Raw genomic sequence first — 121,896 nt, 5'->3', positions numbered from 1 at the left:
ACCTCTATGTGCGGCGCTGGTCACCCTAAGTAAGTATGTATAAATTTACGGAACTGCCCAAAAAATAAATGACTCGTTACATTTGAAAGTGGTATACGTAAAAACCATTAAGTTAATGTTGAAATCATTAAATAATTTTGTATTTAATTGTTTGTAATTATCCAATGGTTCAAGTTAACCGCAATTAAACGGTATCTATGTATATATTAAAGAAAATATTGAAATCAATTTTTTGTATTTGATAAACAAAAATCCGTTAAATTGTTGCTTTTGATTGAAAAAAAAAAAAAATGTGACTTATACATTATACTACACTATTTTCAAATATAACGACTCATTTATCAAATAATATACTATTTTAAAAATACTTCCCAAAATAACCGTTGAATGTCTTTAATAAAATTAAAACAATTTTACTTCTGTACTATGAACTAAAAATAATGTATTCCAAATTTTTACAAAACAAAAAAAAAGCATACATTAATACTTTTGAACTTGAGATTGAGAAAATTGATGTTTATAGCATATATTTTAAAAATCTTTGACCCAATTACATTATGCATACTATATATGGTATTATGCATACATAACAAATATATACGTACAAACATAAATACACATATATTTAATATGCACATTACAATAGCACACATGAGTTTCTGTGTGTGAACATTCTTGATTTTCTTTAAATTTTGCTTATGATTAGTGTTAGTATTACAGTTAAATTTTATATCTTATTGTCAATCTTATTTGTTACTATCTGCAGTCCCTATATAATAAATATGTTTTCATCGATTGTGGCAGATGTAGCTCTTGTATGCGCTCTTCTAAATGCGTTCGTCCTAAATTTTGCCGTATCACACGTCTACATAAATACATTAAGGGTAATGGTTCAGCTAAAAAAATGATAATAAATTAAAAATTCCACACTTGAAAAAAAAAAAAAATACTTACGATCCAAACCACCGATGTATCTCATTGTAATCTCACAATGTCCCCAAACAGCCGAAACTATTGGATAAAGTTTCTTTCCTTTCAATCCTCGAAAGGCTACTCCCAAATATTCGTGGTCTACTATAAAACTAAGTGTTCCTTCGTCCATATCAAGTGCTAATAAAAATTTATCCGGCACTAAGAAAGCTTCATCGTTTTTAAGTATCGCCGGGTAAGTAATTCCAGCACAGTTTTTGGAGTCATGGTAAAGTTTGTTTCTGCCCAAGTCCCATCCCCAGCTGTGATCTGATGCACCAACTAGACTTTGATAACCTACTGAATGTAATTGTGCTTCTGAAGTTGCCACGCCGACAACAGCGTGTGTACCTCGCTGCCTTGTAGGCCAATATATTTCCCAAATGTGAAGACCTTTTGTGAAGCCTACTTTTCCACGTATGCAGTCTGTACTCTGTGCAACAGGATGTCGGTGAAATGTCAGTTTATCGTCGTCTTTTACAAAAATGTTAAGCGATCTGTCTTCAGCGTTCCATGAGTACTTGAGTTGAGTTTCTCGATTAGCTGGAGGCATATCAAGTAGTATTTCAATACGAGCTGGCTTTATATATTCGGCAGCAAGTTCACGTGGTATAACCGGTTTAAAGGATACTTGTGCATCTCCGCGACTAACACTTTTAACAACTGCACTGTTTTTTTGTCCCATGTTCATGCCAGAACGATTGTTCCGTGTTCGTCTTTGGTCTAGTATAGTTACTTTGTATGACAAGCGTAAACGCTCGAAATCTCTTGGTTCTAATCTAGAGAGAACCACACGTGGAGTTAAGGTTGTTGCAGATGAAATGATTTGTGGTCTTCTTCGGTCACTGGATCTGAAAATAGGTGCCCGACCACCCTTATACCTGAAAAAAAAAGTCTTTTTTGAAGCATTACTATGAAAACCGTTTTATTACAACAAAAATGGATCAACACATAAAATCAGAAGCAAATCGAATTTTTATAAATTTAATTTAGTTGTATGCATTTAAATGAAAGACTTTCTATATATAAAAATTAATTACTATTAATTACTATTCAGATATATATTATGGGACGTTATTTTTAAACTATTTTACAACATTCAGTGAGTGAGAAGTAGAGAAAGGTGATGTAGTTAATCACAGTGTTGGTAAGTGAAGCACAAACAAAGTCCAAAAATTGTTGATAAAAGTCAGATTTTTTTTACTGAGTTTAACTGTTATTTTCCCGAGTTACTTTTTCAAAGGGCTTATTTTTTATGGGCTTATTTTTTATGGTGACGACAAGTCAATGCGCTCAAACACATGAACTATCCGAGCACAGAAATATTTTGCTGCAAAAACATTTTTGCTTATATTGCTTCTGTAAATCTAAAGAATATTTCTTCGAAATACCTTCATTTATCAGAATAAATTCTGATGATGGACAAAAACCTACAAATTCGATTTTCATTCATGTATGTTCGTAGATCCTTCATTTATACATATAAATAAAAAAAAAAAACGAACTTCCCTTCAAATGTGAGTTCAGACGAGTTTTACACTCACAAAATCAAAGGAGGAGCGTGGTCAAAAGTGCGACAAGGAGAACTGACAAAAGAAGTTCCTCGCGTGTCGTGCTCGTGACTCGTCATAAATATTAATAATAATATTATTAACAGTAATTGGAATAAAAAAAGGTAAGCATTGCTGAAATGTAGCTTAGCAATTTTCTAATCAATAATTAATTAATCTTTTTTTGTTTTTCGTGGGAAATCTTTTTCTCCGACAAACCAACGCGTGAAACCACCACCAACATTCAACAGCTACAATTCAATATATATCAATAGAAAATTGTTAAAATATTTAGTTTGTGTAAATAAAATGAAACATTTTTTAGTGAAAAATAAAAAAAACGTGTTCTTTTTTTAGTTGCAAATGGCTTCAAATACCAAACGTCATTCCTTTTTTTTAATTCCTTTTCTGGTTCTTTTTGAGCTTCGACTTGGATACGAGCTCGGCTCCATTTTTTCGGAATATAGATTTTCATCACACCAATACATTTTTCTAATACATTGTTTAAAAACAAGTAAAATTAATTTCACACATTTATTTTGTACAACACGAAGCAATTTTACTTACAGGCCGCTTCCACAGGAGATATTTTTCTATAACTCAATGTTTTACATCTACAACATAACAATTTTCATTTTCTTGGCTGGGCTAATTATGTTCGGACATTTCATTTCATATGGCTTGTTCACCAGAGGATGATGTATGATTTTTTGTGGACAAAATTGATTTTATATGCCGTCAATTTTGTATGAATACTTCTTTTTGTTAAATTGTTTCAATTTAAACATGCACCTATGGCTTGGTTTTTTTTCTTCTAAGAAATAAACAAGCTTTTTTTAACAAAATCAATTATAATACCAGTTAAATAAATTAACAATAGAACAAATTAACAATAAATTAAATTAAATCTAATTGAATTCAACATTAAACATGCAAAAATTCGCAAAACAAACAAATATATTTTGTCGTCCGCTACTACGGAGACAACCTTGCTCATGAGAGGACAAAAAATAATGAAAAAACAACACTTCCAAAAGAGAAAAAACACATCACTCAAATTCGATGTTAGACAAAATCGAAGACACGATTGTCTAACATTGAATCATAACAAAAAAGGGTACAAAACTAAAATAATATGGAAAAAATACCTAATAAAAAAGTTGGATTTCTTAAGAAAATAAATTTTATCTCGGTTATTTATGGAATATTCTCAACAATGTTGTACCATTTTGAAAAGAGAATTGAACACAACAACTTTTAAGGTAACTTGCCGAAACATCGTAGTGCATTTTTTTTACACTACGGTTCATTAAATTAGAGTCATGTAAAATTGTTTAGTACTTAGTTGGGCAAAAAAGTAATATTTGCTTTAAAACTGATGCAGCTGAGTTAAAATTTTTGAATGCATTTAGAAGCAGGGTTATTCAAGATTCTGCAACAGAAGAAAAAAATGAGAAAAATTAAGATTTGTAGTCACGGCACATGAAAAACCGTCACAGGTTGACCATTTTTTCGACTTTTTTTCAAATGCCCATAACTCACAAAATATATGGCTGAGATTTTTTTTTATTATTTTTCTGATAACTGCCACCACCTACCCTAATCTACCGTTTTCGTTTCGACGTTAACTTTTGGGACACCCTGTATACGGATATCTTTTAAACGGTTAAAGCAATCAATTTGATGCCAAATTCTTTTTTGTACAATGTTTCAACAACTACAAGAATACATCTTGCTAATTTGGTAATAATGCCTTTTCAGTGAATAAGAAAATTTTGAAAAGTAAAAAATGTTTTTATTATTTTTTTAACTTTGACCTCGAATATCTTTCAAATGGTTAAATTAATAAAAAAGTTAATAAGACCTTTTTTGTGGAGCAATCTGTTCCTACAAGAGTATGTCTTGCCCGTTTAATTATTATAGCTTTTTAATTTGTTCCTAAATTAAGAACAAAAAAAGAATTTTTAAGGATTTTCTCAATTTTTGGAACATTCTTAAAATGCTCCCACGGAAAGGTTTAATAAACCTCCTGTATATAATGAATGCCAATCTTAGGTTAGAATATATTCCCAGCCAACGGAAAGTCGCAGAAGAAATAATGGTATTGAAACCTGGAAAACCATCTCACGAAAAGAAATCGTACAGGCCCATTTCACTTCTTCCTGTAGTGTCGAAGGTCTTTGAGAAAACATTTCTTCAGCGTCTTCAACCAATAATAGAAGAAAGAGGTCTTATACCTTAACACCAGCCAACGGTGTTTAGGTATAAGACCTCGACGATTGGTCAAGTGCATAGAATCACCGATGTCATTGAGAAAGCTCTTGAAGAAAAGAAAATTTGTTCAGCGGTCTTTTTAGATGTGTCTCAAGCTCTGACAAAGTATGGCTCGAGAAGTTAATACAAGTCCTACCTGAAGGACTTTTACGATTCTTAAAGAATATCTAGAGAACAGAATTTTCCGCACTAGGCACGGAAACGACTACTCAGACTTTAGGAAAATAGTGGTTGGGTTACCACAAGGTAGTGTTTTGGGTCCCATTCTGTACCTTCTATTCACACGCGATATACCTCAAACACAAAACACAATTGTAGCTACTTTTGCTGACTATACCGCAATACTTGCAGTAGGCAAAACAATTAACGAATGGACAAATAAATTGCAAAATGCTCTTAATAATGTCAATGAATGGACACAAGCATGACGAATAGCGCTTAACGAATTTAAGTAAGTCCACGTGGATTTTACGTATAAGGTCCCATTTGCAAATGAGGCAAAATATCTCGGGATGACTCTCGACGCGAAATTAAAATGTTAAAAATAAATGTGATCAGTTAAATATGAAATTAAGAGAAATGTACTGGTTGCTCGGTCAACATTCTAGACTTAGAGCGGAATTCAGAGTCGTCTCCCAAGTAAAAATTTTACTCGAGTGAACATTTGCTCTTGCGTTTGGCCAAATTCAGCTACTCGTTACGTTAAGAAAATCTAAGGGTTTTCTTGAATTTTAGCTTATGAGTAGGTACCAACTGAAGAAATTTCGAAGTAAATGCTAAACCAATCACTCGGAAATATCATCTCAAACTTGTGCTTGAGAAAAAGTTTTACTTGAGTGACGACTCTGAATTCCGCCCTTAGTATCGAAAACAAATTATTAGTTTACAAGCAGGTACTTAATGTCGAATTCCTTTCAATTTTTAGAATCGCCTCAAAAAATTGGAATTTTTGGTGTTAAAAAGGAACATCAAAACAAACCGAATTCTTTTTGCGATTGTGTGTGTGTCATTTGACAACAATTTTTACACGAACGTCAAGCTGAAATCAAAACAATTTCTGTAAAATAAAACCAAAGGTTCCTTTGATCAATAATTTTGTTTATTTGCTTCGGTAATATAAATTTAATTTAATCCAAATCAATAGGAAATTGCAGATATTATTAAGATCTGAATGAAGATGAAGTAAAAGGTTAATTATTTGGCCGTATGCTGTGGTTTTACAGAGAAAAAAAATTCCTGAAGATAATCACGAGAAGAAAAGTCACAGTAATTTGACTTTTTCACAAGAACTATGCCAAGAAAAATTATATTTTGATCGCACATTGTTTTTTTTTTATTTATTTCATAATTTTCCGCAATAAAAACACGATATTCCATTATAATTTACTCCTTATTTGAAGTTGGTATTCCCAAATAAACAAACAACACGAAGGAATCTTTCAGCTTGACGTTTGAGAAATGTCAAATGTTCCAAGTGTGTGTGCAAATCCGTGTAAATCTCTCAAAAAAGAGGGATTAAAAAAAGTTCGAATTCTGCTTCGTTTGAGGCGAATTTTTTTTCTATGGAACATGATTTTCAGAAAAAATTCGCCTCGAGATCGCCGAAAATTCGATTTTTGCATTGAAAGGAATTCGACATAAGTCTGTCTGGACATTATGGTATTCAGATCTAGGGTTGTTCCCGCGATACAAATTAAAATAGATTACAAACTTTTGAAAATAAGTTAATTTGTAATGTAAATAAGATCATTTGTAATGCGCCGTGGTATGTATATGTATATATACAAAGATTTTGGAATCCCCACGGTTAGTCGAACATATACTAATAGAACAATACTAGACATTCTCGACGAGACAAGCTTAGTACGACGCACAATGGGGCAAAATGGCAAAAAGGTGGCATTAAATCAACCAAAAGAGCTAGGCACTTGAAATTTGGAACAAATCTTACTGATACAAATGTTAGTTCATAGCCAAAATTTCGAATGGCCAAGTCCATTTTTAGGGTTACCACCCAAACACTTTTTTAAGGCTTTCGAAATTTCTCGCAAAATCCTAAATAAGTTTCAATTAAACTTTGAATGCCTTTTATAAAAAATAAAATAAAAAAAAAATTAGGGCTGCCACTTTTGAAGTTTTGTATGTTTTTTTTTCATTATTTTTTTTTTTAAATAAATTTATTCAACTAATTTTTTTTTTTTTGATTAAGTACACATTATGTACACATAAGTACACATTTAATAAATGAACGAATTTAATAATTAAGGTGTCTTTATCACTCTCAATTTTTAATACAAAACAGGCATTTATAGAAAATGACGCCACCAACTAAGAATCAACAATTCTCACAGGGTAGCAAAAATTAGGAAGAAAACTTTTCATATTCTAAAACTAGACAAAACGCAGAACAAAGTGACAGATAAAACTAAATGGCGTTTTACGGCGAAATGATTTAATTTAAAAAAATGTTATTTAGCTATTTTTAAATATCATCAGTAGGAACTTTCACCGGAAATTTACCTACAACACGTAACCTAACTTCGAGAAAGATAAATTGCTAGATAAGTTCCATCTGAACTTAGTTGCAATAGGGAGATGAAGGTGGTTTTAGTGCGGTAAGAGTCCCACATATCTATAAGCACTCGTTTTCCAGTCCTCATAGAATCTTTTGAAGATTTCAACACCCACCCACAGACAAAAAAAAAAAAAATTTTGGAACTCAAATATGTATGTATGTATCTTTTAAACTATAACACTGTTACAAAAAGGTTTGAAAATATACGCGGGCGGAGACCTATCACGTTTTGTAGAGCTAGTCGCACTGATTACGAAACGGTATTTTAAAAGTCCCTAACACCCTCAAAATCTGGAGTTAGGGGTTTTTAGGACCTTCACCCATTGAAAAAATTCTAGCTTCGTCAAATTTTTATCCATTTTTATCAAATGGGAGCTTGAGGCATCATTTTATACCTTCTATTTTCAATATTTATGGTAAAAGTAATTCACTCTGATGGTATTTTTACTATACAAAAATAACTGCTTACACAAATAACTTCATCCAAACTGTAGCCAAACTAGTTCATATTGAAATTCTTTATTTATTGAAAAGTTAAATTAATTTGTTTGCATAGTTTTTTTTTTTTTTTTTATTATTTTGTTGCATATACAGGGTACTCCTCTTCAACCAGAAAGGAACAATATAGGAACACCTATCGCTACATGCAAACTTATGCTAAAGCAGGACGCTTTAAAGAAAACCAACCTCAGATGGACTCAGAGTAATACTTGCCTAGCTACTAAACAAATATGGCCTTGTATAGACTTGAAACGTTCAAAGGGTTTGTTAAATTTAAACAGAATGCACATTAGCTCCACCATAGACACTGTCTAATAGGTAGACACGCAAAAAGAATGGGCGTGTTCTCTAACGATTTCTGCAGAAGTTGCATGGATGAAGAAGAAGAGGAAACTGTTCAACATCTTCTGTGCACCTGCCCTGCTCTCTCTAATAGAAGAAAACTCCATCTAGGAGAATTCTTCTACGAATACACTAGCGATCTAGTGAAAACGGACGTTAAAAGTCTATCTTCATTCATAAGAAGCACCGAGTGGTTCGGCTAGTGAGTCCCAACTTGCTAGTCTTTTGTGGTATCACAATGGATCCATAAGGGTCTAAGTGTGTCGGGTAATTTGCCTGACAGCCACTACTACCTAACCTTACCTATATAAAGGGTGTCTAAAAAGTAATGGATTAAACGAAATGGGCTGATAGGCTAACTTAAGATCTCTTAGAATTTGGTAACCCAAATACTTACAGTTCTTGTGAAATTTCGAAAAATCCCTACTTTGCAATAGTATTTTGCTTCCTCTGCCCATAATTGATTTTTGTTTTTTTACAAAGAAAGAATCACTAAAACATTGCCTAACAATAAAAAACAATTAACACGGTGTAACACTCAAAATATACGCGGGCGGAGACCTATCAGGTTTTGTAGAGCTAGTCGCACTGAATACGAAACGGTATTTGAAAATCCCCTAACACCCCCAAAATCTGGAGTTACGGGCAAAAAACGGTTTTTTGGACCTTCACCCATTGAAAAAATTCTAGCTTCGACAATTTTTTACCCATTTTCGATTTTTTTACAGTTTCTGATAGAAGATAAATATACCTTTTTAACAATGTATAAAACATGTAACTCGGTTAAGCCACTTAGAATTTATAAGATGTCAAAGTTCAAAAATTCAATTTTTTTTGTCATTTGCCCAACAATTTAAAGTATATGTTTCCAAAACAACATGCTATTTAAAAAATATATTCTAAAACAATATCTATTTCCCAATTGATCGATGTATTTTTTATGAAAATCACTTCAAAATTGGCTTAGAAAAAAAAATTTTTCGATTTCAACCCAGATACAGAAATTCGAACTTTTAGGTATAGAACAAAAATGTTGTTTCGGCACGTATTAGGATAAGTTGGACGCCAGGATTTGATGAAGGGTTTTTGTAGAGGAGCTCAATACAAACATTTTTTTTCTTTGGGAGGGGGGTCTATCTCCCCCCGTTTAGGTGGGAGGGGCATTTTTCTAAAAAAAAATTATCAAAATAAAAAAAAAATATTAAAAAACAACGGCAACACTTACAGTAATAAATGATACCATTTCCAAAAGGCAAAATTGTGCATTTGATTCTAATTTTTAAATCAATATAATATTACCAATAGTTTTTGAAATAATCGATTTCAAAGTTAAAAATAGGGGAAAAAAAATTTTTGAAAACTCATTTTATACTATTTTTGTCCAGACTGTGAATTTTAGTAAATAAATTACTTAGACAGAAAACTGCCCCAATTGATTCCTTATCGAACCGTGAAAACTATATGTTTCTATGTCTTCTAGTTTTTGAGAAAATTGAAAAATAAAAACAAATAAAAACAAAAAATATTTTGAAAAAAGAAAAATCTGATAAAATAATTTTTCAATTTTCCCAAAAACTAGAAGACATAGAAACATATAGTTTTCACGGTTCGATAAGGAATCAATTGGGGCAGTTTTCTGTCTAAGTAATTTATTTACTAAAATTCACAGTCTGGACAAAAATAGTATAAAATGAGTTTTCAAAAATTTTTTTTCCCCTATTTTTAACTTTGAAATCGATTATTTCAAAAACTATTGGTAATATTATATTGATTTAAAAATTAGAATCAAATGCACAATTTTGCCTTTTGGAAATGGTATCATTTATTACTGTAAGTGTTGCCGTTGTTTTTTAATATTTTTTTTTTATTTTGATAATTTTTTTTTAGAAAAATGCCCCTCCCACCTAAACGGGGGGAGATAGACCCCCCTCCCAAAGAAAAAAAATGTTTGTATTGAGCTCCTCTACAAAAACCCTTCATCAAATCCTGGCGTCCAACTTATCCTAATACGTGCCGAAACAACATTTTTGTTCTATACCTAAAAGTTCGAATTTCTGTATCTGGGTTGAAATCGAAAAATTTTTTTTCTAAGCCAATTTTGAAGTGATTTTCATAAAAAATACATCGATCAATTGGGAAATAGATATTGTTTTAGAATATATTTTTTAAATAGCATGTTGTTTTGGAAACATATACTTTAAATTGATGCCGAAGTTGGGCAAATGACAAAAAAAATTGAATTTTTGAACTTTGACATCTTATAAATTCTAAGTGGCTTAACCGAGTTACATGTTTTATACATTGTTAAAAAGGTATATTTATCTTCTATCAGAAACTGTAAAAAAATCGAAAATGGGTAAAAAATTGTCGAAGCTAGAATTTTTTCAATGGGTGAAGGTCCAAAAAACCGTTTTTTGCCCGTAACTCCAGATTTTGGGGGTGTTAGGGGATTTTCAAATACCGTTTCGTATTCAGTGCGACTAGCTCTACAAAACCTGATAGGTCTCCGCCCGCGTATATTTTAAAACCTCATTTTTGTAACACCGTGTAATTAATAAAAATATTTTTTATTTCATACGCCATTTTTCTGCAAATTAATTAACAGTTCCAAGTTTCATAAAAACTCAATTTCTTACTTTTATTTCAGAACTCAACAAAACAGGGTTTTTCGGAGCAAAAATCCCTTGTATTCATCATAACTTTTTTCTTATAATTTAAGAAAATATATTTAAGAAGGAATAAAGTGCGTTGGCAAAAATGTATAGCTTTAAATTATCTACATCTTATCTTATATATATAATTCTCCTGTGCGTTTGTTTGTGACCCTACTCCTTCTAAACGACTGGACAGATTTTTCTGAAATTTGGTGGGTGTGATAACGTCCATCAGAGACAGGTTTTGTTTCATAATTGGACCCGGTAGGTGGCGCTGTTGTCGAGTTGTAGGAAAATTGCATATTCTGAACGAACGACTGGACAGATTCTTGTGAAATTTTGTGTATGTGATAAAGTCCATCCGAGACAGGATTGTTTTATAATTGGACCCAGTAGTTGGCGCTGTTGTCGAGTTTTAGGAAAATTGTATATTTTGAACGAACGACTGGACAGATTTTTGTGAAATTTTGTTTATGTGATAAGGTACGTCCGAGACAAGTTTTTTTTTTATAATTGGACCCGGTAGGTGGTGCTGTTGTCGAGTTTTAGGATAATTTCATATTTTGAACGAACGACTGAACAGATTTTTGTGAAATTTCGTTTATGTGATAAGGTCCGTCCGAGACAGGTTTTTTTATAATTGGACCCGGTAGGTGGCGCTGTTGTCGAATTTTAGGAAAATTGCATATTTTGAACGAAAGACTGGGCAGATTTTTATGAAATGTTGTGTATGTGATAAAGTCTATCCGAGACGGGTTTTGTTTCAAAATTGGACCTGGTAGGTGGCGCTGTTGTCGAGTTTTAGGATAATTTCATATTTTGAACGAACGACTGAACAGATTTTTGTGAAATTTCGTTTATGTGATAAGGTCCGTCCGAGACAGGTTTTTTTATAATTGGACCCGGTAGGTGGCGCTGTTGTCGAATTTTAGGAAAATTGCATATTTTGAACGAAAGACTGGGCAGATTTTTATGAAATGTTGTGTATGTGATAAAGTCTATCCGAGACGGGTTTTGTTTCAAAATTGGATCCGGTAGGTGGCGCTGTTGTCGAGTTTTAGGAAAATTTTATATTTTGAACGAACGATTGAACAGATTTTTGTGAATGTGATAAGGTCCGTCCGAGACAGGTTTTTTATAATTGGACCCGGTAGGTGGCGCTGTTGTCGAGTTAGGAAAATTTCATATTTTGACCAGACTGGGGGCCAATTCTGGTTCTGTGAAAACGTGAATCGAAAAAAAAAAAACTTTTTCACTTTTTCGATTCATTTGAAACGAAAAACGATTCTCATCCTATGATATCACAAATAATTTAGTGAAAAAAATATACATATATTTATATGAATGTTTTTGATGTTTGTTTTCATTTTTTCACAGAACGAGAATAAAATGAGTGAACAAGTGAAAAGCTTTTCGTTTCACTTATTCACAGAACCAGAATTGGCCCCCTGGAGAGATTTGTCTGAAATTTGGTGGATGTGATAAGGTCCATCCGAAACAGGTTTTGTTTCATAATTGGACCCGGTAGGTGGCGCTGATGTCGAGTTATAGAAAAATTTCATATTTTGAACGAACGACTGAACAGATTTTTGTGAAATTTTGTTTATGTGATAAGGTCCGTCCGAGACAGGTTTTTTTTTATAATTGGACCCGGTAGGTGGCGCTGTTGTCGAGTTTTAGAAAAATTGCATATTTTGACCAGACTGGAGAGATTTTTGTGAAATTTTGTGTGTGTGATATGGACCCAGTAGGTGTCGCTGTTGTCAAGTTATAGTTAAATTCCATATTTGAAGTCCGAATGACAGTAGATATAGATTTTTATGAAATTTTGTGTGTGTGTGTGTGTGTGTGTGTGTGTGTGTGTGTGTGTGTGTGTGTGATAAGGTTCGTTCGTTTTGTTTTATAGTTGGACCTGGTATGTTGTCAAGTTATAAGCAAATTCAATATTTAGGGTTCAAAATCGCTCATATTCAAGGGTAATAAAAACAAACATGAATTAACTCTTTAAAATGTTAGTCCCGCAAAGAAAATTGTTTACCATCAGTATATCTCAATTAAATTTATGACTGCATCTTAAAATTTGTTTAAGTTGTTTCAACTACCATTAATACAATTTCCGCATAAAAATCAAATGATTTATTTTTTTTTAAAGAAATATTTCGACGTATGTACGAAATCTTTTCATTTTTAATCGTTTTTTTAAGATTTTATCCTATTGCTATTGTTTCGGTTACTGGCTCCAACATTACTCACACGGTAACGGTTAAGAAACGAACAAATACAAACTTCAATGAAACCAAAATATGTAAGAGAGAGAATACTATTTTTAAAGTGGATTAAAAATGAGCGTTGAAAGTGGATGCTACATTCCGCAAATAAATATTTGGGAAGTTAAAACGAAAGTCAACAAAACAAAAACAATGGTTGTTTGTATAGTCGGTTTACGGACGATAATTTTACGTGATAACGTCATAAGAAAACAGGTTGTTTAAACAAAAAAAAAATAAAAAGATCGTTCTTGGTGTTGGAATTCCAGGCCTCTGGTGCAAAACACAAATCATTAACAGTTTCACAAAAGAAAGGGAGAATGAGTCATATTTTTCTATAATGGCAGGCGGGATTCATCGATTTAGGCACTTTTTGCAAAAAAAAAATAAGAAGTGAAACCAGAGCCTGTTTTTTTATATTTGTGAATTATATAACCTTTATTGGTTGAATAAATTCCGATAAAAATTTGTAATAGCTGTCAAACAAATGATTTGCTTTGTTTAATATTTTAAACAGTTTTACATATGTACAGCTGCGGTCAAAAAAATAGCAGTGCATCGAAAAATATTTTAAGTAAAACATAAAACATTAAAAGAGTTTCGATGTTGGATTTGTTTTTTAGTAAAACTATTTTAGATACATTCTAGATTAATTTTTAGTATGAATGAAATTTAATTTATTGCTAATAGCTAATCAATAATCCAAAAACAAAATAAACTTAAAAATTAAGCGGTCAAAATAATAGCAGTGATTTTCTTTTTCTAGTAAATTTAAATAAAACAAAGGCACAAAAAGTTCAATTAAACGGTATTTTACTTGGCAAAAGCTAGCATTTACTCCCTTGGCCTTTATTATTAATAACAGCTTCGCAACAATCTGTTATGGGGTCGAAAAGTTCCTGAGATCTTTGAGATGTTATAGCTCACCAAACCTGCTCAAAAACGGTCAATAACTGCCGTTATGTTTCGGTTTTGCTTTATAAACTTTTTCTTTTATATCCTCACCATGATTCTAGAAAGGATCGAGGTCGGAAGACTAAGCAGTCCACTCCATAACCTCAATCTTAATGTTTTGAAACCATTGCTTGGCTGCTCTCCTACAGTATTTTGGGTTATTAACTTGTTGGAAGACCCATTTAAGCGGTATTTTGAAGTCGACGTATGGCAGCATACTGTATTACAAGATATCCAGGTACCACTGCTGGTTTATTACAGTTTTAATCTAATACAATAGACCAAGTAATTGGTAGGACAGGTTTCTCCAAATCCTTATACTGGACCCTGGAATATTCTCTGTACTGATGAGAGCAAATTGATTCTGTATGGTGGCAAAGAGTCTCAGTAGCACTACCGAACACGAAATATAACCCCGGTACAGCAGAAAAAACCATTAAAAACGGAGGATCCAGTACAATGGTTTTGAGAAACTTGTCTTACTACGGACTTGGTCTATTATATTAGATTAAAACTAAAATAAACCAGCAGTAGTACCTGGACATCTTGTAAAACAGTATGCTGCTATACGTCGACTTCAAAATACCGCTTAAATGGGTCTTCCAACAAGATAATAACCCAAAATACTTCAGGAGAGCAGCCAAACAATGGTTTCAAAACATTAAGATTTAGCTTTTGGGGTGGACTGCTTAGTCTTTGAACCTCGATCTTTTCTAGAATCATTGCGAGGATATAAAAGAAAAAGTTTATAAAGCAAAACCGAAACATAACGGCAGTTATTGACCGTTTTTGAGCAGGTTTGGTGAGCTATAACATCTCAAAGATCTCAGGAACTTTTCGACCCCATAACAGATTGTTGCGAAGCTGTTATTAATAATAAAGGCCAAGGGAGTAAATGCTAGCTTTTGCCAAGTAAAATACCGTTTAATTGAACTTTTTGTGCCTTTGTTTTATTTAAATTTACTAGAAAAAGAAAATCACTGCTATTATTTTGACCGCTTAATTTTTAGGTTTATTTTGTTTTTGGATTATTGCTTAGCTATTAGCAATAAATTAAATTTCATTCATACTAAAAATTAATCTAGAATGTATCTAAAATAGTTTTACTAAAAAATAAATCCAACATCGAAACTCTTTTTATGTTTTATATTTTATTTGAAATATTTTTCGATGCACTGCTATTTTTTTGACCGCCACTGTATGTACCTATGTGTAATGGGAAAAGGTTAACACATTACAAAATCAAAAATTGGAAATAAAACTTGGAAAAGGGGGAACGAAGTCCGCCGGGTCAGCTAGTATATATATTTACTATCTTATCTTATCTTATCTTATCTTATCTTATCTTATCTTATCTTATCTTATCTTATCTTATCTTATCTTATCTTATCTTATCTTATCTTATCTTATCTTATCTTATCTTATCTTATCTTATCTTATCTTATCTTATCTTATCTTATCTTATCTTATCTTATCTTATCTTATCTTATCTTATCTTATCTTATCTTATCTTATCTTATCTTATCTTATCTTATCTTATCTTATCTTATCTTATCTTATCTTATCTTATCTTATCTTATCTTATCTTATCTTATCTTATCTTATCTTATCTTATCTTATCTTATCTTATCTTATCTTATCTTATCTTATCTTATCTTATCTTATCTTATCTTATCTTATCTTATCTTATCTTATCTTATCTTATCTTATCTTATCTTATCTTATCTTATCTTATCTTATCTTATCTTATCTTATCTTATCTTATCTTATCTTATCTTATCTTATCTTATCTTATCTTATCTTATCTTATCTTATCTTATCTTATCTTATCTTATCTTATCTTATCTTATCTTATCTTATCTTATCTTATCTTATCTTATCTTATCTTATCTTATCTTATCTTATCTTATCTTATCTTATCTTATCTTATCTTATCTTATCTTATCTTATCTTATCTTATCTTATCTTATCTTATCTTATCTTATCTTATAACTTTAAACGAGCTAAAATTGTTTATATATACATATATATATAAATATATATAAAATTGGGATCTCGGAAACGGCTCTAACGATTTCGATGAAATTTTCAGGGTTTGTTCATCTAAGCGAGTAAAAAGTTTTGGAAGTATTTTTGGAAAAATCCGCCCACTGCCACGCCCACTTTTTTAACATATAAGTTTTTTCGGGAACGGCTCTAACGATTTCGATGAAATTTTCAGGGTTTGTTTATATAAGCGAGTAAAAAGTTTTAGAAGTTTTTTTTTGAAAAATCCGCCCACTGCCACGCCCACTTTTTTATTATATAAGTTTTTTCGGAAACGGCTCTAATGATTTCGATGAAATTTTCAGGGTTTGATCATCCAAGAAAGTAAAAAGTTTTGGAAGTTTTTTTTTGGAAAAATCTGCCCACTGCCAAGCCCACTTTTTTAACATTTAAGTTTTTTTTCGGAAACGTCTCTAACGATTTCGATGACATTTTAAGGGCTTGTTTATCTAAGGGAGTTAAAAGTTTTGTAAGTATTTTTGGAAAAATCCGCCCACTTTTTTACCATAGAATTTTTTTTTAAACTTTAAAGATTTCGATGAAATTTTGAGGTCCTCTAGACATTTTCTCTTATATTAGTTTTGTTTTCGCAGAGAGAGATTCAACGACTTCAATAAAATTTTGAGGGATGGTTCCATGTTTTACGCATTGTTCTTTTTCTTTTTGTTACAATAACTAAACAAAATTTTTTAGATCATGACTTTTTTGATCATGTATTGATCATTTATTCAGTTGGTTGTTTTTTGTTCTGAAAAACCCTGTTTTGTTGAATTCAAATTGTAATATTTTGTGATGTAACTGCAACTTAGGAAACTTTTATACTTTTTTGAAAACTACAATAACAGGGCAACTTTTTAAAATAATAAACCATTTTCACAGCGTAAAATTTTTTTTGCGGTGTTGGTCGCAAATAAAAGTTAGAAATAGATTTTTTATAAAACTTGAAACTGTTAGTTAATTTGCAGCGAAATATGGCGTATGGAATAAAAAATATTTTGATTAATTAATTGTTCCTAATTATTGGCAATGTTTTCGTAAAAGAATTAAAAAAAAAAAAACAAATATCAATAATGGGCGCAGGAAGCAAAATACTGTTGTCAAGTAGGGATTTTTCGAGATTTCACAAGAATTGCATTAAATTGAAACCCGTAAGGATTTGGGAGGAACAAGGTTCCAAATTCTGAGAGCCCTTTAGTTCCCCAATCAGCATATTTCGTTTGATCCATTACTTTTGGGACACCCTATATAAGTAAAAAAGAGAAATGAGTAAAGCATCCACTGATACTAGTTCATACTAGCTAGTTCACCCAAAAACATACTAAGTTTTCTAAACTCAGGATTTCTACGTGAACTCTAAAAAGAGGACATCACAATAGGCCCATCAGAGGCCGCAGTGATAAGGCGAATTATTCCCACCTCTCACCCTAATCTTAATCTTAATCTTAATCCACTGATACAGAATAGAACAGAGACAGGGATAAAAATAGTATTTCTTGATACTAAGCTTTGCCGACAAGGCTATACAAAAAAAAAATTAACTTTATATTCACCATCCAAAACTTTCTGACCCGTAAATTAAAATTTGAACAAAAAGGGATCTCATTGCTGTAAGCATTTTCGATAATGCAGATTCCTGTAACCCTTCTATTCATTGCTGATCGTATATTCAAACTTAAATAAACTGGATTATAAAGTGGGAATGTGGTGTTTTGTAACCCGCGAAAAAACTGGTCATTGCAAACTCAAACCCACTCCAAAAAATTGCTGTTTACATTTGATTTTTTTTTTTTCACTCAAAGTTATAACATTTAAGGATACCGAGCAAAGCTCGGTCACCCAGGTACTATCTAGTAGATAGCCCTGGCAGCTAATTCTAGTTTAAGCAATTATTGAATTTGTAATTTACTTACTATTTAATAAAATTAATAATAATAATAATAAATTCTGTTTTATTGATTTTCTTTCAATACTATTGATTTTGTTATAAATAAATATAATTTTCTTCACAAAATAAATTAAAACAACCATCCAAGAATTTGACAAGTAGTCCATGAAGAAAAATGTAGAAGTATTGGTAATCACTCCGTCGCTCCTTCAAAATTTTGGGAGTGAAGAATTCACTCTAAAAATTCACTCCTTTTTCAATTTTGGAATTGGAAAAGAAATTGGGTGGCGAGCACCCCAGACATAGTAAGAAAAATTCTCAGGTAAGTTTTCAGGTGTTATCAATTAAAAAAGCTGATCAATTCAAGGTTAATCCTATACTGTATCACTTTATTGTATCCTTATTTAATTCTGAATGTTTAAAAAATAATTGGCGAATGGTTAATGTTTCATAAATTAATTTATAAATAAGTCCAGCCACGTAAAAACAGAAAATAAAGAGGTTTTTTAGAAAAAAGTAGTTTTGGTTTTTTGTTAGTTCCTCGAAAATGACACCCGAACTTTACACGAGAAATTGCCATCAGCAAATGAAATTTTGTCTGCATATTATTGCAGAATTTGAAACGGAAAGTGTAAAGTTTTTTTGTTTGGTGCAATGAAATCATAGAATTCTTTGCAAATTGGAAAAACTTTGCGCTTTTTAGAAAAGTACTTTATGCTTTGCAAATTTGTGGTTGGTGCAACAAAATTTGCAAAGAAGGAATTTTTGTTTTACTTTTCAAAATTGGAGTTTTGCAAATTGGAGTTTGGTGCAACAGAATTTGCAAAGTTAGAGTGCAAAGTTGCAAAATGCAAAGTGGTTGGTGCAAGAGGGCCCTGGGAATAGGGAAATGAAGTTGAGTTGTTGTGAGTGGTGTACACAGTTTTTTGGTGCGCGGTTTTAAAAGGCGAATAAACAATAAATAACCTTGAAAAAGGGTACGGACTTGTGTGAATTTCGTAGAGGAAAGACACGACCGAAGAAAAAAAACCCGAAACATACACTAATTTTAAGGTATTTTTAGAAGAAATTAAAACTTAAATTATCAAATTTCGTATATAAAAAAAAATAAAACGTTATTTTAAAACACTCAAGATAGTGAAAAAGGGGTATTTCTTATATTTATTTACCAAACAAATTATAATTTAATGCTTAAATGAAATAAATTCATCCCGGCAAACAAACCACTATTATAAACCTCAAAATAATCAGCTGTGAGCTTGCACCAGAGATCCAAATGAGTATGTTCGAACCTGTTTGAACAATTTCAATTTTTTTAAAATGATCGTTCGTGCTCGATCGTTTTCTCTCTATACTCGTAAATCATCTTACTCATAAACAAAAATACTCACAAACAAAACCACACAAATTGTTTGAACTCATGAGTATACTCGATCCTCAATACCCACGATCAAAATTACTCGTAAACAGATTGACTGTTCATAAACACTAGGCTTTACTCGAAATGATCGAAAGTGATCGAAGTGTTCGAACGTGATCGAAAAATCATGAACAGTTTGAACAGTGAAAACAACCACTTCCAATTTCTACGTCCTATAGGTACCTCTTGCATATTTTTTTTTATTTAGGTTTTGAGGGTTGGTTGTTTGCGGTACAACTGCAATTAAAGCAGGTTATTTTAATTTTACAATTGTGATTTTAGAAAAGGATTTTCAATGACTGAGTAAATAAAAAAGTAATTAGTCGTTAGGCAACAATACAAATGGGGTAGTGGGGAATGCCCAGTTAATTTATGCAGGTAGGTGCGTATTAGAAACATATCCCTAAAAAATATGCAATAATGCGATTTGGGATGATTGTTTTTAAAACAAATTACTATTTTTTCGGGTAGGTATATTGGGGAAGTAACAAATCAGCATGAAAGGGTTAAAGGGAAAGTTATGAATGAAATATTTTTGTTCAAAAGCTGATTTCTAGCGAGAACAATATTTAAATAGTAATCTTCTGAGTTCATTTAAAAAAGTAATAGTTTTGTAAAAAACAATGGAAGAACAAAGCATTAGCTTAAATCTTAATAATAATATATTTTCTATTTGCGACAAAAGAAACTGCCGAAGTAAGGTATGGGGGACTTTTGGCGAAATAAAAAATCAAAATGGTGATACTATACCAAACTTTGTGGCATGCAGATCGTGCAAAAAAGTGATGAAAAATTTAAAAAAATCGACGAACCTTTTGAGGCACAGATGTTTTAAAGAAACCTTGCCAAATATAAACAAAGAAGTGATTGTGTCGATGGCCGATAAGAAAGCAGTTTTTGATGTGTCCGTGAAGCTGTGTATTGAAGATATTAGACCGTTTTCTACTGTAGAAGGCTCTGGAATGCAGGCATTTGTTAAAGAGTGTATAAAAATCGGTGCTAAATATGGAGAACATGTTAACGTGAAAGACATGCTTCCCACATGCCAAGATGAACAAGGGTGCAGCCATCTTCAAAATTGCCGCTCAAAGGAGAAGGAATGCTCAGGAAATACGTTCACCAAAGTTCATTAACGATGCTCAAGGCCTACTACTTGTGAATGACGACAAAATTCTCCACAGGTGGCGACAGTATTGTGATGAACTCCTAAATGAGCAATTTCCCAGGATATACTTTCCAACAGCCGAACCTAATTTAGACGAAGTACCCGACCTTACAGTTGAAGAAGTTAGCGTGGCGGTGAAAAACTCCAAGAAAGGAAAAGCTATTGGTCCAGACGAAATACCCTCTGAGTTCTGGAAGAAGATGGGAGACATTGGGTGTAAATGGCTCACGATTCTCATCTCCAAACTCATTAGCGGTGACCAAATGCCAAATCAGTGGAGAGAAAGTTTCCTTCTCCCAATCTACAAAGGAAAGGGGGACACACGAAACTGTGATAACTACCGATCGATCAAGCTGATGTCACACACCATGAAGATCGTTGAGCGGATTTTGGACGGCCGACTGCGAAAAATAATACGGCTGTCTGATGACCAGTGCGGGTTTGTCTCGGGTAAATCAACCACAGATGCCATACAGAGTTTAAGAATCCGAATGGAAAAACACCGTGATTCCTCGAGGGATTTGCATATTGTGCTGGTTGATTTCGAAAAGGCATTCGATAGACAACCACGAGATCTGATTTGGGTGTCCCTGAGACAGCGAGGGGTTCCGGAAATCTACGTACGGATGATCAAGGACATGTACGATGAAGTAAAAACGAAGGTAAAATGCCCCGCAGGAGTCACCGAAGAGTTCCCAATCAAAGTCGGTGTGCACCAGGGAAGCGTCCTGAGTCCTTTGCTCTTTATTACAGTCCTTGACTTTCTGCTTGAAGGAAAAGTGACGGATCCGAAAGTGAATCAGTTATTCTTTGCTGATGATGGAGCCATCATAAGTGAAGATCCAACATCCTTGCAACGAGCACTCTATGTGTGGGTGGATGTTCTGGAGGGAAGTGGGTACCGGATAAGCGCGAAAAAGACAGAATATCTCTGCTGTCCATTTTCTGACCCAGACGGCCCTATTCCGGACATTTACCTGAATGGAACAACACTTCCCAAGTGCGAAAAGTTCAAATATCTTGGATCTATGATCAACAACCAAGCTTCTTGTGATGACGACATCAACCACCGAATAAGTGTAGGGTGGATGAAGTGGCGCGAAAACTCTGCCATCTTCTGTGACCGAAAAATGCCCCCTAAACTGAAAGGAAAGCTCTATACTGCAGTTGTTCGCCCGGCACTTACATACGGTTCACAATGTTGGACAATGTACAGAACGTATGAGAGTAAACTGACAGCAGCTGAGATGAAGATGCTTCGTATGACAGCAGGAGTAACAAAGCTTGATCGAATCAGAAGCAAGAAAATCCGAGGAAGTCTTCACATCAAAAACACCATCTTGGATAAAATACAGCATGACCGTTTAAGCTGGTACTGTCATGTACAAAGACGAAACCCTGAGAACCCAGTTCAAAAGGCGATCGCTTACGACGTTCCAACGCAATCGCGAAGAAGAGGCAGGCCTAAGAACTCATGGAGAAGACAAATGCAACGACAACTGCATTCAGTTGGCCTTAGACATGGAACAATTCAAAATCGAGAAGCCTGCCGACGTTTCCTGAGGTCAACCCGGCGAACCCCACATGCGGAGCCGTAGTGTGAAGCAGTAAAGTGGGAGAGTTGTGACCCCATCCGAGATCATGACTATCGTCGATAATGGAGAAGAAGAAGAAGACATGCTTCCCACTGGAACAACCATAAGCAACAATGTAAAAAATATTAAAGACAAATTAGTGGAAATAATCAAAACAGAACTCGGTTTTATTAAAAACTTTTCGGCAACAAACGATTTGTGGACTGACATTTTGGAAAATTCAGAAAATTTAAGTGATTTAAAATACAAAGTAAAACATTATTTAGTGAATTTGCTTTATCTCGAAATTAAAATGTCATTCAAAAGTGTGACATTTTTATATCCCCCGTGCAATAAAATGCAATTATTGTCCTCAACTGAAAAGACTGAAATATTTGATTACATAAAGTCGATAGTTCCTGCTACTGCTGCGACATCTGAAGATAATTCGGACGAACAACCAACAACTAGTTCCAGGGCCAGTTATATTTTCTCGGATTTTATGAATGAAAATACAACAGCGAGCGTGAACTCTATTGATATTGAAATAGAAAGATACATTCAGTTTAATTCGAAAGGCCCTGTGGATATTCTTCAATGGTGGTGTGAAAATGCATTTTCACAGGCTGGAAATATAATTACAGAAAAACGATAGAGGTTGAACCCAGAAACTGTAAATAATTTGATGATTGCGAATTCAAACTTAAAGATAAATCCAATTTAAATATTTTCTTTTTTCATAATAAATAAATATAAATTTTTGTATCTAGCATTACGTTTTATTTAATTTTTTTTTTCTGTATTTAATTTAATTTTATTCTAATCTGGTTTTCTTCATTTCATTATCTTGTCTTTTATTAATGCTACAAGAAAAACCACCCTCGAACACTATGAACATTTCCTTTCCAGTTCGAGTAATTTCGATCACATTGATCATAAACGTTTTGTTCACGATCATTTTACTCGATTTTACTCGAACAGAAAAATGATCGTTTCAACTCGTTTGAAATGTAGGATTACTTACGAGTCATCATACTCCTAAACAGGAAAGCTCGAACATATTTGAGTTGTGTTGATTCTGTTTGTTCGAGATCGTTTTTTTCGAGTAAGTACTCGATGTTCGTAAACAATACTCGACTCGTTTGGTTCTCTGCCTTGCACTTCCAACCGATTGCTGGCCCCCTAGCGGCAAGCACGTGCATCTCAAACTAGAGTAAAATGGCTATTACTTTAGAGGACTTGAAAGCACTATTAAGGTAGCAAAAAGAGGAAATCTTTCAGAATATGAACGAAGCTACCAATAGAGTCATCAAAAACACCGATGAAAAAGTAGGGATTATTTCTGAAAAGGTTGAGAAGTTAGAAAAAATGGTGGAAATGCAGGAAACGGTTATCCAAAAACAAGAAGCTTTGTGCTTGAACCAAGAAAAAAGAATTACTCAGCTAGAAATAGGCTTGAGGAAAAATAATGTGATTGTGTTTAAGGTACAGTGCGGTTCACATGGTTAGACGCACCAATTTTCGTTTACATAAACTTCATTTTTTTTGTATGTGTGCAAGAATAACCAAAAAAATAGTATTTATTAGAATGGTTATTTAGTTCTTAATAGAAAAACAAAAAGAAATAGTGGGTGAGTGGAAGTTAACGGTACTTTTTAGTCCTTCTTGTCTGTGATGTAAGAAAAAGTGCAGCTTTTTTCGGTTCACATGATTAGACGCACACCTTAAATAAGTTAGTTTGGCGAGATCTATTGCGCTGATTTGATTAAATTTGGAAGATTAAGCATCAAGAAGTTATTTTTTAGTGATTTTCATTCAAAATCTGTTAAAAAAAGTTCTGAGCGCGAAAGAATAAGGGAAAAATGACGCGTTGGATTCCAAAGGTCTTTCCATAAGCCCCATTGCCAAAAAAAATAGGATGAAGTGACTATTTTGAAAGAAATTATTTAAAAAACAGTGCCTCCTACGAAAAAAACTTCAAAGGAGGAACAATAGAAGCTTTAACATCTCAGGAAAAATGAAAATGTACGAAAAAAGCGTCGAAAACAGCTCTATCCCCGAGCAAAATTAAGGAAAAAGCTCGGCTAACGGGAAGAACATCAACTTTTCGGTGATTTTTTTTTAATGCTTAACATCCTAGATTAAAATAAAACTTAAAAATAGTATTTAAAAAACGCCGTTTGAAAAAAAGAGCGGTTTGAAACGAAAACTAAATCGAATTATTACATTAAATGGCTCCCAAAACCATTACTCCTTCTTTTCTTGAATATTGAAGTGTCAAAAAATTTTCCTCCTTGTGAAAATCGTGAAAGTTGTGGTAATACCCATGAGAACAATTCAAATTAAATTCTTTTTCATTAGAAAAAACACATTTCGCCAATTTAAAAAAACTTCAAAAACTTGTTTTCCACGTTATGTGAAGACGTGCGATCTCCATCCGCTGTTTCTTTCAAATTGTGCTTTTTAAAAACTATTTTTAAGTTTAATTTTAATCTAGGATGTTAAGCATTAAAAAAAAATCACCGAAAAGTTGATGTTCTTCCCGTTAGCCGAGCTTTTTCCTTAATTTTGCTCGGGGATAGAGCTGTTTTCGACGCTTTTTTCATACATTTTCATTTTTCCTGAGATGTTAAAGCTTCTATTGTTCCTCCTTTGAAGTTTTTTTCGTAGGAGGCACTGTTTTTTAAATAATTTCTTTCAAAATAGTCACTTCATCCTATTTTTTTGGCAATGGGGCTTATGGAAAGACCTTTGGAATCCAACGCGTCATTTTTCCCTTATTCTTTCGCGCTCAGAACTTTTTTTAACAGATTTTGAATGAAAATCACTAAAAAATAACTTCTTGATGCTTAATCTTCCAAATTTAATCAAATCAGCGCAATAGATCTCGCCAAACTAACTTATTTAAGGTGTGCGTCTAATCATGTGAACCGAAAAAAGCTGCACTTTTTCTTACATCACAGACAAGAAGGACTAAAAAGTACCGTTAACTTCCACTCACCCACTATTTCTTTTTGTTTTTCTATTAAGAACTAAATAACCATTCTAATAAATACTATTTTTTTGGTTATTCTTGCACACATACAAAAAAAAATGAAGTTTATGTAAACGAAAATTGGTGCGTCTAACCATGTGAACCGCACTGTATGTAGAAGAAACAGAAAAAAAACGAGGAAGAACTCAAAAATTTAGTTATTAAAATCTTAAAAAATGGCAATGAAGATTTAAAATTAGTTTCAAACGATATTGAAAGCTGCTTTCGTTAAGGGAAATCCTTCGAAGTCAAGAATAGAAAAATACGTATTACGTTTAAAAGCTTTGACAAAAAAACACAAAAAAATACAGCATTGTTGAGGATCTACCTACATAAATCTCTCCTTGAGGCAAGAAAACCACTCGTGCCTAAGCTTTTAGAATTAAAATAACAGAGCAAAAGGGCATATTTTAAGCTAGGAACAACAATGAAAGCAAAACAAAAACAACTATAATTGGATCTACGGAACTAAATCCAACAAAACAACCCAGAAACCCAATAAGAAAATTTCTTACACAACAAAACACTAATGAATACCTAAATAAAACACTTTCACCAACAACTAGTCAAAGTAATGACCCTAGCTATAGCAAACATAGCAACTTGGAATAGCAAACAATAGTCAACGATAACACCTCTAAGCAAGTTTCAAAACAGCGAACACTAAAAACAATACAAAAAAATAAAAACAAACAACTTCAGAATCAAGAAGAAGAACAACATCAACAACAATAACAAAAAGAACAACATCAACAACAACAACAACAATAACAAAAACAACAAAAACAACAACAACAAAAACAACAGCAAAAACAATATCAACAACAGCAGCAGCGAAGGCATCATCAACAACACCAACAACAACATTCACAACAACAAAACCAACAAACACTCTGTAGTATAACAACGCTGAGTTATTGTAAAACACAAAAATACTGCACACTGACGTTTTAATCCATCTCGCCTAGCAACAGGCAGTCATCACTCCACAGCCTCGATCTCAACATCTCATTAAATTTACTTTGAATTATATATACACTTAATTATAACGTTAAATCCAATATATGAATTATAGTATAAGTAGATTATACGCGTTATCGTCTTTTTTTTGGTTATAACATTTGGTGACGAGATTACAGTTTTTCTTTCGAAAAAAAAGAACCAACATCTGTGTACGTGTGTCTTATGACGATTTTATAGAATCGGTCGTTTACTAAAATTTTAATCGAGAATTGTCACATCACGTGTCGAGGTAAAGTATATGTAAAGAGTAGGACAAGGATAAATAGCAGCTTAAGGAATTGCTTAATCAGCAGTCAAATTTCTTTACTACTTTAATGAACACTCAAAGGGATTGGATGGAGAAGTTAACCAAACCAAGTTCTTCAGCGGTGGTAGGACAAACTCCTTCACGCCACCATCAGTGCCAAAAAGATAAGCACCATTGGGAATCGTACTTGCTACAACTTAAACAGCATTTCTCCGCATACTCCGTAGATGATGACACGCAACAAAGAGCTTTCTTCCTTTCCTGGGTTGATATTTTTGAATTGGCTTAGAAATTATTGGGCGACAAACTTGAACAGAAATCGTTTAAGGAGATAACTGTCGCATTGTCGGATCATTTTAGGCAAAATGTTCACATTCTTGCTGCCAGGTACGAGTTTTTTCAAGCTAAGATGGGGTAAAGCCAGAGCTATGCAGATTGGGTAGCCGAATTACGAGGAATCGCTCGCAATTGTAAGTATGTGTGCTCTAAACAAGACTGCCATCAAGAGTTTGTGGATGAATTACTTCGCGATACGATTGTAATTAATACCCCGCACGATGCCGTTCGCGCCGCCGCGCTACAAAAGCCTTACGGATGTACTGTTGATAGCAGAGGCATATGAAGCTACTAGTCGGAGAGGCGACCGTCGAGTTACTTAGCTCATAAGGTTAGATGTTAAAATTAGTGTCAAATGTTGATACTGAAAATAAAAAAACAGGGTTGTCACTTCTAAAATGGGAACTACCATGTGGCAACCCTATTTTAAAGGAAAAATTGTCACATAATGCATATCTTTGTTGTTTGGCCGGATACAAAAAATTTTGAAATGCCAAATGAAATAATAAAATAAAGTAAAGAACGTAACCCTACAAATGTGGCAACCCTATTCAAATGAAAACAACACTGACAAAAATCTTCTTGGAACAAAACATATATTATATTTTAGCTAAGACTTTCTTCTATCTAAAAAAATGTCGGGTGCCACCTCGCAAATGCAGACAAGTACTCGGAAACCCTATCCAAATGCTAAAAAAACACTAAAATCACTTGTTTTTAAGCCAATGTGTATAATATTTGATAGAGTTACATGTTTAGCTAAGACTCTTCTATCTAAAAAAAAAAGTCAGGTGACACTCCGCAAATGCAGACAAGTACTCGGCAACCCTATCTAAATGCTAAAAAACACTAAAATCACTTGTTTTTAAGCCAATGTGTATAATATTTATAAAGAATAATAAAAACACTTGTTATTTTAAAGTTTCACAATGATGTTGATAAATTTTATTTTATTACAAATTAGTCGACGCGTTTCGTCTTATGAAGACATCATCAGGAACTGACATTACTTATACGTTTACATATAAAAGAGTTACAAAGCTTAAATACATAATAAGAGTTAACAAATAAACAGTGATGACTAGAGAAGTTTTTAAAGCTTACAATTTTATATTTAATAGTGGACTATTACACTGTGATAGTTTTTAGAACTTTTTTTTTGCAACAGAGCGGAGACACATCGATTCTAGTTAATTCGAGTATGCTGAATTCAGTAGTGGCAACCGTTTTGAAAGTTTGGCTCAAGTTTTCGAGAAATTTCGAAAATAAAATCTTAGGTCGGGACTATTAAAATACTGATAATTTCGAATAATTAAGTTTTTTTAAACAGTTTTTAGTTTAGAGAAAAGCTATTCCTGTATATAGCTATATGTTTAACACTATTCCAACCTAGATTGTGATGTTTCGGTCGCTTACAAACATTTTATAAACAAAAACTTCACTTTTTAATTTTTTTTTAATTTTGTTGACTTTCAAAGCCTTTAATATGGAGGCAATTTGAGTTTAACATTGATTCGGGATATTTTATATTATTTAAATAGCATATCATTCCAAAAATGAATAAAATACTGCAAATCTGAAAAAGTTCACTAGTGAAAATCAGCCTACTAAGCTACGGAAATGTATCAAAACCTGAACTTAAGATTAAATTAAAATAGTTTTTGGATTTTCAGCTTAAGCTTAAGATATATCAGAAAATAAATTAATGAATTAAACAGTTTTTGGAAAAACAAAAAACGTTCTTTTATACTTACATCATGTCGGGATAAAAGCAGTCAAAATAACGTTTTTTCCCTTTTATAACTGTAATATTTAAAAAAAAAAGGAAGCCAAATATATATGTATGGCTCCGGATTCGAGTTCAGCACCCCTTTCACCTTCAGAAAAGTATATTTTGGTTCTTGTGGCAAAAAAAAAGTTTAATTTTGCTTACCAGTGTTATTTAATACATTTCCGTAGCTTAATAGACTAATTTTCACTAGTGAACTTTTTCAGGTTTGCAGTATTTTATTCATTTTTGGAATGATATGCTATTTAAATAATATAAAATATCCCGAATCAATGTTAAATTCAAATTGCATCCATATTAAAGGCTTTGAAAGTCAACAAAATAAAAAAAAAACATGAAAAAGTGAAGTTTTTGTTTATAAAATGTTTGTAAGCGACCGAAACATCACAATCTAGGTTGGAATAGTGTAAAACATATAGCTATATACAGGAATAGCTTTTCTCTAAACTAAAAACTGTTTAAAAAAAACTTAATTATTCGAAATTATCAGTATTTTAATAGTCCCGACCTAAGATTTTATTTTCGAAATATCTCGAAAACTTGAGCCAAACTTTCAAAACGGTTGCCACCACTGAATTCAGCATACTCGAATTAACTAGAATCGATGTGTCTCGCTTCTGTTGCAAAATCGAACTATCACAGTGTATTAGTTAAATCAATTTCATTACTAAGGTGTTTTTTCCCTGTAATTTAAGTTTATTTATTTCAAAAATTTCAAATTTATCTAAAACTCGTCCGGCATTTAGGTTGTGAAGAAGTTCATTTTTTTTCAATTGAACATGAATGACCCGAACAACGGAGATGCTGCGACAGGCCAGAAGAAGGATCCGAATAAGAAACTGCTCTTACATGTTCATTGAATCTTTTTTCCGAATTTCTCGCGGTTTTTCCAATATATACTCCGTCACAATTACTGCACGTTATTTTGTATATACCGCTCTTCTTCAGTTGATTGGCTTTAGGAAATATTTTGTTGTTGCAAATGACATTTTTTAAAGTAGAATCATTAAACAAAGCTGGTCTTATGTTAGCTTTCTTGAGAGGTTCAATGAGAAACTCAGAAATGCCCTTTATGTAAGGGATTTTTCGCCATTCAACTGGATCTTTCTCGTCGGTCGTCGGAAAAATTGATTGTAAAGGAAATTTTTTTGATTGTATAATATTTGATAGAGTTAAAGGCTTTCATCGCACCACCGCTGCCATTTGTGAATTCATAACCCCGAACAGGTTTTCCAATTATCAAGTTTACTTGAACCGACTAGCAATTTTATTAACTCACACAAGTCTGTTATTGTTCATTCGGTTTCTTTCACTTTTTCTCCAACTCTATTCTTATGACAACAATTCGTTGTTCGTACACAAGGAGGGAGATGAGCGGAAAGAGGTTGAATCATTATTAGAAGAGGTTTGTGTATAGCTTTCATACTTGCAGAGCAGCTGCTTGTGTAATCAATTTATATTGAAGGTTTTGAATTAACAACAACTTGTGTGTGTTACCACCAAGTTCATAGGCTGGAGTTATAGCTATTTCACGGGGACCAACCCGATCATCAGACTCCTTTTAGTGGGGCTAAGTCGCTTATGTTCAATTAATTTTGAAAATTGCCCGAGCGAGGCTTGAACTCATGACCTAGCGGTTGGGAGGCTGATGCACTACACACCGCACCACAGCTGCCACTTGTGAATTCATAACCCCGAACAGGTTTTCCAATTATCAAGTTTAACTTGCGTTGTGGGGTAGAACATAATAGAGACAGTTACAAATTTCGGCATGCTGAATGTCACATCGCGTCAGTTTGTTAACGGGTAATAAGAGTAAGAAAAATGATAAGAACTCATATCGTAGGCACCGCTATCGAAATAAACAGTGAGCTAACGGGTCGCGAAAAACGGAAAATATTGAAACGATTGACAGTCACATATTTGATTTTATTAACGTTGTTGAACCGGTTAATCAAGAAAACAATTCAATCAATGAAGAAAAGTGTTTTTTACAAAACCAGCCTGTTCGAATTGGCAATAAAATGATTTTAAAGATTAAGATAAATAACCAATTTCTAGACTTTTTAGTGGATACGGGCGCGTCGTGCTCAATGGTTAGTCGAGACCAATTTTACCGGTTACAATGTGACTCTCCATCCAGCAAATATAGTTTTGAAGGCATATGGGAATATCCAAGTTCCAGTTCTTGGAAAAGCATTTGTTAATGTGGAATATGGCTCATTCAAAAAGGTGCTTTCGCTTGTTGTTACTGATGTGGAAGCTGCAAATAATATTCTCGGACTAGATTGGTTAGATGCCTCTGGACTAAACCTGAAACAATAGGGAGTAAGTAATTTAACAGAGGAGCGTGACTCAAAAAGGAGGGTAACCGATTATGTAATGAGTTTCGTAGTATTTTTAAGAAGTCGTTGGGGTGCTGCAAACCTTTTAAAGCTCACCTTCAATTAAAATCTAACGCATCCTCAAAGTTTTTTAGAAGCCACCCGATTCCGTTTTCTCAGATGGATGCCTTTTAGAAGGAAGTAGAACGCCTTTAACAGAGGGAATTCGGAAACCAATTAAATTTAGTAATTAGGCAGCGCCAGTAGTTGTGGTTCAAAAGTCGGGCGGACGAGTTCGAATTAGTGGCGACTTCAAAGCATTAAACTCGCAGTTGGAGGTGGAACATGCGGTTATACCCCGAGTAGAAGAAATGCTTTTTAAGGTGCGGGGAGGCAAATTTTTCGCACGGATCGATCTTTCGGACGCATGCCTCCAGGTGGAACTTGATGATGAGTCAAAGGAGTTTATAGTCGTGAACACCGTCATGGGACTGTTCCAGTGTCATATGTGGTTAATCTGCTTCGATGCCTTTTCAAAGTTCCCGATTTCGAAATAGCTTGGAAGGATGACATACCTTGTTAAAACACCCTACGGAATGTTAAAGCGTCATCAAAACCAACTGAAATCTTAGCAGTCACCTGAAGCTCACATTGGGGAGTATTTCGCAAACAAAAATCTTAGTTGTGTTTCATCGAGTCAGGCAAGTATAAATTCTGGTAATTCTAACGTTCCTTCAGTTTCTTCTGCAGCGAATCAAGGGGCGCCTAAATCAAGTAATTACAGCAATGAAACCCAGTCTGATAGTTCACCTAAAATGCAAACACCCAGACGTTCGGGCAGAGATCGCAGACCTGTTGTCCGGTTTTAAATCAGTCATGGATGCCAGCTTAAAGGGGGAGGAAATGTAGTATAACAACGCTGAGTTATTGTAAAACACAAAGATACTGCACACTGACGTTTTAATCCATCTCGCCTAGCATTAGGCAGTCGTCATTCCACAGCCTCGATCTCAACATCTTATTAAATTAACTTTGAATTATATATGCACTTAATTATAACGTTATATCCAATAAATGAATTATAGTATAAGTAGATTATACGCGTTATCGTCTTTCTTTTGGTTATAACACACTCCAACAACAACATTGGCACGAACATCAACAACAATAACTCCTACAACAACAACAACAACAACAACAACAAATACAGTAACAACATCACCAACAACAACATCACCAACAACAACATCACCAACAACAAAATCACCAACAACAACATTACCAACAACAACATCACCAACAACATCACCAAAAACAACATCACCAACAACATCACCAACAACAACATCACCAACAACAACATCAACAACAACAACATCAACAACAACAACATCAACAACAACAACATCAACAACAACAACAACAACATCAACAACAACAACAACAACAACATCAACAACAACAACATCAACAACAACAACATCACCAACAACAATACCAACAACAAAAACAACAACAACATCACCAACAACAATACCAACAACAAAAACGACCACACCAACAAGAACAACAACACTATCTAAAACAACAGCAGCAGTCCAAACAACACCAACAACAACAGCCACAACAACAACACCAGCTACAACAACAACACCAGCTACAACAACAACGCCAGCTACAACAGCAACAAGAACAGCTCCAACAACAAAAGTAAATGCACCAACAACAATATCAACAACATCAGCAGCGCAAACAACACCAACAACATACACAACAACAACTCCAACAACAACAGCAGCAACAACAACAACAGCAACAACAACAACAGCAACAACAACAACAACAGCACCAACAACAAAATCATCAGCAACAACCAGTACTATATCAACAACAAAAGCAACAGCTCCAACAATACCAACAACAGCCGCAACAGGAAACAGATACTGATTCTTTTTGAAGTTTAAAGACTGTGGCGTATTATGTTGGTGGTTTTAACAATAAATTAATATTCCCGGGGTTTTTTGAGTATCTATATAGTTTTGATAATGAGCAAAATTGAAGAAATAAGGTAGAGATGCCGCGAACATTGATTTGGCCGAATACCGAATATTCGGCCACGCTCCTCGTCCGAATACCGAATATTCGGCCAAGGACACTCAGAAAAAAACGTTGGTAATTTCAAAAATGTTATACTTTGTCTCAAGAATAGATGTGACTTAAAATATTCCCAACAACATCGTATTGTAACTAGAATAACTGAACTACTTTTAAGATAAATGTCTGAACACACTACCTACTACTGCAAAGGTAGACATCTGAAATCGAATTATATATGAAAACTGTTCGCCAAGAACGAACGGCGGACCCATACAAGTGGTGGTCAACACATACTACAAAATTTCCAATTTTGACATTTGCTAAAGTCTACCTTTCGTCTCCTGGGACAAGTGTTTACAGTGAAAGACTATTTTCAGAAGGAGGAATAGTCTACGAAGATAAACGTAATCGTTTACTACCAATAAATGCGGAACAAATAGTTTTCATTCACCACAACTTGCCTCAGTTGATTATAAGTACTAAAATTACATTTTTTTAATAAAACACACATTTTGGTATAATATAATTTATGTCTTTTTTCTTCTCCATTGGGGTATTCGGCCGAATAGTTAAACTATTCGGCCGAATACCGAATACCAGGAAAATAGGCCGAATAGGCCGAATACCGAATAGTGGCCGAATGTTTGCGGCATCTCTAAAATTAGGTACATAGAAGTCAAAAGTCATGGTAATATTTTGTCTTCCTTATGTCGTTTTCTATTGACTTTTGAGATTTTTGTGTAAAATTCTCAGATTTTCCACTGCAAATAGAATATGAAATCTAGTTTTGTAATTGTGTGCGAAATCTGTGCGTTAAAAAAAAAATAAAACAACAACAAATGTTCAGACAAATGTCAAACAGAGGAGTGTGTGTGAAAGTGCGTGTGTTTGTATGCGTGAATCTTGATAAAAATCCAGAATCAGATTCTTGAATCTCAGATTCATTTTTTTGTCATTTTTTTGAATCTCAAGACGCAAATAGATCATGAAATCTGAGATTTGTCCACTATTTCCCCTCTTCACCCCCCCTTTCAGCTGTCAAATTCACAAATCTCATTCTGAGATTCGTCAATAGAAAACGACATTAGACAATCTGTCTCAATTGCAACTATTGGGAACGAGATTTTGAATTGCTGTATGACTGTCTTTGCTGTTTGAAATCACAAACCTTGTTGATCATTGGAGATTTAAATGCAAGGACATCGGCTGAAGAATCGGAAATAGCGATGACAGATCATAAACGTCAATCGAAAGATAAAAATACACTTTATTAGTTTTAAATAAAATAAAAAAACAGTTACACAATTTTTTATATATAAATATTTATTTATTTTAATTTTTTATTTTAAAATTTACAACTTTTATATTTTTTTTGTGACGACGACGCGTTTCGGAGCTGTTACTCCATCATCAGGTCGAATACTTTTGTTGTTTAGTGTTGTTGTATTTTATCATTTGACCTGAGCTTTTTTAAATCTTCTGTTGTTGTTGTTGGTGAAAGTTTAGTTGTTCTTTGTTTAGAGTTTTTATAGTAATGTAGTTTTCTTTTTCTTTAGTTCTATTTTGTTGTTGTTTATTGTTTTGGTTGATTTTATTTTATTTTAAGCTTTTGTATAATTATAATGTTGTTTTCTTTTTTCTTTTTATTGTTTATGTTTAAATTTTATTGCTGTTTCATATAGTGCATTATGTTTAATTGTTAGTTTGTCGTTTAGTATATTGTCCTGTTCTTGTCTGTAAGCTTTGTAGATTTCAAATTCTTCTGTCGCGTCAAGAATTCTGCCTTTTCTGCATATATGTAATGTTTGTAAGTTAGTTTCAATGTCTGTGTAGTTATGGTTGTTTTCTATTAAATGTAATGCGTATGTAGATCTGGTGTTTGGTTTGGGTTTATGTTCTTTGAATCTTTCTTCAAAGGTTCTACCCGTTTGTCCGATGTAAAATTTGTTGCAATCATTGCATTTTAATTTGTAGACGCCGGAGTAGAATTTTGTTTCTGTTTTTGGTTTTGGTTTTAGTATATTTTGTATATTGTTGTTTGTTTTAAAACTTATGTTTATGTTTAGTTTTTTAAATTGGTTTGTTAATATTTGTGGTACTATGTTGGTATATGTTATTGATGTGTATTTTGGATTTTCTATTGTTGTTGTGTTCGCAATTTTGTTGTTGTTTATTTTCTTTTTCTTTTTATTTATTAATTTGTCTATTGTTGTTGTTTTGTATCCATTATTGTAAGCTATACATTTGATTAGGTTTATTTCATTATAAAAATCATTTTTGTCCATTGGAATGGTAAATGCTCTGTGTATGAAAGCATTAAATGCTGCCATTTTTTGTGAATGTGGGTGATGTGAATCATTATGGATTATTGTGTCAGTTGTGGTTTCTTTTCTATAAATTTTATATTTTAATGTATTATTGTATTTAGTAATATTTATGTCGAGAAAATTAATTGATTTGTTGTTTTCTATTTCTGTTGTGACTTTTATTTTAGTGTTGATGTTGTTGATGTATTTTGTTAGGATGTCTATTTGCCTTTGTGTACCATCAAAGATCACAAAAGTGTCATCTACATATCTAGAATATGTTATAATTTTGCTGTTTTGGGGGTTGGTTGTTGATAATATATATTTATTTTCGAAATGGTTAAGATATATTTCGGCTAATAATCCGCTTAGAGGGGAGCCCATCGCTAGTCCTTCTGTTTGAGTATAAAATTGATCGTTGAAAGTAAAATAATTTTGTTTTAATGTAATTTCTAATAGGTTTATTAATTCTTTATTTTGTTGTGTTGTGAGTTTAGCTGTATGTGTGATGTTGTCTTTGAGTATTTTGATTGTTTCGTTGATCGGTATGTTAGTATACATATTAGTTATGTCGAATGAAATTAATTTGAGGTTTGGAGTTATGTTTATGTTTTTTATTTTTTCTATTAATTGTGTAGTGTTTTTAATGCTTTTGTTGTTTTTTAGGTTTATACTGTTTTTTATTATTTGTTGTAGTTTTTTAGCTATTTTGTAGGATGGGGCTGTAGTGTAATTTATGAGTGGTCGTATAGGTGTGTCTTTTTTATGTATTTTTGGGAGCCCTGTAAATTGGGGTGCACTAGCTTTTGGTTGTTTGAGTGTGTGTTTATTTATGTTTGTTAGTAGATGTTCACATTTGTTGATGGCATTGTTAATTTCTTTGTTGTAAATTTTGGTGGGATCGTTTTGTAGTTGTTGTATTTTATTGTCTTGGAAAAATTTTTCTGTTTTTGTTATGTATTCTTGTTCTTTGAGTAAAACTATTGTGTTTCCTTTGTCGGCTTTTGTGATTATTGCATTATTTTCTTGTAATTTTTGTTTAATATTTTTAAGGTTTTGTATATCTTGTTTATATTTGTTATGTAGTCAACACTAAAATAAAAGTCACAACAGAAATAGAAAACAACAAATCAATTAATTTTCTCGACATAAATATTACTAAATACAATAATACATTAAAATATAAAATTTATAGAAAAGAAACCACAACTGACACAATAATCCATAATGATTCACATCACCCACATTCACAAAAAATGGCAGCATTTAATGCTTTCATACACAGAGCATTTACCATTCCAATGGACAAAAATGATTTTTATAATGAAATAAACCTAATCAAATGTATAGCTTACAATAATGGATACAAAACAACAACAATAGACAAATTAATAAATAAAAAGAAAAAGAAAATAAACAACAACAAAATTGCGAACACAACAACAATAGAAAATCCAAAATACACATCAATAACATATACCAACATAGTACCACAAATATTAACAAACCAATTTACAAAACTAAACATAAACATAAGTTTTAAAACAAACAACAATAAACAAAATATACTAAAACCAAAACCAAAAACAGAAACAAAATTCTACTCCGGCGTCTACAAATTAAAATGCAATGATTGCAACAAATTTTACATCGGACAAACGGGTAGAACCTTTGAAGAAAGATTCAAAGAACATAAACCCAAACCAAACACCAGATCTACATACGCATTACATTTAATAGAAAACAACCATAACTACACAGACATTGAAACTAACTTACAAACATTACATATATGCAGAAAAGGCAGAATTCTTGACGCGACAGAAGAATTTGAAATCTACAAAGCTTACAGACAAGAACAGGACAATATACTAAACGACAAACTAACAATTAAACATAATGCACTATATGAAACAGCAATAAAATTTAAACATAAACAATAAAAAGAAAAAAGAAAACAACATTATAATTATACAAAAGCTTAAAATAAAATAAAATCAACCAAAACAATAAACAACAACAAAATAGAACTAAAGAAAAAGAAAACTACATTACTATAAAAACTCTAAACAAAGAACAACTAAACTTTCACCAACAACAACAACAGAAGATTTAAAAAAGCTCAGGTCAAATGATAAAATACAACAACACTAAACAACAAAAGTATTCGACCTGATGATGGAGTAACAGCTCCGAAACGCGTCGTCGTCACAAAAAAAATATAAAAGTTGTAAATTTTAAAATAAAAAATTAAAATAAATAAATATTTATATATAAAAAATTGTGTAACTGTTTTTTTATTTTATTTAAAACTAATAAAGTGTATTACCTATACAACTTGGAGACAAAAAACCCAAATCATGAAAGATAAAAAAGTGAACGGAGAGGGTCGAAAGATAATAGAATTAGCAAACTGGTCGGATAGAGAACTGGTCGGATAGAGAATTTGAAAGAACTTTTTAGATTGGAAATATAATTATCTTTCTTTCTCTATTACATTATTTTTCTCTAGGAGTTATACTTTGTGAAGATATTTTTTCTAATTCTTCAGAAGAATCTGATAAATTTATGAAAATGCATTTACATTTTTTTAATCTTTAAGAAAATATTTTTTTCCTTTAGCTCAATGGTTTCAGGGGCCCCACACCACAAGCGCTCAACACAGGCAGTAAAAGAGAACATAATGGGGTCCACCTGAAGGTCAACACAGAAAAAAAAACCCAAATCGCGATAATAATAGGTTCCCAACTTAAAATAGGCTGCGTAAAGAAACTGCAAAAAATTTGGCTTGGAAGACCTCTGAATCACTAAAGAGGACATTCTAACCTTTCGTTTAGTACCAATTTCATCTTTTAACGAACTCGATGGTTCGACGCGCGCCCAACCGCGCCAACATAGAAAAAAAAAGAAAAAAAAAATGTTGCATTCTTATAATTGCCCGTATGACCAAACTGTCAAGTTTTGGCTTGGAATACCTCTGAATCACTAAAGAGAACATTCTAACCTTTCGTTTAGTACCAATTTCATCTTCTATTAAGCTCGATGGTTCGACGCGTGTACAATAGGGCAACACAAAAAAAAAAAAAGAAAACCGTGTAAATAGGTTCTGACTTTAAAATAGACTGCGTGGTCAAACTACCGATTTTTGGTTTGGCAGACCTCTGAATTATATAAGAAGAAACTCCATCCTTTCGTTTGTTACCAATTTCATCTCATAACTCGAAAAGTCCAGGGTAAACACAGAAAAAAAGATAGAAAAAAATCAAATCGGGTTAGTAGTATTCGGCCCCCTCGTCGGGTCTCCACCTTGATGTTGGTGAGGGGGCTTACGCTCGAACCTCAAGCAGGCTAGTTTTCCCAGCTACCAGCTAGGGTTTGAGCAAACTAAGACAGGCCCACCATTATGAATATATGGAAGAATTAACTGAATGAATACAACCATAGCGGGGATATACGCTAAACGGTCGGTAGAAGTCACGGCTGCCGGCTTAGGCTTTGCTTCGCGGTCTCAATACCGAGAGGAGGAGTCGCCAGTGACAACATATTTTCATACTAACTTTTACTTTTTATCTCACCTGCTTATATTTCTAAATCTTTTTCTTTTATCTTTTTCTTTTTTCCTTTTTTGTTTTGTTTTCTTTTTCTTTATTTTCTTTTAGAACTAAAACATATAAGCAGAGAAACGAATTTTTAACTGATATCATCATGGAAAATACAAAGAAACTTCAGCTAACTGAGGAGGAGGAGAATTTACTTCTCGATCCGTTCTCAAACCTGGACATGGAGGACGGAGCCAGCGCGATAGACGTCGATGATTGCGCCAGCGTGATATCATCCGTTGCGAGCTCCAACTTCTCTGACTCGTCAAGGCGGAGTAGAATCTCTACCTGTAAGAGAACAATCCGGAGGTTAGGAAAGCTGGACTGGGACCAGATGTCCGAGGAAGACAGACTAGACTTACACCAAACCTCCCCTCTTCAGAAATTCCGAGTAGTAAGACCGTGATGGGACCACCTGCTCCCCATGTTTCAAAACAAGGAAAAGGGGACTTCCCATCTACGTCGGGTGCTATTGCCTCGATAGCAGACGAGCAATCGTCTGGAAGGGATACTACCGACCTGATCGTGAGGACACACGTCGTTGCGTCTGACAACTCATCAGCCAAAAAGGTCGTATCATCTGGTGGTGCGAGTGATAAAGCAGATGGAAAAGGCACAAATGTCGAGGGGATGGATAAAATGGGGTGCAAGGATAACTTGGTGGGTCGTAGCCCACAGGTTACCCAAAACACCACCATCGATTCTGTAACCGTAAACCGTATGACCAAGAGCCAAAAGAAAAAAACGGATCTGATCACGCGGACACACGTCGTTGTGCCTAGCCTTTCATCTGCCGAATCAGTCCTACCGCCTGGTGGTACGACTGGTCAAGTTGGTGAGTTAGACCATACTATCGAGGGAAAGGGCAAAGTGGGGTGCGAAGCTAACTTGGTGGGCCGTAGCCCACAGGATAACCGAAACACTACCACCGAACCCGAACCCGCAAACCAATCGATCAATTCGACGTTCCAGAGCCTAGCTACGGTCATACACAAAAAGACCACGGCTAGACCCATCGATGAAAGCGAGATTAGTCGCCGTCAGAATCGAAACGCTGAGAAGATTGTCCGTCGCTATGCCAAAAGGACTCCCGAGTCCCTCAAGGCAAAAGAGCGAGTAGCACTGGACAAATCAAAACAGCGTTTGCGTGCAGTGGCAGAACAGGGAATTGAGAGCACACCTAGCACCTCCAAAAGAGCTAGGAACGACGCTAATTCACCTACCAGCTCTTCGCCTAACAAGACGAAGAAGAAGTGTAGAACCTCTCAGGATAGCGTAAAGGGTCACCATGTCGCCATAGCTGACTATGGTAAGCCTACACGCAAACTGACTGAAGACGAATGGCATCTCCTTGAACTAAGAATCCTGGAGCAAGTCAATGAGGCTATCGTCAAGAGCTGGGCGGTTCCACCTCTCGGTAACCTTAAGACTGTCCATGGTTTCAAGGTGATGTGCTGTGAGAATGACGTGACTCTCGAATGGCTTCGGGAGTCCTTACAGAAAACATCAGCTCCATGGCAAGGCGCCGAATTGCGTCTCATCGACGCACAATGGGACGAAAGGGGGTTGAGCGTCTCAAAAATGGTTTTCACGAATTTCGCAATTTCAAAAATCTAATGATGGGGTTATTATATAGAAATAGAGCTCTTTGCGATACAGTAATTTTTTCCACATATATTTATTCTAGGTACTTAAAACAACCTTCAAGCACCGCATTTTGTTATTTTATATTTTGCTATTTTTAAAAAGAGACATTTTGAACTCAGATATTTCTTTAGTTTTTTAATGAACTTTATTAATGTTATACATTTTTGAAAAGCTTGTAATCTCTTCTTTCCAAAACTATAAGATTTTTTTTTATTTAATGGAACAATTAATTTAAAAAAAAAATTGAGTGTGGTGAATTTTTTTTTCATTATTTCGTTTTCAACTAGAGTTTTCTATGTTGGCTTCGGCTACCTCCGCCGAGTTAATGACTGTTTTGCATTCTATTTTTGTTGTAGATTAAGAAACAAAAATAAAAACTTTCCCATTTTCATCCATTTTCGTTTTACAAGCGAAATTGAATAATGAGAGAATTTATTTTTTATTTATTTTAAGCTTTAAAAATCTATTACTTTTGCAATTTTGAATTTAAAAAGTTCAAAATTGGCACAATAAAAGTTCATATTCTTTGCTTTGAAAATAAATATAATTTTGTGTTAAAAATTAAATAATAACGGTATAATTAATTGAAGAAACTTATGGATGTATACGCACCAAATTCACTCGTTTTCATTCATTGATTTGATATATTTCATTTAGCAGACCAAACGGTAAACAAATCGTAAGATCCTGATTCTGATTTCCAATGTGATTGAGAGAAATAAAAAAAAAAAATACTAAAAATAATTCTTCTTTGGTATTTTTCGTAAATTATTGCCACGAAGTTTTTACAGTGTGGCAACCGTGGCTCTATTAGATAATGAGCTAATATAGCCACAGCTGAAAACAAAAAATTCAAAGAAGACAAAAAAAAGTTGTTCAAGCACGATTTCGCGAAGTCCTCGGCTTGCATTTAGATAAGCCTCGACAGGGTTCAGGCAATAGCAATGACGGGAATACAGCCAGGAGGTTTTTTCAAAATTACCAATTTTCTGCCGAAATAACGGGGGTTGATATTGACCTTATAAGAAAACTATATATAATTTTACAAACAATGTCATCAGGAATTGTTTTTGTTTTAATGCTTCTTTACACCTTGTATTAGAATTTTGTGAATAGAAGATGTAATGTGGTACCAATAGCACTTACTTATATATAGGTAGTTCGGCGATTTCAAAGGTATAATTTCCAAATTGGTTTGGAGTTATTGCAAGCCCTGAAGACATTGTTTGGAAAATTATATATAGTTTTCTAAGAATGTCAATATCCATCCCGGTTATTTCCCGTCATTGATATTGCCTGAACCCTGTCGAGGCTTTTTGGCCCATATTGGAAAGAATTTTCATTTTTATTTCTTGTTCTCACCTTGATCAAATCATTCATCTGCTTAGGAATGGCACCGCAAACAGAACAACAAGCTGAAGACGATGTCTGGTCATGGTCAAAAGTTGTTGTTGTTTTGAATTTTTTTAAGGTATTGTTTCTTAGAAACTCAAATTTTTTTGGTCATTAATGTTCTATAGTTATTTATTTTTTTTATTATGAATTACATTTTTTATTTGTATTTTATGGACTCAATTTTCAAAACATCAACAACAATACGATTAAACTATTATTTATGTCATCTTACTCACAATACTTTATTAGTATTTAATATTTTTTTGCAAAAAACTCAACTGATTTATGACACCAAGAATTGTTTTAGATTATAAGTTTCATGGAAAATGTTTTATTTCATTTTCAGATTTAAGAAGTAAAAAGTAACAATGGCAACCCTGACGAGTTTTTATCTTTTTCGATTGCTTCATTGAAAAAAAAAAATTAATTTAAATAATATTATTATATAATAATATAATAATAATATTTTCTTTTAACTTTGAACACATTCAGCCCTATGATGGTAGCCGATCGGAAGAGATTTGTATCCGATTTGTACGATTTTTTCAGTTTTCATATGATTTTAACCCTTCCGACTGTAAAATCGGACAGATTTACGAAAAAAATCTTAGGTGCGTTGAAAATTCAAAATACATGCGATGCTTTGCAGTGAACTGTCAAAATATTTGCGACGGGTAGTGCTTTGTGCTTTTTTTTCTTTCCGATTCCTTCCGATAGAAAATCAAACGTGAAATACTATCCGAAAAATATAAAAACCAAAAAAATTGGAATAATAAACAAATAAATTGTTCAAAAACACACAAATGAGTGCACAAAACAGTAATGAGCAAGTAATTTCTTTTATTGTATGTTTTTGTGTTTCTAGTGTTTTGTTAAATGTTATTTTCACGATAAAAAAAATATTTTTGCAAACTGGTAGATGTCAAGTGAGTGCGTTGTTTGAAGTCAATTTTTCTCCTCAAATTCGGGTACCGTGAATACAAAAATCTTCCGATCGGAACTTTTCTCCGATCGGATATTTTTCCGATCGGCTACCATCATAGGGCTGATTTTCATATCTATAAAAATGAACCGTAAACAAAAATTATATACATTAATTCCTTACATATTCAAGATTATATGTCCCAAATTTCATTCAAATATTCAAAGAAACAAAAAAGTAAGAGATTTTTGAGACGCTCAACTCCGTTTCGTCCCATACTGCGACGTAAAGAAGATAAAAGATCTCAACAGACCTCTTGGAAGGCTGTTGGTCAAAGGCCTGACCCTTCCCAGCGAACAGCTTGAGAGATACATCCTATCTATGAATAGTGATCTCTTGAGCAGAGAATGGGAATGGGTCAAGTGTGAAAGAACGAATGATGGCACCGAAGTGGTGGTGAGATTGAGTCACAAATCTTTACCACTTCTGAGGAAGGCTGACTTTAAGGTACGCGTTGGTATCACCAGGTGCAAACTTAGGTTGATTCGCAACGAAAGAAAACAGGTTAGTAAAGCGATGAACTTAAACTTTATTATATAAATGGAATTGAAAATCTTACAAATCAATCTTCATCATAGTAAAGCCGCAACTGCTAACCTTGTCTACCTCATGGAGAGTAGACAATACGACGCACAGTGCGTTGACTAGTGAACAAAAATAAAAAAAAACAAAAATGCAATATTGATCTTCTAAGCTATGGAGCTGGTCAAGCATATGTTAAATTACTGTTTTTGTCTGTTTTTAATTTTGTTTTGCTCATTTTGGGGGATTAGCGGGACTTTCAAAAGCACTGAAAAAAATTTTAGTCATTTTGATAGCTCGAGATTTTATTTTTGTGCATTTTCATTTGGTTCGTGTAAGAAAAGTACCAAAGTTTTATTTTTTTTTATTTGTGAATAATAATCATGGATACATTGAGAACTTGTATGAGTAGTTATATTTAATTTTTTAAATAAATTTGAATTTTACTGAATTATCGAAAAAAGTTCCTTTTTAAGGCATAAAATTTCATCTAAATTAAGCCTACAAAGTTGTAGTAGCAAATTGTAGCACAATGATTTATGGCATTATCTTGTGTTGTTATTGTTCTTTGAGAACACTTTTAGTTTCATTGCTAACTTTTGCTAACCTTCAAAATATTTGACTTTTTGTAGGCCAAAGTCGGACCAGAAAAAATTAAAGACTTTTTGAAAGGTGGATTTGTTTTGGCAAAAACAGGGGAGAAGATGAAGACATTGAAATTATTTTGAATTAGTTAAATACTAGCAACTGCCACATAAAGTGTTTTACGAAAAAAATTGATAAATTTCGACATAAATCTTGATCCGAGGAGGAAGAAATGCATAAAAAACAGCTTTTTAACGCTTTTTTCCATTTTGGCAAAGTATAGCAACATTTTTAGTGTCGTTACACTGTATTAATAGGCGTGTTTTTTTGGCATCGCTATCTGCAGCCAAATTTAATTTCCCAAAAAAACGTATCCGCAGTTGCCCATCCGCAGCTGTCTAGCTGTCAGATAATAAAACAAAAACAAAAAAATCGAATTTTATTGAAGATCATTTTTGAGTAGTTTTAACGCATAATTAATTTATTTTTGAAACGTAGAAATAAAACAAACCAAATGAAATTGCTAAAAATGGATTTTCCTGATTCTCCATTTGTATATCCATCTGCATTTGTTCAAAGTTTGGTTTTTTATTTTGGTTTTGCTTTCGGATAAGTTTTGACATATTGGGGTATGTTCGTAGATTTGGTCAGCCGTGCATATAAACAGTGGCCCGTTTATATGCAGGGTCGAAAGATCGAAGTTGAAATTCGTTTGTGAAATGTGGAAGACTTTTTTTGTTTTTTCTAGCGCTATTTCGTCGCTTGGATTTTGATAGGCTCTTTCGTTTGACGCCAACTAATTTGTTCTATCGCTTTTACTTTTCAAGTTACAGAGAACTTTTTTTGTTCAATAGGACATTTTTAAACGGCCACTTTTTGCAAAAAGTCAAAAGGTGAAAATTTTCAAACTCATTTTGTGACTGTTTTTCCGCACACAAAATTAAAAATAATGATGGAGAAAGCTTATTTTTTGGTTTAAAAAACATTTTTTGTAGTTTTTTTTCCAAAAACAAATTGCTTTAGAAAGTAAAAAATTTATACTTTTGTAATAATTTTTACTTTTTCACTTCTTAGGTCATAGTAGATAAGACTTTGTCATGTCATTTTTTATCTTCTTTTTTATTTCGTTGAACAAATAGAAGTATATTTAAAAAAAGAATTTCATAATTTCTATCTTGTCCAATATCCACTTTTTTGGATGGTTTGTTCAATATGAACTTTTTTGTTTGTGTTTTCTTCTATGTTGTTCAATATTGAGTTTTTCTGTTCAATATCCAACATATTTTGAAAACTTTTTGTTACTTCATATGCCATTTACCAATATCCAAAATGACTTCTGTTTGATTTTAATTTATAATATAATTCAAAAGAATTGAACAACTATTTCTTTTACTTCTTTTAAAAATGAAATTGTCAAGGGTTGCAGAAAAAAATCATTAAAAAACAAAAATTTTGTACAAAATGAAATGTAGAAATAATTTAGTGTTCTAAATTGCGTTGCACTCTGCGAACATAGCCTTCGAGACTCTCGAGTTATCCGATTATCCGAAATTTTCTCCGATCGAGTATCGATACTCGAAAAAATGTCAATTTCTTATCCGCAGCCAGATTTAAGTTTAAGTTTTATCCGCAGCTGGGTGTTGTATTTGTAATACATGGAAGCTCCCACTGCAGATAGAGATAGCTGTGCCAAAAAAACACGCCTAATATTTTACTTTGTGGAAATGTAAAGTTTTCATGCTAATTTTTGCTATCCTTAAAAATTTTCAACATTTCTAGGACAAGGTCAAATCTTTAAAAAAATTAAAAATTTATAAAAATGGATTTTTTTTTATATAAAAATCACGAATTGAATATGTTAATAATTATTCTGTATGAATTGAAGATAAACAAATGTTCCATACAATTTAAAAATGATCTAAAATACAAATTAAGTTTTTTGACTCAAACCTCGACGATGGGAACAATGTTCATGCTTTCTTCGAGAAGCATCATGAAGCTAATCCTAAACATAGACTTACTCTTCCTGATAGCATTTTAACCTCTTGATGAAGGGGAACTAGTCGTGAAAGACACAAACACTACATTTAAAAGCGTCGTCAAAGATGAAAAAAAGGAGAATTTGCAAGCGTTTAGCCTTTAGCCACTAAAGTGGGCGTGGCAGAGGGCGGAGAGGGTCAAAACTATTTAATATTTTTTTAACTCATCTATATAATCAAATTTCCTAAATTTGGTGCAAATGGTGCAAACCGTTTTTAAGGTATAAACAATCATATACAAAAGTAGGCGTGGCAGGGGGTGGAAAGGGTCTTAACCGGTTTTTTTAATTTTCACACTCATCTAGATAATCAAATTTCCTAAATTTGAATCAAATGGTGCACGCCGTTTTCTAGATATAAATAATCATTCACAAAAGTGGGCGTGGCAGGGGGCGTGAAAAGTTCGTCTATTTTTTTTAAATTTCTCTTTATTACATCTACAACAATTTTTCTTTGCCACACTCTCCATACAATCGCCGCACTGTGCGACGTAGCCCTGATAAAGGAACCCTGGGTTGTAAGAGGGAATATCAAGGGTCTACACTCTAAAGAACTACTGCTGTACAAGTCAAATCTTGACAGTCAAAATAGTAACCCTAGAACATGCATAGTAGCTAAGAAACAGTTTAATCTTTTTCTTCTAACTACTTACAGCAACATTGACCAGACTACGGTAAAATTGGAGCGTGATGGGCTCCCAATGCTCATCCTCTCGTCCACTTACATGCCGTATGACGGTACAGAAGGACCACCAGCAGATATCACTAAAACGTTGGTATCTTTAGCAAGTAAGAATAAATTTGATATTATTTTAGGTTGTGATTCTAACTCACACCATAACTCACACACTCACACCATACCAGGGGCGAGTCCCTTTTTGAATATATTATCGAGAACAACTTGCTGGTAGCTAATAGAGGCAACACCCCTACTTTTGTTACAAAAACACGGGAAGAGGTTCTTGATATTACCTTGACGAGTAATTCAGATACTTGCCAATTAGAACAATGGAAGGTTTTATATGAAATATCTTTTTCCGACCATCGGCTAATAGAATTCTATGTCCCTGATGCTGCCCGGCACATTAAGCCTTTTAGGAATAATAGGCGTACCGATTGGCATGTCTTCAATAGGGAAATAGTAAAAAACATTAGTCACTTAAACATTGACAATAACCTAAACACAAATGGTCTTGATAAACTGACAGAGGAATTCACAGGAATTCTACGCGATGCATTGGACAAAAGCTGTACTCTCATTACCGCGGCGAAGAAAAACAACAGACCACCCTGGTGGACTGTTGAGCTCACTAGCATAAGAAAAGAAACAAGAAAACTGTTCAACCGTGCTAAACGCACTAGAGCAGAAAGTGACTGGGAATCTTACAAAACCAGTCAGAGAAAATTCAAGACAGAAACTCAACGAGCCAAACTTAGCTCTTGGAGAAACTTCTGTAGCACTATCGAATGTACTAACCATTCTGCGAGACTAAGGAGAATACTCTCCAAAACGAATACTTATATAGGGTCCCTAAAAGGGCCTGATAATCGATGGACAGAATTCTGTCAAGACAGTCTAAAACTCCTGGTGGAAGCCCATTTCCCAGGTTGTAACTCTGAATTGGAAAATGATTCTACAAACTCTTTGCACTCAATATGTGAAATTCCTAGAGAAATTATTACGAAAGAAAAGTTGATCTGGGCCATCAACTCCTTCTCTCCTTATAAATCTCCAGGCCTAGATGGCGTCTTCCCCTTGATGCTGCAAAAAAGTAGTGAATTCATTATTCCATACCGGATCACAATATTCCAAAATAGCCTACAATTGGGATATGTCCCTAAAACATGGCGTGAAGTCAAAGTTGTCTTTATACCAAAAGCTGGTAAATCCAGTTACACAGAACCCAAAGATTTCAAACCTATCAGTCTAACTTCTTTTACACTCAAGACACTTGAAAGGTTAATCGATATACATATCCGCAGTTATTTAAGACCGGAGACTATATCACCCTTTCAGCATGCATACACAAAAGGTAGAAGTGTAGAGACAGCTTTACACTGTGCAGTCAGAACAATAGAAAAGTCACTTGTGGTTAAAGAATATACCCTCGCAGCATTTCTAGACATAGAAGGAGCATTCAATAATGTTCATAACAGTGCAATTGAAAAAGCACTCACTGATCTTAAAATAGAAGACACGGTCATAAAATGGATCGTGTGCATGTTGAAAAACAGACAAATAAATAGTGAATTAGGTGGGTCACATATAAAAATGTACGCATCTAGAGGAACCCCACAAGGCGGTATTCTATCACCTCTTCTTTGGATTTTGGTGATGAATGAGATTCTCATCAAACTGAATAACAGCGGTGTCAAGGTTATAGCCTACGCAGACGATCTAGCTCTTCTAGCGACAGGTAAATACCTAACCACTGTAAGCGAACAATTAGAAAGCGCATTATCCAAGGTCAGTAACTGGACCAGGAGATGCGGTCTTAAAGTAAACCCCCTTAAAACAGAACTGGTACTTTTCACAAACAGAAGGAAAATTCCTACTTTTGCAGTGCCAAAAATTGATGGCACCCCACTTAAGATTTCGGATAAAGCGAAATATCTCGGAGTGATCTAGATAAGAAACTTAACTGGGGTCCAAACATTCAAGAAAGATATAAGAAAGCCACGTTTGCACTTTACTCATGTAATAGAATTCTTGGCAGAAACTGGGGACCAAATCCCAAAATAATCATGTGGATGTATACCGCCATTGTCAGACCCATTCTGACTTATGGCAGCTTAGTCTGGTGGCAAGCTCTGGAGAAATCCACGAACTTGAAGACCCTAACCAAAGTACAAAGAGCAGCATGCATTAGCACTACGGGGGTGATGAGGTCCACTCCAACCGCAGGTCTGGAAGCAATCCTTAATCTCACTCCCTTAGATCTATTTGTACAAGAATTAGCAGCAAACAGCGCCCTACGACTCAGTCAAACTAACATTTGGAATACTAGTCAAAACGGCCATACTACGATCCTTTCTAACTGCGTTGGCAACAACGTAAATACAGATTACATGACCCCTTACTTAGACTTCAACAAGTCTTTTAATGTCAGTTTCCCTAACAGACAAGATTGGGAAAACAGTGTACCTTTCTCAAATCAGTCGTCTATCGCCATCTTTACTGATGGTTCGAAAATGAACACTGGGGTTGGTGCAGGTTTTTACTCAGAAAACCTTAACCTTGCCAGTTCCTTCAGGCTCCCCGATCACAGCAGTGTCTTCCAAGCCGAGATATTGGCAGTGAAAAATGCTGCTAAACAAATATCCATGATGGCGATATCACCTGCTGACATCACCTTTTTTATTGATAGCCAAGCGGCAAAAAAAGCTATTTCTGCCACCTTAATCAAGTCAAAGCTTGTTTCTTGCTATCGCGAAGAGCTTAGGGTTCTTGGTATGCAGCATAATGTAAGACTCTGCTGGGTTCCCGGCCACAGTGATGTGTTCGGCAACGAAAAAGCGGATGAGCTTGCAAGGGAGGGCTCAGTTCCTGATCCCTCTCTCATAGACCATAACATCAGAATCCCACAATGTGAAATAAAGCGAGATATCGTCAACAAGATTTCTCAAAAAACCAATGATAGATGGAACCTCCTAGAAACCTGCGGTCACACCAGGAAACTTCGACAAGAAAAAATCAAATAAGATCTTACTACTCAGTAAGCCTTCCTTAAGATCCCTAATAGGCGTCTTAACGGGTCATAACCTACTAGGATACCACAAAAAGAAAATGGGGCTTAGTACGGATGATCTATGCAGAGGCTGCGGTAATGAGGACGAACAGGAAAACACTGTTCACTTCCTCTGTCACTGCCCAGCACTCTGTCGCACTAGGAAAAAATTCTTAGGAAGTTACTTCTTTAATGAATTAGAAGAACTATCGGAACTCTCAGGCAATAGCCTACTGAAATTTGTCAAGTCCTCTAAATGGCTTGAACAACCATAGCATTCATAGGTTAAAACTTTTTCATGAAGTTACAATACTTCAGGGTATCACAAGGGATCTACATTGATCTAAGTGTGACGGTAACAAAATCAACTGTCAGCCCATATAACCTAACCTAACCTAGTAGTATTGGGACTTAAAATGAGCTACGTGACCAAACTGCCAAGCTTTGACTTAGAAGACCTTAGAAATATAAGAGTAGTAGTATTCTAACCTTCGATTTGGCATCTTTTTCATACCAAAGTTTGATAACTATAAAAATGCAGAGCATACTTTTTGATTAATTGCTCAGAAATATAGGTATTTTTTGACATTCTAATGGTCTATTTTTAGAAATTTAGAATCTATTCCTAATTTTTTTATGGCTTTAGTAAACTCATGTTGTTATCTTTGATTTGGTAACCAAACAATTTCTTAAATCAACGGTCAACACACCAAAAAACAAGACTTTAACAAAAAAAACTCATTTTCATCGTTTCCAAACTTAAAGCTGTTCGCGTGCAAAAACTGCAAAGATTTGACCTTCCTGGTCATTTGACACCAATTTCATCTTTTAGCTCGATGAGTTAGGAGGGCCCTAAAAATCGACAACTTTAATGCGCCCTAACGCCACTCCTGCCAGGTTACCGAAAGGAAGACCTGTGTTTTTTTGATACAATAATTGAGTCTTAGACCACCATGGTAATTTTTTTCTTTAGCTCGATGAGTTGAAGGGTGCCTAAAAAATGCACCCGATTTCACCCTGCTACGCCAATCCTGCCAGGATGCGGACGGGAAGACCTCTGGTTTTCGAAGTTATTCAAAGTCATCTTTTACTACAAAAGTGAATTTTTCTTTAGCTCGATGAGTTTAGCGTTTCTGCACCCGCCGCCCGCACTATCGTCATAAAATCGGCGACATCAATTCCCAAATCAGGTGCACTCTATAAGAAATCCGCGTGGTATGATCGTGAATTCGAAAAAACTTAGAAAAAAGTGTTTAGACTTGCTCAACAAATTAAGAAATAAAATGCACGACTGGGAACTTGCTCTTTTAGTTCAAGTTGCTTAAATTTTTTTATACAGAAATTTAGGAAATGTACATAGGTACTATTTATAGATTCAAAAAATAAAAACAAAAAAAAATAAAATTCGTTTTTTTTTTAAATAAAACAAAATCTGAAATCAAATTGCCCTCCAAAACAAGTATGCAGTTTTGATTGATATATTAACATGCATTTTTAGAAAAAAAAAATTCAAAATCGTTAGAACCGTTTTTTTAAAAAAACTAATTTTTTATAAATAATTTTTTGGAAAAAAAGTTTTACAGTAAAATTGGTATGCCATTTTGTAGAAATCATCTAATCAACATCTAAAAACAAAATTTCAAAAAAATACAATGTCCCGTTTTTTTTAAATTTGATTCGAAAAAAAAAATCCAAAAATTATTTTTTTCGAAATATTATTATTGGCTTATATCAAGTTATATTATACAGGGTGTCCCAAAAGTAATGGATCAAACGAAATATGCAGATAGGCCAACTTTAGGGCTCTCAGAATTTGGTAACTTGTTCATCCCAAATCCTTACGGTTTTCAATTTAATGCAGTTTTTGTGAATTATCGAAAAATCTCGACTTGGCAACAGTATTTTGCTTCCTACGGTCATAATTGATTTTTGTTTTTTACAACTCTTTCACTAAAACATTGCCTAATAATAAGAAATAATTATTTAATCAAAATATTTTTTATTTCATACGCCATTTTGCTGAAAATTATGTAACAGTTCCATGTTTTATAAAAACTCAATTTCTTACTTTTATTTGAGAGGAACATCCAGAAAAAAAATTGTATGGTGTGATACTGGTTTATTATTTTAAAAACTTGCCGTGTTATTGCACTTTTCAAAAATGTATAAAAATTTCCAAAGTTCAAATTAGAACGAAAGATATTACAATTTTAATGCAAAAAAACAGGGGTTTTCAGAGCAAAATAACAAACAAAAATCGAGGCTTTTATTCAAAAAGAAATAAACAAACAACAGTCGAGGAAATGTGTTTATTTTTCTTTGTTATTTTTCTCTGAAAAGGCCTGTTTTGTTGCATTAAAATTGTAATATCTTTTGTTCTAACATCAAGTTTGGAAACTTTTATACATTTTTGAAAAGTGCAATAACACGGCAAGTTTTTAAAATAATTAACCTGTGTCACACCATACAAATTTTTTGGAGTGTGTTGCTCTGAAAAAAAATTAAGTAATTGAGTTTTTATAAAACATGGAACTGTTTATTAATTTGCAGCAAAATGGCGTATGAAATAAAAAATATTTTGATTAAATAATTATTTATTCTTATTAGCCAATGTTTTAGTGAAAAAATTGTAAAAAACAAAAATCAATTATGACCGGAGGAAGCAAAATACTGTTGCAAAGTCGAGATTTTTCGATAATTCACAAAAACTGCATTAAATTGAAAACCGTAAGGATTTGGGATGAACAAGTTACTAAATTCTGAGAGCCCTAAAGTTGGCCTATCAGCATATTTCGTTTGATCCATTACTTTTGGGACACCCTGTATAAGTGCTTCTTCACAAAAAGTTTCGTTGAAATCGGATAAGCCGTTTCGGAGAATATCGGATTAAGAAAAAACGGTTCTATGGCAGGTACCGTTAATAATAATTAAAAAAAAAATGTTTCATAAGAAGATAGACCTTGTCTTAATACTTACATTTGAATTTTTTAAACAAAATCGTTGGAGCCGTTTTCGAGATATTTCAATTTCATATTTAATCAGTTTTATGAGCCCTTGATATTACCAATATACAAAAAAGGTGACAGCTCAAATCCAGCCACTTATAGGGGGATCACTTTGTTGAACTCGGCGCTTAAAGCTTATACAACATTATTATACAAAAGACCGTCGATAACATTTTCATATTAACTTCAATAGCGCAGATGAAAATAGACCAAAATAGAAAATAAAGTAAATAAGGTGAAATCAGCAATATGCCAAAATTGGAAAAAAAAATCTTCAGCAACAACTTAATAACAGGCAGCTCCAAATACAGAGTGATTCAGAAGTAATGTGCCAAAAAGCTAGAGCGTGTAGGTTAGGTCGAGACAAGAAAAAAATCGTATGGGAGGGGGCGGGGGGGTCTATTCCCCCTCGTCTAGTGGGGAGGGGCAATTTAAAAAAAATTGACTTATTTTGGAAACAAAAATATTTAAAATCAACTGTTATACCTACAATAACGTGCTATACCTTTTTGTAGAGCCAAGACCCTATTCTTTTACAAAAAAAATTAAACAAAGCCATTTTATGGCACAATTTTTGAAAAATTAGTTTTTAAAATCAAAATTTTGAAAATAAAATTGGAAAAAAAAATTTCAAACTAATTTTTTTCAAAATTTTATGTAATTAAGTACTAATTCGATGCTCTTATTTATTTTAAGCAAAAAAAGAAAACCGGATTCAAAAATATTTTGTCATATGAAACATTAACCATTTAGTCCAAAATCCCAGGGCCGACAGACATTACTTATTTTCTCAAGAATAAAATGTATGGAATTACCTTAGAGGATATAATATATAAAGTGCTTGTTCCTATACCTAATACATTGTAACGCCATATGCATGGATAGGGGTCGCTGCCTTCGTTTTTCAATGAGAGTCCGGTTCCGCAGCTGTAAATAAACACATTGTTGATGACAGCCATCAAATGAAAATAAAATGGAGGCATGCACTCATCGAAAAACTTAAACAAACTAGAGCCCTCTATAAAAGCTTCACGGAACTAACAGCACAAGCACTCCATATATTATATCCTCTAAGGGAATTACGTAGTGCTAGGACATACTATTAGTGGCCATTTTACCGGTAACAGGTGCTAAAGGTACGAAAAATACGTACTTAATTTCCTTATTTTCTCAAGGCTGATTTTTATATATGATACTAAGGGAACCAATTCAATAATTTTTGTAAGCTGGCAGACCCATCGGATGGGCCTAACACCTTGCCAGACACGCACAACAGTAAACAGGAAAGTTAGATTTTATTATATGGAGGTCTGGGAAAAAATTTATAACAAATTTTGACTTCAGGACTCGAAAGAGTATCAAGACAGGAGTCGAAAACCACATTTTGCACAATTGTATCTAGAGTCATTTGACCGCCATTTTGTTTTTTTTTAATAAAAATTTCAATTTTTCTCATAACTCACGTATACAGGGTGTCCCAAAAGTAATGGATCAAACGAAATATGCTGATAGGCCAACTTTAGGGCTCTCAGAATTTGGTAACTTGTTCATAAGATTGCATGAGTTTTCAAAACTTTTAAGCCTTTTTTCTCAAAACTACAATTTTGCAGATTCGTGGTTTTGGCTTTGTGCCCACGATATATTGTAGTAAATAAAATTATCTTCAAGTTTGCGATACATTTTTTTTCTGTATATTCAAATACAGGGTGTCCCAAAAGTAATGGATCAAACGAAATATGCTGATAGGCCAAACTTAGGGCTCTCAGAATTTGGTAACTTGTTCATCCCAAATCCTTACGGTTTTCGATTTAATGCAGTTTTTGTGAAATTTCGAAAAACCCCGACTTGGCAACAGTATTTTGCTTCCTCCGCTCATAATTGATTTTTGTTTTTTACAATTCTTTCGCTAAAACATTGCCAAATAAAAAGAAATAACTAATTAATCAAAATATTTTTTATTTCATACGCCATTTTGATGCAAATTTATTAACAGTTCCATGTTTTATAAAAACTCAATTTCATACTTTTATTTCAGAATAACACCTTGAAAAAAATTTGTATGGTGTGACACTGGTATATTGCTTTAAAAACTTGCCGTGTTATTGCAGTTTTCAAAAATGTATAAAAGTTTTCAAAGTTGAAGTTAGAACTAAAGATATTACAATTTAAATGCAACAAAACAGGGCTTTTCAGAGCAAAATAACAAAGAAAAATAAACACATTTTCTCGGCGGTTGTTTGTTTATTTCTTTTTGAATAAAAGCATCGCTTTTTGTTTGTTATTTTGCTCTGAAAACCTCTGTTTTTTTGCATTCAAATTGTAATAACTTTCGTTCTAATTTCATCTTTGGAAACTTGTATACATTTTTGAAAAATTTTTTAACACGGCAAGTTTTTAAAGTAATAAACCAGTGTCACACCATACAAATTTTTTTCGGGATGCTGCTCTGAAATAAAAGTAAGAAATTGAGTTTTTATAAAACATGGAACTGTTAATTAATTTGCAGCAAAATGGCATATGAAATAAAAAATATTTTGATTTATTAATTATTTCCTATTATTAGGCAATGTTTTAGTGAAAGAATTGTAAAAAACAAAAATCAATTATGAGCGGAGGAAGCAAAATACTGTTGCCAAGTCGGGGTTTTTGGAAATTTCACAAAAACTGCATTAAATCGAAAACCGTAAGGATTTGGGATGAACAAGTTACCAAATTCTGAGAGCCCTAAGTTTGGCCTATCAGCATATTTCGTTTGATCCATTACTTTTGGGACACCCTGTATTTGAATATACAGAAAAAAAATGTATCGCAAACTTGAAGATAATTTTATTTACTACAATATATCGTGGGCACAAAGCCAAAACCACGAATCTGCAAAATTGTAGTTTTGAGAAAAAAGGCTTAAAAGTTTTGAAAACTCATGCAATCTTATGGAAACTCGTGCAATGGAAATTGATAGTTTAGGCTTCTGGACAACAGATGGAGGACTGGGATCGACGCATTGAATAGAGGGGCCGATAACAAGTAAAATCAAGCATTAAAGTGAAAATGTCAAAAAATGCAGATTCGCGGTTTTGGCGTTGTGCCGACGATATGATTATTTCCGTTAAATACTAACGATATACATATGTAGGTACATTTTCTTAAAACTAAAATTAAATACATATGTATTTTATTTTTATAAAACTAAAAGAAAAACTTACATCTAATGTACAATATGGGTTATTTTGAATAAAGAATATTTTTTTAAAGTTAAGTGATTTTAAATTGTCAATGCTGGAGTTACTTATATTTGAATTTTTATTGTAAATATTAATTAAAAGATTTAAAGGGCTATTAGCACCGTAGTTTGATCTACTGTAAATGTTAGAAATTGTCAACTGCCTTCAAACTATACTGACTAGCAATGAAATTTAATCGACAGAGGATCGATGGAGCTGAAATCGATCCATTGATTATCCCGATAATAAAACAAAATTGTAGATACGCTCTGTGACTAGTTAGAAATGGAAGAGTTATTAGTTTAATACGTTGAGCGTAAGGTGGCAAGTTAATTTGATTTCACCATGGTAGAAATCTTAAGCAAAATCTCATAAATCTTCTTTGAACGGACTATAATCTATTTATATGAACCGCATAATATGGCGCCCATATAACGCAACCATATTCTAAAATGGATCTTACGAATGAGACATAAAGAGTTTTCAAAAAGTAAGGATCACGAAATTCCCTAGGAAATCTTTTGATAAAAGCAAGAGTCATGTAAGCTTTTTTAATAATGTAGTCAAAATGGTCAGTAAAAGTTAATTTAGAGTCCAATACTATCCCAAGGTCAATGAAACTAGACAAATTAGTTAGTGGTGATAGATTAATCGCATAATTATAGACAATCACATTTTTTTGCGTGTAAAACACATTGTTTTACACTTGTCAATATTTAAAACTAAACCATTAATATTGCACCATTCCGAGAAACGTTGAAGGCCACTTTGTAAAAGATCACAGTCATTTGCAGAGTTGATTGTACGAAAAATTTTTACGTTATCAGCATACAGTGACGGACAAAACAATAAGACCACCTCTATCACTCTTAAAATATTCTCTCTATCTCTTTTTAAAATGAAATAAAACGGCTCTTTTTACTATATTCTGCTTAAAATAACAGAACTATTATGAAATAAAAGAAAAAGAACATGCACAGATAATTTGATGCAAAAAATAAATGTATAAACTAAAAAGAACTCTCAAATCGTGTGAACAAAACAATAGGACCAAGTGAAGTCATTTATTTTTGTATTACCTAGGATTCAAATTTTAAACAATATTTTAAACAAAATACTCTTGTGAGATCATTTAATATTAGTGGAGCAAAACAAAAATTGGGAAAACATTAAAATGGGTCGTGTAGTCCATTGTTCTTCAGCCGTGAGAGAATTGATGCATTAACTGACAAGAGAAGGCAAATCAAAACGGGAAATTGCCGAAACTATTGGTTAATTAAAAAAAGCTTGTATTAAACGCACTAGAGCCCCCAACAGAAAATTTTAAAATAGGAACAAAGCGAAAAACTTCACAAAAACACGTCTTAGAAAAAATGCGATTTTCATAAAAAGACACTTTCAAGTCATCTTCGGACATTAAATTAGAGCTAAAATTGCTAATAAGTGAGAAAACGCTCAGCAGAATACCATTAGAAAAGTATTTCTTCAAAAGAATCCCCAGGGAAGTTTCACTCCTCAGAAAGAGACATCGCAAAAACCGAATCAATTTAGCAAAAAACCATTTTAATTGGATTGGTCCAGATAATGAAGAAAAATGGCGTAATGTTCTGTAGCCGGACGAAAGTAAAGTCAAATTAGTGGGATCACATGGCAAAAGATGGGTAAGGCGCCCAGAGAACGCAGAATTCAAACCGCAATACACAAGGCAAACGCTTAAACACGGTGGTAAAAACATCATGGTGTGGAGGTATTTTTCTTGGCACGTAGTAGGTATAATTTTTTGGATTAAAGAAAACATGGACCAGCATTTGTATCCCAATTTCTTAGAAGAAGTTTTTCTTCTCTATACGGAATGGAAAATGTCCCTAAAATGGCAGTTTATGCATTATAATGACCGTAAATATACATTGGGTCCAGTTCAAATATGGCTTTAGGAGCATAGAATTAATGTTATGTCTTGGTTTGTCCGATCGTCGGACCCAAGTTCAATTGAAAATTTGTGGGCTATCGTTGAGAAGTCATTGGGTGCAAAAAAGTCGAGAAATAAGGATGAGTTGCGGCAAAAACTTCAAGAGGCTTGGTATGCAATACCGAGACACACTTCTCGAAATTAGTCGAATTAATGCCTCTAAAAGTATGTGCGGTGATGGCAAATAAGGGCTTTTCGACAATATATTGGTTTTGACCACAAAAAGAATTGGTATATGAAATAATTTCCATTTTTTGAGTAGTGGTCCTATTGTTTTGACCAATTTATTTTCGTATTTATTTATTTTTTTTATTTAAACAAAAAATCTTGTTAGATAATGAATTGATTTAAGCTCCTGATACTGTGAATTTTATATCAATAATTTTTTTTTCTTTTAAAAACAAATAAAAATATGTGTTTTATGATTTGTTTTTAAAGTAAGACTAAGTGGTCTTATTGTTTTGTCAATCACTGTATATAAGAGACAAAGAATTTACTAGGACAGACGGAGGATCATTAAAAAATACTACAAATAATAACGGGCCAAGATGGCTACCTTGAGGTACACCAGAGTTAACAGTAAAACATTTAGAACGTTCACTCTTAAAAACAACACTATATAACCTATCTTTGAGATATGAAGATACCCATAAAACAAATCTGTCGTTAAGACCCATATTTTGCAGTTTTTTTTTAAATTATATTGCGGCTTAGTTTGTCAAATGCTTTGCTGAAGTCAGTGAAAATACAGTCAACTTGTTGTTTTTTTTTTTCAAACGCGTCAATACAGTATGTAGTAAACTGTAACAAATTTGTAATAGTGGATCTCTTTTTAACAAAGCCATGTTGGTTGTCACATAAAACGGAGGAACAGTGAAAAGACAAAACATCACAAATAATAGATTCAAACATTTTGGGTATAGTAGATAGATAGTTTAGCTATTGGCCTATAATTTAGAACCAAATTTGTTTGCCTTTCTTATAAGTTGGAATAAGGAATGCATTTTTCCAAAGTGTCGGGAATTCGCACTTAATTATAGATTGATTAAAAAGTAAAAACAACGGATACGACATATATATTGCACATTTTTTTAACATAAAAGCGAGAAAACCATCAGGGCCAGGATTTATGCCTCAGCAATAGAAAAGTTAATATTACTAAGATGTGAAACTCATCAACAGAAGAAGTATTATAAGTATCACAAGAAGAAGATTTTTCAAAAGCAGACTGGAAATATTGTGTAAACATATTTGTAATGTCGTCTGGGTAATGACTTTCTGCGTTTTGGTAGCTCTTATTAGTTGGGTAACCATCAGATTTTCTCTTACGATTTACATATTTCCAGAAGTTTTGTGGATTCGATTTGTTAAGCGAACTTGGCATCACCGTCCAAGCTACAAGTCATTTCAAGAGTGGGAGCAATATTTGCAAAAATATAGCCATCTCATTCTTGAAAAGACTTGTAGCTTGGCCTTCAAACACGCGGCAAAAATCTGCCATTTTGATTCCAAATTGCAATTGGAAAAGTTATTGTAAAAAAAAGGCTAATAAAATAATAAAATTAAAAGAACAAATTATATAAAAAAAAAAAAGAAAAAAACTAAAACGTAAGTTAAAAACAAAAAAAAACTTATTATATTTAAACAAAACTGTATAAATTGAATTTTCCAGGAAATAAAAGTTCTTTCTTCATAAATGAATTACTTAAAATTCGGAACTTGTTTTTTTCGCCTTCAAACAATATTTGGTTAAGCCAATATTCTTTTATTTCGTTTTAACACGAAAGCAAATCAACTTAAGGTTGAAATAAAATAATTCGTTTTACACGAGCAAAATCACCAAAGACGCGGCGGCACATTGCCTCATTCATTGTTCGTCGTGCATAACCACAAAAAAATTCGTCTAGTACGAAAATCCACTTGTTGCACAAACGCACGGCGGCCCATTGGCACTTTATAAACTGCCCCATCTTCAGTTCGTCGTGCACAACCAACAAGAAAATTCGTCTAATACGAAATCCACGTATTGCACAAACGCACGGTGGTGCATTGGCACTTTATAAACTGCCCCATCTCCTGTTCGTCGTGCACAACCAACAAGAAAATTCGTCTAATACGAAATCCAGTATTGCACAAACGCACGGTGGTGCATTGGCACTTTATAAACTGCCCCATCTCCTGTTTGTCGTGCACAACCAACAAGAAAATTCGTCTAATACGAAATCCACGTGTTGCACAAACGCACGGTGGTGCATTGGCACTTCATTAAACTGCCCATCCCTTGTTCGTAGTGCACAAACACACAAGAATCAAATTCAACAAGATTTCATTCATCATTCATTTATTGAATTACAAATTTCACATTATTGTCGTCTGTAAGACGTCATATTGTGATCGACATCACCGTCTTCAGCATCATTATCGTCATCTCCAGCGTCTTCAGCACCATCATCGTCATCTCCAGCGTCTTCAGCATCATTATTGTCATCTCCAGCGTCATCATTGGCATCAAAATCATCTTAAGCTTCATCATCTTCGTCTTCAGCATCATCATCGTCATCTCCAGCGTCATCATAAGCATCAATCATCACCTTCGGCGTCATCGACTGCATCATCAACATCGATTCCACATCATTTTCATCGGCTCTCCATTATCATCGCCACATCCGATCATCTGATCACAAACATTGTGCTTCATCTCATCGTGTACATCACAACCAACATAAATAAGGTAAGTCAATATGTCTCATAATTCTCGTAGTCGTAATAATGGGTTGGGGTCTGCAATTCACAATGCTCAAAATTCAGATAGTGAGGGTTATAATTGCAAAAGATGCACTGAGCCAGATAGCAAGTCACCTATGGTTCAATGTGGTACATGTAAAGATTGGTTCCACTTTACATGCGTTGGGGTTACACAGGCTGTAGAGGAAATAGATTGGCATTGTAGCGAATGCATCAAAGAAATGAAACGCCAAAATGGGGGTGCTTCAACCTCTAAAATAAATACTTTAGCTGCAAACGATGCGATCGTTGCTATAGATGATTCCACTCAAAGAAATATGAACTCCACTGAAGTTCCTCCGAAAGAAAAGTCCACTTCGGGGAGTATTCCACCACCAAAGCAATGTACGGTGTTGTCAACCAAGTCGTCAACCTCAACGTCGAAGTCAAAAAGAATAAAAATAAAACTGCTCAAATTTGAAGAAGAGCGTAAGCTTGAAAAGAAATATTTAGAACAAAAATACGCAATTCTTGAAGAACTTGACTCCGAGGATGATGACGTTTCGTTGACAACTTCAAGTGACAATCTCAGTCGCGTTCAAGAGTGGATACAAAAAACAAATAAAGACAAAAGAACGGATCTAGGGGTAGAAGTGAATTCAGTTAATAAAAATAGAGCAGGAGTAGGGGTGGCAACGAGTTTGGGTCAAAATGAGGATGATAATAGAAAGGACTTAGGGGTGGAAAGGAGACTAGCTCCAAATCTTAATAAATCTCAATTAGCGTCAAGACAATTTATGTGTAAGGAGCATATAAATTTCACGGGGCGACCAGAAGAATGGCCGCTTTTTATAAGTTGGTGGAAGAACACGTCTGAGGCATGCGGATTTAATAGGAACGAGAACATGCTTCGCCTACAACGGTGTCTGAAGGGAAAAGCACTCGAGGCGGTTCAGTACCGACTCCTCCATCCAGATCAGGTGAAAGGTGTAATAAAAACACTTCAAATGTTATTCGGTAGACCCGAAATCATAATTCAATCTCTGATTACCAAAATAAGAAGCGAGCCTGCACCCAGGTTCGATAAGTTAGAAACGTTAATAAAGGACAAGGGTAATTTTGGCCCTGAGACCAATAACGATGAGTCATATGTCATTGAAAAGGTATTTTTGCGTATATCAATTGTTTGTATGGAGGCAAACTTCAATTCGCTGTGTGGAAAAAGTTATAGACATAAATGTACAGCTGGGTAAGAATAGGCAATATTCGGAGAAACGGCCGTAGACTTACTAAGCTCACGAAGTAAGGGTTCAAATTGGTGTCAAATGAAAGATAAGTTGATAGAGAAAATGAAAAAATAGGGTTACCGCTTGCAAAATTGGAACTTCTAGGTGGCAACCCTATTTTAAAAGAAAAAATGGCATATAACATATCTTTGTAATATGATCAAATACGAAAATTTTTTAAATGTCACACAAAAGCCTAAATAGTGAAAAAATCAATAATATAATATTCGGTATGTAGGCCTACAAATTGGCAACCTTATTTAAATTAAAAACAAAAAAAAAACATCAAAAAATCTATTTTGACCAAAAGAGTACCTACATACAAACTTTTGTTGACATTCCCTTCTTTCTTAAGATTGTCGGTTGCCACATCAAAAACTCGGCAACCCTACGCAAATGCTAAGAAAGAGTAAAAATACTGGCGCAAAATGTGTGACATTTTACGTTATCTTTTGCCTTTAACTCTATCAAATACCATACATTTTTTTCATTTACATATTTTTCTGTGTTTTTTTTAGCATTTGCGTAGGGTTGTCAAGTACTTGCCCGTATTTTTGACGTGCCACCCGACATTTTTAGGATAGAAGAGGATTTCAAAAAAAGTTTGAATTCTTTTGCTCAAAAAAGATTTTTTTATGTATTTTTTGTTTGTTTTTAATTTAAATAGGGTTGCCATTTTGTAGGCCTACATTCCGAATATTATTTAATTGATTTTTTCACTATTTAGGCTTTTGTGTGACATTTAAAAAATTTTCATATTTGATCATATTACAAAGATATGTTATATGAATTTTTTTCTTTTAAAATAGGGTTCCCACCTAGAAGTTCCAATTTTAAAAGCGGTAACCCTATTTTTTCATTTTCTCTATCAACTTGTCTTTCATTTGACACCAATTTGAACCCTTACTTCGTGAGCTTAGTAAGTCTACGGCCGTTTCTCCGAATATTGCCTATTCTTACCCAGCTCTACATTTATGTCTATAACTTTTTTCACACAGTGAATTGAAGTTTGTCTCCATACAAACAATTTATGTACGCAAAAATACCTTTTCAAGGACATATGACTCATCGTTATTGGTCTCAGGGCCAGCTCCCATACATAAATTACCATTGTCCTTTCTCCCTCGGTATTGACAACATGTGTCGCATGATGGAGGTCACTGACTTTGCAGCTCATTTAAATAATCCCTGTTTATTACAAGAGCTAGTAGAAAAGCTGCCAGCACAAATTAAATTAAATTGGGGTTTATACAAACAAAGCGTTTCTTGTGTTGAGTTATCAGTTTTTAACAACTGGCTTTCCAGCTATGCTACGGCTGCTTCGGAAGTAACATATACTGTTCCCCAATCATTCGAAAATATAATTAATAAAAAAACTAAAGCCTTTATTAACGTTCATCAAGATTAAAAACCCCAGTCTAAAGAAGAAAATAAATGTATGTATTTCGTGCGACAATAATTGCAAATCACTTGCAATATGTACAAATTTCTCAAAACTTCCACTTTCAGAAAAATGGAAGTTGGTAAAGCGTTTCTACGTTTGTCGCACTTGCTTACGACGTCATGGTTCTCGTCGTTGTTTGTCATCCCAACTATGTGGTGTTTCAGGATGCACCTTCCGACATAATGCACTCTTGCACAACGATGAAATTCAGCTAAAGGTTGAACCTAACAGCGGTGATTCAAGAACAAACCAACCACGAGCGATCAGTTCAGTTGAAAACGCCCATTATAGTGGAACGACACTGCGTCCAGGTACGATGCTTACCTTGTTTAAAATCGTTCCCGTTAGGTTGCATTTCAACGAGAAATCTATAGAAACTTTCGCCTTTATTGACGATGGGTCTTCAGTGACACTTATTGATGAAGAACTTGCTTTCTCTTTAGTAGCTAGCGGTACAAAAGAACCACTCTGTATAAGGTGGACCGCAAATACACATCGGCGAGAAGAAACTTCAATGAAAATCACTTTTGAAATATCGGCTGGTGATAGCAATAAAAAATACTTACTTACCAATGCACATACGGTTAGATCATTGGATCTTCCAAGACAGTCACTCGATTTCAACAGTCTGACACAACGCTTTTCGTATTTAAATGGATTACCGATAAAATCGTACTCCAACGCGAAGCCACAGATTCTGCTTGGACTGCAACACTGGCGTTTGGGCATGCCCTTAAAAACAAGAGAAGGTGAAGAGTCTCAGCCAGCGGCGATTAAGACCAGATTAGGATGGACTCTTTATGGCGTTGCTTCGAATGAAGATACATCGGAAGAAGTCCTCATTGCCAACATTAATATTCATCTTTGCGACTGTCAAAACCAAATCGATTCACAAATGCATGAAGCAGTGAAAAAATATTTCTTATTAGAGAATTTGGGAACAAAGGTTACAAAATCAAATCTGTCTGATGAAGATAATAGAGCCATACGACTGTTGGAAGAAAAAACTGTTTTCATGGGTGACTCTTATGCAGTGCCACTACTTTGGAAATATAAACATTTACGTTTGCCAGACACTAAAGTTATGGCCGAAAGAAGATTACGATGTCTTGAAAAGCGTCTTTCCAATCCACCCGAATTAATTGAACAAGTGGAAATGCAAATTGAAAAGTATCTTCAGAAGGGCTACGCGAAGAAATTAAGCGAGGACGAAGTTAACAAACCTATGTCGCGTGTATGGTACCTACCCATATTTCCTGTCATAAATCCAAACAAGCCTGACAAATTGAGAATAGTCTGGGATGCAGCGGCAAAAGTTGGGGGAGTCTCTCTAAATGCTTGTTTGATGACCGGGCCAGATAATGTACTATCACTTCCATCAATTCTATTACGATTTCGAGAAAGGAAAGTTGCTATCGCAGCAGACATACGCGAAATGTTCCACCAAGTAAAAATCCTGGAAGAAGATAAAGATTCTCAGAGGTTCTTGTGGCGGAACAAAAACAATGGAAATATCGAAGTGTATCAAATGCAAGTTATGACATTTGGGTCAACCTGTTCACCATTTTGCGCCCAGTTTATAAAAAACAAAAATGCTAAGAAATACGAGAGTCAATTACCGAGGGCAGCTAAGGCAATAATCGAAAACCACTATGTGGATGATTTGCTAGATAGTGTCGACACAGAGGAAGAAGCCATCGCCCTGGCAAAAGATGTGATATATATTCATAAACAGGCTGGCTTCGAAATTAGAAATTTCAAATCGAATTCTGCAAACGTTCTAAACGCTCTTCAATCTAATGCTACAAAACCTTTAAAAACATTCTCTGAAAACGCTCAAAATGATTTCGAAAAACTTCTCGGGATGTGGTGGTCGCCTGGTGCAGATGTGTTCGTCTATACTTTCAAATCAAGTAAGCTGCGTAGCGATATAATGAATGGTGAACAGGTACCAACGAAACGTGAGGTGCTAAGAGCCTTGATGTGCATCTTCGATCCTCTTGGTCTAATAGCAAATTTTACAATTCATTTAAAAATCATTCTACAAGAAATTTGGCGTTCTGCAGTTGATTGGGATGAACCGATAAAAGAAAGACAATTTCAAAAATGGAAATCGTGGTTGAAACTAATTCCCAACATAAAAAATATCTCTATAGATAGAAAATATCTCACGAATCTACTATTTGGAGAAGGCAGTCAGGTCGAGTTGCATATCTTCGTTGATGCGGGAGAAGAAGCCATGGCCGCAGTAGCATATATGAGAGTCTCTACTGAAGATGAGGTCGAATGTTCTCTTATCAGCGCGAAAACGAAAGTAGCATCAATAAAAACGCTTTCAATTCCTCGGCTTGAGTTAGAAGCGGCTCTAATGGGAGTCAGACTTTCAAAATTTATACAAAGCAGTCACACAATTAAATTTGACAGTGTCACATTCTGGACTGACTCTCAAGTCGTTATCAGCTGGATAAAGTCAACCAACAAAAAATTTAAAAGTTTTGTGGCCATTCGTATTGGAGAAATCCTTGAAACCCCGAACGCTAACGAGTGGAACTGGGTTTCCACAAAGAATAACGTTGCTAACGATGCATCAAAAATTAAGACTAACTGCGAATTCAGTTCTTCGAGCAGATGGTATAAAGGACCAAAATTTTTATACTAGAACCCTCTTCCTCTTGAAATAGAACATCCAGTTTTATCTCCGGATAATGAAGGTGCGGAAGAAATTAAAGAATGTTTCATGCATTGCACAACTACAAGCCCACTTGTTTTGGATTCCAATCAATGTTCAGGATGGACAAGTTTCCTCAAACCAATAATGTACGTCTACCACTTCATCAAGCTCTTTGTAAAAAAATGTCAAAAACCAGACGAAATTAAAGAGTGCTTAATGTATCAAACTACAACTTCTTCGCTCGTAATAGATGTCTACCGGTTCTCAAGATGGAAAAGTCTCCTCAAAACAATGATCTATGTCTATCGATTCGTCAGACTCTTCGTTAAAAAATGGCGAAAACCAAATGTTCTATATGAAATAAACGAATCCCAACTGGATGAAAAAGAAGCTGCAAAAAATTATCTCTTTCGAATATGTCAAAGGGAAGGCTTTCCCTTCGAATATGAAGCTCTTGTTACTGGGGTAGTTTCTGGGAGTGAGGCTAGCATCAACAAAGCCAGTTCTTTATATAAGCTTTCACCCTATCTTGACGAAAATCAAATAATTCGAATCTCCGGACGAATCGATGAAATAAGCAATGTTCCATTTGAAACCAAACGACCAATCATTTTACCCAAAGACCACAAAATCACTCATTTAGTAATGAATGCCACCTCAGATTTGATCACCTCTTCAACGAGACAGTCGTTAACGAACTTCGGCGAGATTATTACATCCCAAACTTGAGACGCATTTTGAGGAAAGTCCAGCAACAATGTCAACACTGCAAAAACAACAGAACCAAACCGTTGCCTCCTCGCATGGCCAGCCTACCTTATGCTCGTCTTCAACCATTTCAAAGACCCTTCTCTTACACCGGAGTGGATTACTTCGGGCCGCTCTACGTCAAAGTCGGTAGGCGTCTTGAAAAAAGATGGGGTATGCTATTAACATGTTTGACCCTACGTGCAATCCACATCGAGATAGTTTACAGTCTTTCTAGTGATTCTTGCATTTTGGGCTTCAAGAGATTAATTTCCAGACGAGGTATGCCTAAAGAAGTGTACTCAGACAATGGTACAAATTTTCGAGGCGCAAGTAAAGAGCTACAGCAAGCCATACATGATTTGAACGAACACGTACTAGCTAGAATTCGAACTTGACTTGAAATGGAACTTCATTCCTCCAGCAGCCCCCCATATGGGTGGATGTTGGGAACGTATGGTAAGATCCGTTAAACAAACACTCGTAGAAATATGTCCAACCCGAAACCCCTCTGACGAATTACTGATGAGTATGATGACAGAAATTGAAAGTATTGTGAATTCAAGACCCTTAAGCTACGTACCCATAGATAGTGAGAGTTGTGAGGCACTGACCCCTAATCATTTGTTGGTTGGTTATGCAAACCAAGAAAATTTGTATTAACCTTTTGTAGATGACGGAGCAGCTATTAAAAAAAATTGGTTAGCTGCTGAAAAATATGCACAAACCTTTTGGCGAAGGTGGGTGCGCGAATATTTGCCTGACTTAACCCGGCGAACTAAATGGTTTTCGCCGCAGAAATCTTTGCAAATAGGCGATATCGTAGTAATCGTTGACCAAACCAATCCGAGAAAATCTTGGCCTAAAGGTAAAGTTCTCCAGGTAATGCCTGGCAAAGATGGGACGATACGGAGCGCAATCGTGCAGACTCAAACCGGCATTTATACTCGCCCAGTCGTAAAACTTGCAGTCCTTGATGTTCACAAGTTCGAAGGAATTGGTAAGCTGGATGCTGACCCAGTTACCGGGGGGGAGTGTTAAGCGAACTTGGCCACCGTACAAGCTACAAGTCATTTCAAGAGTGGGAGCAATATTTGCAAAAATATAGCCATCTCATTCTTGAAATGACTTGTAGCTTGGCCTTCAAACACGCGGCAAAAATCTGCCATTTTGATTCCAAATTGCAATTAGAAAAGTTATTGTAAAAAAAAAAGGCTAATAAAATAATAAAATTAAAAGAACAAATTATATAACAAAAAAAAAAAAACTAAAATGTAAGTTAAAAACAAAAAAAAACTTATTATATTTAAACAAAACTGTATAAATTGAATTTTCCAGGAAATAAAAGTTCTTTGTTCATAAATGAATTACTTAAAAATCGGAACTTGTTTTTTTTTCGCCTTCAAACAATATTTGGTTAAGCCAATACGATTTAAGATCATCTTCAGTTCTAAGTATAAAATCCGAATAAAGAAAATTGGAGTAGTTAATAAATTCATCTTTAAGTCTAGTATATTCATTTTGAGCTTCAATACTCCAGGATCGATTTAACTTCACCCACGCTTTGTTTCTTTTATTTTTAAGAATTTTAATATGTTGATCAAACCACGGTGGAGTATTACTTAAATTTCTAATTTTTCGTAACGGAATGGTCTCTAAAAAACAATCAAACAAGATTTTATAAAAACGAAAGACCATTTCATCAAAACTAACATTCAAAAACAAGATGTTCCACATAATATCATCCAATAAGCGGTAGAGTTCGAAAAAATTACATTTATTAAAGTTGAATTCATGCATATTCTTACAATGATAACTTACATTAATAATATTTAAGTTTAACGAAATAGATAATGCAGGATGATGTCGATCTTCATCGATGAGCTTCGTATCGGCGAGTAATGTAGTTCCATCAGAATTGTTAAGGCCAGAAAAGTATACAAGGTCTAAAATTTTACCAAATCGGTTTTTGATATTGTTTAATTGATTAAGTCCAAATGAAGTCATTCCATCGTTGTTGCTCGATGCATTGACGGCATGATAAGATTCATGTTCCGATGATATAGCCCATTCAAGATTTGGCAAATTAAAGTCGCCAATAACAAAAATTTCATCTGCAGGTTCAATTTTTTCATTTATAGATTCTAAGTAATCAATAATTTTGTTGTAGACATCACTCCTAGAAGAAGACGGTATATAGCAAGCAACGACATATAAATGACCAGACGAAGTTGATATTTTTACATAAATTATTTCGAGGTTGGAGTCCAAAAAATCATCGACGAGATTACAAAACAAATTATTGCGTACGGCTATTAACAAACCTCCTCCAACAGTTACTATATTGGGGTGGTTATGACGATCACGACGAAAAATTTGAAAATTGGAATCAAATAATTCAGTGTCAGCAAAAAATGAATTCAGCCATGTTTCTGTTAGTATGAGAACATCATGGGGAATATTATTTACATTAAACATTAGTATAGACCTTGTTGGTCTTTGTCCGGAGGCCGTTTACATTCTGATAGTAAATCAGTAGTTTTTGTAGCTGCTTTGGTTGAGGCGCATTATCAAACGATTTTGAAAATGGTGAGAGTTATAATTGAACCTTCTATTTTGATACTCATGCATGACTATTCCATTAGGCTAAAACGAACTGGAGTTTAGAAGGTAGAAAACTGAGTCTGGAAGTTTAATTTTAAACGATGAATATTTAGAATAATTGCGATGGAGTATATCGACGACTATAGAATTCAGTGTTCCAATCTTAGATTTAATATGACATTTCACATCAAGGGCATTCGTAGATGGAGTAAGTTTAGAAATAAAAAGAGTTTTGTGTCCTTCAACTATTTTTAAACCTGACTCAAACGGTGATACAAAGTTTCTGACAGTTGTAGAAGCCGTAAGAGGAGATGTGTGGACTGGAGAAGTAATCATATTAATAGGATGCTTGTCAATCAATGCCGAAGGAGGATTAATTGTTGAGGTGGTGTTTGTAGCAGCTAAGCAAGATGATAAGGAATTACATTCATTTGATGTAACAAATTCCTTAGGAGCATCTAGGTCAACAGGTTGCTCATGGTGAGGAGTATTTGTATTAGATTGAGTTGATAACGAGAAAGTAGTAGTTGTTGAAGTAGTATTAGCAGATACAGATGAGGAATTACATTGATTTGATGTAGAAAGTTCTTTAGAAATGTTAAATTCCTTTTTTCGATTATACCTTCGGTTTAAGAGTTAGGGTGTTTTTTTTTTAAACCATATTTTCGTCATCTCTTTTATTTGAGCTTTTTTGAAAATTAATTTGAAGTTAAAGTTGTAGTTCTTTGTATTACCTTCAGTTATTACAGTAACGGTTTTTCGATTTAACAGACCGTTTTTGATTTGTAGGAAAAAAACTTCAAAAAGGTTGCAATCTTTTCATATAGGAAAAAGGTTCTAGTACAGGGTAATTTGCATTAGATGTAACAAAAACCTAGGCATGTAGGTTGCACTCAGACAAGAAAAAAATCGTGTAACTAATACTGCCAGACCCATTCCGACAACCATTTTTTTTGCCAGACACCTTAAAGCTTTGAAAAAAAAAAATAGTTTAACTTTACTTATTTTCTCAAGCTTCATTTTTATGTATGATAATTCAAAAAATTTTTGTAAGCTTTTTTAACCTTTTTAACTTAACAACGATTTTTTCATTATGAGTTTAAGGGTAGGTATATATTTTTAATAATGTGGTAATTATTGGTATAATTAAGCGTAAACATTTTACTTCAATACTACCGAAGACCCATTAGATTATTAATAGCAAATCTAACGAAGTTTTGTTATAAAACTCCTTTACAAACATACTCACACTTTACAAAAACTGAGAAAAATTAAGATTTGTAGTCACGGCACATGAAAAACCGTCACGGGGTGACCATTTTTTCGACTTTTTTTTCAAATGCCCATAACTCACAAAATATATAACTGCGATTTTTTTAATTATTTTTCTGATAACTGTCACCACCTACCCTATCTACCGTTTTCGTTCCGACGTTAACTTTTGGGACACCCTGTATATGATACTCAGGGAACTAATTCAAAAAAATTTTGTAAGCTGCAAGACCATCGGATGGGCCTGTAACCTTTCCAGACACGCACAAATGCTCAGTATGTGTATCAGCATACACATACTTAGCATTTGTGCGTGTCTGGCAAGGTTACAGGCCCATCCGATGGTCTTGCAGCTTACAAAATTTTTTTGAATTAGTTCCCTGAGTATCATATACAGGGTGTCCCAAAAGTTAACGTCGGAACGAAAACGGTAGATAGGGTAGGTGGTGACAGTTATCAGAAAAATAATTAAAAAAATCGCAGTTATATATTTTGTGAGTTATGGGCATTTGAAAAAAAAGTCGAAAAAATGGTCACCCCGTGACGGTTTTTCATGTGCCGTGACTACAAATCTTAATTTTTCTCAGTTTTTTCTTTTGTTAAGTTTTGTACCCTTTCAGAATACAAAAACTTAAATAATATGGAAAAATTACCTAATAAAAAAGTCGGTTTCTTAAGAAAATAAATTTTTTCTCGGTTATTTATGAAATATTCTCAACAATGTTATACCATTTTGAAAAGAGAATTGAACACAACAACTTTTAAGGTAACTTGCCGAAACATCGTTGTGCATTTTTTTTACACTACGGTTCATTGAATTAGAGTCATGTAAAATTTTTTAGTACTTAGTTGGGTAAAAAAGTAATATTAATAATATAAGTAATAATATATCTTTAAAATTTTTGAATGCATTTGGTAGCAGGGTTATTCAAGGTTCTGTAACAAAAGAAAAAACTGAGAAAAATTAAGATTTGTAGTCACGGCACATGAAAAACCGTCACAGGGTGACCATTTTTTCGACTTTTTTTTCAAATGCCCATAACTCACAAAATATATGGCTGCGATTTTTTTATTATTTTTCTGATAACTGTCACCACCTACCCTATCTACCGTTTTCGTTTTGACGTTAAATTTTGGGACACCCTGTATAAAAATGAATCTTGAGAAAATAAGTGAAGTAAGTACGTATTTTTCGTACCTTTAGCACCTGTTACCGGTAAAATGGCCGTCGGCAAAAGGTAGCCAGTATCCATACACTAATAGTATGTCCTAGCACTACGTAATTATATACATTTTATTCTTGAGAAAATAAGTAATGTCTGGCTCTAATTTGTTAATTATTTTTTAAACATTCAGATTTAAATAAAGATACAATAAAGTGATACAGTATTGGATTAACCCTGAATTGATCAACTTTTTTCATTGATAACACCTGAAAACTTACCTGAGAATTTTTCTTATACTATGTTTGGGGTGCTCGCCGACCATGGATTCTAACTGAATCGGTGATTGTTAAAACAACATAAGTGACAAATTTTTTGAAACCACTTTTATAACAACAAAACTTTAGAAGCTAAAACAATCAAAGAACTGAAAATAAGTGATCATGAGACAATAAATATTAAATTAACATCACAAAACAATATGAAAGTGAAAAGCAATCCTCATAAAATAAAAACGTTCAAATATAACAAAAATAACTTCAACCGGGAACTTTTTAATAATCAAATTATGAGTGTAGCAAATGAAAGCGTTGTTGACATTAATGTTGCAGCAAGTATGTTTGTTAACAAATTAAGTGCTGTAACTGAAAAATTTACAAAAGAAGTTATAGCTAAATCTACCGAAAATTCGTGGTTTAATAATTATTTGCATAACTTAAAGAAAAATAAGATAATCAAACGATCTAAGGCATTGATTACTAACTCTGATGAAGACTGGAAGACCTACACAATTGCAAGAAACCATTACAAAAAAGAAATTATACAGTGTAAACGCAAATATATAAAAGAAAGAGTTGATAATGCATCAGACCAGAAAGAAATGTGGCGTAGTTTAAAAAAATATGTGTTGAAAAAAGAAGATTCCAAGATAACATGTGTCGATTTTAATTCGGAGCTTTTCACAGATAACATCGTTATTGCCAATAAATTTAATGATTTTTTCGTTAATAGTGTGATTGAAATCAGTAATTCAATTCCGGTTGTACCTTATGTTGATAATATAACAGATTTACAATATATTTTCAAATTCAATTCAGTTTTTTTAACGGATATCCGCTTTTGCAGTTAAAAAATAAAAGAGATCATACTTTCTTGTCTCCTAAAATATACTTGGAAAACTTTGACCTATTAGGGCTAGCTTTACAATCAATAATAAACAAATCTTTTGAAAAAGGTGTCTTCCCGGACTCTTGGAAAGAATCAATAGTGTGTCCCATTGAAAAAATATCAAGTACAAAAAAATGTGATGAATTTCGACCAGTGAACAGTTTACCTTTATATGAAAAAATTTTACAAAAACTTGCCTTTCAACAAGTTGAAAACTTCTTTGAAAATAATAAAATAATAATTGACTCCCAATCTGGTTTTCGAAAAGCGCATTTTTGTGAAAGTGCCTGTAACTTTATTGTCACAAACTGGAAAGAAAGTGTTTCTGAACGAAAATTTGTTTATAGTGTTTTCTTAGACTTGAAACATGCTTTCGAAACAATTGATCGATCAATTCTGTTAAGTAAATTGAACAAATATGAAATTAAAAACATTGAACTTAACTGGTTTAAGACTTACCTCGAAAATAGAATTCAGAAAGTTAAAGTAAATGGACATTTTTCAAACCCAAATAATGTTTATAATCTACATTAACGACATTGTTAGCGTCTTGAAATATTGTGAAATTGCCCTGTTTGCTGATGATGCTTTGATTTACTGTGCTGGGGAAACTATTGCAGAATGTCACAAGAACGTGCAAGAAGATCTTAATAGTGTTTATGAATGGCTGTGCCAAAATAAACTTAAATTAAATGCTCAAAAAACTAAATGTATGATATTATCAAATAAAACATTTTTTAATTTCAATGGCAATCTGATAATCGAAAATCAAATAATAGAAAAAGTTGATAAAATAAAATACCTTGGGATTATGATAGACGGCAAACTTGATTTTGAAAGCTATATTGAATATACTTGCAAAAAAATTTCAAAAAAGATAGGTTTTTTAAAAAGAATTAGAAGAGATATAACAATGTTAACAGTAATTAATATTTATAATGTCATTGTTAAACCGCATTTCGAGTATTGTTCAACTCCAAAAACTGCAAAATAATGTGCTAATAAAATATTTATCTATCTATAACTGTTTTGTATTGCTTATAGGTAGAGCTAGCGTTGAGAGCAAAACCAACATGATTTGATATTTAAATCATATAAACTTTCGAGGTTAAAATACGCATTGAGTGCTAAAACAACATCTCTCTTCTGCCAATTTTGAAATTGAGTATTAAAACACCTTAAGTACTTGATATTAATTTGTTTTTACATTCAACGCTGGAAAAACGAGGTAAGTAACTGTTATTTCTTACAGTTTTTTCGATGATTTACTGTCAGTCAGTTGCTCGTGGTCATTTGAGTGGAATTGCATCTTTCAAAATGTTCTAGGTTTTTAAAATATGGATATAAATGCAGAAAATTCTGAGTTGGACTCTCGGCAGTTACAAATGAAAAAACTATAACTAAGGAAAAATTTTACTATGAACTTTTCACTGCATTGCATTAAGAATGTAAGATATTGCAATATTAGTATTGTTAATGCATCTTGCAATATGTGAAGGACATATTGAATTTAATTTTTATTTTGAATATGAAGTATCATTCTCTGTTATTTTACCTGAGCATGAGGTAAAATCTTGAATATCATGCCAATAGAACTCTTAATATAAACTTTTTAAGCAATCAACTTCGAGATTTTGTTCGAGAGTTTTCAAGCGATTAAGACCAGCAAAGAATTGAAAATCCGAACTATAAAAAAAAACACGTAACTGTTTTCTTAAAGGCTTCTAATTTGGGTTCTATTGGTTTGATATTCAAGATAAAGTCTTCAAACTCAGGGAAAATTACAAACCATCATATTTTTCACTTCAAATAAACATTAAAATTACATCAATGAGGCAATCAATAAAAACTGTTAAATGCAAAAATGCATTTTATACTGTTTTGAAGTACCTACGTCACAAGGATAAAACTTTTGCACAATACTAGTAAGACTCAACTACGTCAAAAAATAACAAATTCATTGCTGGCCGAGGAACGTTCACTTTCGCCTTTTTGTTTAATGTTCTTCTTTTTTAATATGTATTAATAAAATTGCTGAATTATAATGGTCTTTTATTTATTTCCAGTACCTGGGTGACCGAGCTTTGCTCGGTATCCTTAAATGTTATAACTTTGAGTGAAAAAAAAATCAAATGTAAACAGCAATTTTTTGGAGTGGGTTTGAGTTTGCAATGACCAGTTTTTTCGCGGGTTACAAAACACCACATTCCCACTTTATAATCCAGTTTATTTAAGTTTGAATATACGATCAGCAATGAATAGAAGGGTTACAGGAATCTGCATTATCGAAAATGCTTACAGCAATGAGATCCCTTTTTGTTCAAATTTTAATTTACGGGTCAGAAAGTTTTGGATGGTGAATATAAAGTTTTTTTTTTTGTATAGCCTTGTCGGCAAAGCTTAGTATCAAGAAATACTATTTTTATCCCTGTCTCTGTTCTATTCTGTATCAGTGGATTAAGATTAGGGTGAGAGGTGGGAATAATTCGCCTTATCACTGCGGCCTCTGATGGGCCTATTGTGATGTCCTCTTTTTAGAGTTCACGTAGAAATCCTGAGTTTAGAAAACTTAGTATGTTTTTGGGTGAACTAGCTAGTATGAACTAGTATCAGTGGATGCTTTACTCATTTCTCTTTTTTACTTATATAGGGTGTCCCAAAAGTAATGGATCAAACGAAATATGCTGATTGGGGAACTAAAGGGCTCTCAGAATTTGGAACCTTGTTCCTCCCAAATCCTTACGGGTTTCAATTTAATGCAATTCTTGTGAAATTTCGAAAAATCCCTACTTGACAACAGTATTTTGCTTCCTGCGCCCATTATTGATATTAGTTTTTTTTTTTTTAATTCTTTTACGAAAACATTGCCAATAATTAGGAACAATTAATTAATCAAAATATTTTTTATTCCATACGCCATATTTCGCTGCAAATTAACTAACAGTTTCAAGTTTTATAAAAAATCTATTTCTAACTTTTATTTGCGACCAACACCGCAAAAAAAAATTTTAAGCTGTGAAAATGGTTTATTATTTTAAAAAGTTGCCCTGTTATTGTAGTTTTCAAAAAAGTATAAAAGTTTCCTAAGTTGCAGTTACATCACAAAATATTACAATTTGAATTCAACAAAACAGGGTTTTTCAGAACAAAAAACAACCAACTGAATAAATGATCAATACATGATCAAAAAAGTCATGATCTAAAAAATTTTGTTTAGTTATTGTAACAAAAAGAAAAAGAACAATGCGTAAAACATGGAACCATCCCTCAAAATTTTATTGAAGTCGTTGAATCTCTCTCTGCGAAAACAAAACTAATATAAGAGAAAATACTTCCAAAATGTCTAGAGGACCTCAAAATTTCATCGAAATCTTTAAAGTTAAAAAGTTAAAAGTTAAAAAAAATTCTATGGTAAAAAAGTGGGCGGATTTTTCCAAAAATACTTACAAAACTTTTAACTCCCTTAGATAAACAAGCCCTTAAAATGTCATCGAAATCGTTAGAGACGTTTCCGAAAAAAAACTTAAATGTTAAAAAAGTGGGCCTGGCAGTGGGCAGATTTTTCCAAAAAAAAACTTCCAAAACTTTTTACTTTCTTGGATGATCAAACCCTGAAAATTTCATCGAAATCATTAGAGCCGTTTCCGAAAAAACTTATATAATAAAAAAGTGGGCGTGGCAGTGGGCGGATTTTTCAAAAAAAAAACTTCCAAAACTTTTTACTCGCTTATATAAACAAACCCTGAAAATTTCATCGAAATCGTTAGAGCCGTTCCCGAAAAAACTTATATGTTAAAAAAGTAGGCGTGGCAGTGGGCGGATTTTTCCAAAAATACTTCCAAAACTTTTTACTCGCTTAGATGAACAAACCCTGAAAATTTCATCGAAATCGTTAGTGCCGTTTCCGAGATCCCAATTTTATATATATTTATATATATGTATATGTACATATAAACAATTTTAGCTCGTTTAAAGTTATAAGATTAAATTAGCTAATACTTTGGTTGGATGTAAAATGAGTGTCAAAACAACATTATTTTCAATTAATTAAGTGGTTTTGACTCCCAACAAAACGTTGGGTTTTAAAACAACATATACAAAATATTTATTTTTTGTTAAATCTTCTTTGATAATTTATAAAGATATTTTTTTTAAACTTTTAGTGAGTTTCAACTCTCAACAAGGCCTACAAATCGAATTTAAAGCTTAAATTGTCAGTGCGGCCGCGTAGTCAAAAATACAGAGTTTTTTGTCTCTCCTGAAAAAAAAATAAAAATGTTACTTATGTTGTTTTAACAATCACCGATTCAACTGTAAGGGCCTTAAGGCAATAAAATTGTTTTATTTTAATGAAAAACAATAAAATAATATTTGCCCAAGCAGGTTAATTCAATATTGTATCACTTTATTGTATCCTTATTTAAGGGGTTATATCTAGTTGTAAGTGCAAAAAAAAACCTTCTTTTTTGTGGATTTTTTGTGAAGAGGCATTTAATAAGGTATAAAAAAAATAAAGAATACATATCCATATAGCAAATTTAATGTATTAAAAGAATTCGCTGTGTATTTAAAAAAAATATTGGGTTCCGTTATTTTTGTAGTAGATCTCCTAGACGACCTCCAAAAAAAGGTGTCTGGCGGTGAGCAAAATTTCTCCGAAACGGCTGGAGTAATCGGCTTGAAATTTTAACACAATTTTTTTAGATACTTTTGTCAGGTAATGAACGAAGGAAAAAGGTTTTTGGCAATAATTCGATTTTGTTGGCCACTTTAAAGTGTAAATTTTCGTGGAAAACAATGATTTTTTTCTTTGGAAAGCCGCCATTTTTTCAAAATTCAAAATTTTGCCTATTCCTTCGTTTATTACCTGCATTCGTCTATCCTGAAAATGAATCTTTTGGTTTTTTAAATTTTAAGTGACTTGGATCAGAGATATCTTGCTCACCGCCAGACACCTTTTATTTGGAGGTCCCCTAGGAGATCTACTACAAAAATAACGGAACCCAATATTTTTTTAAATACACAGCGAATTATTTTAATACATTAAATTTGATATATGGATATGTATTCTTTATGTTTATATAATTAAAAGTCCTTTACAAAAAATCCACAAAAAAGAAGGTTTTTTTGCACTTACAACTAGATATAACCCCTTAAGTCTGAATGTTTAAAAATTAATTGACGAATGGCTACTTTTTCATAAATTAGTTTATCAACAAGTCCAGCCACGTAAAAACAGAAAACAAAGAGGTTTTTTTTTTTAGAAAAAAGTAGCTTTGGTTTTTTGTAAATTTCACAAAAATGACAAGATATTTTTGAATCCGGTTTTCTGTTTTTGCTTAAAAATAAATAAGAGCATCGAATTTTGAAAACCAAATTAGTACTTACAGCTGTGAACACAAAAATAGCAGTGCTTAAGCCTGAACTACATCAAAACACAAAGTCAAAAAAGTAAACACGATGTTTTTTCTTCTTCCCCCTAGTAGCTTTTTTGTATATCTCTCTTTCATTTAAAAAAGTATTCGATTCAAAAAGCTTGAACAAGACCAAGCTTTCAATTTTCACAAAGTTTTAAAAACATATACACTCAAACAATATTTTATATCCTTTCCGTAAGGTAGCTCTTCGATTACATAGTTCCTGTCATTTTGCGAAAAAAAGCTCTTTTGACAAACAATTGAAATTTCAAATACAGTCGATTCCCTATAAGTCGTACTTCCTTTAGGTCAAATTTTCCTCTAACTCAAATTTATTAACCGTTTTTAATGAAACCGCCTGCAACAAAAAGATTAAATGTGCCCATGATTATGAAAGTGGACTAAGTCACTTTTTGCAGTGTTTAAAGAAAAACTTATATAATAATTTTCTTATAACGATTTAATTATATTTCTTTTATGAAATCACTAGAGTAGCAATAAATAAGTTTATTTACTGCAATTTCGCTTTCAAATAAACTTTACCCCTGAAATAATGATTTTTTTTTAGACTAGATTTGATGGCATTTTTAGGAGTGACTTAGTCCACTTTCAGAATTAAGGGCACAAATAGATTCCTCTTAGTCGAATTTCCCTCTAACTCGAACCAATTTTCGTGTCCTGTGACAATTCGACTTAGATGGAGTTGACTGTAATTTGTTTATTTTTCAATTTTTTTTTAATTTGAAATTTCAAAACTTCAAACACAAAAGAGCTTTTTTTAGTTAATTTTTTCCAATAGATGTCAGCTAAATATACATGTGATTTTTATAGTTTTAGCTTTGTTTACTTTTTCGTACTTTTTTGACTTTGTGTTTTGATGTAGTTCAGGCTTTACACATTTTTCATAAAAAGTTAAATATTTTTAAAGTGCTGCTTTGCAAAAAAGTTTAAAATTATATTTTGCATTGGGCAGGAACTCAGTTATCATATCCAAGGTTTTCAACTTTTTAAATATGCTTATCACTGTTTTGTACTAAACATTTATTGAAACACTCTAGTTTTTGCCCGAACATTGAAATAGCAGTGTCTTTGATTTTTCTCTCTCAAGCTTCCAAATGTAACTTTTTTAAATTTTTTTGGTAGGTAAACGTTTTTTTAAAGTGTTATTTCTTCTACAAGCCTAAATTGGCATTGTAAAAAGTTGTCAAAATAGCCCGCAGAAATATACATGTGATTTTTATAGTTTTAGCTTTGTTTACTTTTTCGTACTTTTTTGACTTTGTGTTTTGATGTAGTTCAGGCTTTACACATTTTTCATAAAAAGTTAAATATTTTTAAAGTGCTGCTTTGCAAAAAAGTTTAAAATTATATTTTGCATTGGGCAGGAACTCAGTTATCATATCCAAGGTTTTCAACTTTTTAAATATGCTTATCACTGTTTTGTACTAAACATTTATTGAAACACTCTAGTTTTTGCCCGAACATTGAAATAGCAGTGTCTTTGATTTTTCTCTCTCAAGCTTCCAAATGTAACTTTTTTAAATTTTTTTGGTAGGTAAACGTTTTTTTAAAGTGTTATTTCTTCTACAAGCCTAAATTGGCATTGTAAAAAGTTGTCAAAATAGCCCGCAGAAAGCATTGTTCCGAAAAGTTCATGAAGTTCAATAAAACAAACATTTCTAAGAGGAAAAAACTTACCAGTTCATCTGAGATATCGTAAAATACCTTGTTGAAATTGTATGCAATACAAAATAGTAACATTAGCTCGAAACACGTAATCTTAAAAGAATCAGGACTTAGCGAAGTGATTGACAAATTAGCTAATTGGCAAAGTAGCATTCTTTAATAGGCTCCAATAAACAAAAAATTTACTTCAACTGCCTGTTAGCGCTATGGCATTAACAGAACATGTGCTGGAAGCTAAACTACAAGATTAAAGTCTGCTAAAAGCACCATTACTGACGAAAAATCATGTAGGAAATAGAATTAAGTTTGTTAAAGATTGGCAAAAGATGCAAATGAAGAACTTTCTATGCACTAATGATACCAAAATAGTTCTTTTTGTGTTCAAGGGTCTTTTGATATTCTCCTTATGGTGCCTACGTCCAAAAATAACTATTTTGGTATCATTAGTGCATAGAAAGTTCTTCACTTGCATCTTTTGCCAATTTTTTACAAACTTAATTCTATTTCCTACATGATTTTTCGTCAGTAATGGTGCTTTTAGCAGACTTTAATCTAGTAGTTTAGCTTCCAGCACATGTTCTGTTAATGCCATAGCGCTAACAGGCACTTGAAGTAAATTTTTTGTTTATTGGAGCCTATTAAAGAATGATACTTTGCCAATTAGCTAATTTGTCAATCACTTCGCTAAGTCCTGATTCTTTTAAGATTACGTGTTTCGAGCTAATGTTACTAATTTGGATATTCCTGTATTGCATACAATTTCAACTTTTCGGAACAATGCTCTCTGCGGGCTATTTTGACAACTTTTGACAATGCCAATTTAGGCTTATAAAAGAAATAACACTTTAAAAAAACGTTTACCTACCAAAAAAATTAAAAAAAGTTACATTTGGAAGCTTGAGAGAGAAAAATCAAAGGCACTGCTATTTCAATGTTCGGGCAAAAACTAGAGTGTTTCAATAAATGTTTCGTACAAAATAGTGATAAGCATATTTAAAAAGTTGAAAACCTTGGATATGATAACTGAGGTCCTGCCCAATGCAAAATATAATTTTAAACTTTTTTGCAAAGCAGCACTTTAAAAATATTTAACTTTTTATGAAAATTGTGTAAGCACTCCTATTTTTGTGTTCACATCTGTTAACACAAAATTTTTTAAAAAACTAGTTTGAAATTTTTTTTTTCAAAATTTTGATTTTAAAAGCTAATTTTTCAAAAATTGTGCCATAAAATGGCTTTGTTTAATTTTTTGTAAAAAAAATAAGTTTTTGGCTTCACAAAAAGGTTGATTTTAAATAATTTTGTTTCCAAAATAAGTCAATTTTTTTTTAATTGTCCCTCCCCGCTAGACGAGGGGGAATAGACAACCCCCCCCCCCCTCCCATACGATTTTTTCTTGTCTCGACCTAACCTACACTCTCTAGCTTTTTGGCACATTACTCCTGAATCACCCTGTAATGTTTTTAATGCTAAAGCCAAATCTATTATATTTTATGGTGCTCAAGTTTGGGGGATAGAACGACAGGAGGAAACGGAAAGCCTGCTGCGGTTCTTCTTAAGGAACATTTTTTACCTTCAATTTAACACGCCAAAATATATGTATCTCCTGGAATCGGGGTAGCCAACAATGTTTATTTCTGCTGTTAAACTACATGCAGATTATTATATATTAAGGGCTGTAAATATGGAAGAATAAAGACTTCCGTATGCACTGCAAAAGAAAACGCTCTTCGTCAAAAATTGGGTTAAACTTGCCGGAAACTGAGAAATAACGATTAACTCAAACCAGTGGAAGAAGATCTTTTATGAAATAATCCCTCTGAATGATGAAAATGAAAGATATGCTTTTATCAAAAAAGCTCGCAGTTCAAAGAGCATCATCTTCAAAATTAGAGGCGAATTTATCAAATTAAATTTTACTCCACATCTAATGGCGGGTAACTGTAGTTGATGTAATCGACAAGGGAGGGAGATTGGAGTTTGTTCCGTGCTCAAAGAAATAAGGCGTCACTACTTTGGTAAAAATGTTCTACTCATTGAGGAAGTAAGGACTTATCTGAATGGTATCGACTGGCAGCTTCTATTCATCTTTTATAGTAAGGCCTATGCTTGTAGAACAATAATAATCACTGAAAGTTTTTAATTAGCTTTGCAATAATGTATGTTTATATGTAGTGCAGTAACTAAAGCTCAAAAATTGGCAATATTAGGGAACCCGGCCGAACAGCTTAGATTTTGATGATCTTTTTTTTCAAACGTCGGTAATTAAAAATATTTAAAGTCTAGATTAAAAATTGCCGGTGTTGCCGTTTTGATTTTTTTAAATTTAATTGAAGATTTTTGTGAACAAACTAAATTTTTTTTCAAACATTTTTCTTAAATTTCATAAATTAATTGATGCCTAAAGATTGTCTAGGGAATTCAAGGAACAAAAATATATGGGAGTGAGGGTCAATCTTCCATCGTTCAAGCGATAGATGCAATTTTCTATTAATTGACTTCAAACACAATAAAAAATATTTGAGTACAACGGCAACACCTACAATATTTAAATATACATTTTTAAAAAGCTAGAAGCTTAGTCACATTTTTAATATTAAATTAAGTAAATTGAATGAAGGGCTTTTGAAAGAATGTTAATTGAACTCAGATTTATGAAAAAAAAATTATTGACACAATTTTAACATGCTGTTTTTAAACCTTTTTTTTTAATATAAAATGCATTTATTTTTCAAATTATTTAGCCCACATTAATTATGATTTGAAATTATAAAAGGAAATATCAATATGTATTACAGTTTATGAAAAAAATTAAAAAGTATTTCAATTTCCAAGAACTTTTTTAAATAGAAGTTTTGAAAAAAAATTTAACTTATTTTTTTTTTTTAAGTTCAACATTTAAATGTAAAGTTATTTTTTTATTTATTCAATAGCCCTTATTGTGTTAAAGTTAACTAGCAAAAGTTTAAAGTTCTTATTTGCCAAAATCTTTGAGAAAATCAATTATTTCAATGCAAAAATTCAGTTTTTATCAAAAAACCCATTGAAATTGAAGTAATTTTTAATTTTTTTTCAAAAGTGTGATATTTATTACCTTTTCTGCTTCGGAATTTAACTGATAATATTTATGGCCAAAAATTTTTTAAAAACAAATTCATATTTTATTAGAAAAAGTTTGGAAAAAAGTCGTTTTAAATTTTTTTTAATAACATTTTTTTTATAATTCTGAGTTGGATGACCATTTTTTCAAAAACTCTTAATTAAATTTAGTGGATTTAAATTTAAGAGATAAGAATGAGCTTCTGGCTTTTTAAAAATTTATTTTAAAATATTGTAGGTGTTGCCGTTGTTTTCAAAATATTTTTTTTGTGTTTGAAGTCAGATTGTGAGAAAATTGCATTTATCGCTCAAACGATGGAAAATTGCCCCTTACTTCCTTATATTTTTTTTCCTTAAATTACCAAGAGAATTTTTTGCTATCATTTGTTTTATGAAATTTAAGCAAAAAACATGGTTTTGTTCAAAAAAAAAAATTAATTTTAATTTTGAAAAACAATACAGCCACATCGGCAATTTTTAATCTATAGACTTTAAAGTATATTTCACGGAATAAAATAACGGTTTTTTTCCGATGACTATCTTAAACCTTTTAAAAGGGATAGTAACTCTCTATATTGTGTTTTGTGCTATTTTTTAGTGGTATCCATAGGTTTTTAGGGTCGCTGAAACCGAATGCGAAGTCCATTTTGCCCCATCACATCAGGTTTTCAAGATAACCTCAAAAAATGTCATAGCCCCAAAAAAATAATAGTAGTGCTTGCAACAAAACAACATTTGTTATATTTACGGTGCTTCTACGGTTAAAAATTTAATTTCTTTGATGTCAAAGTTTGTAACGGTCAATTACTAATAAATGTATCGTAGTTTTAAAATGAAAAAGAAGGTGCCAAATAATTTGACATTGACCTTGTTCTTTAAGCAGCTTTCGTATAAGTTTCCGTATTCCCAACTGCAGTGTTTTGCTCTTCGAACTTTAAATAGATTAAAACCGAAACAAATCGTTTTTTGTTGAAAAATTGTTCAAATTATATGAGTACTTACTTTTAAACGAAAAATAAATATTTTAAGTTATAAACCGCTTTTAAATTCTTCAAAAATAACTTTAACTGCTATTATTTTGAACATCTGTACATCATTCGAGAGGTCTGACAATATTCTTTCCAAAACATATAACATTTAAAATCGTTGAAAAAATGACTGAGATATTCATAGATTACCGCGTAAAGTCTGTAAATATTTTTTTTTTTTTTTTCAATAAAAACAAAAAAACCGAAGGTAGGTACAAAAAATATAACAAAAATATTTGTATGCATTACTTTACCATATAAACAGCCTACACTATGTAATTTATCAGATGTATTTTCAGTGTTGCACCGTGTTATTGAAATCTATTAATGATCAGTGAAATGATAAAGTTGTATTTTAAGAAAAGTCATATGTCCTAATCAAATCGGATTTTGTTTAAACTTATTAGTTATTACCTTCATGTTAATACCATTTTTAATGTTTTCTTCACTGTCTTAAAAACGAAAATAAATGGATACCCGGCTGTGATATAAGTCGCGACCTTAGAACAACAAGGTTCTTACCGACAATTTAAAAAAAAAATAGTTATACAGAGTGTCCCAAAAGTCAACATCGACACGAAAACGGTAGATAGAGTAGGTAGTGACAGTTATCAGAAAAATAATAAAAAAAATCGCAGCCATATATTTTGGAAGTGACTACAAATTTTAAGTTTTTTTAATTTTTTCTTTTACTACAAGACCTTGAATAACCCTGCTACCAAATGCATACAACATGTTTAACTCAGCTGCATCAGTTTTAAGGGGTTATATCTAGTTGTAAGTGCAAAAAAACCCTCTTTTTTGTGGATTTTTTGTGAAGAGGCATTAAATTATATAAGCATAAAGAATACATATCCATATAGCAAATTTAATGTATTTAAATAATTCGCTGTGCATTTAAAAAAATATTGGGTTCCGTTAATTTTTAAGAAGATCTCCTAGACGACCTCCAAAAAAAAGGTGTCTGGCGGTGAGCAAGATATCTCTGATCCAAGTCACTTAAAATTAAAAAAAACCAAAAGATTCATTCTCAGGATAGACGAATGCAGGTAATGAACGAAGGAACAGTCAAAATTTTGATTTTTGACAAAATGGCGGCCTCCTAAAGAAAAAAATCGTTCTTTTTCACGAAAATTTACACTTTAAAGTTGCTTAAAAATCGAATTATTGTCAAAAACCTTTTCCTTCGTTCACTACCTGACAAAAGTATCTAAGAAAATTGTGTAAAAATTTCAAGCCGATTACTCCAGCCGTTTCGGAGAAATTTTGCTCACCGCCAGACACCTTTTTTTTGGAGGTCGTCTAGGAGATCTACTACAAAAATAACGGAACCCAATATTTTTTTAAATACACAGCGAATTCTTTTAATACATTAAATTTGCTATATGGATATGTATTCTTTATGTTTATATAATTAAATGCCTCTTCACAAAAAATCCACAAAATAGAAGGTTTTTTTTTGCACTTACAACTAGATATAACCCCTTAAAGCAAATATCAAAATTTATCAAATTTTACATGACTCTAATATCTAATTCAATGAACCATAGTGTAAAAAAAATGCACTACGATGTTTCCGCAAGTTACCTTAAAAGTTGGTGTGTTCAATTCTCTTTTCAGAATTGTATAACATTATTGAGAATACTCCATAAATCACCGAGATAAAATTTTTTTTCTTAAGAAATCCCACTTTTTTCATTAGGTCATTTTTCAATATTATTTAATTTTTGAACCTTTTCAGAACCGAATTTTGTATTTTTAGATGTACTTAGGTGTTGATTATTTAAAAATAACACAAGTTTAATTAATACTCTAAAAGAAATAATTGGTAGACTACGTTTTAGCAAAGGTTTATGAATGAAAATAGTGGAAAACCCTATCCTTTTGGTCTTTTGGCCGAAAATGAGCAATTAAAATTTGTTTATTATTATGAAATAGAATTTTTTATCAAAAGAATAAATAGTTGCTGTAATCAACTACTCTTAAACAAAAAGAAAAGAATAATTTAAATCTTTTTATTTCAACGCATCCCAATTCTTCAATATTGAACAACTAAGGCAACAAGTAGAATGAAAATTGTACATAGAACCTTACTGTTCTAAATTTAACTGTCGCATCGTTGAGCAACGAAGTCCTATATCAATTTTTAAAGTCAAATTTAAAGGTTAAAATGTGTTTTTATTAGTTTTTCAAGCTAAAATCTTAGATTTCGAATAAACTAATCGAATTATAAACAAAAAATCAAACTTTTCTTACACAATGACCGTATAAAGTAGTTTCAATATTCAGAAGCGTTTTTCTCAAAACACACTAAGGTCCACTTAGAACCTTGTTGTTCTAAGGTCGCGAAGTGTTAATGGTCATATTTGAGTTTTTCCGTCTCCGGGATATATGCAACAGGAGCAGGAGAGGAGAAGGGAAACAAATTATGTATTATTTGTTGAATAATTAAATTGAATAAATACCCCTGAAGGAGTAAGAAACACTTACGAAACATTGGGAAAATAATGGAATAGAACTTGTTTTATTCGCATTTTCTTTAAGTAGACCAAAACAGTCTAACAACAGTGGAAAATAAAAACAATCAATGATAGCTTTAACTGGCCCCTAAAGGCCTAAATCAATAAAACTTAAGATAAACTAAGAAAAAGACAAAGCAATATTTCTTATATTTAAAATATAGATGCAGTTTAACTTGTCCTTCACAGAGAGTTTGGTCCCCGTGAAGTAGCTATAACTCCAGCCTATGAACTTGGTGGTAACACACACAAGTTGTTGTTGTTCATTCAAAACCTTCAATTGAAAAAATAGTGTTTGTTTTTTAAACCTTTAATTAATATCGGCGCGAAAACAAACCTCTTGTACTCTTCTGAAATCGGTATTAGGAGACATGAACCTATGTATCTGCGTTGTCAGATTTCGGTTACAACATTATTCCATCCATTTATTCATTTTTTTTTTAATAAATCAATACCTTGGAATGACTTTGGATGCAAAGCTAAAGTGGAAAGAGCACATCAAAAAGAAAAGAGGAGAACTAAACTTGAAATATAGAAAACTGTACTGGTTACTTGGTAACAACTCTGATTTATCATCAAGTACTGCCTGTTTGGACCTATGGTATCCAATTATGGTGCTGTACTCCGTACAAAGAAAACAAATCCCGAAATCATCCAAAAATTCCAAAACAAAGCCCTTCGTGAAATAGTAAATGCACCTTGGTACATAAGAAATAGCGATCTACATCGTGACTTACAAACAGAAACGGTTACAGAAGTTGTTAAAAAATACGCTGTATCGCATAATCAGAAACTGCAAAGTCATACCAATTCTGAAATGGTGTTCGTCTTGAATACAAGAAACCATGTTCGGAGATTAAGAAGAACCAAGACACATGAACTTATGGTCTAAAAAAACATGAGAAAGTATTAAAAGTTTAAACTTCCCCCAAAGTGATTTTACAAAGTTAAGAAAGAAAAATCTGATGTCGATCTCTCAAGATTGGTCCTGATAAAGAGGTGGTTTCAGTGGTTAAGAGTCCCACACTACTTGGTGTCGAATACTGCCAAGTGTCTTTTAAAGATTTCCTCCCGTCAAAAAAAAAAAAAATCAAGTCCAATAATCAGTCCTAGCCATAAGTTTGAACAATAGAAAAATTTATAGTTAAAAAAAACTTGTTAAAATCAGGAAGGTATACCAATAAATGTTAATTAATCTATGTGAAACTCATTGCGTATTGTCCCACCTTTCATCACACAATATGGAAAAAGCCATTCAAGTTTACTCCTTTCGTTTGCAACTCATATTTTAATACGAATCTTTTTAACTAAATAGCAAATACCAACAATTAAAACCAAATTAAAAATAATATAAATTAATAAATATAATATTAAAAATATACAGACATTTTTTGCAGACTAAATTAATGGACCTACTTTACGATTGACTGTACTTTATTTTACTTTGTTCAGTGTATGCGCACAAATCAATGTTCCGTGATAGGTGATACATATACCACAGCCAAATTAAAACAAATATTCTTTTGGTTGGTTCCTTTATCTTAAATTTCATATATGTTACCTTTTCTTGGCTAATTCCATTTACAACAATCTGTACTCCAAAATAGAAGAATTGGCGATGGTGTTGACGTATGATGATAAATTGTATATTCCTTTGCGAAATACTGTACCGGAATTGACTCCTTTTTGTTTCTTTTGTTGAAGTTTTTTATTTGATCTTTTATTGTTTTCAAACTTAACTCAAACATACAATCATTGATGATACATGGTTTGAATTTGAATGTTGTTTTCTCATTATTTTCGTTTTGCTTTGATGATGTGAAAACCAAGACCTTAAAATTATATCGATTTTTTCTCAGCAGTTTGGATGCGGGTCTGAATTCACATTTAATAAAATAATTCTCCACTTCATAACTTTGAGGAAAACTTAACAATGTTATTAACATATATGCAAACAATTTTTAGTTTATTTTTATATTTTCTAAACGGAGAATAAAATCTTTTTATTACTTTCAAAATGTATTCCGCACGATAAGAGGATTGTAGAAATAGAAAGAAAGCCAAGAGAAGCACTGAATTAAGCCAAACGTAAAAATATAGCAAGCATTTCAAGTCAGGTGCCTCGTTTATAAGGGGGATTGAATAAGGGTTTAGGTTCATGTAAACCCTGATTGAAGTGAATACGAATTAAGGCCCAACTATAAATCCTGATACAACTACTAAAGATATGGCATTGCGCATGTTTGGTGTTGCTTTTCACACTTTTGTGAGCAGCGTTGCCGCGAAGAAAAAAGCAGAGAGGGCAATTTCGAATTTTTTTGAGGGCCATTTGACAAAATTGTGGGCCAAATATTTTACTAACAAAATTTTCCTAAAAACATAAAAATGCAATTTATTAAAAATTTTATTTATTCTTTTTTATTTGTTTAAAGCAATAATAGCCGATTTCATAAACATTTAACAGGCTTTTAAAATTTTAAATGACGTTTTTGCATGGGACACAAAAAACGATAAATATTTAAAAGGGGTTTATTGGCCATACATTTGTTAAATCTTATTAGTTTACAAAATAAATTAAAAAAAAACACAGATGAACATTTTAAACTTTTACTTCACAGACATCTTTTAGCTTTGAGCCACTTATTAAAAATAAATAAATACAACTGACGTGAGAAAAATCAAATTACTAAACGAGATAAATTAATTAATTCAGTTTACATAGGTACCTATTTATGTGTGGTGAATACACATTGTAGTTGCGATGCATAGCGATGATATATATTTAATTTTGTAAAGCCTTTTAATTATTACTAAGCACCATATGAAGATGAATCTACTAAAACTTGGATTGTTGGGCCATTTCTCATTGGCCCGGGCAAAGGGCCAAAATATAAGATAGGGGGCCAAATGGCCCGATCGGGCACTTTGTGGCAACGCTGTTTGTGAGCCTCGAAGACGTCACTGAGTTGATGCAAGTAGGTATTTTTGGCGCGTTTTCACTCTAATTTCTGTTGGTATTGCATTTAGTATTTACTTTTAATGTGCGTTTAATTGATAAAAACAACATCAAATTGCTTTAATCGACAAGAAAAAACAATTTTTTTTATATTTTAAATCCATTTATGAAAAAATAAATGTATATTCACATTTTAATATAAAAAAGAAAACTGCAAACCAAAATACTAAAATGTTTTGCTTTGAATTCCTATGCTGAAGAAGAAATGTCAAACTCTTTGAGAGTCTGTGACGTAGATACGCAGAACGAAACAAAATTATAAACGCGAGTGCGCTATCTGTTTAGTATAGTTGTATCATGACTATAAATGGTCGGAAGGGTGCGTACGTCGACCGTCGTCGTACGAAAATTCCCAAATCCATGCAAATCAGATGTCACAGCCATAATAACGGATTGCTCGGTATTCAGTTTTGTTTTCGGACGTAAACTCACTTTCCTTTCTCAATTTACTTCCGCAAATTTGACATTTCTTAAAAAAGAAAAAACTTTTAATGAAAGTCAAGTGAATTCATTTTTGTGTTTCGCAAGAAATTTATAAGTTTTGTTAGGTATTTTATCAAGTAAACTTATTTAAAATATTAGGGGTATTCACGTAAACGCGGAAAACCCATAGAAACCGTAGAATTTTCTATCAGTAGAAATGAGCTGTCAAAATTTGTATGGGAAAAATCATAAACAAAAAATACCAAGCCTGGAAACGTTCGTACCCTTTTGTGTACAGTAGAGTGACCGCAACTCCCATAGAAACAAATTTTTGTCGAATTTTTTTCGGGGGAACCCTATAAAATGTTCCGCCTTTGCAGATTTTTAGATAGCCAAAATTTCAGCTCGATTGGATAACTCTAAATGGTGCCGACACTCGCTCAAAGTATCAAAAATCTCTGTTTTTCGAAGAAAATTAGCTCTAGCTCCCAAACAAATCGGGTTATTTTCACTTTTTATATCAAAAAGAGCTGAAGTGCAAACTCGATTTAAAATTAAACTTTTTTTAACTGTTTTATTCTGCGGATTGGGATAGAATGGATGTTTCTCTATCTCTGGGCCCTCGGGTAGCAAAAGTATGAGGTATAGTCGTGGGGTGAAAGAGCTATAACAATGAAACTTTCTATGTTATTGGATCGATGTAAGGCATCTGATAGAAATGCTTCTCGCATAATTATAGCTACAATAGAAGCACTAGGGCAAAATCCAATTGACTTTGTAGTTTCAAAATCAAACTAACATTCAACAAGAAAAAACTTTTGCTTGGTTTAATGCCCCAAAAGCTTATCTGGCTCCTAAACAAGATCTTGATCTTTTGCGTAATTGCATTGAATACCGCAAGATAGACAAAGATATTTCAGAGAAGACTCTTGCTAAATTCTCAAACCATTTATGGTATTTGAGTTCAGAGCTGGCAGGTCTGGCGTTCTTTGACCTAACTTTACCAGATGGCGAAAAATTAGAAACGGCCAACATAATTTTGAAAACCAGTGAAACGGAAACCAACAGAATAGTAAATCCAAAGCTACAGACACATGAAGATGAACAATTTGTCACAGCAGGGTTAAAAAATATTGTGAACAAAGAAACATTGAACTTTTTCAGCCGATTGAAAATAGACACAAGTTTTCTCAAAGAACCTCCAAATCTTTGGCCCGAAAACCCGCATTTTAAAGAAGGCTTTAAAAAAGTGCAATCACTTAAAGTCGTAAATGACATGACAGAAAGAGGAGTCAAATTAATAACCGATTTTAATAACCTTTTAACTAAAGATGAGGAACAAAAACAATATGTACTTCAAGTAGTCAGTGAGTGCCGAAAATTGTATCCTGATGCTTCCAAAACTACTTTGTAAATCTCTTGATTAAATTTTTTTAGTATTTACTTCATTAATTATGTATAAGAAATGTAACACCATGTTATTTTTTTTTTGTTTTTTAGGCCGTGTGTGAATTGCCCTCTAATAGACCCTCTAACCTGCGCCAACTACAGAGGAATCAGCCTCCTTAACATCGCATATAAGATCCTCTCTGCCGTACTATGTGAACGTCTGAAGCCGTTCGTCAACAACCTGATAGGTCCTTATCAGTGTGGCTTTAGACCAGGAAAGTCCACCATCGATCAAATATTCACATTACGGCAGATCTTGGAAAAACCCAGGAACAACAAATCGATACCCACCACCTGTTCATCGATTTTAAAGCCGCGTATGACAGTATATACAGAGATGAATTGTATAGAGCTATGTCTAGTTTTGACATCCCTGCAAAGCTCGTCCGGCTGTGCAGGATGACGATGGAGAATGCACGCTGCTCCGTCAGAGTCGGTAAAGACCTAACCGAAGCGTTTGATGTCGAAAAAGGTTTTAGACAAGGCGACGCACTGTCATGCGATTTTTTTAACATCGTTCTTGAAAGAATTATACAGAACTCAAACGTCAACACCAGAGGCACCATCTTTCAAAAGTCCGTTCAGCTGCTTGCATATGCCGACGATATTGACATAATCGGAAGAACTCAGCGTGATGTCAATGGCGCTTTTGTAAGCATTGAAACGGAAGCGGCAAAAATGGGTTTAAGGGTCAATGAGGGCAAAACCAAGTACATGCTGTCGTCACAAAAGGACACACAACACCGACGCATTGGACAAAACGTCACCATCGACAGCCATAACTTCGAGGTAGTAAAGGACTTCGTCTACCTAGGCTCCGCTATAAACACGGACAACAACATCAGCGCTGAAATCAAACGGAGAACTACTCTTGCCAACCGCTGCTACTTTGGTTTGAGAAGGCAATTGACCAGCAAAGCCCTCTCTCGAGCAACTAAGGTGTCCCTATACAAGACCCTTATCATCCCAGTCCTGCTATATGGTGCAGAAGCATGGACTTTAACGAAGGCGGATGAAAACATCTTGGATTGTTTCGAGAGAAAAGTTCTTCGTGCGATTTTTGGTCCCGTGTGTATTGATGGTGATTGGAGAAGAAGGTACAACAACGAGCTTTACGGGTTGTACAAGGACGAACCTAGCCAAGAGAGTGAAGGTGCAGCGCGTGAGATGGCTAGGTCACGTGGAGCGCATGGACAACAATGCTCCGGCCCGGAAAGTTTTCGACTCCAACCCAGAGGGACGGCGCAGTAGAGGAAGACCTCGTCTGAGGTGGCGCAACCAAGTGGAAGGGGACCTCAATCAACTTGGCGTGCGCAACTGGAAGCAGCGAGCTAAGGATAGAGCTAGCTGGCGAAGCTTGTTGGTTGAGGCCCAAATCCACAGCGGATTGCAGCCGCCTTACGGCGCTGGTCACCCTAAGTAAGTAAGTAAGTAAGTGTGAATTGCGAAAAATAGTTAACACCGTGTAAAATTTTTGACACTATTGAGGTGAATAAAAAATTTTCGAAGGTTTTTGAATGAACAACAATAACTTGTGTGTGTTACCACCAAGTTCGAAGGCTGGAGTTATAGATATTTCACGGGGACCAACCCGATCATCAGACTCCTTTCAGTGGTGCTAAGTCACTTATGTTCAATTGATTTTGAAAAATGCCCGAGCTGGGCTTGAACTCACGACCTAGCGGTTGGGAGGCCGACGCACTACGCTTCGCACCACCGCTGCCACTTGTGAATTCATAACCCCGAACAGGTTTTCCAATTATCAAGTTCACTTGAACCGACTAGCATTTTTATTAACTCAGACAAGTCTGTTATTGTTCATTCGGTTTCTTTCACTTTTTCTCCAACTCTATTTGTATGACAACAATTCGTTGTTCGTATACAAGGAGGGAGATGAGCGGAAAGAAGTTGACCACTGGTCAAATTTTTAATTCATTATTAGAAGAGGTTTGTGTATTTTCATACTTGCAGGCAGCTGCTTGTGTAATGAATTCATATTGAAGGTTTTTGAATGAACAACAACAACTTTTGTGTGTTACCACCAAGTTCATAGGCTGGAGTTATAGCTATTTATACCATGCTTGACTCAAGAGGCATCGTGTAATAGTACGCGCCTCACAGAATCATGGTATAAAAAGAGAAGGTACGATCATTAGAAAAAGCTCTGTATTGAGAACTGTCAAAACTTAAAAATTGCTACTTAAGGTTTTGACAGCTGCCCATTAAAATTGTTGTTGCAAACAAATTTGTCTTGGACATTGTTCTTGCTTTTGACTTTGCCAAATTTAAACGTCAAAACCTTATTTCCCATTTATTAAGATGGCGACTCTAATGATCATACCTTGTCTTTTTATACCATGTCACAGAATGACTATCAGCCTCTTGAGGCTTCGTGTAATAGCTGACTTCTTATTCTAAGGTTTCTAAAAACATAAGGAGTAGCCATAATTAACCTACGCGCGCATAGCCTTGTGTCAAAATGTACATTTTTGTTTTCCATATTTTTTGTAAAAAAAACGTGTTGAATTTTATTTATTTGAATTTACTTTAAAAATGTTTTTATTTAATTCACAATTCATTTGTCACATTTTAAGTGTCACATTAAGTGAAAATTAATTTAATTATTCCATCCATGTTGTTTACATTTTATTCTGAGTAATTAACTCTTGTCGTGCTGTTCAGAGCGCACGGCATATCCTTAACGAAAATTAACGAAGCGCGCATTTGGGCTATCCCCAAAGAATTGTGTATATTCGACAACTCACTCATGCCATTTTGACATAAGTCCATGTGCGCATATTCCTTTTATAGCCTTAACTTTGTTAGCTGGATAAAAAAGGGAAATTTCAAAAATTACCTTTGTCTTTTCTTTCTTTAATTTGACATTTATTTATTGGAGAAAAGCCCTGTGGCCCATTCTTTAAGGCTGTGTGTGAGTTGCGTTAAATAGTTAACCCCGTGAAAAATTTTTGACGCTATTGAGGTGAATAAAATTTTTTTTTGTTTAATATTTTTCTCTGCCTTTTTTCTGCCATGAAACTCCTTTTTAATAAAAAAAAAAATATCTGCAAAAAAAAAATTTAACCTAATTTAACCAGGTCCCAGAGCCCATTAAATTTTTAACAGGTGAAAATTTTGTATTCACCTCAATAGTGTCAAAAATTTTACACGGGGTTAACTATTTAACGCAATTCACACACGGACTTATATAAATAAAGGTGTCAAAAAATTGTTGTTGTTGTTTTTGTTAAATTTTGATAGAAAATTTCAAATTGATCTGTCAAAACAAAATTGTTTGAAATCAATTTTATGAATTAATAATCAAGTACGCAGCTGAAGCGAAACGAAAAATTTTGAAGTCTCCAAAGTATACAGCGAACATGTTAACGAAAAAATACCATCGGGTATTATGTCAAAAATAAAGTAACAAATATACAAATAAAAAAATTCAAGAAAAAACATCAGCAAAAGTAAAACAAATTTAATTTCGTTCAAAGTTTCGCTATCGAATTTTTGTACCTATGGATAATTTCGTTTCGCATCAGCAGCGTACCAGGCTTTAGTGCCAATTTTACCAACGTGGGTCAGCCTTGGTTCTGGAATTTAACTCTCCGATTTCGTCGGATTGGCTGAGGATGAAGTTTGGTTCAAGCATGACTTTAGCTATTTTAATGGACCTTAAAATAGTGCATAACTGCACCTTTAACACCAATTTCAGAAGATACAAAATGCTGAACAGCAGATTATACAGGGTGTCCCGGGATGAGATAAGAAGATTTTGAGAAATGATTCTTGGGTATATTCTAAGAAAAAAATTGTTTTACGGTAACTCTCTATCTGCAAAGTTGATACCCTTTAGCGACGATTTAAGAAAACGCTTACTTTGGTATGCCTTTACTCATGTTAATGTTAATTACTCCGTTAATTTTTATGATAAAAACTTCATTAATGTCTTGATTTTTGTACCTGCATTTAAAAAATGGCCCTTATAGATATCAGTGACCCGTTCTTTAACTTTCCTGTAACAACACATTTTTGTGTGTGCTAGGATTAAAATTTAAAAAATACTTTAGCGATGATTTAAGAAAACGCTTACTTTGTTATGCCTGTACTCATGTTAATGTTAATAACTCCGTTAATTTTTATGATAAAAACTTCATTAATGTCTTGATTTTTGTACCTGCATTTAAAAAATGGCCCATATAGATATCAGTGACCCGTTCTTTAACCCTCCTATAACAACACACTTTTGTGGGTGCTAGGATTAAGATTTAAAAAATACTTTTAGATATAATAAATTATTTAGGTATTTAATCCTAACACTAACGGAATCAGAAAATAGATAATTGTCAAAAAAAAACAAAGAAAGAAAAATCAAGTCTGGGGTGGTAGCACCCCCTTTGTCATCGGAAGGTTAAAATGAAATTAAATTTTGTTTGTTGTGCCAAAAAATCGTTGTTTTTGTTACATTTTCCCCTCTTTTAGCAATTAAGTTGTGTTGAGGTTCAACTAAATGCGCGCATGCACTTATGTCAAAATCGAACGAACTGCCTCGTCCTGTTTCTGAAAACATGAGGAGTAGCCATAATGAATATACGTGCGCTTAGCCTTCTGAATTACACAAAAATATTTTTAAAACTGTTTTTATTCAATTCATAATTCGTTTAATTTGGCAAAGTCAAAAGCAACAACAATTTCCAAGACAAATTTGTTTACAACAAAAATTTCAATGGGCAGCTGTCAAAACCTTAAGTAGCCATTTTTAAGTTTTGACAGTTCTCGATACAGAGTTTTTTCTAATGTTCATACCTTCTCTTTTTATACCATGTATTATGGCTGTCCCATAAGAAATGTGTATGGTCGACAACTCACTCATGCCATTTTGACATAAGCCCATGCGTGTTACATCAAGGCATTCACCTTTATGTATCATCTACCCTACATTTAGCTCAAGAGGTTTCGAACTCTATTCTGCAACCACAGCTCGGAAGTAGAAAGCCCTACTTACAATTAATAATAAATTAATTGCAAGGTGCTGACTAATTCCGTGCTTCTATTGCAGCAATTGCGTCGATGAACCTCTTTTGCTAAATCAGCATAAATAATAAATGTTAACCTTAGAGAATAGAAAATAATAAAGTCAGTCTTAAGACCACCTTCAAACGATTTGTTTGATTTTAATTATTACTTAACTTGCGCGCATATCGTCGCCCTAGTATTGAAGTGCCGTATACGCCATTTTTACATTTTTGGGAAATCGCATTTAAATGTTCGGAAGATAATTGCGAAAGAACTAACCGCTCGTATTTTTTGATATTTTAGTATGATATATAATTAAAATGTGTCTTTTATATACATGCTATTGGACATCTGCAATTCGTTTTGTTTTCAAAATATTTAAATTTTTGTCCAAAATGAGTTTGCCGTATACGCCATGAAAATCAGAAGTTTTTTTTATTCATATACACGTACGTCAAAGAAAACATATCGTACGTCAAAACAATTCTCAAAATTTTCTTGCATTGCATGAAAAATTTGACGTAAATGCCAAAATTTCTTGTTTTTGTCAAAACAATAGTGAATATCTCGGCAACGAAAAAAGATAGAAAAAAACGGATAGCAGATTTGAAAAGAGCAACTTCGAAAACATACGACTGCATACCTAGTTCAAAAAATGCAATTTGGCGTATACGGCACTCTAATACTAGGGCGACGATATGCCTATTATAGTTGGGCCTTTATTCTGAGAAATTTAAGGCCCAACTATAATCGAAACATGGAAATACATACACGCCACTGATCTCTATAATACAATAATTATAGAGATCAGTGATACACTCTCTATTGAATAGCCATAATGGAGTCTAGCTCCGTTTCGTTAATTTTTTCTTAGTTTCGTTGACTTAAGCAAACATAAGCAAGAGCGATCTTAGTCGCTCGGCGCATAAGTGAATCTGACATGTATTTTCAAATACACACGAAAATGTATTTGTGTGAATTATTTCCAAATAAATGAGCGTGTTTGTGTAGATTGAGAAGTCAATTATGGCTACGCCCACTAATTTGGCAAGCATAACCGAATTTTCGTTAGATTTTTGACTTTCGCTTATGTTTTCTTAAGGCCCAACTAAAATAGGCATATGCGCGCATGGGCTTATCTCAAAATCAAACGAACTGCTTCGTCATGTTTCTGAAAACATGAGGAGTAGCCATAATTGACATACGAGCTTATAGCCTTCTGTCACAATTTTCATTTTTGTTTTCCATAATTTTCTTTGTTTTTGCTGTTTTGCTTTATTTGATTTCGTCGGTCGCAGAGTTCGCTTCGTTGGATGTATAAGATTTGGGTGTATATTTTTTTTTTTTAATTTATTTAAATGTTTTCGCTGCACATAGAGCCCGCTGGAATTGTTTTTTTTTTTTGTATATTTTGGTGCTTATTTTGTAATAAAAATACATACGAAAACGAGACTAGAATAAAACAAAAAAAAAAAAATAGCTGTCAAATTTGCGTCTTATAAAAAATACTACGTGTTTCTTCGCGCGCGATGCACCGAAGGGAAAATCAAAAGGAAATTCGAAGATAATTTCTGCACCTTGCGTCTTGGTGTAGAAGCAGGCTTACTTTTTATTCTGAGAAAATTACTCACGGCGTTCAAAGCGCGCATATGCCTATTACAGTTGGGCCTTTATGAGTGTTATAGTTGGGCGGTTCGTGATCCGAATGATGCTTCTCCTACTCTGTACCGTGTGGCACTGTGTTCCATATTTATGTGGCGACTCTGTATCTATGCTGGCGCCGCACATCAATGAAAAGATACAACTCAAATTCAAAATTCATTCCTTTTTGTAGCGCCAACGAACTCGACAACTTACTTCTTCTTTTTATGCTCTCGAACTTTCCACATAATTTTGTTTTCTTAAGAAAAGTTAAATAAAGTGTTTTATATTTATAGATTCTTTTGAAATCTTTTAAACAAAACGCTTTTTATTTCAATCAAGACAAATAGAACAAAAACAGGTATATTTTCTCTTTTTTTATTTGTCAAAGTTAGTGTCATACTTTGTTGCTGCCCAGCAGCAACAAATCGTAGGTTTTTTTTAATGTATTTATTATTATTTTTTTTTTACAGGAAATCAATAAAATATATTTCAGAATTCGAGAAAAACTACTTAAAACTAATTGTTATTCATGCGGTGGTGGCCTTTGGTGCTTCTCCTGATGCTTCTCTACTTTTTTGTTGAAAAAGTTTGAATTCCTCTTCTCTGGAATCATTACTGCTGCAATTTCAAAAATAAAATGGTGTGCGTACATATGTACACGCGATTGAAGTTATACTTCTCACTAACAGAAGTTCCTCTGGGGTACTCCCTGTCAATTTTTAAGACTGGGGATGGAATGATCTCAAAACCTAATGGCGGCCACTTGTTTTTATTATTATTAATTTTTTTTTCAATAAATCACTTTTTGATTACATTATTATTTTTGTATTAAATTTTAAATTCTTTCTATATGAAATACGACCCACGATATTTTTCGTTTTTGGTTTCACGCTTAGAGGATATAATATATGGAGTGCTTGTGCTGTTAGTTCCGTGAAGCTTTTATAGAGGGCTCTAGTTTCTTTAAGTTTTTCGATGAGTGCATGCCTCTATATTATTTTAATTAGATGGCTGTCATCAACAAGCGTGTTTATTTACAGCTCCGGAACCGGACTCGCACTGAAAAACGAAGGCAGCGACCCCTATCCATGTACATGGCATTACAATGTATTAGGTATAGGAACAAGCACTCCATATATTATATCCTCTAAGGTTTCACGTTAAATGCCCCATTTTTCATTTGTTTTTTTTTTTTCAATCATTGTTGTTGTTAAGGTACATTTGTTGGTGTTTAAAAAAAAAGTCTTAAAGTGTTTGGCTACTTTTGCATAATTTTTCTTTTATTCAGAGGATTTCGTCCCCGATCCTTAAAATTTTACAGGTTTCTTATTTTTGTCCAAAAAGAACCCAAACACACCTCTTATTTGTAATTTATCCACTATAAAAGCCATATTTATAAAAGAATTTTAAAGGTTGTTTAACGTTCAACAACTTCTAAATAGCTTTTAAGTACAAAATGTGTATTTATAAAGAATTTAGACATTTAAGAAACGTTGCTTAACGATTGCTTAACTTAAACGACATTCACCGCGTTTAGAGCTTCCCAGCAAACGCAGAAGTACAGAAAAAACCGGTGAAATATGTATGAAAAGAAGTACTTCTTTTCCACTGAAAAAAGATAGGAGCTCGGGAAAAAAATCAGTTATGTACTTTCTGTATATAAGAATACTTGAAGCAGCTATCTCTTTCTTGCATGCAAGATGAAATAAATTTCCCCTCCATCAAAAGGACAGAAAAATGTACTTCAAAGGAACATCAGGAAGGAATACCTAGAGAACCGACTTCGGGGGGTTGTTCTCTTCGACCCTACAAGCTGCAATGAGAGAAAAAACTCCACAGTGGCTATATGTGGTAGTTTCCCCGTGCATTTTAAATGGCACTTACACATTCAACTGTGGAGTTTTGCTCAATGCGCTCAGTGCGCAATTGAGTTGAACATAAAAATCCGGTTGATTCAAAAATTGAAAAATAAAATAAAATTTTCAGAAAAAAATCTGTTTTTGACATTAAATCAATAAAAAATATATTAAATATTACTTTTTATTGCGTTTCGCATAAAAATCAAACAATATTTATGAACTTTATTGCTAAAAACTATAAAAATTAAAAAAAAAGTATAAGCGCACCCTAATTAAACCATGAAAAGTATAACAGCGCCTAATTTTCCACCACACAAAAATAGCTCAAAGGTGAGTACTTTGACAGATGAAAATTATGTAAAAAAAAAATGGGACGCACAGATGGGATATATAGCGCCAACAAAGTGAGTAATTATTCAATTGTTTTTATATTTTTTAATAAACCTAATACTTTAAAATTGTTTTTCAGTAAAAACAAATAATCTGAAACATCAAACCAACTTGCATTTCCAAATGGACCATTCACACGACAGCATGGATGTTCTGTAAGAATCTACTCTGCTTCTGCTGGGCGCTCAACCCAAACAAAATCGTTTCTTTTGTTCAATTTATTAACAAAGACAAAAAATGTTTACTTATAATTAATTCCTATGAAGCCAAGATACAACTTAAATCAGTGTGGAACCAACAAATTTTGTAGCAAATACTAGCTGTTTGTTGCTGTTCCCCGTGTAGTTGATCCAATCACAAAAGAAATTCTTTACAATCCAAAATGAAAAAATATTTACACCTGTGCAAGGTACTGAGATACCAAACCAAACAAACCAAGAATGTGCAGCCAACAAAAATACACTTGATGGCATCTGAAGGAAGCGCATATAAATTCAATTCGAGAATGAGAGACAATGTTAAGAATTTTCGAATTTTCGAGGCTGACTCGCACTTGTATTCTTTTTTTCTTTGACAGGAAAGTGAAAATGGGTACTATTTATTCTCGTTCTCGTACTCTAGAAGCCTTCTTGCTCTTATTCGTGGAACTAGTCTCATACGAACATGACGGTAGTGTTCGTTAAACATCGATAGTTTAAGATTTCGATAGTATCGATAGTTTTAGGAAAACCCTATCGATACTATCGATAGTATCGATAGTTTTACCAAATTTCCTAAAAAGCTTTAAAAAGGCTTTTTTTTAGTAATAAAAAACGTTTAATAATCAGAATATTGGATTTTAAAACTTATTTTAAGCAACTGGAAATGTATTATTTCAATTGTTAACTGGCAAAACATTTTGAAAAACAAAAAAACAGATGTAGGTATTGGAAAAAAAAAATTTGGTTTGATACGGCCTGTGGCAAGTTTGCCAAAGATATCAGACAATTATTTAAAATGAAAACATTTAACGCATATGTGCACGAGTTTATCGAGCACAAGAGACAATTTTTGTATAAATAGATATATGTACAATACATACATACATCTAGCAGTGCTGTATACTCTTTTAGGTACATCAGCAAATAAGATAATGAAACCTTGTCGATTCCTACATACACATATTTATTTAACAAAGAGAATAAAGGTCCTGTATTCGAGTAGGTGCATGTATAAATACTAAAAAAGGCCTCAAAATAAAGTTTAGATTTTACATAAGTAACATTTTACAAACATGGTCGTGTTTCCACCGACCGGCTTGAAAAAAATACTAAGCAAGCAGATGATTTTTTATTTGGTGTTGTCATAACGAACCAAACTATTGCCTTGAATGTATTTATGAATTGATACAGCTAAGAACACAATAAAATAAAATATAATTTATTGAAACAAATCGCGCAGCAACCAAAACCGAAAGTAAACAAAATGCAACAGTGACATAGTATGACAATGTTAACAATTAGTATTATAATTCGGTGGTTTCCCAAACAAAAAATCATTCATAAATAATTGAAATAATGAGAAATGAAGATTTCACTAAATTTTCAAAAGTTTTTCAGTGTTTTAGGAGTTCAAAATTAAAAAGCTGGTGCGTTTAGAACGAAAAGCTTGGGGTAAACTGTTAAACTTAAAACTATCGATAGTTTTGTCGATAGTTTTTTAGAACTATCGATGTACGCGATAGTTTTTTACTATCGATACTATCGATAGACTATCGATGTTTAACGAACACTACATGACGGTGTACAAACTAAAAAAAAAAAAATTTAAAATATGAATTCTTGTGTTTCTGTTTAAATTCAACAGAAAAAAACTTACATCTTATTCGTTTCTGTCTTCAAACAATCAATGACATGACTTATTCCCAGTAAATTAATACTGTTCGGCAATTGGTTGCACTAAACTGGCCATGTACAAAACAGAAGATGGTCTAGTCTCTCCTGCCGAAAGTATATTCGTCCTAGAGAGACGATTGTGACATTTTTGGAATCACCACTAAGATCGAAGGAGAATAGAATTCAAATTTTCTACTTGCTGTTTTCTGTGAATAATTTAAATAAAAAACATTTGTTTTTAGGCAAAATTATAGTAGGTATATTGCACAGTACACATAATAAGGTAATATATTCCGAACGTTGTCAAAATTTGTTTGTCAAAAATAGGCACCAATCTGTCAAATCGGCCTCTGATTTTTATATTTTAATCGCAGTAAACAGGAAATTTGTTTTTGTTTTAATTTATAAAATGTCATTTAAAATAATTATAAATTGAAAAATATCAAATTTTCTTGGCGTTTCTTCGCGGAAAATGGTCGATAATTTTTAAAAAATTAGTGTTGTGCGTGGTTTTTCGGTTTTTGTGCGTTTTTCGTCGGTATTTTAAAACAATTAAGAATTCGATAGCTGACGTTGGTCGCCAAATTGTCATGTTTTGACAATTTGACGACAGTTCGGAATATATTACCTTTTTATGTGTACTGTGGGTATATTGGTTTGTGTTTGTTTTATTTTGCTTAAAATTTTATTACTTACTATTATACATTCTAACTAACAATGACATTAAGGTAAGTAAAATCATATTGGCCGTCGAGGTTAATTTGAAACATTTATACGAGTTAATTAATTTGAAACATACATATACGAGTTATAAAAATATATGCCGCTACACAAAGAGATTAAAGCCTGGAATGCAGCTGAAGCAAAAGGAAAAAATCTCCAATGTTAACAGTGAACATGTTAACGAAAACGAAAAAAATACCATCCGGCATTGTAGCAAAGTAAAAATTTTAAAAAATACAAATAAAAAAATTCATGAAAAAACATCAGAAAATTTGTTTTAAAGCAAAAAGAAATTCAATTTCGTTCAAAATTTCATTAACGAAATTATGTAGGTATGGAGAAATTTGTTGAGTTTGACACTTCCAATCATCCCAATGGTGAAATAAAACGGAAACAGCACATTGGTACAAGTTGCCGAATCGAATGACAGTATGAGATCTGTATAAGTTTGTTCAATTGCGTTGATAGGATTAAGTATGTTTTAGTGAGGTCTTAATACTGTTTCCAAAATGCTATCAATAATCCTTTGGGACGAGTACTTTTTTCAAGAGAGATGAGACCATCTTCTGTTTAGTTTATGACGGGTGAATGTGGAACATGGTCTCGTCTCTCTCGACGAAGTTATTGGTCCTAGAAGGACGATTGAGGGCTTTTTGGAAACTGTATTAAATCCTCACTAGAACACAACTAATCTTTCAATGCAATATTAACCAGATATCATACTGTTGATCGTGTTTATTTGCCTTTTTAATTAATTATTTTTAAATACCGCTTTGACGCAGAAAATTTGAATCAGAGTAGTGCTGATTCCAACAAGTCGTCAATCATAATTCTAGGACGAGCACTTTCGTCAGGAGAGACGAGACCATCTTCTGTTTTTTACATGAGGGGTGCATATAGAAGATGGTCTCGTCTCTCCTGGCGAAAGTATTCATCCCAGAAGGAATAAAAAATCAATAAATAAAAATCAAATCAAAGTTCAACAGCACATAAATATTGAAATATTTTGTTTAAATTAGCGTTGTTTTATTTTCCTAGTGATCCAGATCAGATCATGAATTTATTTGCGAAATAATAACAAAACAATTCCTACTTTTGTTGTTAAGCTGATAAAAACAACGATCTGATGTGGACCACGAGGATAATAAAACACAGTATTAATCGCTAGCTGAATTGTTGTGACAAAAAAAATCATATTCAAAGTTAAAATATAGGAAGTATTGACCGAACAGTGCTGCTGCTTCTTATTATACCTATTGAGTATTTCAAAGAAATGATTTTTTAAAACAACACTATTTGCTTGTATTTTCTTTTCTCATTATTATTAGAAAACCTGAGGGGGTATTTGGGATAAAGCTACTTGGTTGCCACATAATTGCTTCATGCGGTTGAGGGCACTGCCAGCCTTGAACCAACTGGCTTACCAGCCCAAATGGACAAACGACTTGACAATTATGGCGCGGCTCTACAAGTGACATGATTCGAAAGCGGAATACCTCCTGGTGAGATGAACCCTTACCGTAGTTTTCATCACCAAAAGCCACTGACTTTGTAGCCCTTGGCTAAATCCTTTGATTCTTAAAGTTGTTTATTAAGTTCTTTTCAAAGTTTTTAGCACCAATTAACATGTTGTTTGAGATGTTGTCCAATTGACTACGGTATTTCAATCATGGGCCATCGGGAGCGACTTGATCACTTGTGCACTTTCCTTTGACGTTCATGAGAACGATCCATTCCATACATCGGATGGTTCCAGGAGCTGAAGTCGCTGGCTTTTGGATCAACATTAAAGTAAAATGGTTTGTGGTTAAACAATAATTGTTTCAATAAAATGATTTGACTTACTACTAACTGGTGGATCATCGTATGTATCCATACTGCCGTCGAATCCTCTTGATGGCAATTCAACACCCAGTGAAGCATTTAATTTGAATGCTTTGCCATGCTTTTACATCGATATATTGTCTTTTGCACTTTTTTTTGTAATACCGCGAAAAAATTTAAAATAAATTTATTTTGCAATCAAAATGAAATCAGATATTTGAAATGATATATCCCTTCAAGCAAGAAAACGGAGTTCAGAAAAGACACTCCGACCGAGAAAGACGGGGTTGCACTCACACACTTGGAACTTTTTGTTTATGAACACAAAGTCGAGGGAAAAATCGTGGTGAAAAAACCAATACATATAAAATCGGCTCCGCGGTGATTATAATTTCCATACTAATTTGAGCCGCCTTCGTACCCGTTTCTGAGCCGAAGTCGGACTCAGCTCCGCCTGAGGTGGAGCGGATTCGGACCGAGGTCGGACTTGTTTGCTTGAAGGGATGAAATCGAGAACTGTCAGCTCACTTTTGATTTTTTTTTTAGCTACACCCACCATATTTTTTCTGAATCCAACATTCACACCTATTCATGGATAAGAAAAAAAGAGTAAAATAAGAGAGTTCTCTTCTATTCACCTCAAATGAAATTTGCGGGTGTTTTAGGCAAGGGGGGTGTACGAAAGTACGTAAAAGTACACAAAAAGTACTAAAGTACTAAATCAAAATTAAATTATTAACGTACATGGCAATGATATTTAAATACATTCCACAAATGAAAATGTTATAAAATTAATGAAATTGCTATACAAATCGAATGTACAATTGGTCTTATGACCTAATAAATCACTACAAAATTATTTCTTAAACTAAATGGTTGTGTTTTTACTTAAATTTGGAATTTTTACATTAATCTTTTTTTTGCTATTTTTTAATAAAAACTAGTCGTTATTCATTGGTCCTTCGAGCCTTTTTTAAGAACAATTAACAAACATTTATAAACATTTAATAAACATTCAAACAAAATAGTCTGTGCTGTGTGTGCAAATAAAAAAAAAAAAAAAAAAATAAGAAAAAAGAACAAATTAACAAATTCGCGAATTAATTTAAATTGCATTGACAATAATCGTTTAAATAAAGTGAATATCGAACTTTTTCTTAATATTTAATTATAAATAACTTAAAAATATCTTAAAGATAAAATAAAAAAAAAAAAAAAAAATCCGTGCGCGTTATAATTGCAATCGTCAGCGGAGCCCCACCAACAACATAATTTCTTGAATAAGACGGCAGCTGCAGCAGACAAATCCGTAAGTCTTGCACATTTACTTTTTATTTGATATATCTTCTGGATTTTCTGAAAATTAAATATATAAATTTTAATAAATAAATATGGCTGAGAATAAAAACTTCAAATACGGTGAATTACAAAAGGGTATTTTAAGTAAGGTAATTAAAGATCTCACCAACTTTAAAAAAGCACCGAAAGAACGAAGGGTTCCGGCATATGCTTCAGGTCGTCTAGCGAAGTTAGAAGACGACATGGTGACATCTAAAAAGTACCACGAAGCCATCATCGGTGCCGGTATGCTAGAGGAGAATCTGAAAAAGGAGGAGTTAGTGGTTGTTTATGACCAGATATTTGACATTTACCTCGAGTATAGGGCAGAGTTGGTGGACGCAATGGCAAAATCAACACCAGTCAGTGGGGCGTCTTCAAGTGGGGGTACTCTACCATCAACAGGGCAAACGTCATCGGGGATCCGACTTCCACGCATCGATCTACCTAAATTTGACGGGTCGTATGTTACGTGGCGTGGTTTCCATGATCGATTCCTAGCTCTCGTTCATAATAACAAGGCTTTAGATGACATCGATAAACTGCATTTTTTGCAGTCCTGCTTAATTGGAGATGCCAATCGGTTTCTGCAGAACATATCGGTGGAAGCAGCTAATTACCAGAAGGCGTGGGAGCTTTTAGAGGAGCGTTATGACCACAAGCGCATTTTGGTGCATATTCAAATGCAAAATTTGTTTGGTCAACCTTCTCAAACTCGAGAAACTGCTTCTGGTCTGCAAGAACTTTTGTACACCACAAGAGAATGCTACCTCGCTCTTGAGAATATCGACGTTCCGGTGTCTACCTGGGACACAGTCTTGATTTGGTTCATTGTCCAGAAACTCCCCAGCACAACTCAAAAACTGGAGGAAGAGAAGTTAGGGAATCGAAAAGAGTTGCCAAAATTTAAAGAACTTACCGAGTTTTTGGAGACACGTTTCCGGACTCTTGAGGTTGTGGGCCAACAGGAACTTGGTGCAGCAGGCAGAAACAAGAACGAGCAACCCGTCAACAGCAAGCCGCGTTTCCAGCCTGCGAAATCGAAGAGTTTCCTTGTGAAACAATCAGCCAAGCAGCCTTCCAAGCCAGTACCGAAGACGAACACTGTGGAGCAGTTGGTATGCAAGCTATGCAACCAGGAGAAGCACTCGTTGAAGAGATGTCAGCAGTTCCTGGATATGGACAATGTGCGACGAAGAGATGTCGTTCGTAGGTTAAAGGTCTGCGAAAATTGCCTTTCTTACAGACACTCTCTCCACGAATGTCCCAGTTCCAGCTCCTGCCATTTCTGTCAACAACGACACAACACATTGCTGCATTCTAATCAGTCGAGTTCCAGCACACACACACCACAACAACAACCACAGCCTGCAGCTACTTCAGCTCAGGCTAATATACTCAGCTCGAACGTGTTATACTCGTCCGTAAATCCGAACGCGCCTGAGTTCCAGCCAATGGGTCAACAACAACAACAAAGTTTTAACTACCACACGTCGCATGGTGATCGTTTTACAACACATCAGGTGCTTCTAGCGACAGCAGTTGTTAAGGCCCGAAGTGCAGATGGCCGGCTACGCCTTTTACATGCTCTGATCGATACTGGGTCAGAAAGATCTTTCATCACAGAAGCTGCTGCACAACTGCTGAAGCTAGAAAAGCGGCGTACCATGGTCGAGGTATCTGGGTTAGGGTTGGTCAGCAGTGGCAAAATGCATAACTCCGTCGAAGTAAGTCTTGCATCCCGCCACTCGACGTTCGAGATTGCCATTCAGGCATTGGTCTTCAAGTCGCTGACTGGCCATCTCCCGACCCAACGCGTGATACATGGCCAATGGAACCATCTCGATGGTCTCTCATTAGCAGATCCCCATCTCTACGAGCCTGCTCCCATTGACTTACTACTGGGAAGCGATGTTTGTGCCCAAATATTTTTACCCGAAATAAAACGGCCTCTAGATGGTATCGGTCCGATCGCGCAAAATACGCAATTAGGGTGGATCGTGTTAGGGAAAGTTCCAGCGGAAATTCCCCGGCAAGTGCGCAGCTTTCTTCAAATTGCCGAATTATGCACACAGATGGAGAAGTTTTGTGAGATGGAAGAAATGCCGTTCCAGACACATGAAACCCTTGACAACATTGTTTGCGATGAGCATTTTTCACAGCACACTAGGCGTTTACCTGACGGGCGTTATGAAGTGAAGCTGCCGTTCAAAGGTGAAAGTCTTCCAGCGATGGGTTCCAGCCGACAAGGCGCTCTTCGACGATTACAACTTCTCGAAAAGAAACTCGATGCCGATCCAAGACTTTGTGCGGATTACACAAAGTGTATTAAGGAGTACGAAGACCTCAACCATATGGAAGAAATAGATCCAAATGACCCGGTTTTGGCAACACCTTATAACTACTTCTTGCCACATCAGCTTCAAAAGCTTCGGATGGGAAATCCCTCAACGACCGTCTTCTGGTGGGTCCAAAATTGCAGACTAGCATCATAGATCTAGTTCTTAGATGGCGGACTCACCGAGTCACATTTACGGCCAACATAGAGAAGATGTATCGGCAAATTTTGGTAAGTTTCCCAGACCGATACTATCAGCTGATTATGTGGAGAGAGCAGAGAACATCGCCAGTACGAATTTTGAAAATGAACACCGTAACTTTTGGAACAGCGAGTGCTCCATATCTTGCCATCAAGATCCTGAAAAAAGTAGCTGATGATGAGAGCGACAATTTTCCGGAAGGGGCGAAGGTGGTACGTGAAGACATGTATGTCGATGACCTGATCAGTGGTGCCGATTCGATCGAAGAGGCACGAAAGAAACGTGATGAAGCCAGCCAACTTTTAGCGTCAGCGGGATTCAATTTAAGAAAATGAACCAGCAATGTTAAAGAACTTGTCGAAGACATTCCAGTTCAAGACCGGGAACTCGATTTTGAGCTTCCGTTTAACCTGTCCAACCACGTTAAAACTCTCGGAATCAATTGGTTTCCCATCGATGATTGTTTTTCGTATCAAAATCTCCAACCTTCGACAGAAGCAAACACAAAAAGGTCAATATTATCGACCATAGCCAAGCTGTTTGATCCACTTGGTTGGATTTCACTATGTGTCGTCACTGCAAAAATTATAATGCAAAGACTATGGAACCGTGGTTGTAATTGGGATGACCCAATTCCAACGGCTTTAATGAAAGAATGGGAAGCTTTTTATCGAGATCTTCCTCTTATCGAGCGACTTCGAATTCCCAGATGGACTCATATAAGTCCGACCAACATGGCGATCGAACTGCACGGATTTTGTGACGCTTCAATGAAGGCATACGGGGCAGCAGTTTTGGCGATTCCAAATGTCAAAATGTACTCTTGGACGGACTCCACAATAGCTCTAGCGTGGATACGAGCAACTCCTGCTAAATGGACCACATTCGTGTCCAATCGAGTGTCCGAAATCCAGCGTTTAGTAGGGATCGATTGCTGAGGACATGTTGGTACGCTTCATAACCCAGCCGATCTGGCGTCCAGGGGTGTACTTCCATCAGAACTTCAGTCGCTGCAAACTTGGTGGAAAGGTCCAGAATTTCTGCATCGCAAATGGGATTTCGATTCTCCAGATCAGGCTGTTGAAACCGACACTGAAGAAGAAAAACGCACGGTCAAGGTACTAACTGTACATGTTTTGGAAAGCGACAATATCCTTCAGGCTATTTTCAATTCTTCAAATCTCCTAAGAGCAACCAGAGTCATCGCTACGTGTGTCCGCTGCATCATTAAGTGTCGTCCTAAACTGTATGGAATCATCACCGGTTCATTTTATCCATGGGAGTTAGAATTAGCTCGTCTTCTCATGGTCAAAGCTGCCCAAAGTGAAATGTTTGAGACAGAGTTAAGCTACTTCAAGGCAAATTCTAAAATGCCTAAAAGTCTGAGTTCATTAAACGCATTTATTGATATAGATGGGGTCTTGAGAGTTGGGGGTCGTTTAGAGAACTCCCTTTTATCTTACGATGCTCAACACCCCATACAACCACCACTTCACGACTTTGGTTGTCAGAGAAGCTCATAAAAATACGCTTCATGGCGGTATCCAACAAATGATAAGCTATATCAGACAACGATATTGGATTGGGCAAATTAGAAGAAGCGTCAAGTATCAATTGTTCAGGTGTACTTCTTGTTTCCGGCAAAAGGCATCTGAAATGCAGCAATTAATGGGTAATTTACCAGCTGCTAGAGTGCGTATGGCTAGGCCTTTCAGAAATACCGGGGTCGACTATGCAGGTCCCATTGACATTAAATCATGGAAGGCACGTGGTGCGAAAATCCTAAAAGGATATTTCGCGGTATTTGTTTGTTTGGCAACAAAGGCCATTCATTTGGAAGTTGTATCCGATTTGACAACCAAAGCAGTTTTGACCGCATTCCGAGGATTCACTGCAAGAAGAGGAAGCTGCCAGCATGTCTACAGTGACTGTGGAACGAATTTCGTTGGAGCTAACAACGAACTAGCGAAGATGTTAAATGAAGCAAAACACGACTTTAAAGAAATCGCGACAACCCTAGCTAACTATGGTACAAATTGGCACTTTATTCCCCCGGCTTCTCCCCACTTTGGTGGATTATGGGAAGCGGGTGTGAAATCCGTCAAGTACCACTTGAAACGCGTTGTAGGAATGGAGAGGCTAACCTTTGAGGAGCTCGCTACGCTTCTAGCGCAAATAGAAGCGTGTTTGAATTCGAGACCCCTATGCCCACTATCCGACAGCATAGACGATTTGAATGCGCTCACACCTGCGCACTTTCTAGTCGGCGAATCGCTACATGCCGTGCCTAAAGGCGAAACCAACACTAACATCTCACATTTGGACCGTTGGAGACGCGTTCAATTAATGTCCGAAATGTTTTGGCAAAAATGGAATTCAGAATACCTGTCCCGACTTCAGCAACGTCCGAAATGGACCCAAATAAAAGAATTGCCGAAGATTGGCGATTTAGTTCTTCTTAAAGATGAGCGACTACCACCCACGTACTGGAATCTAGCCCGAATTGAGACAACTCATTCCGGAACGGATGGCCTAGTGCGCGTTGTCACCGTCAAAACCAAAAACGGATCCATGAAGCGACCGATTGCAAAAATATGTCTCCTACCATCGAACAAATCCACTTCAGAAACCACAATAATTTAAAAATTAAGTAAATGCCAGCCTGCAAAACAAGTCATCAAAATTCAAACACCATCGATGCAAAATAAATTAAATCTTAAATTAAAATCTTGAATTAATTCAAAATTAAAATCAAAATCTTCACTCTCGATTAATAAATTTCAAAATAAAACCCCAAATTATTTCGAAATAACACACAAATTATTTAAAAACATTAGCTCAAATCAAATAAAAAAACATTTTTAATTGAAAATTGTATTTATTGTAGTACAAATGTACTGTAACAGTACTATAAAACAACAATAATTTTTCTTCGAATTAAAATAAAATGTTGTCACAAAACACATAAAACTTTAAAAAATAATAACAAAATAATGTTCTGCAACAACACAAGCATTAAAATAATTAAAACAAATAAAATAATTAATTTCAATTAAAACTGCAAAATTACACAAATCATCCAAATTATGAATTGTAAAATGCACCAAATTGAGAAAAAACACAATCCACAAATCTACTGTCAAAATGATTGTAAACAAATAAAATGTCAGCGGCATCATCACTAAAATAAATTAAAACAACAATTTAAATGTACTTAAATTTATTAAAATCAATTTCACAAATACATCATTTAATTTAATTCATCAAAATTATACTTAATTAAAATTTAAAACAACAATTCATATTAAACAAAATAATATTGAATACAAACATCATTTATAATTAAAATATAAGATACAACAACAATAATTTAAATTATTTAAATTTAATTAAATTCACAAAATTACATTTAATTCGAATCATCAAAATGATATAAAATCACATATACAACAATAACAATTCACTAATCCATTTATTCACCACTTGAATTAAAAAAAAAAAAATAATGTCAACACGAATCAGCATTCAGCAACTGACGTCACAATTAAAATAATTTGTCGAAGACAATTCACAAATTTCATCACAAATTTAATTAACATTTTAATAATTAAATCGTATCAATGCTGAAAACTAATTCATCGACACTAAATTTCACCGAATTAAAACAATTAAATTGCAACACCAATTAATTTCATTAAATTTAATTCGTCAACAAAAAAACAATTCAAATAAAAGTAAACAACAAAAAATGTACACCACTGTTATAAACGTCAAACAAAATTTATTATCACTGTGTATCATACTTGTATGAACACTTTTAATTTGAAATCACTCAACTTTAACTCACTCAATTTGAATCAAACAACGTACGTCACGAATAAATAATACATTGGAAGTCACTTTCCAATTAGAACTTAAATTTACCTTGCTATGTATGTATATAACCAAATACATAAACAGGTATATAAACATATATAACCGATCACGCCATATCTGTTTTATACACATACATATATATATATAAAGCACCATATTTAATCAAATGGCATAGAAAGCCAATTTATTTATATTTTTTTTAATGAAATTTAAATGAAAATAATATATTCGCCACACAACACTCATGCACACACCAATCATGCACACCCGCGATCGAAATATTATTATTTAATGCGCGCGCGCTCACTTCGCCGATATAACAATTAAAGTCATTCAAAAAAAAACCAACATTCAACAAACACTTACCTGAATTGATTACATCACATAATTATTAATTAAAACTACGAAAATTAAAAACACCGGCACTTAACAATATAAACTAAATTAATTAAATTTATTAAAATTCACACGAGAATACCACACACGACCGACGACCGCACTACTTCTTGTAAAACTACAACTTACTATGAGATGATAACGGCTATGGGTGTACGTGTATGAATGCAACGATGCTATCGTCATTCATTCAAGTCTTATTGTAGCAACAGAGATAAATATAAATTATTCATTTAATTTCTGTTTTTTGTTATATTGTTGACTTTGTTTATCTTTAATTGTCAAATGCACTAATTATGTTGTCTCTTTTCATGTTCCCATTGCAATGAGAAATATGAATTATGATGTCGGTAAAGCAGTTCCTGATGACGATTTGGTTGGAATTCCACATTAATGCCAGTATGCACCAGGCGAAAATAAATTCCGATAATTTCATCATTTTTTCGAGGCGGGAGAATGTACGAAAGTACGTAAAAGTACACAAAAAGTACTAAAGTACTAAATCAAAATTATATTATTAACGTACATGGCAATGATATTTAAATACATTCCACAAATTAAAATGTTATAAAATTAATGAAATTGCTATAGGGGAGAGTGGCGGACAGTGAGACGGTGCAAACAGTGAGACAATCCATTTTTCTCTTTTCTGAAAATAAGCACAGTAACGCTAGTTTGGGTCAAAACGTTTATTTCCCCGTCTGCGTCTTTTAATTTTGTCCCGACTTAATTAAAGCTGTCCATTTTCCCCCGCCGTAAAATATCACACAAAATCAGGTGAAAGTAGTTTTTGGAGTGTTATAAAAAGAGTGTATAACACAAAAAAATCTGGTTAGTGGACAGAACTTTTTTTACATATGTATTATATTTATATGTTCTTTCATAAAAAAATATCATTGAATTAGAATTCCTTCTCGTTTTTTGTAATTTTATATTTTTCCGAAAAATGACAAAAAGTAAACAGTGAGACATTATTAAAAAGCAAACAGTGAGACATAGGTTTTTTAAAAAGCAAACAGTGAGACATATAGATTTTAAAAAAATCTATTATTTTAGCATGACTTCAAAATGATTTCGTATTGTTTTTTCTTTCATTTTTTTTTGGCTTTTTGTTTTTTTTTTTTGAATAAATGGGTTAAAGTAACATAAATTAATTAAGTATATACTTGTCAATTACCTAATTATTTGACGTTTTCGTTATTTTTTTTTTCACCTAAGAATGTCTCACTGATCGCACCCCTTTCAAACAGTGAGACGTTTTGACTTTTTCTACATTTTAGTCCAATGTGATGCCCTCATTCATTCTTTAACTATAAGTTTTTTTGCAACATTAAGATAAAATATGTCTTAAACTAACTTCAAAGTTTCGTTAAGCTATCTCGAAAACATTCTAAGATATACCAATTTAAAAAAAGGGTGTCTCACTGTCCGCCACTCTCCCCTACAAATCGAATGTACAATTGGTCTTATGACCTAATAAATCACTACAAAACTATTTCTTAAAGTAAATGGTTGTGTTTTTATTTAAATTTGGAATTTTTACATTAATCTTTTTTTTTGCTATTTTTTAATAAAAACTAGACGTTATTCAGGGGGTACGAGTCGGTTCTCTAGGTATTCCTTCCTCTATGCATAGAGGAAGGAATACCTAGAGAACCGACTTCGGGGGGTTGTTCTCTTCGACCCTACAAGCTGCAATGAGAGAAAAAACTCCACAGTGGCTATATGTGGTAGTTTCCCCGTGCATTTTAAATGGCACTAACACATTCAACTGTGGAGTTTTGCTCAATGCGCTCAGTGCGCAATTGAGTTGAACAAAAAAATTCGGTTGATTCAAAAATTGAAAAATAAAATTAAATTTTCAGAAAAAAATCTTTTTTTAATTTAAATCAATAAAAAATATATTAAATATTACTTTTTATTGCTTTTAGCATAAAAGTCAAACAATATTTATGAACTTTATTGCTAAAAACTATAAAAATTTAAAAAAAAGTATAAGCGCACCCTAATTAAACCATGAAAAAACCAAATGTTTTTTATTTAAAATTAAAATAAAACAATGTTCCAAAGAAATTTGCATTTTTAAAAATTATTCACAGAAAACAGCATTAACATACAAAAAAAAGTTTTGTGTACAAAGTTTTGTGAAGTCGAAAATTTGAATTCTATTCTCCTTCGATCTTAGTGCTGATGCCAAAGAGGTCACAATCGTCTCTCTAGGCTAGGAAGAATACTTTCGGCAGGAGAGACTAGACCATCTTCTGTTTTGTACATGGCCTGTTTAGTGCAACCAACAGTATTAATTTACTGGGAATAAGTCATGTTATTGATTGTTTGAAGACAGAAACGAATAAGATGTAAGTTTTTTTCTGTTGAATTTAAACAGAAACACAAGAATTCATATTTTTAATTTTTTTTTCTTAGTTTGTACACCGTCATGTTCGTAGAGGACTAGTTCCACGAATAAGAGCAAGAAGGCTTCTAGAGTACGAGAACGAGAATAAATAGTACCCATTTTCACTTTCCTATCAAAGAAAAAAAGAATACAAGTGCGAGTCAGCCTCGAAAATTCGAAAATTCTTAACATTGTCTCTCATTCTCGAATTGAATTTATATGCGCTTCCTTCAGATGCCATCAAGTGTATTTTTGTTGGCTGCACATTCTTGGTTTGTTTGGTTTGGTATCTCGGTACCTTGCACATGTGTAAATATTTTTTCATTTTGGATTGTAAAGAATTTCTTTTGTGATTGGATCAACTACACGGGGAACAGCAACAAACAGCTAGTATTTGCTACAAAATTTGTTGGATCCGCACTGGTTTAAGTTGTATCTTGGCTTCATAGGAACTTCTTTTTTAATTATAAGAATATATTTTTGTCTTTGTTAATAAATTGAACAAAAGAAACGATTTTGTTTGCGATGAGCGCCCAGCAGGTAGAGTAGATTCATACAGAACATCCATGCTGTCGTGTGAATGGTCCATTTGGAAATGCAAGTTGGTTTGATGTTTCAGATTATTTGTTTTTACTGAAAAACAATTTTAAAGTATTAGGTTTATTAAAAAATATACAAACAATTGAATATTACTCACTTTGTTGGCGCTATATCACATCCGTGCCCATAGAGGAAGGAATACCTAGAGAACCGACTCGTACCCCCCTTGCCTAAAACACCCGCAAATTTCATTTGAGGTGAATAGAAGAGAACTCTCTTATTTTACTCTTTTTTTCTGACAGCTGAGCTGACAGTTCTCGATTTCATATATCATTTCAAATATCTGATTTTTTTTTGGTTGCAAAATAAATTTATTTTCAATTTTTTCGCGGTATTACAAAAAAAATGTACAAAAGACAATATATCGATGTAAAAGCATGGCAAAGCATTCAAATTGAATGCTTCACTGGGTGTTGAATTGCCATCAAGAGGATTCGACGGCAGTATGGATACATACGATGATCCACCAGTTAGTAGTAAGTCAAATCATTTTATTGAAACAATTCGCTGCCTAAAAACTATAATGTTCTATGTTTCAAAAAAATGTTTCGAGAAAATCGACTACAAAGTTTGGAGTATCAGAATTTCACCCTTTATCAAAATTTCTTTTTTGATCCTGGAAATCTGTTTAATTAACGTTTTTCTGTTTTGACATAGAACATTTATTTCATTTCCTTGCATTTCGAGTTGATTTTTTTGTTCTATGTTCGACATACAACATTATAGTAATGAGTATGGTATATGAAAATAACCAACTTACAGTCAAGACAAACAATATTTTTGGAGTAATTATATTGCTTTTTAAGCTTTTTGTTGTTTTTTTTTATCAAAAACCATAAATTTAATAAAGTGCATCATGCCCAAGTAAGTTCAAAGATTTCAAATTAGTATTTACCAAGAAATTAGCAAAAAAATATAATTACACAGCAATTATTTAAATAAACATTCAAGTGAACCTTACTTACAGACTATTGCTGATTACTGTCAGTAACTTTTTCAAAAAAGCCATAATCGACTTGCCGCATGACCTTTCAATATTGCTTTAAAGGATTTTATTTTGGAAAACTAAAATTTTTGTGGACACAGTCTTGTAGCCATTGAAATGTCGAAAATTTTGATATAAAAAAGTAATTTTTTTCCATTTCTTCGACATAGAACATTATAGTTTTGAGGCAGCGAATTGTTTAACCACAAACCATTTTACTTTAATGTTGATCCAAAAGCCAGCGACTTCAGCTCCTGGAACCATCCGATGTATGAAATGGAATGGCCAAGACTGACATGATCGTTCATGAACGTCAAAGGAAAGTGCACAAGTGATCAAGTCGCTCCCGACGGCCCATGATTGAAATACCGTAGTCAATTGGACAACATCTCAAACAACATGTTAATTGGTGCTAAAAACTTTGAAAAGAACTTAATAAACAACTTTAAGAATCAAGGGATTTAGCCAGGGGCTACAAAGTCAGTGGCTTTTGGTGATGAAAACTACGGTAAGGGTTCATCTCACCAGGAGGTATTCCGCTTTCGAATCATGTCACTTGTAGAGCCGCGCCATAATTGTCAAGTCGTTTGTCCATTTGGGCTGGTAAGCCAGTTGGTTCAAGGCTGGCAGTGCCCTCAACCGCATGAAGCAATTATGTGGCAACCAAGTAGCTTTGTCCCAAATACCCCCTCAGGTTTTCTAATAATAATGAGAAAAGAAAATACAAGCAAATAGTGTTGTTTTAAAAAATCATTTCTTTGAAATACTCAATAGGTATAATAAGAAGCAGCAGCACTGTTCGGTCAATCCTCCCTATAATTTAACTTTGAATATAATTTTTTTTGTCACAACAGCTAGCGATTAATACTGTGTTTTATTATCCTCGTGGTCCACATCAGATCGTTGTTTTTATCAGCTTTACAACAGAAGAAGAAGAAGATTCTTTCGCAAATAAATTCATGATCTGATCTGGATCACTAGGAAAATAAAACAACGCTAATTTAAACAAAATATTTCAATATTTATGTGCTGTTGAACTTTGATTTGATTTTTATTTATTGATTTTTTATTCCTTCTGGGATGAATACTTTCGCCAGGAGAGACGAGACCATCTTCTATATGCACCCCTCATGTAAAAAACAGAAGATGGTCTCGTCTCTCCTGACGAAAGTGCTCGTCCTAGAATTATGATTGACGACTTGTTGGAATCAGCACTACTCTGATTCAAATTTTCTGCGTCAAAGCGGTATTTAAAAATAATTAATTAAAAAGGCAAATAAACACGATCAACAGTATGATATCTGGTTAATATTGCATTGAAAGATTAGTTGTGTTCTAGTGAGGATTTAATACAGTTTCCAAAAAGCCCTCAATCGTCCTTCTAGGACCAATAACTTCGTCGAGAGAGACGAGACCATGTTCCACATTCACCCGTCATAAACTAAACAGAAGATGGTCTCATCTCTCTTGAAAAAAGTACTCGTCCCAAAGGATTATTGATAGCATTTTGGAAACAGTATTAAGACCTCACTAAAACATACTTAATCCTTTCAACGCAATATTAGCCGTTTTTTATTATCACTTGATCCATATAGATCATTAATTAAAATGTATTACAACAACTACATGAGATCTTGCTTTTCATCAGGATCACGAATCGTGATCTTGCTTTTCATCAGGATCATGAATCGTGATCTTGCAAGATCTCATGTAGTTGTTGTAATACATTTTAATTAATGATCTATATTGATCAAGTGATAATAAAAAACGGCTATTGAACAAACTTATACAGATCTCATACTGTCATTCGATTCGGCAACTTGTACCAATGTGCTGTTTCCGTTTTATTTCACCATTGGGATGATTGGAAGTGTCAAACTCAACAAATTTCTCCATACCTACATAATTTCGTTAATGAAATTTTGAACGAAATTGAATTTCTTTTTGCTTTAAAACAAATTTTCTGATGTTTTTTCATGAATTTTTTTATTTGTATTTTTTAAAATTTTTACTTTGCTACAATGCCGGATGGTATTTTTTTCGTTTTCGTTAACATGTTCACTGTTAACATTGGAGATTTTTTCCTTTTGCTTCAGCTGCATTCCAGGCTTTAATCTCTTTGTGTAGCGGCATATATTTTTATAACTCGTATATGTATGTTTCAAATTAATTAACTCGTATAAATGTTTCAAATTAACCTCGACGGCCAATATGATTTTACTTACCTTAATGTCATTGTTAGTTAGAATGTATAATAGTAAGTAATAAAATTTTAAGCAAAATAAAACAAACACAAACCAATATACCCACAGTACACATAAAAAGGTAATATATTCCGAACTGTCGCCAAATTGTCAAAACATGACAATTTGGCGACCAACGTCAGCTATCGAATTCTTAATTGTTTTAAAATACCGACGAAAAACGCACAAAAACCGAAAAACCACGCACAACACTAATTTTTTAACAATTATCGACCATTTTCCGCGAAGAAACGCCAAGAAAATTTGATATTTTTCAATTTATAATTATTTTAAATGACATTTTATAAATTAAAACAAAAACAAATTTCCTGTTTACTGCGATTAAAATATAAAAATCAGAGGCCGATTTGACAGATTGGTGCCTATTTTTGACAAACAAATTTTGATAACGTTCGGAATATATTACCTTATTATGTGTACTGTGCAATATACCTACTATAATTTTGCCTAAAAACAAATGTTTTTTATTTAAATTATTCACAGAAAACAGCAAGTCGAAAATTTGAATTCTATTCTCCTTCGATCTTAGTGGTGATTCCAAAAAGGTCACAATCGTCTCTCTAGGACGAATATACTTTCGGCAGGAGATACTAGACCATCTTCTGTTTTGTACATGGCCTGTTTAGTGCAACCAACAGTCCCTTCAAGCAAACAGGTCCGACCTCGGTCCGAATCCGCTCCACCTTAGGCGGAGCTGAGTCCGACTTCGGATCAGAAACTGGTCCGAAGGCGGCTCAAATTAGTATGGAAATTATAATCACCGCGAAGTCGATTGCATATGTATTGGTGTGGTGAAAATCTCCATTCCGAGAAAACGGAGCCGAAGGCGGACCTGAGTCGGAGCAGCGAAAACCTACCAGAAAGAGGAATAAAAAAGGGATGACATTTCGCATTTGCGACCAAAAAAAGAACTAGATTTTTTTTTTCACTGAAACTGTTTTTTTTTTATTTAATTTTGGCAAACGAAATTTTCACAATATATACAATATAAAATACAATACATTTTTTTCATTTTATTTTATTTGTTGTTGCTGCTGTTGTTGGTGTTTCTTTAGATGCCCAATCGCATGTTTCACCTTCTGCCTTTTTCTTCATCATTAGAGATTACATCTACAACACAAACAGAAAAACATCACTTTAATCCAAACACTTTGAGCGATATATACAACATACCTTTTTTTGTTTCATATTGTTAATAGTTTGATATAATTGTTTATAATTATACTTATATTTTATTAACAACGACACGAGACACGACGCGACTAAACACTTCAACAAAAAATAACAAAATGACGCTTTTGCTCTTGTTGGCTATGTCTGTCTACTTTTTTTTCCTTTTCTCAGTTTTCACCACGATTCTCTTAGACTTTGTGTTCATACACAAAAAGTTGCAAGTGTGTGAGTGCAACCCCCCTTTTCTCGGTCGGAGGTCGGACTGTCTTTTCTGGACTCCGTTTTCTTGCTTGAAGGGGTATTAATTTACTGGGAATAAGTCATGTTATTGATTGTTTGAAGACAGAAACGAATAAGATGTAAGTTTTTTTCTGTTGAATTTAAACAGAAACACAAGAATTCATATTTTTAATTTTTTTTTTTCTTAGTTTTTACACCGTCATGTTCGTAGAGGACTAGTTCCACGAATAAGAGCAAGAAGGCTTCTAGAGTACGAGAACGAGAATAAATAGTACCCATTTTCACTTTCCTATCAAAGCAAAAAAGAATACAAGTGCGAGTCAGCCTCGAAAATTCGAAAATTCTTAACATTGTCTCTCATTCTCGAATTGAATTTATATGCGCTTCCTTCAGATGCCATCAAGTGTATTTTTGTTGGCTGCACATTCTTGGTTTGTTTGGTTTGGTATCTCGGTACCTTGCACAGGTGTAAATATTTTTTCATTTTGGATTGTAAAGAATTTCTTTTGTGATTGGATCAACTACACGGGGAACAGCAACAAACAGCTAGTATTTGCTACAAAATTTGTTGGATCCGCACTGGTTTAAGTTGTATCTTGGCTTCATAGGAACTTCTTTTTTAATTATAAGAATATATTTTTGTCTATGTTAATAAATTGAACAAAAGAAACGATTTTGTTTGCGATGAGCGCCCAGTAGGTAGAGTAGATTCATACAGAACATCCATGCTGTCGTGTGAATGGTCCATTTGGAAATGCAAGTTGGTTTGATGTTTCAGATTATTTGTTTTTACTGAAAAACAATTTTAAAGTATTAGGTTTATTAAAAAATATACAAACAATTGAATATTACTCACTTTGTTGGCGCTATATCACATCCGTGCCCATAGAGGAAGGAATACCTAGAGAACCGACTCGTACCCCCCTTGCCTAAAACACCCGCAAATTTCATTTGAGGTGAATAGAAGAGAACTCTCTTATTTTACTCTTTTTTTCTGACAGCTGAGCTGACAGTTCTC

General features: G+C 33.6%; 3 protein-coding genes and 1 long non-coding RNA gene across 4 annotated transcripts; 2 read left to right on the top strand and 2 right to left on the bottom strand.

Annotated features, from left to right (window-relative positions):
* Positions 1-510: 510 nt before the first annotated feature.
* Positions 511-88,927, bottom strand: LOC129905391 (protein gustavus). Its single transcript, XM_055980867.1, has 3 exons — positions 88,412-88,927; positions 955-1,850; positions 511-896 (listed from the first exon to the last, which is right to left on the bottom strand). The coding sequence occupies exons 1-3, from the start codon at positions 88,429-88,431 to the stop codon at positions 757-759; spliced, it is 1,056 nt and encodes a 351-aa protein (XP_055836842.1). The 5' UTR covers positions 88,432-88,927; the 3' UTR covers positions 511-756.
* A 17,535-nt stretch (positions 88,928-106,462) lies between these two features.
* Positions 106,463-108,904, top strand: LOC129906077 (uncharacterized). Its single transcript, XM_055981712.1, has one exon. It carries the CDS (start codon positions 106,463-106,465, stop codon positions 108,902-108,904), a length of 2,442 nt encoding a protein of 813 aa, XP_055837687.1.
* A 635-nt stretch (positions 108,905-109,539) lies between these two features.
* LOC129906066 (uncharacterized) lies at positions 109,540-110,472 on the top strand. The gene is made up of 2 exons (XM_055981701.1): positions 109,540-109,864; positions 109,916-110,472. The coding sequence occupies exons 1-2, from the start codon at positions 109,540-109,542 to the stop codon at positions 110,470-110,472; spliced, it is 882 nt and encodes a 293-aa protein (XP_055837676.1).
* A 9,927-nt stretch (positions 110,473-120,399) lies between these two features.
* Positions 120,400-121,779, bottom strand: LOC129905791 (uncharacterized). The gene is made up of 3 exons (XR_008770660.1): positions 121,735-121,779; positions 120,639-121,670; positions 120,400-120,575 (listed from the first exon to the last, which is right to left on the bottom strand). It is a non-coding gene; the product is annotated as an uncharacterized LOC129905791 (long non-coding RNA).
* Between the last annotated feature and the right edge of the window lie 117 nt (positions 121,780-121,896).

The sequence above is a fragment of the Episyrphus balteatus genome, chromosome 1, assembly GCF_945859705.1.
Source record: "Episyrphus balteatus chromosome 1, idEpiBalt1.1, whole genome shotgun sequence".
Classification (NCBI taxonomy): domain Eukaryota; kingdom Metazoa; phylum Arthropoda; class Insecta; order Diptera; family Syrphidae; genus Episyrphus; species Episyrphus balteatus.
This window is presented reverse-complemented; position numbering and strand designations above follow the sequence as displayed.

What these genes read in the sequence shown, in the direction of transcription:
- LOC129905391 (XM_055980867.1), bottom strand. Translation starts at nt 88,431, where the DNA reads ATGGAATTAGCCAAGAAAAG. An exon ending in ATGGAATTAGCCAAGAAAAG is followed by an intron (nt 1,851 to 88,411) that starts GTAACATATATG and finishes TTTTTTTTTCAG; the next exon opens with GTATAAGGGTGGTCGGGCAC. An exon ending in ATACATCGGTGGTTTGGATC is followed by an intron (nt 897 to 954) that starts GTAAGTATTTTT and finishes TCATTTTTTTAG; the next exon opens with CTGAACCATTACCCTTAATG.
- LOC129906066 (XM_055981701.1), top strand. Translation starts at nt 109,540, where the DNA reads ATGCAAAGACTATGGAACCGTGGTTGTAATTGGGATGACCCAATTCCA. An exon ending in TCGAGTGTCCGAAATCCAGC is followed by an intron (nt 109,865 to 109,915) that starts GTTTAGTAGGGA and finishes TTCATAACCCAG; the next exon opens with CCGATCTGGCGTCCAGGGGT.
- LOC129906077 (XM_055981712.1), top strand. Translation starts at nt 106,463, where the DNA reads ATGGCTGAGAATAAAAACTTCAAATACGGTGAATTACAAAAGGGTATT.